At 41.4% G+C, this 111,969-nt stretch overlaps 1 protein-coding gene across 1 annotated transcript; it reads right to left on the reverse strand.

The window, feature by feature from the left end:
* Positions 1-33,209: 33,209 nt before the first annotated feature.
* On the reverse strand, positions 33,210-111,042 carry LOC136124487 (probable ATP-dependent RNA helicase DDX60). Its single transcript, XM_065879193.1, has 37 exons — positions 111,039-111,042; positions 110,794-110,863; positions 109,188-109,377; positions 106,933-107,274; positions 105,007-105,123; positions 103,938-104,099; positions 102,446-102,604; positions 94,291-94,432; positions 93,174-93,329; positions 90,303-90,408; positions 89,737-89,852; positions 88,003-88,163; positions 84,004-84,256; positions 81,789-81,955; positions 81,086-81,244; positions 79,338-79,487; positions 76,953-77,072; positions 75,287-75,382; positions 72,133-72,248; positions 71,154-71,296; positions 70,945-71,054; positions 66,023-66,127; positions 65,347-65,475; positions 64,178-64,302; positions 62,103-62,261; positions 58,015-58,162; positions 56,490-56,642; positions 54,348-54,452; positions 52,590-52,790; positions 48,307-48,411; positions 47,380-47,521; positions 45,585-45,706; positions 40,084-40,231; positions 38,638-38,780; positions 36,355-36,506; positions 35,138-35,200; positions 33,210-33,309 (listed from the first exon to the last, which is right to left on the reverse strand). Exons 1-37 carry the CDS (start codon positions 111,040-111,042, stop codon positions 33,210-33,212), a joined length of 5,139 nt encoding a protein of 1,712 aa, XP_065735265.1.
* Positions 111,043-111,969: the final 927 nt, after the last annotated feature.

Raw genomic sequence — 111,969 nt, forward strand, 5'->3', positions numbered from 1 at the left:
TGAGAAACAGCTCTGAAGAGGCGGCGGCGAAGTCAGCATAGATGTGATTTTAGTGAAGGGGGAGTACATGTAATCAAGCACATATTTTTTGCAGAAGGTTTCCGCTCGTCTCACGAAGGTTACCGCTGGTCACGAGGAGCAGAGTTCACCATGAAGGATTTTAGTGCTTTGCTAGATACGGGGACATGCAAGAATTGGGCTCATAAAATCTTCTCCTCAAAATACCTATCTGAAGACCTGTTCTGCCTGTTTTCCCCAGAGCCCAGAGCACCTCATTTCTGCTCTCCACCCTGAACTCCCTTCAGGGGGTGCTGAAGGTCAGCAGCTGATCCTTGCAGAGGTAGATGGCAAGTGCCAATTTGTAGGTGACAAGACAAAACAACTGAGTAACGAAAACCTCTGAGGAAAATCTAGGTGAACCCACATACGTCGGGGAATTCAGACAGCCATGCAGATGCCTAGGGCAGGACACATGCTTAGAAAAGACCTGAGAAGACCCCAAGCCTTCATTAATGCTGGTCTCCAGGATGAGTGCAAGCAGGATGTGGGGGAAGGGTGAGTCATAAACGGCTTCACTGTTGAAGGAGATTCCAGCACAGAGCCAATCTGCAAAGAACGGAAGGAAGATTTTTCTTTCCTTTTCTTCTTCTCCTCCTTCTCCTACTTCTCATTTTCTTCCCGTTTCTCCTTCTCCTGCTCTTCCTCCTTCTTGTTTCTCTTCTTCCTCTCTCTCTCCCACTCCCCCTTGTGTTCAGAAAAATCTCTGTCCAAACACTAGCTGAATACAATCTAAGGAAACAAGGACTTCAGGGACTTCCCTGGTGGTCCACTGGGTAAGACTCCTCACTCCCAGTGAAGGGGGCCAGGGTTCGATCCCTGGTCGGGGAACTGGATCCCGCGTGCATGCCACAACTACGAAGTCCGCATGCCACAACTAAGAAGTCTGCATGCCGCAACTAAGACCCAGCACAGCCAAAATAAATAAACAAATATTTTTTTAATTAAAAAAGTAAAGAAACAAGGACTTCAGAGGCCATACATGGTAAAAAATATACACAGATTTTTATAAAAATAGTTTAGAAAAGTCACTAAACCAAACAACGCCACAGCGGACCCCTCAAAACATAAACCCTGAGAAGGGGGACAATTCCAGAATTACCACATTATTGTATTCAAAATGTACAGGGCTCAGAAAAAACGTATGAAGCGTAAAGAGAAACTAGAAAGTATACCCATTGACAGATAAAATTGCCAGAAACTATCCCTGAGAAACAAAAAAGAGCATAAGACTTATTTTAAAAAATCAAAATGGTAAAAGTAAGTCCTTCCTTATCAGTAATTACGTTAAATGTAAGTGGATTAAATTCTCCAATCAAAAGATTGGCAGAATGAATTAAAAAATACATAATCAGGGCTTCCCTGGTGGCACAGTGGTTGAGAGTCCGCCTGCCGATGCGGGGGACACGGGTTTGTGCCCCAGTCCGGGAAGATCCCACATGCCGCGGAGCGGCTGGGCTCGTGAGCCATGGCCGCTGAGCCTGCGCGTCCGGAGCCTGTGCTCCGCAACAGGAGGGGCCGCAACAGTGAGAGGCCCGCGTACCACAAAAACAAAAAAAAAATACATGATCCAACAATTTACTGTCTATAAGAGACTAATTTTGGATACAAAGGTGTTGAAAAGTGAAAGAACAGAGAAAGATACTCCATGCAAACAGTAAAGAGAAGAGAGCTGGGGTGGCTGTACTAATATCAGAAAAAAATAGACTTTAAGTACAAACTGTTACAAGAGACAAAAAAGACATTATATGTGGATAAAAGGATTGATTCATGTAGAAGATATAACACTTATCTAGAAGATGCAATAAACATATAGACCCCAAATAACAGACTCCCCCAAAGATATGAGGCAAAACACTGACAGAATTTAAGAGAGAAAGTGACAGCTCTAAAACAGTAGTTAAAGGGGACTCTGGGAGGGCTCACGCCAAGGAGTACTTCCCAGAACCTCTGCTGTCACTGTCCTAATCCGCACGGTGAGCCACAGCCACCCCTGCCTCTGCAGGAGACCCTCCAACACTAGCAGGGAATCCTACTAGACAAGTCCAGTGGCTCCAGCAGTCACACAGAAGATGCCTGCTCACCATTCACTTGTCTGAGAAAATTTCACCTCATGTATTGTCTCCCTCACTGGAATGCCAGCTCCCTGACAGCAAAGGCTCTTTTCATCTCTGTGCCTCTAGACTAGTCCTTAGAGGAGTGGCTGGTATATAGGAGGTATGCTTGGCACATGGAAAACTCAGTGCTCACTGAATTGCTGCATTCTGAAGAGAGAGATTTTCCAAAAATAACTAGAGTCTAAAGGGCAGCTATTCAATACTGAAACTGGGTCATCAGTAGCCATCTACAGTTTGGCAGAAAATACACTTAAAAATTAATCTAAGATATCAGGAAACTTGCTCAAGCCTCTTAGATAGCCTCATACACCAGAGGGCAGACAGCAGAAGCAAGAAGAACTACAATCCTGCCGCCTGTGGAACAAAAACCACGTTCACAGAAAGACAGACAAGATGAAAAGGCCAAGGGCTATGTACCAGATGAAGGAACAAGATAAAACCCCAGAAAAACAACTAAATGAAGTGGAGATAGGCAATCTTCCAGAGAACGAATTCAGAATAATAATAATGAAGAAGATCCAGGACCTCGGAAAAAGAATGGAGGCAAAGATTGAGAAGATGCAAGAAATGTTTAACAAGGACCTAGAAGAATTAAAGAACAAACAGAGATGAACAATACAATAACTGAAATGAAAACTACACTAGAAGGAGCCAGTAGCAGAATAACTGAGGCGGAAGAATGGATAAGTGACCTGGAAGACAGAATGGTGGAATTCACTGCTGCAGAACAGAAGAAAGAAAAAACAAAAGAAATGAAGACAGCCTAAGAGACCTCTGCGACAACATTAAATGCAACAACATTCGCATTATAGGGGTCCCAGAAGGAGAAGAGAGAGAGAAAGGACCTGAGAAAATACTTGAAGAGATTATAGTCGAAAACTTCCCTAACATGGGAAAGGAAATAGCCACCCAAGTCCAGGAAGTGCAGTGAGTCCCATACAGGATAAACCCAAGCAGAAACATGCCAAGACACATAGTAATCAAAATGGCAAAAATTAAAGACAAAGAAAAATTATTGAAAGCAGCTAGGGAAAAATGACAAATAACATACAAGGGAACTCCCATAAGGTTAACAGCTGATTTCTCTGCAGAAACTCTACAAACCAGAAGGGAGTGGAATGATATACTTAAAGTGATGAAAGGGAAGAACCTACAACCAAGATTACTCTACCTGGCAAGAATCTCATTCAGATTCGATGGAGAAATCAAAAGCTTTACAGACATGCAAAAACTAAGAGAATTCAGCACCACCAAATCAGCTCTACCACAAATGCTAAAGGAACTTCAATAAGTGGGAAACACAAGAGAAGAAAAGAACCTACGAAAAGAAACCTAAAACAGTGAAGAAAATGGTCATAGGAACATACATATCGATAATTACCTTAAATGTGAATGGATTAAGTGCTCCAATCAAAAGACACAGGCTCGCTGAATGGATACAAAAACAAGACCCGTCTATATGCTGTCTACAGGAGACCCACTTCAGACCTAGGGACACATACAGACTGAAAGTGAGGGGATGGAAAAAGATATTCCATGTAAATGGAAATCAAAAGAAAGCTGGAGTAGCAATTCTCATATCAGACAAAATAGACTTTAAAATAAAGAATGTTGCAAGAGACAAGGAAGGGCACTACATAATGATCAAGGGATCAATCCAAGAAGAAGATATGAGAATTACAAATATATATGCACCCAATACAAAAGCACCTCAATACATAAGGCAACTGCTAACAGCTATAAAAGAGGAAATCGACAGTAACACAATAATAGTGGGGGACTTTAACTCCTCACTTACACCAATGGACAGATGACCCTAAATGAAAATAAATAAGGAAACAGAAGCTTTCAATGACACAATAGACCAGATAGATTTACTTGATATTTATAGGACATTCCATCCAAAAACAGCAGATTACACTTTCTTCTCAAGTGCACACGGAACATTCTCCAGGATAGATCACATCTTGGGTCACAAATCAAGCCTCAGTAAATTTAAGAAAACTGAAATCATCTCAAGCATCTTTTTTGACCACAGCGTTATGAGATTAGAAATGAATTACGGGGGAAAAAAAAAAACAGACGTATTTCAAAGCCCACACCCAACAGCAGCAGAAGATTACACCCTTCATAAGCGTATCAAATGTTCTCCAGAAGAGACCATAAGTTAGGCTACAAAACAAGTTTCAACACATTTAAAATTACAGAAGTCACACAAAGTCTTTTCAGACACATTTCAGAGCACAGTGGAATGAAGCTAGAAATCATTAACAGAAGGAAAATAGGAAAACTGACAACTCTATGGAAATTAAACAGCACACAGACAATGAGTCAAAGAAGAAATCACAGGTGAATCAGAAAACAAAGACAAATGACAGCAAAAGCAAAGCATACCAAAATTTATGGGATACATGAAGCTGCTCAGAAGGAAATTTATACCAGTTAATGCCCAAATTAAAAAAGATGGAAGATCTCACATCAGCAACCTAATTTTCCACTTAAGGAACTAGAGAAACAAGTGTGATCTAAAACCTAAGCTAGCAGAAGGAAGGAAATAATAAAGATTAGTGTGGTGGAAAATGAAATAAATAATAGAAAAATAGAATCAGTGAAACAAAAGCTGGATCTCAGAAAAGATCAACAAAATTGACCAAATCTTTAGCTAGATTGACAAAGAAAGAAGACGCAAATAAAATCAGAAATAAACATAGGGAAAGATGCTACAGAAATAAAAAGGATTATGTGAGGTTATTATCAACAAATAACATTACAACAAAAAATTAGATAATCTACGTTAAATGGATGAATTTCTAGAAATATACATATTACCAATACTGATTCAAAAAAATAGAAAATCTAATAAAGCCTACAGTAATTAAGTAAACTGAGTCAGTTATCAAAACCCTCCTAACAAACAAAAGTCCAGATCAGCTGGTAGTGAATTCTACCAAACACTTAAAGAAGAATTAACACCAATTTTTTTCAAACTGTTGCAAAAAAACAGAAGAGGAAGGAATGCTTCCTAACTCATTCTATGAGGCCCATTTTACCCTAATACCAAAACCAGACTAAGACATCACAGGAAAAGACCAACTTCTCTTATGAACATAGATGCAAAAATCCTCAGCAAAGTACCAACAAACTGAGTCCAAAAGTATATTTAAAAGATTACACACTATGACTCAGTGAGATTTACCCCAGGAATGCATGGATGATTCAACATGAGAAAACTAATCAATGTAACACACCACATTAATAGAATAAAAGAAAAAAGCCACCAGATCACCTCAGTTAGTGCAGAATAAGTATTTGAAAAAGAAGTCCTTTCATAAAAATACTCAGCAAACTAAGAATATAAGGGAACTCTCTCATCATGATAAAGAACATTTATGAAAAGCTCACAGCTAAGGTCAGATTCAATGACAGAAGACTGAAGATCAGGAACAAAACAAGGATGTCTGCTTTCACCATTGCTAATCAACACTTTACTGGAAGTACTAGGCAGAGCCCTTAGGTAAGAGGAAGAAAAAGAAGGCGTTCAAACTGGAAAGGAACAAGTAAAACTCCTTTTTTCACAGATGGCTTGATCCCCTATGTAGAAAATGCTGAAGAATCCACAAAATAACTATCAGAGCTAATAAACAAATTTGACAAAGTCATAGAGTACAAGATCGATACTCAAAAACCATTTGTGTTTCTACATGAAAGCGAGGTACTTCCTGAAAATAATATTAAGGAAAAAGTTCCAACTGCAATAGCATGCATAAGAATAAAATACCTAGGAATAAATTTAACAAAGGAGGTCAACGACTTGTACACTGGAAGCTACAACATTGCAGAAAGAAATTAAGGACGGCCTAAAAATGGAAAGAGATCCTGTGTTTATGGATTGAAAGACAATATTGTTAAGATGCCAATAGTACTCAGAGTGATCTACAGATCATTGCAATCCTTATCCAAACTCCTACAGCCTTTTTTGCAGAAGTGGAAAAGACAATCCTCAAATTCATATGGAATTACAAAGGACCTTGAATAGCCAAAACAGTACTGAACACAAAGAGAGGTGGAAGACCCACACATTTCACAAGCTATAGTTATCAAAACAGGCTGGTACTGGCATGAAAATAGACAGACAGACTAACGGAATAGAACTGAGAATTCAAAAATAAACCCACATATCTGTCAGCTGAGGTTTGACGAGTTACCAACCCCATTCGGTGGAGAAAGAATTCAACAAATGGTTCTGGGGCAACTGTAAATCCACATGCAGATGAATGAAGTTGTAAACTTATCTCATACCATACACTAAATCTATTCAAAATGGATCAAAAATCTAAATATAAGAGCTCTTAGAAGAAAACATGGGGAGAAATCTTCATGACCTTGGATTTGGGAATGAATTCTTAGACATGACACCAAAAGGATGAGTAACAAAAGAAGAATTAGGTAGGTTGGATTTCCTCAAAATTAAAAATTTTGTGCATCAAAGGGCATTATCAAGAAAATAAGAGATAACTTACAGAGTCGGAGAAAATATTTGCAAATCATGTATCTGACAAGAGTCTAGTATTAGAATATCTAAAGAACTTCTACAACTCACCAACAAAAGATAAACAACATAATTGTAGAGTTATGGAGGGCAAGGACTTGTAGAGTTACGGGCAAAGGACTTGAATAGACATTTTTCCAAAGACTATATACATCTCTTTCATAACATAAAATTAAGCTCAAAATGTTTAATGTTTAGGGAAACGTAAAGTAAAACCACAGTGAGATATGGATCACTTCACACACACCAGAATGGCTATAATTTTTTATAAAAAAGGAAAACAACAAGTGTGGTGAGGTTGTGGAGAAAGTAGAACCCTTGTACAGTGCAGTTGGTTGTGTAAAATTGTTGCTGTGGAAAACATTTCAGCGGTTCTACAGAAGTTGAACAAGGAGTTACTGCATAACCCAACAGTTCTACTCCTAGGTTTATACACAAAAGAAATGAAAACAGGCACTGAAACAAATACATGTGCACGCTTGTTCACTGCAGCACTATTCACAGAAGCCAAAAGCTGAAGCAACCCAAATGTTCATTTATTGGATAAACAAATTGTATATATACAAACAATGGAATAATATCCAGCCATGAAAAGGAGTCAAGTACTGCTATCACTCCAACATGGGCGAACCTCGAAATATCCTCGTGAAAGAAGTCAGACACAGAAAGTCACATAATTGTATGATTCCATTCATTACTCACCCAGACTAGTTAAATCCACAAGATGGAGAACAGATAGACACAGAACAGTAGGTGCCAGAGTCAAGGGAGGGGAGGGGAGTCACTGCTTCAGGGGTCCAGACTTTCCCCTTGGGTCAATGACAATGTTTAATACCTGGATAGAGGCGGTCGTTGTTCATTATGAACGCATCAAATGTCCCTGAACTCTTCACTTTCAAAGGGTCAATTTTATGATACGTGAGCTTCACCACAATCATAATTTGAAAAGGTGTTTTTTAAACTGTTTGAAATAAATTACACCTTAATGACCCAAATTATTGCATCTTGAAATTATTCTCGTAAGTCATAATGCAACAGCATTCATTACACAAACACACACGCCTGTCTATAAAGAATGTTAAAACAGAAAAGGGCATACCAGTTATCCTTGGTCAGCGCCGACAGGGAGCTGTGTTTGTTGAAGTTCAATACGTAACTGTTCAAAGGGCACTTCCACTCTTATCATATTTATTCAAGCAAAGGAGAGGAATATTTTTTGCATCCACATGAATCGTTTGTAACGTAGCCTGAGGATATGCGGAGATTTTAGATTGTTAGTATCTTTCTTTTGAGATATGCCTTAGTCTGTTCTAAAATGTGATCATTCTGGTTCTTTACATCTAGCTCACTAAAACAATAACTCATTATATTTTAATGAAGTATTGTCAGACATGCAAACAGTTTATTAAGGTTTTCTCCACTTTAATATAAATGACCAAATAAAATCAGTTTAAAAAAATCAATACTCAAAATATTGACTCTGAAATCATAGACATAATGTCTCTCATTTACTAGAAATGTGAAGTCACAGTCCCTTTTATCATCCCGGAATTATACTACAAAAATTTTTTGAACCCATTTTTCCTGAAAAAGTATTCATGGCTTTACAAACTTATCTTGTATCAGCTACATATAACAAGAATAGCATTCCCCTTTCCATATACATCTATTTTTTCTTAAACTGCCTTTTGAATATAATTAACTGACTTTGGCCAGTGATGTCCTCACAGTCATTTAGAACGTACTGCCCATCAAACCCTCCTACACTGTTGGTGGGAAGATGGTGCAGCCACTATGGAGAGGAGTATGGAGGTTCCTCAGAAAACTAAAAATAGAGCTACCATATGATCCCGCAATCCCATTCTAGACAAAACTCTAATTTGAAAAGGTACGTGCACCCTTATGTTCACAGCAGCACTACTCACAATAGCCAAGACATGGAAGCAACCTAAGTGTCCATGACCGATGAATGGATAAAGAAGATGTGGTGCATACAGACGGTGGAATCTTACTCAGCCATAAAAAGAATGAAATAATGCCATTTGCAGCAACATGGATGGACTTGGAGATTATCACACTAAGTCAGTCAGACAGAGAAAGACAAATACCATATGATATCACTTATGTGTGGAATCGAAAGTACGACAAAAATCAACCTATCTATGAAACAGAAACAGAAGCACGGACATAGAGAAGAGACTTATGGTTGCCAAGGGGGAGGGGGGTGGAGGAGGGATAGATTGGGAGTTTGGGGTTGTAGATATAAGTTTTTATATATAGAATGGATAAACAACAAGGTCCTACTATATAGCCCAGAGAACTCTATTCAGTAGCCTATGATAAACCACAACGGAAAAGAATATATAAAAAAAGAATGCATATATATGTATAACTGAATCACTTTGCTGTACAGCAGTAATTAACACAACATTGTAAATCAACTATACTTCAATTAAAAGAAAAAGAGCGAGGAAATATTTCCTAGAACCTTCCATCCAAAATTAAAATAGGAATGTATTGCCCCTCCACATGCTGTGGATAAGTCACCAGGGCCCCAGGCAGGACTGGCCAGCAGACTCATTACCCCCAATCACATGTGACAGGAAACAGAGGCTCATGTGTTCATCTTAAAAATTAAAGTGTGCGTTATATATTTGTTGTTTCTACTCTGTATATCACACACCTTCTTCTGTAGGTGCAAGGATCACAAAAATAAGGACAAACACAAACTGCCTATCACAGGGGTGCCCGATGTTGATGTGCGTCGGAACTCAGTGGTTATAGGATGGCATCTCCAGCAGGTAATGCTAATAACGCTACTGGTGCTGGTCTCTGGTCCACAGGTGAGCAGCCAGGGCCTCCGGTGTAATGATCCCCACAGTAAGTCATAATCCGTACGTGATGATTAACTGAGAATGTAACATTCTCTTCCTTACCTAATTTAATTTTCTATTTTAAAACCACTCAGGTATTTTAAAAAAAAGATTTGTTCTTCCACTGCAGTGAAAAGCTGGAATTCTTATTCTGGAATACGAGTAATATGGCTTTGGTAGAGTGGACACTTTGCTACTACTATCATCGTGTAAAAATTATTTCTCTTAAATGAATAAACAAGATAAAAGAAAGCTGCACCCACACACTCACGTACATCTTTTACCACAATGATGTCAAACAAATCTTGATTGGTTACGTTGGACAGCCAGACAAATGGGGAGACTGCCGTCCTGCCGTCTGCCCCGGGCATCAGACGACAGACCAGCTCCGAGTCCACACATTCTTGACCTGAAAAGTCTAGTAAGAAACGAAGTGGAAAATCAAAGAAGTGAGTTGAAAATTGTTCTCCTGTTCAACACGAATTATTTAAAACAGATCAGACTTGTTTATACCATTATTACTAAGCAAACGATTAAAGATGTTTAGAAAGGAAAATATTTAAGATGAAAATTTAAGAATTATACTGCCGGACCATCACTGGGAAGGCATTCTTCTTAAACTAAACTCATTCTGGCATCTGTTAGAGGTGCTGTTATTTGTCCTCATCGACTGGTCCAGTGGGGTAACTCTGTGTCTATCACCCAGAAAAGGGATGAACACCATTTACAAAACAGAAAACGCACTTCATTGGACCCTAGTGATCTGAGGATCTCAGGCACCATCTGCCTGTCCTTTAAAACGTATTTCATTATCAGTTAATTGCTTTTAAGATGCTAACACAACATTGTAAATCACTGCATTTCAATAATTTTTAAAAAATGCTATGGAGCTACAAAAACTGCAAGATTTCCCATAACAGAGTTAAAATTGGCATCGCTGCCCACTTAGGCTATCTCTCCCCTTCATATCCCAGCAGAAGGGAGAAAACTCCTACCTCCCTCTCCACGGGCTCTGATTGAGCCCCCCAGGCCTGAGAGGTGAACTTGGGAGGAGAAGCTACTGCCACGGCTCGCGTGGTCTCCCTGTGTCTGTACCCACCCTGCATCCCCTCCTTCCTCTCAACTCGTTCTCTAACAGCAACACAGAGACTATCTTTTGGCTACATCACATGCTCACAGGGTCCCAGGATCAGGACCCAGACCCCTTCGTGGGGAGGAGGCATTATTATGCCTACACACATTGGCCCAGAGAAAAACAAAAAAAGATAAATGTATTCACCCCTCTAAGTCCCAAATGTAGGCAATTTCCTGGAAGCACATAAATTCTTTCCTATGAAGTTGACTCATTGCTAGCTAATTTCGTATTCCATGATCCAATGAACTGACCCTTTTCCTTCTGTTCCTCATAAGCCTTCCACATTCCAGTGTAATAATCTATCCAGAAATATGAATAAACCCAAGCAGCCCTTACTGCTCCATTTTTTCCTCCTTGCTTCTGGAGGTGAGGGAGAGAATTCCACCCCCTTCTCCCTTTCCTCTTAGGCGTCTCTCCTCTTCTTTTTTCATCCTGGGGCGGGTGAGTGTATTCTCTGCTTCCAAAGCCTTTACTTCCTCTGGCACACATTAGTGCATTTTCCTTATATTTTTGTCATGTTCTTTTCCTTTACTCTGTCCTTTCCTCAAAGGCACGGGCAATGCCTCAACTTCCTTGTTGCCCCCCGCCCCGGAGTACTCAAGAAAGTACTAACATACTGATGAACCCCATAAATATGCCAATAGTCCTTTTCTTATATTTCCAAAGTTATTCAGATTTGAAAGCTTAACTAGCGAAGAGCATCAATATTGACCAAAAGACAAATAGCATCAAGAGGAAAGGGGAGAGTCTGGACTAAATTTAGACAATTGCATGGTCTGTTAGTTTATAATGACACTAGAAAATGTAAAAATATTTTAAGCATTTAGTGTCAAATCAAATCCATGGTGGCTTAGCTAAATCCAAATAATATATTTCAGTATAACTTTTGCACAGCATAGATCTGAAGGATTATGTTCGTTTCCTAAGCGTTCTTTTTGCAAGAGTTTTCTCCTTATATTCTAAAGTTTAATTTTATTGAATATCTCAAAATATTGACATTTATTTTCCGCTATTGACTACACAGTCTGTTTGTGGACGTTCTCAACCTTACCAATTTCTGAGAGAGGCAGTTGGTATTCTTTTCTCATGTCAGCCAGCTTAGAAACTGTTGGGAGGAAGGAAGCAGAATTCTTTTGAATTCTGTCCTTGTGTTCCTCTACCACAGCGGCAAAGTCCTTGGGAAGGTCCTTCAGAATTACCAGGGGAATGTGTAACTAGTTAAAGCCCAAGTACAGGATACCAAGTCTGGGAGACACAGGGTCGCAATATTTTTAAAAGCCTGGATGGACATATAGTTCTAAGTGTAAATTTATAGTATAAATACTATAGTAAAGAATATTGGTAAAGGATCCATCTAAGTACAATCCTATCAACATAACCGTTCGTTGTAATCTTTGCCAGATTAACGAGTGGACTGCAGTATCTTGTTAATTCCCATTTTCTACTATTGGGGAGATTACATCACACTTTATTTTCTTCATCACTTTAGTGTATGGGAAAGCTATACATTTCATTAAATCTATTCTGCATCTGAATACTTATTTTTCTGCTGATTCTTTTGTCTTTTTCAGGGGCCAGTCATTTTGTCCGTAAATAATGACAATTATGAAAATAAGATCTAACTAACACGTATTGTTTCCTATATGCCAAGCACTGCTCTGAGCCCACTGCATATACTCACTAATTCAATCCTCACAGCAATCCTCTGAAGTAGGTACTGGTATGATGCCCAGTTGACAGATGAAGAAATTTGATTACGGCCACCTACGTGCTAAGTAGCAGGGCTAGGATGGAATCCGGGTTTACACCACTCTACCCTGCTCCCTGCTCGCCCTGCTCACTTATCCAATGCTACTATCATATTTTTATCTCTTGCAATGAGTAAAATTCCCAGAACAAAATTTTCAAATTACCGTTAAACTGAACATTCATGTCTTCTCGTTTCAAATACACAGTAAGTCCCTTACATACGAACCTTCAAGTTGCAAACTTTCAAAGATGCGAACGTGCGCTTGCATGTCCAATCACGTAAGTTAGTACACGTGTCTGGCATACACTGTCACGTGCATGCATCTCGTACAAGTGGTTGTGCTTTCGTGTCCTTTACTGTACAGAACTGTATAGAGCACAGTAGTACAGCATCTTTGTTTCAAGCCCAGGATGTCCGGAAGCAAGCGTAAAAGCAGCAGTGATGTAGCTGGTACAGTACTACCCAGACATCACTGGATCATTTTTTTAAGAGGGTGGATAGAATTGAATCCAGCAAGGAACCGGAACCTGTGCCATCAAGATCAGGCGTGAGTGAAACTGCAGCTTGCCCTCCGTCTCCTATTGTTGACGATTCTTCAGCTCTGCCATCTCCCCCCACCTCCTCTCCCCCACTCCAGTCAGTAACTCTTCTTGCCTGTTCCCTCAATGCCAGCTGTTGTACTGGACTACTGTACTTTTCAAGGTACTGTACTCTAAGATTTAAAAATTGTTTTTTATGTATTATTTGTGTGAAAAGTACTATAAACCTATTACAGGACGGTACTATACAGCCGACTGTGTTAGTCAGGTACCTAGGCTAACTTTGTTGGACTTAGCAATAAACTGGACTTACGAACGCGCTCTCGGAACGGAACTCATTCATACATAGGGGACTTATTGTACCTCAATCGTGGTCTAAAACCAGTCAGTCTGGAATTTCCTGGTCAGCAGTGGTGAGGCAATCCATCTGACAGACCCCTTCCATCGCCCAAAGAAAGATAAGGTCATCTGCTCTTCTCTTATCTCGCCCCTTTACGTCTCTAAAAACCTTCCATTTTGCACAGCTCCTTGGAGCTCCTTTCTACTTGCTGGATGGAATGGTACCTGATTCATGAGTCTTTGAATACAGCCAATTAGACCTTCAAATCTACTCAGTTGAATTTTGTTTTTTAACATCATCAAAATGCATCACTGTGATACTGCCAATGCAGTAAGTGGGCAATCACTTGATCTCTCCGGGCTGCAGTTTCCTTTTCTTTAAAATAGCAGTAAAAATATATTTCCCTCACAAAGCATGAAAGCATAAATATAATGTGAGAAGAAGTAAAAGCGTTGACCACTCTGCCGCATTTCCAACCCTTCCTGTTTCTGGCTTTTTTCAGCAAATGCAATTGCCCATAAATATAATTTCACTTTGATGAATGTTCATTCGTTAGTAATCCACTCAATCATCTTTTATTGGGCATTTAATATAATATTAGATATTATTCTAGGCAACATTCTCAAGGCCGCTAGCGTCTAGAAGAACCCAGTCTAGAGAAAGCGAGAGACAAGTTCGCAGGCTAAGAAATGACGTGATGAGGACCGCACTGCAGCTGGTAAACAAAGTATTTAGAGCAGAACACCAGGGGGTAGGCTTCTCAGGGGAGAGGATGCTTCAGCTTGAGTTCGAAGGGGTTTGTCAGATAAAGCCCAGGTAGGAGTATTCTGGAGAAACAGGGCGGCAGCAGTTCTGAGGAATGTAGCCCCACCCTGGACTCGCCCCAGGTGTGCTGCTCACAGAGCGTCAGGGTCTTCCCTGGTCCCCGGACAGAATACGTGTAAACATTATTTGATTAAGCCCACCGGCCAATTGTACCAAGAAACAGCTGCCAGCACATCCTCCTAGACAATCCTGCTTGTCTTAATGATGAGCACAAATGACATTTTTTTTCTCACATGCTTCCCCTGAAATACCCAACGGCACAGGATCTGGGGAAACCTCTAACTTTACCTTTTTTAGTAAAAATGCATATAAATGTTGCATTCTACCACATAATAGATCAGTGTTTTTAACATAAAAGGAGTTTCTTTGAAAAGTCTTTTCCAGACATTCTCCCATAGCCCTCTGAATAACGTCATATTGTTGGAGTTATTATCCCTCATTTTAGAGGCGAGTCATCAGAGGATCGGAGAGGTTGTGTAAAAGCTTGCGAGTAAGCTGAAGCGGTGAGTCTGTCTGATGCCACGCCCCATCTTTCCCAGGAGGCTAACAGCGCTGCTGAGGTCACAGGCAGGTACGCAGCTGCTCCAGGGAGCCGCACAGTCGGACTTGGAGAACAACTACAGACAAGAACTGACTTTGCCCTTGATTTCCAGTTTCACCGAAACGTTGCAAGCACACTTCGCTGTTCAGAGAACCCCAATTTAGCCGAGTTACAAATCACCCCCTACCCTAAAGTAAACGGCAATTCTTAGCTATTAAACATAGAAATACAGTCAAGAAAACTATGCTGACAGTATTTTCAAATCCAAGTTTACAAACCACCATTTAAGGTAGATTTCTCACTTGTTAATGCCATTATTTCTCTATCAATGCTGCCAAGCTCCTCATTGATATAAACACACACACGCAGATACACACACATATACACACACGTACACACACACTCACACAAACGCTTGTGTCCTTCGCATGTCTGTCAGTTACATTCAGCTATAAACTTAATGCAAAATTGTGCATCACGTTTTTTAAAATAATCAAGCTGGTACCAAGTCTTACTATGCTTAAAAAATATGAATTCAATCCAAAGGGGACATTTGGACTTAATTTATTTTCAAATAAGTGACTTAGTCTTGGGACTGAAAGCAGCGCCATTCTGCCACCCCGAGTCTAACTTTCAAGTTTATCTCAGCTATTAGCAGTCACTTCTTTCCTTAAACAATCCCCAAACACATGCGCTCACTTTTTTCACTGCCTCATCTGTAAACAAGGCACCAAACCCCCTCCTCCCTGTGATCTGTGGTTCCCTCCTCACACCCAACGGCCGGCAGCTGCTGCAGGATGGGGTCAGGTGTCCTGGGAGGCCCTGGGGAGACCTGGAACAGAGCGCACTGCTGCTCAGACCAAGGCCCTGGCAGTGCCCTCTCTACACCAGCCAAGTCTCCTGCCTTAGGTTTCGATTCCTGGAGAGGCTGAGAGAAGAGGAAGAGCAAGCAGGCTATCACAGCTTCTCTGCTTCATCCCATTTCCTCGGCCACACCCTCTGTGAAAGTGCATTTACAGGACACTGAAGGCAAAGGTCAAGTGTATGCACACACCTGCCTCGGGCCAGCTGCAGTCTGCACACGCCCCTACCAGCCTCTCCCAGGACTCTCCCAGCCACCCCGCACACTACACGTACCTTCCTCCACCTCCTCCTGCTGTCCACCTTGTAAAGTCTACAAGAATTACAGCAAGGACACCGGACATCTTGGGACAATTAATTGGAGCCTTGAGATCCACTGAGAATTCTTCTTCATCAACTCAGAAGTCCTGATCAGTGTGGACTAGAACTGAAAACATCGTATGTGCTCAAAAATAACCTGCCGGTCCGATGGAGTATAAAACCTCACAGTGGAGAGTTTCTGTTCGGTAACAAAATGCAGAGAACAAGGCCAACGAACCTCCCTCAAGGTTTTAATGGAACAGAGAAATACTACACCACTGACCTAAGCATATTTCTTCATATTTTTCATGCTACAGGTATCAAGGAGGTCAGGGAATTTTTGAACAATGAGGATATTAATTAAAAACCTTTCTCTTACTCTATATAAAATAGATAACTAATATGGACCTGCTGTACAGCACAGGGAACTCTACTCAATACTCTGTAATGACCGATACGGGAAAAGAATCTAAAAAAGAGTGGATATATGTATATGTATAACTCATTCACTTTGCTGTACACCTGACACTAACACGACATTGTAAATCAACTATATTCCAATAAAAATTTTTTAAAAAACCTTTCTCTGATTGCTATGACTCCTAATATAGAATACATTCTGCTCAAGTAAATAAGGAACATGTTTGAAATATCGTAAATAACAAAGTAAGTCTACAAAATTCATAGTGTCTTAGACACTATGTTCCCTAACCACATAATCAATAATGGAAGATAAATAAGAAAAATAAAACAAAATGTCTTACATGTGCAAATTAATAAGAGCACTTCTAATTAATTTTGCAGGGCAAAAAGAATTAATGGGAAAATTTTTAAATACTTGAATTTAAATAACACCAAAAATATTCATAAAAATGTACTGAATGCCTCTAAAATTGTGAATAGACAGAAATTTATATCATTAAGTGCTTATATTAGAAAAGAAGTTAGAATAAAAGTTAGTGAGCTAAGCATGAAACTTAGCTAAAGAAGTTAAAAGGAGAACATTTTTAAAGAAAGGGATAGGGCTTCCCTGGTGGCACGGTGGTTGAGAGCCCGCCTGCCGATGCAGGGGACACGGGTTCGTGCCCCGGTCCGGGAGGACCCCACGTGCCGCGGAGCGGCTGGGCCCGTGAGCCATGGCCGCTGGACCTGCGCGTCCGGAGCCTGTGCTCCGCAACGGGAGAGGCCACAACAGTGAGAGGCCCGCGTACCGCAAAAAAAAAAAAAAAAAAAAAAAAGAAAGCGACAGGAAGAAATTATCAAGATTAACATTTTAGTGACATGTAAAAAAGAAGGATTGATAAAGCCAAAACTAATTATTTGAAAATAATAACATCAACACAGTTTGTCATCATTTCTCAGGAAAAAAAAAGAGATAACAAAAATAAATAATTTTAGGAATAAAAGGGGGATCAGAACTACAAAAATGGCAGCAATTTTACAAATTAGAAAAAGTACTATCAACAGGTATATCATAAGAAATTTGAATATTTAGATAAAGTGGAAATTTTCGTATGATATGCCAAGCTAAATAAGAAATAGAAAACTTTAGGGTAATTTTACAAATTAGAAAAAGTACTATCAACAGGTATATCATAAGAAATTTGAATATTTAGATAAAGTGGAAATGTTCGTATGATATGCCAAGCTAAATAAGAAATAGAAAACATTAGGGCTTCCCTGGTGGTGCAGTGGTTAAGAATCCACCTGCCAATGCAGGGGACACGGGTTTGAGCCCTGGTCCAGGAAGATCCCACACGCCATGGAGCAACAAAGCCCATGAGCCACAACTACTGAGCCTGAACTCTAGAGCCTGTGCGCCACAACTACTGAGCCCGCGTGCCACAACTACTGAAGCCCGCGCACATACAGCCCATGCTCCACAACAAGAGAAGCCACTGCAATGAGATGCCCACGTACTGCAATGAAGAGTAGCCCCGACTCGCCACAACTAGAGAAAGCCCACGCACAGCAACAAAGACCCAATGCAGCCAAAAATAAATAAAATAAATAAATTTATTAAGAAAACTTTAATAGACTGATAAACGAACATTTAAAATTTACCCCAATCCTCTTCTCCAATTAAAAAAATAAAAAGCATCATTCAAGGAACATATTATTCCAATCCCATCAAACAGTTCATAAATAGAAGATAAATAAAAAAGAAAGAATGCTCCCCAATTTATTTTGAGTCTAAAATAAACTTTTCAACCAAAAAAAAAAAAATCAAACATAGGAAAGGAAATTTTCAGGTCTGTGTCATTAATTTATATAGAAATAAAAATCCTAAACAAAATATCTCAAAGAAAAATCCTAAACAAAATCCTAAATAAAATAATAGCAAACCTTATCCAGCAAGGTATAAAGAAATAAAACATAGTTTATAAAACCCTTCCAAAATAAGTTCACATCTTTTCTTGGCAATTTCCTAACTCTGTGAAGACCTCAAATGTCTCTAACTTGCTTCTTCAGCCCCGAAATTGGAATAATGTCTTTCTCTTTGCAGGAATTCAATAACAAAATAATACCCTGTATGTGAGTCAGTGTTTTGTAATCAAAGGAAAAGGAGATTTGGAGCCAGACAGATCTAGGTTCACACCACGGCTTGTGAGTTCTTCTGAGCCTCAGTTTTCTCATCTTAAAACAAAGCTGGTAAGAATAACTACTTTTCAGGGCTTCCCTGGTGGCACAGTGGTTGAGAATCCGCCTGCCAATGCAGGGGTCACAGGTTCCATCCCTGCTCCGGGAAGATCCCACATGCCGCGGAGCAACTATGCCTGTGCACCACAACTACTGAGCCTGTGCTCTACAGTCCTCAAGCCACAACTACTGAGCCTGTGCGCCTAGAGCCCGTGCTCTGCAACAAGAGAAGCCACCACAATGAGAAGCCCACGCACCGCAACGAAGAGTAGCCCCCGCTCGCCGCAACTAGAGAAAGCCCGCGCACAGCAGCAACGAAGACCCAAAGCAGCCAAAAATAAATAAATTAATTAAATTAAAAAAAAAAAAAAAGAATAACTACGTTTCAAAGTTGTTTATAGAATTAAAAAATAACTTATTAGAGACTAGAGTCCAGATCAGGAGAGCAGAGTTCGAAGACCCTGAGCCCCACTCCCCCAACGGGCACACCAAAACCACAAGTACCCGTAGAACAACTCTCTGAGGACAACCTGAAAACCAGCAGGACAGGTTTTCTATGACTAAGGATATGAAGAAGGGCCACACGGAGATGGGATGGAGGGGCAGAGATGCAGTCCAGTCAGAACCCACAGCCCCAAGTAAGTGACCCACAAGCAGGAGGGTATCACAACCGCAACGTTCCCCTGAGAAGCAACGGGTCTGACCAGCTCCAGGAGGACAAGCCCCCATCGCGTCTGGCTCGGAAAATCAGTGGGGCTTCTATCCGGGAAGGCTGGGGGGCTGTGGGGAACTGAGACTCCACTCTTGAAGTAGATTCACTGACTAATATTAGGGTGGATGCGAGGCAGGGAAGGACCCGGGGAAACTTTCTCCAAGGACATAAGTACTGGCTGGAGAGCTTTTTTTTACTCTCCTTCCAACTAGCAGGCCCGGTGCTGGTGGGGCCGTTTCTATCACTCTCAATCAACCTACCTAACACCATGCGCCCTGCCCTGGTGTTCCCCTGAGGACCCGCCCCACCCAACCCACCTCTCCAAAGCAGCTCCTACCCCACTCAACTGACAGGCAGCCCTGGCCAGCACCAATGCCCCCCAAAGCAGATCCCACCAGAGAGGGCTGGCCCCGCACACCAGCACACCCACAGCAGTCATGGTCGGGACAACCAGCCAGATGAGCTAGGGGCCAGCCCTGCCCACTGGTGCATCCACAACCACAATGGGAGGGCACACACAGCCCACAAAGAAGGTACCTCAGGAGCACCTGGCTTTGGGGACCAGGGGGCATTGAGCCAAAGGACCCCATAGGACACCTATACAAGGCAACTCTCTCAGGGGTGAGAGATGTAGCTGATATGCCTAATCACGGAAATTAACACAGAGTTAACGCAAAAGGAGGAGAAAAGGAATACCTTCCAAATGAGAGAACAAGACAAAACCCCAGGAAAATCACTAAATGAAATGGTATAAGCAATTTACCAGATGAAGGGTTCAGAGTAATAGTCACAAAAAATGCTCACTGAACTTGGGAGAAAAATAAATAAAATCAGTAAGAAAGTAAACAGAGAGATAGAAAATATAAAAGAGAAAACAAGGAACTGAAGAATACAGTTACTGAAATGAAAAATACACTAGAAGGAATCAACGGCAGATCAGAGGATGCAGAAGAATATACCAGCAATCTGGAAGGTACGGTAGCAGACATCCAAGTCCAGGAAGCACAGAGTCCCAAACAAAAAGAACCCAAAGAGATCTACACCAAGACATACTGTAATTAAAATATCAAAAGTTAAAGCAAAGGAGAGAATATTAAAAGCAGAAAGAGAGAGACAACTTGTTACAAGGGACCCCCATAAGATTATCAACAGATTTTTCAGCTGATAAAAATCAGAAACAAAAGAGAAGTTAGCAATACCACAGAAATACAAAGGATCACAAGCGATTACTATGAACAATTACATGCCAATAAAATGGATAACCTAGAAGAAAAGAATAAATTCCTAGAAACATACAATCTCCCAAGACTGAATCAGGAAGAAGTAGAAAACATGAACAGACTGACTATCAGCTATGAAATTGAATTGGTAATAAAAATACTCCCAACAAACAAAAGTTCAGGGCCAGACAGCTTCACAGGTAAATGCTACCAAACACCCCAAAATGTATTAACACCTATCATTCTCAAACTTTTCCAAAACAACTGAAGAGGAAGGAACACCTGAACACATTCCACAAAGCCACCACCATCCAGTTACCAAAACCAGACAAAGAAACCACAAGAACATTTCAGACCAATACCCTTGATGAACAGAGATAAAATATCCTCAACAAAATGCTGGCAAACTAAATACAATTCAATAAAAGGACTGCACACCAAGATCAAGTGGAATTTATCCCACGGATGCAAGGATGGTTCAATATCCACACATCAATCCATGTGATAAACCACATTAACAAAACAAGGATAAACCATATGATCATCTCAAGCGACAGTAACTACATAATGCTCTGGCTGAACAAATCACACTGCCTATTTTCAAAGTGCGTTTTACTTTCAAATTAAAGGTAAAGAGTTCCTGGCTAGCTCAGTCTTCAGAATAGCACCAATATGATGAAAGATGCCCATTTTTAGCCAAGCTGTCAGCTGCGGTCAATGCTTTATATTAGTGAATTGTAACAGCAGTTGTGAGAGCTTGAAGAATGCAAAGGATTAAATATCACTCTAGATTGGGTTGGGGGAGGTGGAGAAATCATACAAATGTTAAAAAATGTTTGAAGCTGCAATGATTAAATAAAGGAACACATCAATTTGGAGCCACCGGGGAAAAAATCATATGATCAGCTCAATAGATGCAGAAAAAGCATCTGGCAAAATTCAAAATCCATTGTGACATGAACTCCCACAAAGTGGGTAAAGAGGGGATATACCACAACATAATAGAGGCCATATATGACAAACCTACAGCTAACATCATAAGAGTGACAAGCTAAAAGCTTTTCCTCTAAGATCAGGAACAAGACAAAGAGGCTCACGCTTGTCACTTTTATTTAACACAGTCTAGGAGATAAAAGTCATTCAAATTGGAAAGTAACAAGTACAACTCACTAGTTGCAGATGACATAATACTATATAGAAAACCCTAAAGACCCCACCAAAAACCATTACAACTAGTAAATGAATTCAGTAAAGCTGCAGGGTACAAAATTAATATACAGAACCAAACCAAAGTCATTAGAACTAGTAAATGAATTCCCTGAAGTTGCACGGTACAAAGTTAATATACAGAAATCTGGTGATTTTTCTATACCAATAATGAATTTTCAGAAAGCTAAATGAAGAAAACAATCCCATTTATAATTGCAAAAAGAATAAAATACCTAGGAGTAAACTGAACCAAGGGGGTGAATGACTTGTATCCTGAAAACTATGACACTAATGAAAGAAACTGAAGACTACACAAATAAATAGAAAGATATACCATGCTCAAAGATTGGAAGAATTAATATTGTTAAAATGTCCATGCTATTGAAAGTAATCTAGAGATTCAATCTACAAAACAAAACAAAAAAATGTCAAAGGCATTTTTCACAGAACTACAAAAGACAATTCTAAAATTTGTATGGAACCACAGAAGACCCCAAATAGCCAAAACAATCTAAATAAAGGAAAATTAAGCTTCGCTTGGTCATGCTCCCTGATTTCAAACTATACTACAAAGTTATAGTAACCAAAACTGTATGCTACAGGTGCAAAAGTATACCATAGATCAATGGCACAGAATGGAGAGCCCAGAAATAAACCCGTACTCATATGGTCAATCTTTGACAAACGAACCAAGAATATGCAATGGGGAAAAGTCAATCTCTTCAATAAATGGTGTTGGGAAAACTGGACAGCTACATGCAAAAGAATGAAAATGGACTACTTTCTCACACCAAATACAAAAATACATTCAAAATGGATTAAAGACTTAAATGTAAGACTTGAAACCAGAAAACTCCTAGAAGAAAATACAGGCAGTACACTCTCTGACATCAGTCTTAGCAATATTTTCTTTGGGTCTCTCTCCTCAGGCAAGGGAAACAAAAGCAAAAGTAAACAAATGGGACTTCATCAAACTACAGGCTTTTGCACAGTGAAGGAAACCATCAACAAGACAGAAAACCCAGCCTAATGAATAGGAGAAGATACAGGTAGACCCTGTTTTATTGCACTTTGCTTTGTTGCACTTTGAAGATCTTGCATTTTTTACAAATTTGTGGCAACCAGCAAGTCTATAGCCATTTTTCCTACATTTGCTCATTTTATGACTCTGTGTCACATTTTCTTAATTCTCAAAATATTTTAACTCTTCTACCAGCAGAAAGAGTATGACTCACTGAAGGCTCAGATCATGGCTAGAATTTTTTTAGCAATAAAGTATTTTTAACTGAGGTATTTACATTGTTATTTTAGACATAATGTTATTTCAAACATAAGAGACTACAGCATAGTGTAAACATAACTTTTTACTCATTATGAAATCAAAAAAATATGTGACTTGCTTTACTTTGATATTCACTTTATTGCATTGGTCTGGAACTGAACCTTCAATAGCTCAGAGGTATGCCTGTATTTGCAAATGATATATCCCATAAGGGATACGTAAAATACGTACATCCCAAAATACATAAAAAAAAAAACCTCACACACACAAAATTAAAAGAACAAACAATCTGATTTAAAAAGGGGACAGAGGATCTGAATAGACATTTTTCCAAAGAAGACATACAGATGGCCAATAGACACATGAAAAGATGCTCAACATCACTAATCATCAGGGAACTGCAAATCAAAACCACAATGAGATATCACCTCACACCTGTCAGAATGGCTATCATAAAAAGGCAAGAAATAACTTGGCAAAGATGTGGAGAAGAGGGAGGCGTTACACACTCTCTGTGGGAAAGTAAATCAGTGCAGACACTATGGAAAACAGTATTGCAAGACGTACTTTTGTGTTTTCCCCTTCCTAATAGGTCCATAAAGGGAAAAGATCATCTGGTGGGATGCTACACAGAGAAGTGCTATTTGACATGGGCTTTAAAGCATGGCTAAGATATAGATAAAGAGGAGGGAAACTCAGAGCTAAATAATTGGTCTTAAAAAGAGGAAAATACAAACCGTATACTGGAGGACCTTCTGTGAACTCGTTTAGTTCGGCCAGATCATGAAAGATATAACATGTTGACAAAGCGTAGACAATATGGCTCCAAAGACAGTTTGATGCCAGATTGTAGAGGAAGGAGATAAAAGTAGAGCTCTGATTAGCTCCACCTCAGACTGCCTTGTTCATGCCCACTGATGCCAGGTTGGGGGAGGCTGGATGCCCTGATGACACAGTGGGGAAGCACAGCGGTGATGAGGCCCCCCTCACGCTGCTTGGACGTATGGGAGGCATGAGGAAACCCAGAGAATCCACTGCCGTGTCATCCCTCACGTCTCAACGTCCCTATTCTTGTTTTTGAGATACGGCCAGGGCTTGTTGTTGCCAAGAAGAAAGACCTAGGAGACACGGGGCTGCTCTGTCTTGAATTTTTATTAAAAGAATGAAATGTTTGGACGCGTTGGGAAAAGTTAGATTTTGTATTTTTCACGTGAATCCATAACTGGGACAAGAGAAAGGCTTCACTTCTTCAACTGACTGTTATGATTTCATAATTTCTGCCCTGTTCAGGAAGTCTCCTGGCAGGTGGGCAAGGCTTCCATAGCCCGAGAGTTTTCTGAAAGCCAGCTTTTGCTTCTCTCAATAGCCTTTCTTGATCCTGTTTTATGTCTTCCTATCGAATGAAGGCTCACTCTATCATCTTTATGGATCTCACACATGGTAAAAGTCCCTAGGAGGTTGAGTGCTTATTAGGAAAAGTGCTGTCTAATGGACAGTTGATGTAAAACCAAATTAGCTCTTGTTACGTACATGGGTATGCCAAGATGAACCCTACTCTAACTTCGTACTTGATAGATCGTGCTTGCACCACACGTCCCTGTGAGGCTGAGTTGATAACAAGCCTTTACCGTAGCTTAGAAACCTGGAAACCAAAGAATGCAGACCTGCCCTCTTGATACAGCTCTACATAGCTGCTTCGTACCCTAGGAAGGAATGCACGCTCACTCCCTGGCCCTGGCTGGTTTTGTGCAAGTCGGATGTGCATTTAGTGAACACTGACGTTGAAATAAAAGTCAGTTTAACAAACGATATATTTAGCTGGCATCGTTCTGTATTTTGCTAGATTCCTATAATAAATACTTCATATGGTCTCTCCTCGTAGCTTCTGAGTCACAAGTTGCCACAGTCATCAAGTCTGGCTTCTCTCCTTAGTCTTCACCGCTTCCAATATTTTTCCATCAAAGAAACTGCCACACTACCTTTAGGGCTTGTTGTGGAATGAAATGGAGAATATAAAGCTTAAGGAAAATAGAAGACTTGTGGGAGCTGCAAGGTACACTGCAAGGGAGTGTGTGTGTGTGTGTGTGTGTGTGTGTGTGTGTGTGTGTGTGTGAACCTGAGGACAGGTCAATAGCCTTCACCAATCTGAATAAGAGAAAGTGGACTGAAAAGAAACTGAAGAGTGTCAGGGACCTGTGAGACTACACAGAAATGCTAACACTCACACCACTGGAGTCTCAGAAGGAGAGGGAAAAAGAGTGGGGCTGAAAAGATATTTAAAGAAATAATGGTGACATATGATCCAGCAATCCCACTCCTGGGCCTATATCCAGACAAAATTCTAATTCAAAAAGATACATACACCCTTATGTTTACAGCAGCACCATTCACAATAGCCAAGACATGGAAAAAACGTAAATGTCCATCAACAGATAAATGCATAAAGATGTGGTACATATATACAATGGAATATTACTCAGCCATAAAAAAGAATGAAATAACGCCATTTGTAGCAACAGGGGTGGACCTAGAGATTATCGTACTAAGTGAAATAAGTCAGAAAGAGAAAGACGAATGATATCACATATGTGGAATCTAAAATACAACACAAATGAACTTCTCTATGAAACAGAAACGGACTCACAGACATAGAGAACAGACTTGTGGTTGCCAAGGGGGAGAGGGTGGGGGAGGGGTGGAGTGGGAGTGTGGGATTAGCAGATGCAAATTATTACACATAGGATGGATAAGCAACAAGGTCCTACTGTACAGCATAGGGAATGATATTCAATATCCTGTGATAAAGCATAATAGAAAAGAATATGAAAAAGAATGTATGTACATGTGTAACTGAATCACTTTGCTGTACAGCAGAAATTAACACCACATTGTAAATCAACTATACTTCAATTAAAAAATTTTTTAAAGAAATAATGGCTGAAAACTTCCCAAATTTAGGAAAAGACATGAACCTACAGAGTAAAAAAGCTAAATAAACCCCAAATAAAGACCATACAACGAAAACATCTTAACTAAACTTGTGAAAACTAAAGACAAAGAAAAAATCCTGAAAGCAGACAGAGAGAAACACCACATAACCCACAGCGCACACCAACTCAAGTGCCCGTGGATTTCTCATCTGAAGCCGTGCTGGCCACAAGTGGCCCAATGTTTTTCAAGAACTGAAAAATTTTAAAACCTGTCAAATAAATTTTATAACCAGTGAATTTTATAACCAGTGAAAATATTCTTTAGGATTGAAGAGGAAAACTGTCCATTCAAGGAAAATGACCAGAATTCATCACTAGCAAACCTACCCTCCAAGAATGGGTACAGGAAGTTCTCTAACAGAAAGGAAAGGAAGCTTGAGCCTTCAGAAAAGAAAAATCAAAATGGGTAAAAGAGAGAAAAATATCATAGAATATTCTTCTCATATTTGATGGTTGAAGTAAAAATGTTAATGTCATCTGATGTGATGCTCAATGTACGTCGAAAGAATACTTATATACAATTATATTTTAAAAGCGGGAAGGGTAGAGGGACCTACGTAGCAGTAAGGTGGTAAGGCCTCCGTACCAGCAGACTGTGACCAGTTACAGATGCACGTCGCCACCACTAAGAAAACTGTACAAAGTGACATACTCAAAAACACTGTAAATAAATCAACAGGGAATCCAAAAATTTTCAGGGAATTCACGGGAAGAAAAGAGAAACAGAAGAACAAGAAACAGAGGAAGCATGAACATTAATAGCAGCTTTATTTCCAAGAGCCCAGAACTGGAACCAAGCCAGTGTCCTTGAACGGGTTGAATGGGGTTAACCAACGGTGGTACATCCAGACTGTGGAGCCGTACTCGGCAATAAGAAATAGCACAGTACGGATAACGTGGAGCAACTTGGATCCGTCTCAGGCGAATTACGCTGCATGAAAAAACGCCAGTCTCAAAGGTTCCATACTGTACGATTCTATTTATGTGGGGCTTGAAATGACAACAGGGCAGAAATAGAGAGTAATGAGTGGTTGGCAGAGGTTAGGGACGGGAAGGTGGGTAGCAGTGGGAGGGATGTGATGTCGGGTGGGAAGGGGAGAGGGGGAGGGGGGTTACAGTGGGGAGCTGGCTGTAGTTATAAAGGGGCAGGAGGAGGGTTCTTTGTGGGGATGGACTGTTCTGTATCCTGCCTGTGGTAGTGGATGCACAAACCTACACATGCAGTAACACTGCACAGAACCAGACGCTCACACACAAATGCGTGCACGTAAAGCTGATGAAATAAGTTATAATGGATTATATTTGTATCAGTTTCCTGGTTCTGATACTGTACCAATCAGAACTGTACCTGGTTCTGATACTATACCGATGCAAGCATCTACCATTTGGGAAACTGGGTCAAGTCTATATGGGATCACCCTGTATTATTCTGTTTCATTATCATTTGTATTTGATACGTAATTTACATATAACATTATATTAGCTTCAGGTACACAACATGATTCAATACTTGTATATATTGTGAAATGATCACCGCATTGTCTAGGTAACATCCATCACCAAACATCATTACACATTGTTTTGGTGACAGAAACTTCTCAGATTAACTCTCAGCGACTTTCGAATACAGTTGATCCTTGAACAACACGGGTTTGAACTGCATAGGTCCACTTACACTTCGATTTTTTTTCAATAAATACAGAGTCGGCCCTCTGAATTCTCATCGCTGTGTCCACAGGTTCAACCAGCCATGGATCGTGTGCCATGATTACTATCCACACGTGGCTGAATCTGCAGACGCAGAGTCTGTGGATACAAAGGACCCACTATGGGACTTGAGCATCGAGGATTTCGGTATCTGCAGAGGGTCCTGGAACCAGTCCTCCACAGATGCCACGGGACAACTGTAGACAACACAGTATTATTACCTAGATTCACCATGCCATCCATTACACCACACGACTGATTTTATAACTGCAAGTTTGTTCCTTGGACCCCCTTCACCTGTTTTGCTCACTCACCTCCCACCTCTGACAACTACCAATCTCTCCTCTACATCTATGAGTTCCGTTTTTTTGTTTTATTAGATTCCACATAAGAGAGCATACAGTCTTCGTCTTTCTCTGTCTGATTTAGGTCACTTAGCATAATGCCCTCAAGGTCCATCTATGTTGTCATAAATGGCAAGGTTTCACTTTTTTTTTTTGGCTGATTTTACATATATACATATTTATACATATATATAATGTATATATATATAATTTTTAATCTATTCGGCCATCAATGTACACTAGTTGTTTTTATGTCTTGGCTATCGTCCATAATGCTTCATTGGAGACGGGGGTGCATACATCTTTGAGTTAGCGTTTTCATGTCTTTCAGATAAACACTCACAAGTGGGATTGCTGGATCATATGGTAGCCGTAATTTTAATTTTTTGAGGAATCTTCGTACTGCTTTCCACAGTGGCAGCACCAATTTCCAGTCCCACTAACAACAGTGCACAAGGGTTCCCTTTTCTCCACATTCTTGCCAATACTTCTTATCTCGTCTTTTTGATGATGGCCATTCTGACAGGTGTGAGATGATATCTCAATGAGGTTTTGATTTAGATTTCCCTAATGATTAGGGACATTAAGCATGCTTTCACGTGTTTTTTGGCTGTTTGCCTGTCTTCTTTGTGAAAATGTCTATTCAGACCTTCTGCCCATTTTTCAATCAAGTACTTGGGGGTTTTTGTGTGAGTTCTTTACATATTTTTGATATTAACCTCTTATCAGATATACGATCTGCAAATACTTACTCCCATTCAGTAAGTTGCCTTTTAATTTTGTTGATGGCTGCCTTTGCTGTGCAGAAGCTTTTCAGTTTGACATAATCCCACTTGTTGATTTTCCTTTTGTTGCTTTTGCTTTTAATGTCAGATTCAACATATCATTAGCAAAACCTACGTCAAGGAGCTTACCCCAATGTTTTCCTCAAGGAGTTTTATGGTTTCAGGATTTATGTTCAACTCTTTAATCCACTTTCATTTTTATATGCAGTGCAGGATAGTGGTCCAGTTTTCCAAGCACCGTTTATTGAAGAGACTGTCCTTCCATGTTGCATATTCTTACCTCCTCTGTTGTAAAGTAGTTGACCATACATGCATAGGTTTATTATTTCTTATAATACCATAAACATCTACAATTTTCCCAAAATAAAAATTTTTGATAAATGGCTCTTCCAGAAAACCCTTTATAGGCCCATTGCAAATGATGTTCCCTCTCTTGGGAAAAAGATGGGAATCAATTATGGTGGGAATGATGATTTTCCAGTAATCTCATCAAGGTCTTTATACACGTTTCTCAGAAAAATTTCACATCGATACAACAAATGGAACATAAAGCATTTTGTTTTCGGAGTTCCTACGTAAATTCATTCTTCATAAGTTGTTCCAAGTTACTCTTGAAGGTTGTTGCTAAAAATCAAAAAGGAAGCTGCCCATTAGACCCACCTGGAAGAGGTTAGGTGTAACTCCTTCTTGCAAGAGAATACCACGTTACAAGAAATAATTTTATTCTCCTCCTAAAAATTAGGAAGTCAGATTGGCTCAGTCATATGGAAAAAATCTTCTTGTCTCCATCAGACTTTCAAAACTACAAATAAAGGGTGGAAACCCATGTAACAATATATTAATACTGTGTACCATTGTTTTAGTTTTGTTTTGCTTTTTGATTGGACTATAATTGCTCTACAATGTTGTGTTACTTTCCGCTGTACAATGAAGTGAATCAGCTATATGGATACCTATATCCCCTCCCTCCTGGACTTCCCTCCCATCCTCACCTATCCCACCCATCTATGTCATCAGAGAAACGAGCTGAGCTCCCTGTGCTATACTGCAGGTTCCTACTGGCTACCTATTTTACACATGGTAGTGTATTTACGTCAAACCTAATCTCCCAATTCATCCCATCCTCCCCTTACCTCCGTGTCCATTCTCTACATATACGTCTCTATTCCTGCCCTACAAATAGGTTCATCTGTACCATTTTTCTAGGTTCCACATATATGCATTAATATACAATATTTGTTTTTCTCTTTCTGGCTTACTTCACTCTGCATGACAGACTGTAGGGTCCATCCACATCTCTACAAATAACCCTATTTCATTCCTTTTTATGGCTGAGTAATATTCCATTGTATATATGTACTACATCTTCTTTACCCATTCATCTATTGTTGGACATTTAGGTTGTTTCCATATGCTGGCTATTGTAAATAGAGCTGCAATGAACATTGTGGTACATGACTCTTCTTGAATTATGGTTTTCTCAGGGTATATGCCCAGTAGTGGGATTGCTGGGTCATATGGTAGTTCTATTTTTACTTTTTTAAGGAACCTCCATACTGTTCTCCATAGTGGCTGCATCAATTTACATTCCCACCAACAGTATAAAAGGGTTCCCTTTTCTCCAGACCTTCTGTAGCAGCATTTATTGTTTGTAGATTTTTTTGATGATGGCCATTCTGACGAATGTGAGGTGATACCTCCTTGTAGTTTTGATTTGCATTTGTCTAATTAGTGCTGTTGAGCATCTTTTCACGTGCCTCTTGGCCATCTGTATGTCTTCTCTGGAGAAATGTCTACTTAGGTCTCTTGGCTATTTTTTAATTGGGTTGTATTTTTGATACTGAGCTCCATGAGCTGTTTGTATATTTTGCAGATTAACCCTTTGTCCGATGCTTCATTTGCGAATATTTTCTCCCATTCTGAGGATAGTCTTTTTGTCTTGTTTATGGTTTCCTTTGCTGTGTGAAAGCTTTTCAGTTTAACTTGGTCCCATTTGTTTATTTTTGTTTTTTTCATTATTCTAGGAGGTGGGTCAAAAAAGATCTTGCTGTGGTTTATGTCAAAGTGTGTTTTCCTCTGAGAGTTTCAGAGTGTCCAGTCTTAGGTTTTTAATCCATTTTGAGTTTAGTTTGGTGTATGGTATTAGGTAGTGTTCTAATTTCATTCTTTTACATGTAGCTGTCCAATTTTCCCAGCACCACTTATTGAAGAGGCTGTCTTTTCTCCATTGTATGTTTTTGCCTTTGTTGTCATAAATAAGGTGACCACAGGTGTGTGGGTTTATCTCTGGGCTCTCTACCTTGTACCACTGATCTATATTTGCTTTTGCGTCGGTACCATACTGTCTTCATTACTGTAGCTTTGTAGTACAGTTTCAAGGTGGGGAGTCTGATTCCTCCAGCTCCATTTTTCTTTCTCAAGATTGCTTTGGGTATTCAGGGCCTTTCGTGTTTCCATAAAAATTGTAAACTTTTTTGCTCTCATTCTGTGAAGAATGCCATTGGTAGTTTCATAGGGATTGCACTGAATCTGTAGATTTGCTTTGGGTAGTACAGTCATTTTCACAATATTGATTCTTCCAAACCAAGAACATGGTATATTTCTCCATCTGTTTATGTCATCTTTGATTTCTTTCATCAGTGTTTTATAGTTTCCTTAGGTAGGTTTATTCCTAGGTATTTTATTCTCTTTATTGTGGTGGTAAATGGGATTGTTTCCTTAATTTCTCATTCTGAATTTTCATTGTCAGTGTATAGGAATGCCAGAGATTTCTGTGCATTAATTTTGTATCCTACAAGCTTATCAAATTCATTGATTAGTTCTAGTAGTTTTCTGGTGGCATCTTTACGATTTTCTATGTACAGTATCATGTCACCTGCAAACAGTGGTAGTTTTACTTCTTCTTTTCCAATTTGTATTCCTTTTATTCCTTTTTCTTCTCTGATTGCCGTGGTTAGAACTTGCAAAACTATTGAATTAAGAGTGGCGAGAGTGGACATCCGTGTCTTGTTCCTGATCTTAGTGGAAATGCTTTCAGTTTTTCTCCATTGAGAATGATGTTTGCCGTGGGTTTGTCATATCTGGTCTTTATTATGTTGAGGTAGGTTCCCTCTATGCCCATTTTCTGGAGAGTTTTCATAATAAATGGGTGTTGTATTTTGTCAAAAGTTTTTTTTTGCATCTATTGAGATGATCATATGGCTTTTATTCCTTCATTTGTTTATATGGTGTATCACACTGATTGATGTGCATATATTGAAGAACCCTTGTATTCCTGGGATAAATCCCACTCAATCATGGTGTGTGATCCTTTCACTGTGTTGTTGGATTCTGTTTGGTAGAGATTAAGGGGCAGTAAAAACACTGCTTTGGTTTCTAAATGTCTGGGTGTTCAGAAATTGTTGTATTGCACGTTTTAAAATAATGAAACTTGGTTTCACCAAAGAAAGGAGGGACCCTTAACACGGCACATGCAAGGATGGGTCAGTTCCAGGCAAAAGAGTATTCTTCTATCTCCAGACAAAATGAACCACAGGGGTTTTCTAAGCCGATGTAATCTGTGTATAAATAATGCCATACGATGGATCATCTTTCAGTAAGACATCTTGATAGTAGGAGACAGCAGACCTTGCGCTGAGGAAAAAATGCTCTGTTCACGTTTAGGGTCTAAAATAGGTCCTAGAATGATAATCTGAGGTTAGGCTGGGGCAGGAAAGTGACCATATATGAACTATGTTCTATAAAATGCAAATGTGTATGCCAGAGAATGGAAAGACGTGTGAATTTAACACAAAGAGACCAATGGCAAATAGATTAAACCCATTTTATTTGTTTGTGGTTTTTCAGTTACTTATGTAGAATTAAAATCAAGCCAAATCATCAGGTATGTTTTATTTAAAGCACCATGGAATTTATACCAAACTCCCATCATGTTTTATAAAAAGTAGTTTAAGTTCACTAAAAGGTACTCTTCCAACAGCCATATCTAAGTCATGGAATCACATTTAAATTAAATAGAATATATTTCAATGTCAGGATACTGTAATCATTTATTCTAGCCTTAATAGACTTTTTACAAATTATAACATTGAGGAGAAAATTGTTGAGAATGTAGTATTTGTTTAGGCCTCACAGCAAACATTGTTCTTCAATCTCATATAAAATCCTTGCATTTCTCAATCAATGTACAAACTAGCTGAGACATAACCATTGTTACTAAACGATACAAAGAAGCCAAGGTTCAGAGATACTAAGTGATTCATCCAAGGATGCTCACAGGAGAGCAGGGCAAGTTTGATCAGAACCCTGACTCCAAACTGCTTCCCTTTCTACCTCATCATATATGTATTCCCAACAAAAAGCATGAGAATCATAAAATATGACTTTTAAAATGCCCAAGGCAATCTTTTAATTAGTTTGGATAGACTTCATTTTCAAATGTTCTCAAATTTTTCTTTAAAGGTTTCACTCAGTTGTTCAAATGCTAAGACCACGTTGTCCTCTTCATTTTCACATAGTTCACGCAAAGAAACACTGTAAATGCAAATAGATACACGTAAAACTCACCCATTCTACTGAGAGTCGGTATCATAGGAAGGGCTTTCCCCAGGGAGGTAGAACTAAGTAAATCCCACTAGATGATGAAATGAGGAAAAGAATCATAAGGAACATATTTATCTCAAAAACATCTTGTCAACGAATCAATCAGTCAAGAAAATCACCATGCAGCTCCCCTCCCTGTATTTTACCAAGAGGATTTTTGTTGTTTTTTTTTTTTTTTGCAGTACGCGGGCCTCTCACCGCTGTGGCCTCTCCCGTTGCGGAGCACAGGCTCCGGACGCGCAGGCTCAGCGGCCGTGGCCCACGGGCCCAGCCGCTCCGCGGCATGTGGGATCTTCCCAGACCGGGGCACGAACCCGTGTCCCCTGCATCAGCAGGTGGACTCTCAACCACTGCGCCACCAGGGAAGCCCCCAAGAGGATTTTAATGGCCACCAAGTCCCATGTAACCAGATCCCTCCTCCCTTCAATAATAGCAACACAAATGCCCTTCTTTTTCCCCACATTTTTTTTTTACGGAGTCATTTTGTGGGGTTTTTTTTTTTTTTTCAGTATATACTTAAACCCACAGGCAACTACCTCTACAAAAAGCAAAACAATCCTCCCTTTACCTAGATGTATGAGAAAATTAAGAAAACAGGGTGTGATAAACAAAACAATGGCCCACAAAGATATCCATGTCCTAATCCCTAGAAATTTATAAATCCTTAGGTTACACGGCAAAGGAGAATTAAGGCTGTAAATGGAATTGAAGTTGCTAATTGGCTGACCTTGAGGTGGGGAAATTAACCTGGATTATCTGGGCGGCCCACTGTTGTCACAAAGGCCATTCTAAGTGGAAGACAGGGGGCAGGAGAGAGTGAATGTCAGAGTGACCTGATATAAGAATCTGCCTCCCAATGCTGGCTTTGAAGACAGAAGGGGCCAAAATCAAAGCATCTAGAAGCTGGAAAGGACAATCAAATAGATTGTCCCAGAGGCTCCAGAAAGGAATGCAGCCGTGACAACACCTGGATTTCAGCCCAGTGAGACCCATTTTGGACCTCTGACCTCCAGAACTGTTAAGACACTAAAGATGTGTTGGTTTAAACACTATGTTTGTGGTCATTTGTTACAGCAGCAATAAGGAACTGATACACAGGTGACGAGAATGGAGAGAGGAAATCCAAGAATGGACAGTGCAGCTGGGCTCATCAAGGAATGGGAACAGTCAGGACCTGACCTTTCATCAGCCTTTTGTAATCTGTACCTGCCTTGATTCCACTAGAGGTCCAGTTTTCCCCTGGTGTTTTCATGGACCTACCGCAAAGGATGACCAGCTCTGTACCCACAATACTGAATTTCCTCCTAGTTACAGACTCACAATTGTGACTCCTGGACATTTCTCCTGAACAATATTCAAGAGATACAATGTGACGCGTACCATCTAACTCACTGGTTTTTGTTCTCAGTCCCCAGATCTCATCCTCCCGCCTATGTTTTTACGTATCATTAACTAAAATGGAAACCTTGGTTGTGGAAACTGAGAACATGAGGGTCTAGGGATTCTTGAAGCTTTGGGATACTGCTGCCTGCTGGTCTAAAGTGCCTGGGCTGAGGCTCTGGTCTAGGTGGATTTTGGAACTAGTTCTATTATATAAACAATGCAACAGTTGAGGAGAAGGTCTGCAAAGTCTCTGGGGAGTTGAAATGCTTTGCACCTAAGAGGCTCAGGGGCACCTTTAAGTATGAGCTCAACATTTTTCAAATTACCATTAAATTATCAGAAAATCTGAAATCACTATGTAAAATGTATAACATACCTGATAGATTGAATGGTGAGGGAAAAATCTTTCAACAACTGATAAGCAGCTCCTTCATTTATCCTAAACAAAACAACGTTTTGAAAATTAATGGTATAAAAACATTAAAGAATTCATTTCATATTGAAATGTTGGATTGGTCATTAATGGATTACTTTTGTCTGTCAAGATGTATTTACTAAAATCATTTCTACCAAAGACTCCCAGACGATTTAATCTGTGAGAATGACAATTATGAACCCCAGTCACAAGTTCACAACCAGAGATAATCAATGAACACGGGCGGCTGACCTTCTAGGAGAAACCCAAGTCACAAAGTCAAGATCAGGAGCGTGGATGGGACCAGAGAGTCAAAGAGAAGAACCAAGTGAATTACTCACGGGTATCACAACTACCTTATTTACAATAATGAGTCCTACTGTCAAAAATGATCGGTGTTTCTCAAGAGGGTCAGAAGTTTTAAATACTTGAATTCACTAAAGATTGTTCAAAATGTATTTAAAATGCACACTGAATTCCCGATGGTGTGGCAGAATTCTCCTCCCCCAACACACCCACACACACGTCCATGTGCTCAGTGACTGGGCCAATTTCTCCATTCCCAGTCAATCTCTGCACCCTGTTTTTGAAAATGGTTTCCCTGCCAAGGAGTTAAAACAACTGTCATAGTCTCAGTCCTCAGATGTGTGAATTATATTCTTTTCATATACTTCTGTCAGACGATGCAGAGCATGGCATTATTTGTTATTGTTATCCATTTTTAAATATATAATAATAAGTAGTACTAAATAAAAAACATCTGTGAACATGTGCAAATATTGGTAACTGTAGTGTAAATCTTTATGTCAAGTGAGTCAGCCTAAGTCTCAAGATTTTGCTGGTCAAACACAAACAACAATACCACCAAATGTATTTTCTCTTGCCCTTAGTCTGTAAGAAAAAATTTCAGTATGTTTCGCACGATTAACCTATACTTGAAATTATAAGAAGGTGTTTGCCTAATATTCATTACATTCATTTATTAGATGTAAAGATGCAGGTGAAGACGGACATAGAAATAGAACTAGAGGGAGAGGCAGAGGTGGAAATGACAGAGAGAGAGAGGTAGAGGTGAAAAGGATAGAGCGAGGTAGAGGTAGAGATGGGGATGCTGGGGATGACGGGGATGCTGGGGATGGCTGGGGAGGGAGATGGAGACGGAGACAGATAAAACACACCTGTTGTCCTGGACCAATCCTGTCAAGGAACCGTGTTTATAGAAATCGAGTGCGTAAGCATTGAGCTGCATTCTTCTTCCTTGGTGATCAAATTCCTGTTGCCACAGCACAGGAGCCCGAGTGCTATCAACGCCGATGGTGCGCAGAGTGACCTGAAGACATAGAGCTCTCCTTAATTTACTATTTATGTGTAAAGAAAGTTTATGATTTCTTACATTGTGTTTCATAGTTCCTTCCTAGAATCAACATGTTGAAAGCACACTCTTCACAGTGAAGGAAGAGGGTGTCTCTCATCCACACTGAGGTAGTGCTGTCCCAAGTAGGACAGTAGGATGGCCTGGCTCCACCGATGAACATCACTGCCTCACAACGTACAATAAAAATTTTAACTACCCGGCCACTAGAATCTAGCAAGGCTCACTAGGAAAGAAAAGCTAACTTGAAATTTTATCAGTATCTTAATTGGTGCAGGAAATACCTTTGTACACAGTGTCGGGGAGCTGGTGCCTTGCATGTCTGGAAAGAAGGCTTAAACTGAGTAACTCTGACAATCTTTGGATCCCAATTACTGGAACAAAAGGGAAGGGGAGGAAGATGGAGGGGAAAGAAAAAGGAAAATAGGAAAAGGAAGAACGCACATCAGTAGTCTTTCATGTCTGCTGATTTTCTGAAAACTCTATGGGGTCAACAGGAACTCTAGTGCAGGGCCAGTCAGAGCGCACACTGGTACAGCAACCTTCTAAAATGACTGGGGAGTAGCTCAGAAAGTTATTATTATTCAAAGTCCTTATAATATTCTTATTCCGTTATGATCCAGAAAATCGTTTTGACCCCGAAAATCTGGAAGATTTGCAATCAAGGGGAATTGGTGGATAAGTAAGGTAAAATGATGTGGGGGGATGCAGAATCTGAACACAAGAGGAAAAGAACTACATCAAAATTTAAATCATTAAAAATGTTATTCTTGACTGTTTTTAACTTGACAGTTATGGGTGTTAAAACACTTTAGTATTTATATTCCATTTTATACATTTAAAAGGATGATGCAATGGTTCTATTTTAACATATCAACATTTATCTGAAAATGCAATCTATATCATTAGAAACTATTTAAATATATGATAAAAATATATGCGTCCATTTAAAATGCACAAGGGTCTATACAGTTTTTCAAAATTCTTTGAAAACAGGGTGGAGGTTTCTCAAAAAACTAAAAATAGAGGTACCATATGATCCAGTGACCCCACTCCTGGGCATATATCCAGAAAAGACAAAAACCATGATTCAAAAAGATACATGCACCCCAGCGTTCACAGCAGCACTATTTACAATAGCGAAGGCATGGAAGCAACTTCAATGTCCATCAACAGATGACTGGATAAAGCAAATGTGGTACATATATACAATGGAATACTACTCAGCCATAAAAAAGAATAAAATAATGTAATTTGCAGCTACACAGACGGACCTAGAGATTATCATATTAAGCAAAGTCAGAAAGAGAAAGACAAATACCAGATGATATCACTTATATGTGGAATCTAAAATATGACACAAATGAACCTCTCTATGAAACAGAAACAGGCACACAGTCATAGAGAGCAGACTTGTTGCCAAAGGGGAGGAGGGGGTAGAGGAGGGATGGTTTGGGAGTTTGGGATTAGCAGATGCAAACTATTATATAGAGAATGGATAAACAGCAAGGTCCTACTGTATGGCACCGGGAACTATATTCAGTATTCTGTGAGGAACCATAATAGAAAAGAATATGAAAAAGCGTATGTGTGTGTGTGTGTGTGTGTGTGTGTGTGTGTGTACCTGAATCACTGTGCTGTACACAAGAAATTAACACAACATTGTAAATCAACTACACTTAAATTTTCACAAGTTTATTCCAACATTCAAATGGGTTATCCAGCATATCTGAAATGTATCTAGTTCTCTATACTTCATTTTTGACATCACCGATCCAGAATATATGGGATTTACAGCATCTACAGCAACACTGGGAAAGCCTGAAGATAGTTTTATGTGCTCTTTTCACAGCAAACCTCTGCGGATCTCCAGAAAAGTGGTGATCCTGGATTTCTGTGTAATGGAACAGGGTTCCTCAGGCCAGGGTGAGAAACTGGCCTCAAGAGCACCTTTTCCTGGATATTTCTGTTGATACACCTGAAATTCTTTTCAATTTGGGGAATCTGAAGTCCTTGCTAAGCTGCCCAGAAGTATAAATCCAATTCTTTCTTAATGACATTTTATTTATAAGCCTCGTTTTCCACTTACATGGTCTGAAGTTTCTAGATGAAGCAAACTGCCATCAGAGTTCCCAGAGAGACAGGCAAACGGAGAAATGGCTATTCTTCCTTCCTTGCAGCTCATCAAGTGAGACACAAGTTGTGAGTCTTCACACTCTTGACCTGAGAAATCTGGCCATAAGAGATTGGCACAAATCAGCTTTGAAGATTAAGCCAGACGGCCAAGCCTTACAAACCTGCTCTAGACCAGGAGGCAAAGGGGAGCCATTCAACTTTCAAGGACCAACACTGTAATGAAGACTGGATAAGACAGATCACATACAGTAAGCAGCACATCCTGGCATAGAATACCTTCAATAAATGTTAGTTATTAATACTATTATCCACGGTATAAAATTTTGTATTATATTTTAGTGGCTTTGATCAACAGGTCATAAAAGACTAAATTTAAATTGTATCCTCTTTTAGCCCAGAATTGTTGTTTTTACCTTGGTCCTTTTTCCCACCGAACTCAGACTTGGCTGCAGAATCCTTCTAGACAGGCTGATTCTAGCAGCCACCATCAGCAGGTTTGGAAATGGCGTATGAGAAGAAGTATGTTTTCCATTCCTCCCTTTGTAAAGCACCGGACGGCGCGTTCAGAGTCGGCTCTCGTTTGTGACTGAGGCCGAACCTTCCCGTTCCTTTTCTTCCTCCTCTGGATGCTCGCCACACCCTCTGCCACTGTCTACTTCCTGTTTTCACGCTGTCCAGGAAGCTACACGGTCCTCCTCCCTGACTTCTTCCAGCTGAGGATGTTACCAAACCAGGAAATGGCTACCCAGAGCTCACCCCTTTCCCGGTATCCCTGTCACCGTTTCCAGGTTAGTTTCTCCCGGAAGATTTCCATCCAATAGCTCATGAAAAGTAAGAGCAAAGATCAGGAGTGTTGACTACGTGCTACGTGCTGTTTGGAGATAAGTTACAGACATTGGCTTAACTATTTAAAGCTCACCCAAACTAGGTGGATAATGTTATCCTCCTTATTTATCTGTTGAGAAAAATCGAGGCAGGAATATGGAGTCCCCTGCTCAGAGTCCCACTGCTAACAAGTAGCAGAGCCAGAGCTTGGACTCAGGTCACAATGCAGAGAGTTTATGCTCATGACCACCATGCTCCTCTCAAGGAAAAAGTGACAGAATCGCTTCTTGTTTCTCCTCATCTCATAGGTGTCCTTACTCCATTTTCCAGGCTTGTCCCAAACCCAACCTTTAATCCAGATGGTTTATAAATGACTCCATTCAATGTCATTCTCCACTGTCCTTTACTTAATTCTAATAATCATACCGTCTTCCTCGAGAGAGCAGAAAGGATCCCCTTATTCTAAGGCAGACTGATCTTTCCAGGGCTCTACTCTTCTTATGGGATAAAATATTCTTCTGGCAAGATTATTTATTTTTTAAACTGTCCCACAATGGAGCTAAGATACACTTACCTATTTTTGACAACGGGAGCTGATGTTCTTGTTTCATATCAGCCAGTTTGGAAACAATCAGTAGGAAAGAGGCAAAGTCCTTTGTCACGTTTGTGTTATACTCATCTAGAGCGGCCTTGAAGTCCTCAGGGAGATCCTCCAGAAACACCTAAATCATCAAAGAGGTCATCAAAAAACAAACAAAAACAAAAAACTGGAGGCCAGATATTTTTCAGAGAGATCTACGTACCATCCTTGAAAACTGAAAGTTTAGAAGAACTGCAAAGAACAATGTAATATAATTCTATAGTTATCTATCTATTCAGTAATGTAACTGTTCCATCCTTTCAACTATGAAATTCAGGTGAAATTCATTTTTTATTCCTATTTGTGTTATAAAAACCAATACCTTTGCTCTTAAAAATTTGTTTTCATGCTATTTAATCAAAACTCTTTTAAATAGAGGTATGCCCTCAAATGACATTAGGCTTGTGAATATTTCAAAGAGTCTAGTGACATGTTTGGAAAGCAAGCAACAATATAAAGTCCCCTTTGTGCCTGGAATAAACCTCACTCAATTGTGAGGGTCTTTAAAGCCCCACTGGATTCATTCTTCTAATATTTTGTTAATTATTCTTCTATCTATATTTTCATAAGAGATACATCTCTAATTTTTTATAATGTCCTTGTCAAGTTTTGATATTAAGTTTAAGTTTTGCTCCCTCTTTTTATATTCTCTAGAAGAGTTTGTGAAAATTTGCTGTTATTCTTTAAATGTTTAAAAAAGTTCACCACTGAAGCCATCTGAACCTGGGTTTTTTTAAATGGGAAATTAAAAAAAAATAATTGGTTACATTTCTTTAATGGCTATCAGATATGAAATTATTCATATAGTCCTTGGTTAGTTTTAGAAAGTTGCATTTCCTAGGAATTTGCCCATTTTGTCCAAATAGTCAAATGTTTTTTCCATTTGATGTACTACATAAGATCTGTAATAATGTCTCATTTTCTTTCCTGATAATTGTAATCTGTGCTTTCTCTCCCTTCTTTGTCAATGAGTCTTGCTGTGTATTCATCACCTTTATTATAAATCTTAACGAAGAAGCAACTTAGGCCTTGCTGATTTCCCTTTTTTTACAATTGTTCTCAATTTACTTTATTTCTGTTCTTATTTTATTATTCTTTTTCTTGTATTTCCCTTAGGTTAGATATTCTGTTCTATTTATTTTGCTTTGTTTTGTTTTCTCCTAACTCCTTAAGCTGAAAAGTCAAATCACTGATTTTTTTTCAGCCTGTCTTCTTTTCTAAGATGTGGTTATAAAGGCTATAAATGTTCCTCTAATCATTGCATAAATCACATCTTACATTTGTATGTATTCTTCATTATCATTTAACTAAAATATTTGATAATTTCCATTTTATTTATTTTTTGTCTTATGTGTATTTAGAAATGAAACGAGTTTGTTCAATTTTAAGGCAATTAAGGTGTTTCTGGTCCAGAAACAAATTTCACATATATATATTACCAGCATATGTTTGACAAAGGTACCAATAACACACAATAGAGAAAGGATAGTCTTTTCAAAAACGGTACTGGCAAAATGATATATACATGTAAAAGATTGAAATTGGACCCCTACCATATGCTGTACATAAAAATAAACTCAAAACGGATTAAAGACTTAAATGTAAGACCTAAAACTGTAAAATTAATAGAAGAAAATATAGCGACATTGGTTTGGGCCATGATTTTTTAATGTAACATCAAAAGTATAGGCAACACAAGTGAAAATAAACAAGTGGGACTACATCAAACTAAAAACCTTCTGCACAGCAAAAGAAATAATCAACAGAGTGAAAAGGCATTTCTGGAATGGGAGAAAATATTTCTGAACCAACTATCTGATAAGGGATAATATCCAAAATACCTAAGAATCTAGTACAACTCAATAGCAAAACAAACAAACAAAAACACAAAAACAAAAGGAAAACAGGCAAAGGACTTGAAAAGATATTTCTTCAAAGAAGGCATACAATCTGCCATCATGTACATTAAAAGTTGCTCAGCATCACTAATCATCAGGGAAACGCAGATCAAAACCACAATGAGATAGCACCTCACGCCTGTTAGAACGGCTATCATCAAAAAAACCAAGATTATAAGGGTTGAAGAAAAATTTTAAATGTAGAAAAATTCGAACCTTATACACTGTTGGTGGGAATGTAAACTGGTGCAGCCACTATGAAAAACATACAAAGTTTTCTTTAAAAACATTAAAAATGGAACTATCATATGATCCAGCAATTCCACATCTGGGTATATATCCAAAAGGGTTGCAATCAGGATGTTGAAGAGATACCTGTACATCCACGTTCACCGAAACATTATTCACAACAGGCAAGACATACAAACAACTCAAGTGTGTATCAGCAAGATGAATTGATAAGAAAGCGTGCTGGATACATACAGTGGGATATTATTCATTCTTAAAAAAGGAGATCAACATGGATGTACCTAGAGGACATTATGTTAAGTAAAATAAGCCTCACAGAAGGACAAATACTGCATGATTCCACTTACATGGGGGACCTAAAACAGTCATACTCATAGAAGCAGAGAATATTGTCAGGGGCTGGGTGGAGGTGGAAATGGGGAATTGTTTCTCGTTGAATATAAATTATTGTTATGCAGGCTAAATAATTTCTGTAGATCTTCTCTACAACATAGTACCTATGTTAACGATACAGTACTGTGTACTTTAAACTACATTAAGAGGATAAATCTCATGGTAAGTATTCCTAACTAAATAAAAGCAGAAGAAAAATTTTGGACATGGTGGATATGTTTAGCGCCTTTGTTGAGGCAATGATATCACAGGTGTATGCATACGTCCAAACGCATTAACGTGTATATTAAACGTATGCAATTTTTATATATCACTTATACCTCAAAAAAACTTTTAAAATAAGGTATGCATATCCTCTTGATATGTCATGAAACCAATCACAATATATTTACCCTGTTTTAACTTATGTTTAAAACATACGCTCAGTATCTGTACACATTCATGCATAAAAATAAACAAGAGTGGAGTGAAAATTATATTCCCATTTTCTTCTACCTTCCATTATTTTGGTCAGAAAGTCAGCTATCAATCTTATTATTGCTTTTTCCAAGGAAATGTCTATTTCGGCTCTCACTGATTTGTGTTTTTCTCTTTGTTTCTGATTTTCAGTAGTTTTAGTTTCATGTTTCTTTATCCTTCTTGAAGTTCACTAATCTTTTGAAACTATGGAGTGCTGTCTTTCATCAGCTTGGGAAAATTCCCAGCTATTATTTTTGAATACCCTCCGGCCATTCTTCTCCCTCCTCTTCTTCTGGGATTGCCATTATATTACATTAACCCTTTTGAATGTGATCCACATTCTCATATGCTATTGTTTTTATTTTCATTTTTTTCTCCCTGTGCTACAATTCAGATACCTTTTATTGAGCTATCAGTCAACTCACTGATTTTGACTTCTGATATGTATATTCTGATCAGACAGTACATTTTTCAATTCTGGATGGTCCAATTAATTAGCTGGTGAAATTCTCTATTCTCTCATCAATTTTGTAATTATCTAGTGAAAGTCTCCATCCTTTCATCAACTCTATCTCTTCCCCCATTTTCTTGAGCAGTCCTTATATTCTAACTTCAATATCTGAGTCATCTTCGTGTTGATTATTATCGCCTGCTTTCATTCCTGCTAATTGGTCATATGTTCTCGCTTACTCACTTCTTTAGGTTTTTTTTTTTTTTCCTTTCACCAGAAGTGTTTGTAAAAGGACCTGATAGACTTCAAACAATGTTATCTTCCACTGGAGTGAGCTCCCCAATTTTGTGTTTGGCCAAGTGAGTGAAGATGTGATCACCTCGGTCTAAGTAGAGATTGAAGTGGATTGATACTGTTTTCCAGTTTTAATAAGTCTCAGTCTACATCTGGTGCATCTCTGCTCTTAAGCCCTCTTGGGTTTTGAGTATGAGGCTGGTGGGTCTCAGACTTCTCAGCCCTTAAAAGATTCCCAAAGATCCACTTCGTTCCTGTAGAGCTTCATAACCTACATTTATATCTTCCAGCCCTAGATGGCTTTAAAAATGCCTTGAGGGTAATATAAGCCTATGAATACATTCAAACTCTTCCCTCTAGTGGGTTTTTATTTAGTAAATGCTACAAGACTGCAAGAAATTTGGTGTAACACCCTGACATTTCATGCAGATATGACCCAGTGAATGTCCTGAGTTAACACTCTCTCAAGTGTCTAGTCTGTCACTCCAGCCCCATGGAATCACTAAAAGCTTTATTGTTGTGTTGTGTTTTTTATCTCACAGGAGAGGCTCTCTGGATATGCTAAGTACAACTTTCAACCTCGTCCAGAATCAACAAGTTCTTTGAGAGAAAAATCATGGTTGGAGAGTCCAATGACACCTTGGATAAGTTCTCGCCATTTTATCATTTTAGCCAATATAATCCTCATCCCTTCCACAGCTCTCTGTTGCAACAGGAGTGATGGCCACCTAGCATGTCCCACCTGGAACTGCTCAAATTTCTAATAATCTTTAAAGGAAAAAAGAGAGAGAAACAGGAGGCCTCCACTCAAAATCTTCTTTTATTGTACTTTTTTCTATCATAACCATCTGTGTAAGAACAGAGATACTGACTTGTCTTTTGTAAGAAAAATAAGTTTATTTAACCAAAACAAATAACAGTCCAAGAATGTACATGTGATGAAAAAGATATGAAGATGAAAAGTCAGTGACTAAAATTGTGTTCACTGGTCTAGAGAACACTCTGTGAGGGCTAAGAATGGTAACTTAACATTGTGATGTTAGACAATATAGATGAACTCTTCTCTTTTTGTTCCTCTTTGTCACCTTTTACCAAGGTTATCTGGTATAATAACCAGCCCTTCCCACTTTCTCAGATTCTAGTGAAATACATTAGTGATAATATTTGATGCTGATTTAATGACAGGAAATCATGATCAAAGAAGTCATTGCAAATAAAATCGGACAACAGTCTGTGTGTCAAGGGATGATTTCTTAGATGACTATTCTAATATTTTTTCAGTGAGAACGTTATAGTTCACAGCATACGCTTCCTGTCCATAGACCTACTGCAAGGTAAAAAGACGCTAAAAGAACTAGAGATTCAATGATGGGAACTATTAGTTCATTTAATGTATAATTACGTACATTTTTTTCTTTAGCCACTGATTGCTACACGTTTATACAATCCAACAGAAAACATGAGCAGAACTTTTTATCCCATTTTTCCTCAAGGCATTTAATCTTCTGATAGATTTACAGAGGAGACATGTGAATTACAGATTAAATATAACACTGATTACAGAAGAAGAAATTATTTCTATAAAACAAATGAACTCTATATTAATAAAATTCTACTGCTGTGGAATCATTTACGGTAGGATCTGTTAAATTATCTTAATCATTTAATGTTATCAGAATCATAAATTTTACCTTGGATTGATAAAACTTGAGCGTAGCATCTTGGAACTTTGCTGGAAGATATTTTCTGCCAAACAGATTTGCCAATACTAACACTAGCTTTTCCATAACATCTTGAGAAAAATGTTTCGAGCCTATACAAATAAAATATCTTGTCATAAACATAAAAAGTGCATTAATCCCATTTTTAATGTTTCAATTGAACGATACAAATTGAATGTTATATCGCATGTTATTTCACGGAGACTAGAAACTTGTAACAAGTGTAGCGACTAGGGAATGACTCTCTCTGCTGACAGTTTTACACCTGTGCCTCCTTTTTCCTTCTTGCCGCTCCCCCTCTACTTCAGACTCTTGTAACTCCAACCAAAGACCCTTGTCCCCTTACCTGGGACCTTCCTCTTTAGTCTATGATTGGTTTTCTTAAGCATTTAATGATCATGACCTCACCTCCTCAAAAGCCTCTGATTGCATCTCAATGCCTCATAAACAAAATCCAATCTCCTCAGCCAAGCACGTAAGGGTTTCCAAAACTAACCCACAAATAACCCCCCAGCCCCCTCCCCTCCCCTCCCTGCCACTCATGTTAATATACTGTCAACCCCAACAAAACATGGTAAAGCAACTATACTCATATATATATATATATATATATATATATATATATATATATATATATATATCCCATCAACCTAACTCACTCCCATCCTCCACAGCACTGGTACATGGTCGTGTTAAAAAGTGCCACCTTTAATAACTTGCTCATATTCGAATCTTGGCTCAAGACTTACAATATTTAGGTTTTGTGACCATGGCAATTTGTCTAACTTCTCTGTTTCCTCATGTACAAAATAGCAACGTCCATATTATCTACCTCATAAAGCTTCTGTCTCCATGTTTATAACCGCACACACCTCCCTACACACACACACACAGAGCAATAAACACAACTGCACTTCTTGTTGCCTGAAATTATTTCTCCTCTTACAGAGCTCCTGGGAGACAGAACTTCCTGAGGATCCTTGTTTCACAGAACAATGCACATTCAGAGCCTAGCGACATTGTGTAAAACAGAGTGTCCCTGCCAGTTAACAATGGAAGATAAAGCAAAGTTATGCTGTGAAAGGCAAGAAAATCACCAGGCATCAGGAACTACAACGAACTTAAGCACAGAGACAGAAATATTTCTTTTAGGGACATAGTTTAAAGATCTATGGTTTAGTTATAAAAATCAAAGGCTTTTATAAAAACTGCATTAAATGAAACATTAGATGGGCTTTACAAATGGAATTCACAAAAAATGTACACAATTTGACAAAAGCAACTCTGGGGGAAAACAAGTTTCTAGATCATGCAACTAATATGATATCAGCTATTTAAATACACTATAGGATTATATTCAAAGAAAATATGATTGGAGGAAAATATTCACAAATATCAACAGTGAATATTTTTTTAACATGATGGTTTCCTATACCCTTTTTCTATGATGAGCATATATTACATTTAATTAGAAAAATATTTACCAAAAAATCATATATTAATATTTCTGAATCCTGGAATCAAGGCATCTTCTCAAGTTAATAAGAAGTTGTTATTTTTAAATAGTTGCCACCAAATATGGCTTTCTCCTATGTAATCTATATTAGTAGGTATATAAAACTTTATTTTATCTGATTTGGTATCTCCAAATTATCTAAATATTAACTTGCATTCCCTTTGTAGAAAAAAAAAATTTCCTGAAGTGTTAGCTTCACTACAGCATCTGTGCTGTTTTTAGACCATACGTATGAAACGTCAAGCTTACCTTTCCTGGTTGGCTGACAGAGATTATGGAAAAGGCCTCTTACAAGAAAACTGACGAAAACAAAATTGGAAGGCTCGTGATAATGCAGATGTGACACAAGTCCAGCAAAGCCTGTAGGATTACCTTCTTGATCTAAATAGCCCTAAAGAACAGACATAATGTATTAGTTTGACTCAACTCAACCACGTACCTTAATGAACAGACAGCTTATTAAATGCCAGTTTAAAACAGTACTTAATACTGAGAACTAAAACACGGCTGCCATAACAGTAACCAAAAGATGTTGCAGCCATCAAGCCGTCACATTCCAGCAGCCTGGATGGTGAGCCCTGAGGGAACTCAGGATGGAGACAAGCTGCTCCACCATCAAGCCCTCAGCCACTGCAGCCCCCGCAACGGTGCACCTGAGGACACTCAGGACGCTGGCCCCAGAGAGCTGAGGTGCAGATCAAAGGAATGACTGCAGTGAGCCCAGACTCTTGCGTCTTCCCATACACAGAAAAGCGCTGAACTCCTTAACTTGAGATGTCTGGCTTTCTTTAATGAACAGTCATCTTCTGAAGTTCTGACTACCTGGTCTTTATTGCAAAATCCCCTATATATCCTAGCTCCTCCCTTGCCTCTTGGGAGCAGTCCCTCAAGTGTTATTTGAGATGCTATGTCCTGGGCTTGAAGTCCTAAGAATGTCCACCGAATAAAACAGAATTCTCAACTTTCAGGTTGTGCTTTTTTTTTTTTTTTTTTTCAGTCCACAATACCAACGTAAGAGAGATGAGTACTCATTACCTGGCCCACTTTGACAATTAAATCAACTGTAAGTAGCAGGAATCCTTGGCTATAACCTTGGAGAGACTGGAATTAGTTCAAGATGATGAGAAACAGAGATGGTACCGATCCCACCTCACAAAAAGGCAAACACGGTCCTACCTCCTTGACCAGGAATTGCAGGGAGAACAGAAAGTACAGTTGCAGCATCTCCAGTGCCCGGGGCTGCTTGAAGGAGATCAGTGAGTGCTTGAGCACCGACAGAACCTGAGGAGAGGAGGATGTTAATTCACACCGTGCTCCTGCTGATCCTCCCAGGGCTACTTCCTAAAGGTAACAACAACTTGACAAAGCCTGCTTTTCCTCTACAAACCAACCAATGCCGACTTTACGCCCCACCTGCTGCCTTACCTGAAGCTCACACACCAAGCCAATATTCCCCTGTCCTAAAGCACCCCAGGTGCTAGGCAAATAGAGACCACCGCAGCTCCCAAAGTCCACCCGAATGATTCCAACTACCCAGTCCCAAACTATTTACTCTGAGATGCCTTGCCCTTCCCATGGACCCTCTCCCTCCACTCGTGTCTCTTGCCTCCCGACCATCCTGGGGTCTCATGAAGCCCTGCATGGTGCACCCTGCCTGCATTTCTAGGACCTCTTGAGTTTCTACTTTGTTTCCCTGAGCCTCTCGTCTGTCTCCTCCTGTGGCCACATCCGACTGACCAGCTCATAAAAGAATATAAAACAATCAAATATATATTACTAATATCCATTTTACCCCACAGATACCAGACCCACCTAAGATTCACTGGGATTTCACATTTTACCATATTCTTACATGGCACACCCTTCCCCTAACAAAATGGAACATATAAAACAGAATCACTGGAAATGAAACATGTTGCCAAATAATCTGGTAATATATGTGGATCCAGTTTAAGAGCTTACAATCTTGGGTTGTTCTGGAAGAAAATACGATATTATTGATACATTATCCCATGTCCTGCAGTATCGTTGCAAAAACGATGGAATTACGTTGATTAAGGTCAAAGTAATAAAAATATTGAGATAGTAAGACAGCATCGAGGTTAACAGTTCAGATATCTTCCAACTGCCCACTACAACGTTTATGAGGTTCAAGTAAAAGGAGAATTTCCCAACATCACCGAAATTAAACGTGGCTGCCTTTAGGCCTGAGAGTTCATAGTACCTGGGAAGAATCTCTAGTCAATGTAAGGCCAGGGGACTAGGAGGGAGAAGGAAGGAAGGGAGAGGGGCAGTGGGGGAAGGAGGGAGAAGGAAGGAAGGGAGAGGGGCAGGGAGGGAGGCAGGGAGGGAGGGAGGAAGGGAGAGGGGCAGGGAGGGAAGGAGGGAGAAGGAAGGAAGGGAGAGGGGCAGGGAGGGAAAGGAGGGAGAAGGAAGGAAGGGAGAGGGGCAGGGAGGGAGGGAGGGAGAAGGAAGGAAGGAAGGGAGAGGGGCGGGGGGGGAAGGGGGGAGAAGGAAGGAAGGGAGAGGGGCAGTGGGGGGGAGGGGGGAGAAGGAAGGAAGGGAGAGGGGCAGGGAGGGAAGGGGGGAGAAGGAAGGAAGGGAGAGGGGCAGGGAGGGAAAGGAGGGAGAAGGAAGGAAGGGAGAGGGGCAGGGAGGGAGGGAGGGAGAAGGAAGGAAGGAAGGGAGTGGGGCAGTGGGGGGAAGGGGGGAGAAGGAAGGAAGGGAGAGGGGCAGGGAGGGAAGGAGGGAGGGAGGGGAGGAAAGGAGGGAGAAAGGAAGGAAGGGAGAGGGGCAGGGGGGGAGGGGGGAGAAGGAAGGAAGGGAGAGGGGCAGGGAGGGAAGGAGGCAGAAGGAAGGAGGGGATGGGGTATACCATCCATCACCTCTACTTTGGGGTGATACGTTTTCAGGGAGCCAAAAATGCCCTTTCCTACAACTTCTCCTCTCTCTGGCTCTACATGTAGAGAGAGCAACAGGCAGGAAACAGCAGAGTACTAGAGGGTGAGCGACCTCTGGTGGTTCACTGTAACTCCGGAGATGCAGACCACGTCACTGAAGTCTTATCACGACAGCAAGAGCTCTGACTGCAGTGCCTGCTGCAGTTCCTGGTGACGAATGGCCTCCACAGGACCAGCCTGCGGACCAGTCTGTCAGTGACACTGGCAGAAGATGAACTTTCAGTCCAGAAAGCTACATAATTTGAAGATATGCTAAATGCCGAGGTTTGGGCCAAAAGCTATTCATCTAGCTTCACGTTTAAAAGGGTATTTAAACCGCACTGAAGCGAGCAGAGAGTGAAACCAAAAGAAAAAGCATGCACCCGCTTTCTTGGCAAACCACCAGCTTTGAAGGGATGTACTTTCCTTCAAAAGTGAGAGAACAGAAAAACCCACAAGAGATCAGTTCTTTTAAGAAAACAGACCAACTTCCTAAAATTACTCAGTCATGCTACAACTATTGGGCGTCTACACCAAGAATTAAGACAAACGAACAACTCTGGCCTCGGGTGCTTACGTTCCAGTGGGAAATACAGAGAAAATAAACATGATAGAGATGGTAGATAGAGACAGAGACGGAGACTTGCAGCTGTGTAAGGCGTGGCGTGTGCCATGTACAAATGAGCGGGGGTCCCAGTCGGCACGGCAGACGGGGGTCCATCGACAGCGCAGGAGGAGTCATGGCAACAGGCTAACAGCAGAGCAAGAAACTGAACAAGATGGAAGAGTGAGACCGCGCACACATCTGGGGGAAGGTTCTGGAAGCAGCAGAAACAGCAAAGCCGTGCCCCTGGGAGCGTTACGTGCCTGCTGTCGGTGGAGCAGGTGGTGGGCTCGTGTAGGAGAGCAGGACGTGGTGAGCCCAACAAGGGAGCCTGGGACCAGGCTCTGGAGAAACTTACAGACCATCACGAGAACATTGGCTTCTACTCAAAAGTAATCTGACCTATGAAAATGGTTTTTTTCAGAAAAACGCCTTTTGGAAAAATTCTTTGGCATTCTCAACGGAAGCCAAAAGATACGACCTCCTATGAAACAAGGCACGACCGCGTAAGGTAAATGGACAATATAAACTGACATTTAAAAAATAATACATGATTATGATGTGAAAGGGTGACATCGGAAGCAGTGCACAATCTCAGGGAAACAAGTCCTGCAGCAGAATGAACATCGACACGGTGTCCCTAAGGAGTAGATCTGAAACTTGAGAGTGCATGAGAGACGCAGGAGATGAACTCAAGTGTTCTCTCATAATGAAGAAAAACAACAGCGGAGAACAGGAAGACGACTTTCGATTTTAAAAGTTATAACTTTTTCTGGAAACTGATTGAAACGGAAGCAAAGATCTAACTTAAGAAATCTTTTCTTAGCTCCAGAACGACCTGAGCCCTGCACGATGCCGAGGTTCTTAACACTACTGAATTGTACACTTAAAACCGGTTAAGATGGCAAATTTAGTGTTACATGTATTTTACCGCGATAAAAACTTCTGAGCATGAAGACTGAAAGTTTTCATCATGTAATAACTAGAACGTCAATAAAACATAAAAGGAAAGACACACAAGATAGAAAATTCTGGGGAAAAGAATTTAAATATACAGACTTTTTAAAATACTCATATAATCACATAGGCAGAAAGAAATAAACTATAAGGAAACAGGAATTAGCACAGTTCCTCTAGAGGAGATTTCAAGAGTCTGTTCCTCTATGACAGTAAATGCCAGAGGGCAGGGAAGTGATTCTAGCTTGATGTGGTAAGTAAAAAGAATAGCCCAAGAAATTTATGCCCACACTTGAGTCTTTTATGTGTGAAGGTTACCGAGAGAGCTCCTCACACAGGCCAAGGCAAAGAAGACCAGCGACTCAAAACCTTTTTGAAAAATATTTAAAAGTTTGCAAGAAGACGTATGCTTCTCTCCTGTATAGAGGTAAAAGATAAGAACTCCAACATGGGGAAGTTTTGGTCTACAATGATATGCACCTGGTCTGTAGGGGCGTCAACAACATGACAAGAGGTTGCTCAACACGAGAGCCAAACTAGGTGTAGGTGCTTTTTTTCTTCCTTCAACTTTCTGCATTATCCAAATATTCTTTGATGAACCTGGGTTACTTTCTTTACGAAAAATAAACTCTTTTATTACAAAATCATGAACACAAATCTTTTTGTAACCCCGATCTTTTAAAATCCATAGCTAGCACCCTTCACTCCTATGGGGCAATGTTTATCATACGTGAAAATAGTAATCTGGGGGCAACTCCAAATGCCCATTGGCCATAAATTCTATGACTGACAGAGACAACAAAGCTAATTATTACTCTCCCCACCCACTCCCAGTTCTCTACCAGCCAAGACACTAGCAAGCATTAAGGACTGCTGACTCCAAGAAGCTATCACTACGGATGTAAAAAAGAGCCCGGCCAGTAATGGAGACTCAGCCCCAGAAACCATCCCCACAGTACCTTTGCCTTAGCGTCCTCGGGGTCATCTGCCTTGGAAGCCAGAAGCATGAGTCTCAGGATCAGGGAGATGCTGAGAGGGAACTGCCCTCTCAGTTCAGGGACGTTGGATTTGATGAGCTTTTCGACTTTAGGGAGTGGAATACCAAAGAAATACACATCTCCCCCCAGGTCTTGACCTCGTCGTCCGGCCCGTCCAGACATCTGCAAACAGAATAGAAGCACAAAGTAAACCTTTCCTGAACAGTTTCTCCATCACAGTATAAGAACTGAGCCTTTTATACTGCATTAGAGCAAGTACACTGTGAAGACGTCCAACCGTTACAGAACTGAGACTAAAATCCAACTGGGTACCAGGCAGGAAATTCACCGTGGCTGAGACAGAGCTGAAAATGAGACATTCGTCATCCTGATGTGCTTATTTCAGTCCCAAAACTGTGCTAGGTATTTGTATAATGATATACAGCAAGAAGAAAAAAAGACGAGACCCTGGCTTCCAGTTCACTTACAGCTGAACTTACGAGTCTTCCTCTCTTCCTTCCCACCCCCCTCCTTTGTCCCTTTTCTCTCTCTCCCCTACACACATGTGGGCTGAGTGACAAATCACCATAAAAACTGTGCACAAACTGAGGAGATGCAAGAGTGAGATAACATTCAGAAACGCCACTTGTACAAAGGAAGTTAAGAACAAACTCTTTACAGAAGTTATATTAGTTCTCCTTTAGTAAGTGCTCAGAAAGTGCTAAGTCCTTTACACCTTTTTTATAAAGACCCTACAACACTACCCTATGAGTAGAGTGTTATCATTGTCTGCATTTTACAGTAGAGTAACTGGGGCTTGGGAAATAAGAAACTCACTGTAGGCAAACACCAAGAAGCGAAAGACCCAGGACTCCAACCCTGGCATTTCCACTGCCAAGTTCACCATCCGTGATGCCGGCCCCAGACCCCTAAATGAGAGATTCCCAAAGATGATATGGGGGGGGAGGGTTCATGCCCAGCACAGCAGCAGAAGGAGAAACCCAAAGGACAGGGGTTGGTAAAATGGAGGAAAAACTAAGGATGTTGTATTGGGTAGGAACAAGGCCCATCAGGGAATAGAAAGGAAGTGTTCTGTGAGGAAGTGGGGGGGGGGGGCATTTGGATAAAACCTGTAATGTTGGCTGACAGATGTAGCAGAAATATTCACCAAGTGATCCTGAGCAGGTAAACCGTCTGCGTTCAGGACACAGTGGAGTCAGGAGGCCTGAAAATTAGGAAAACTGTTTAATGACTACAAGCTCGAAATGTATGACGAAAGACGGCGGAAATGGAAATTGCAAGGCCAAAATCAAAACCACTGGAGAATAACAAAGTCGGCTTGGTAGCACGATGCACAGCAGGGGCAAAGACAAGAGAAGCATGAACGAGAACCCCAGGGCGTAAACTCAGGGACAAAGGGGCCGGATGAGGAGGGAGTCCTCAAGCACCTTGCACCTGTGTCTTCCCTACAAATCACTTCATTGAATTCTTGCAAATGCCATGGGACCGTTCTTATTCGGGAGATAGCAAAGAAGGACCAGGCAGGTTAGAGATCTCACCCAAGGTCACGTAACACCAAGCCCGTGGCCGGCCCGCTATACCACAGCTAAATGTGACTGTCAGGTTTGCAGGAAGGTCCCCGTGAATCGCAGCACGTTTGCAAACCAAAGGCTCGCCTTTCTTACTCTTTTATTGCCCTATGTTAGCAATGCAATGGGGAGTTTCTGCATATCACAATACCTGTCTGTAGTTTAAAGCATCCAGATAGACTGAGTTTTGAGCAAAAACCACAGATTTACAAGGCATGTTGATTCCTAAAGCAAGTGTCCCCGTGGCGGTCACCACCTAGAAGGAGAATAAAACAGTTACTTCATAAAATAACATTTCAGTGGAATGCCATGGAGTGACTGAAAGCCTTGCACTACAGGATCTAGAACGTTGGCGTTCTTGCTATGTCATATTTCACTGCTCAGGGCCTTGCCCCTCACTCTTCTCTGCCCAGAATACTCTTCTCCCACGTAACCATTTATCTGGTTTGTTCAGTCCCCCGCTCAAATGTCAAATAGAAATTTCTGGACCACCACATCCAAAATGATGGCCCCGTCCTCATTATGCCTACTCATGGCATTAATGACAACCTCAAGTGTATCATCTGTGTGTTTACTGTCCTGCCTCAGACTCCAAGCCCCTTTCACTATCGTGTACCCCACCCCCGAAAAAGAGTACCAGGCATATGACAGGTGCTCAGGAAATACTCTGTAATAAATGACTAGAAAGGGAACTTCCCACAACAGGGAATGATACTGTTATAGACCCACTTACGGGCAGTGGCCAGCCTCACCCACTATAACTTATCTGTGAAGACTATTTCTATGGAAATAAATTATCTAAGTAATAGAGCAAATTAAGTTTCACCTTTTTCCCTGAATTGCCATAATAACTGACCAGAAAAGGAGTAGGGAAAATTTTACAGTTTCTTAAATAATCTATTTTTACTCATTTTCTTTACATATAATGCTGGGTATTTCCAATTGTTATTTCTATTTCTATTGATTATCATAAAGTCATAGTTGAGGTTAATGGTGAAGTATATGTAATAATTTTCTTTAATTATTCTGAACCTGATATCGATACTCTGTCAAAATGAAACACCCCATTTATTAACTGCTTTTATAAAGTTCTTCAATAAGAACATGAATGGGAAAAGAAAGAATATTAAATTTATACTATAACTAGAATAAATACCTTTTGAAAAATGTGTTCTCAATAACAAAGCTATCTCTGTTTCCACAGCACTCTGCCTAGCGGGATCTAGTTATCCATTTACTAAGCTACTGGTAATTGAGCAACTACTATATAAGATACTATTTTAGACCCAGGATATGCTGATCAAAATAGTTGTGCCTCCTTACCTCAATTCATAATCATGTAAAAAATTTTGTTTCTGGTTATTGACTTTTAAAATAAATAAAAAACTTGTTATCAGTTAAGAAAAAAAGCTAAACAAAGTTGTTAATGATACATTTTGGGTTTTTTTCCAGATTACAGAATTACCCTTAAATTAGGATGTCAGATTTTTCTTCAAGATTTATTAAGACTAAACGATACTCCCTAGAGTAACAGAATCTATCTCTCCCCTCCCCACCACACACAAATACAATGTACATAATTCAAAAAATTAATGTGGCAAATTAGAAAAAGTCAGGGTCTATTTTAAAATATTACTCAACGTCTAAATTAACTAGGAAATCATATAAACCCTCTTCGTGAATGTATCCAGGGGATCCCCTCACATCTTTATGGGACACACCAAATACATAACAAGGGCTGGGTGTCAAGTGATTCAGGGAACCTTCCTCCTGTCCGCCACCAGGGACAGGACAGAGTATGAGGATGGTACCGCTAAAGTCTGCCGAGCCGTGCAGCTGGCCCCGGGGAAGCAGTACATCCTTGTTCTTATTTCTCCTAGTACACCGGGAAAAGATCTGATCGAAATGCTACCCTGAACGTCCTCCACACCCATGAAAAGACATCTACAGCCAAAACCACATGAACGGCTGACAAAATGCCACGAACATTATAAATGAAAAGTGGGCGTTTATTCCTAGATCGCCACAGGTGTATTTCAAACACAGTTGGAAATAGTTGGAACAGTACTTGTTTAGGGGATACTTGAACCTCACGAAAAAGAGATAAACTGAGTGAGAGATTTCAAACCCCCTCCCTCAACTAAATGAGATGGAAAATGCAGTGGTATTGTGGGACGTTAAAAAAAAAAAAAGACATAATTAGATTGGAAAAAATGGTTATTTTCCATTCGTTATGGGTGCTCAGCTTCATACAGACAGAGTTTCAAGTTATAAAATGAAGAACTTTACTTACCCTAATAAATCCTTTCCTAAAAAGAATCTCAACTAACTGCTTTTCTTTGGCGCTCAAAGAGCTGTGATGATATCCAATCCCTCTTGCTGCCAAAGCCTTCAGTTCGGCGCCTTTCCTTGAGAATTTCACTCGGTTAAACACCCTCTGCAAAGTCTGAAAGGAGCAAGAGTTTTAGGGATTTTGATCATCTCTTATCTAATTTTAATTTAAATCAGAATTTAAAATGGTGAAATGAAAATAACAGGCACACTATATAATAATTTAGCTAAATGAGGCCAATTATTTGAAATTAACTCTACATATAAAAACCATTTTATGGGAACAACAGTAACTATCAGACATGTTCCAAAGTCTTGGAGCAGAATGTCTCGCGCTGTTTCACCCCATTTCAGGGGTGAGAAGTACTGACCAAGCAGTAGACAATCCCCAGAGGAGGTGTGAGTGTAGCCGCTCCAGCCTGAGGGAGGTCAGATCAGCCCTAGGAGTTCTCCCTGGGGAGAGGGATTTCTCCAAGCAGCGCAGGTTCCTTACCTTACATGGTCTGGGAAGGCTTCCTTCTCACTGTAAATTGGTCACAGATAGCCTTAAAAATATCCCTGCCCTAAGGAGGAAATCCACTTGCATGCAGAGTTTTATGTGCTAAAATAAACACTGCTTATGAAAGAGAGGAGAAAAGAAAAAAACCCCAAACCCTAAATCCAAAAGCAAAATACCCTCCATGTACAGTCAACTACACAATGGGATATCAAGGATCCATGAAATGATGATGGTTCCCGAAAAGGGGGAAACCGTGAAATTTACAAAAGAATGTATACGATAGAATGCACATATACGCACACAGGCATATGCCTGTATGCACTTATGTGTGTATGTATGTGTGTGTGCATGTGTGCATGTATGCGTGTGCACGTGTCTGCAGGCGTGTGTGTGTGGTCACAAAGACACGAAAGGTTCATCCAGAAGGGCAGTGATTACTTCCGACGGTTGGCATGGCTTTTCTTGTTACTAATTCGTATTTTCAAATCCGTCTACCAAACGCATGCATTATTTACACTATGAAACATTTTGAAGAAGAAACGGCATACCACATTTAGATATTTCAATGTCTTTTTGGTGGCATGTTTTGACTGTAACACAGAAATCCTGAGCTTTAGAGAAACTGTGTATGTATTATTTCAAGCGTATTGGACCACATGTACCGAAATATTCGGTTGAGGCGTGTGAGACCGGAGAGTAGAATTCAGGCTGTGAAAAACAGTACTGCAGGAAGAAATAACAGAAGGGCAGCCACCCCCAGGGGTTAACTATTAACAAGCAAGAAATCTTCTACAAACCTAATCCTGTCTTCTTCAAACATGCTCCGCAGAGCCCTCAGGGTTAGGTACAGACAGAAGGCCATGCACAAGGATTTCTATTCTGGAAGCGACGGCACTGAGGTATCACACCCAGCAGCGTCTGGAGCTGCGTGGTAGTAGCGGGCGTGTGAAATGATTTCCAGGAGCATTGCTCCACCCTAAGGACTCACCTCAGCATCTATGGCCTTCTGATCAGCATATGTGCAGTCCTGAGGGATCTCCAAGTTCTTCTCAAGACGCTTGAGGAGATTAGCACATTCAGCTTCATGGATTAGGCTTTGATCCATATTTCTGGGATTTTTCTGGCTTCTTTTATCTCTGTTTATAAAAACAAATTTTAAGTAATGAACGGCCACATTTGGCCGCCACAGGAAGCCCGGGACATCCTTGATCCCCTCATCACCCAGACATGCACTGCTACATACCCCCAGACCACCCTGAACCAACCTTCTCCCTCGGAAGCTTCTGGAACTGGTGGCCCCTCATCAGAAAAGTCCCCTATTGTGTCTGAATATTCCCCTCCCTTCCTCCTACTCTAAGCATCCTTCTTGCCAAATCCAGTTCTCCCAATATGACCCCCCTGTCCCGTGCTAAAGTGATGAGCATTTTCTCTTTCACAGGCTTGGAGGAAGGTAGGTGCCCCCGGCTCCACATGGCCGAGTGCAGGCCAGCTCCTTCTCTCCTCCTGCTACAGCAGCTCTGAGTCTGGTTGCCAAGGGCTCTTGGCGACACCATCCCCTGAAGAATTGCCCTCTGCTGACAAGAGCTCCCAAGAAATGCCTGTAAGGTTACAACACCTCTTGGGACTGGGAATGTAGCCCCCAGCCAGTACCTGACTGATAAGAGGTACACGAAACAGCCCCCTCGACCCACGCTGGCACGATCCCGCAGTGCACCCAGGCCTCCCGTTGGCCGGGGTCAGCAATATTCCAGCAACACCACACCCTTACGCCTCTTCCTCACTTTCCCTCTGTTGCTTCGTCGCTTTCTTGCAGGTCCCGCTCAAGCACACCTCTTCCACAGATCACTTCCATGAGGTCCCATCTCAGATCTCTGCGGGGAATCTGGCCTAAGACACTGCCCCACAAACACTGGCTTGGACTCAGTCACCAAAGCGCGTTATCCATCACTCCATGGGAACCGCCTTTCACAGACACCCACAACTCTCGTCCTTTCTTGGTTTGTCTTTGGTGAATGAGAAAAGCTGCTGCCCTCTCAGTAAACAAAGGATGCTGCAGCCATCAAGCCACTACAGTCACCCCGACGGTGAACCCTGAGGGAACTCAGGACGGAGACCCACGGGCTGCCCACCGCCAAGTCCGCAGCCTCTGCAGCCCGCCTCCGTGGTGCACCCCGAGGGGACTCAGGATGGCAAAGCACAGGACACTGGCCCCAGAGAGCTGAGGCGCACATCAAAGGAATGATTCCAGTGAGCCCAGACTCTTGCATCTTCCCATACACTGAAAAGTGCTACTCCTTGAGATGTCTGGTTTCCTTTAATTAAGAGTCATCTTTTGATGTTCCGACTACCTGGCCTTCGTTGCAAAAACTCCTCTACATCCTGGCTCCCCCCTTACCTCTTGGGAGCAGCCCCTCAGAGCTGTCTGAGAGGCTGCGTCCCGGGCTTAAGTCCTTAGAACGTCCAGCAAATAAAACCTAATTCTCAACTTTTAGGTTGTGCTTTTTTTTTTCAGTCGACACTCTCGCCTTTGCACATAAGACAGCTCCTAATATGAGAATATGTGCTAACCAGTGTCCCGTCTAACTCCATTTCAGGGGTGAGAAATAAAGACCAAGCAGTAGACGCGCCACCAACTCACTTCCTAGGACATTCCCTTCACCTCCAGGGGCAATGCCGGGACCAGCACAGGCAGAGGGCTAAGGGAGGCCCCCATACTGTTGTCTAAGGATTTCTAAGTTTTAAATTGAGGTACCAAACTTTCAGATAAAATACATCCTCCTCCTACCCCGACAGATAAAGCTCCGTAACCACCTGGAATCTGAAGGGTGAGAGGGAGCTCCAGCTGCGCCAACTCCTCATTTTAAGGGAATGGTTGCAAATGGGGAGGCCGGCTTGGGGTTCTCTGGGCACAGGGCCCAGGGCAAGGGTCCCAACACCCTCAGTGTAATCATGGTGCTGAACGAGGTAGGAAAATGCTGACGGAAAGAAAATGGACAACCTAGAAGTTGAGAATTACGTTCTATTCGGTGGACATTCTTAGGACTTCGAGCCCAGGAGACAGCATCTCAAATAACTCTGAGAGACTGCTCCGAGGAGGTGATGGGAGGAGCCAGGACGCACAAGAGTGTCCGCAACAAAGACCAGGTGGTCCGAACATCAAAGGATCACTGCTAATGAAAGAAAACCAGACACCTCCACTTTAAGGAATTTAGCGCTTTTCTGTGTATGGGAAGATGCAAAGTCTGGACTCACTGGAATCATTCCTTTGATGTGCGCCTCAGCTCTCTGGGGCCAGTGTCCTGTGCTTTCCCATCCTGAGCCCCCTCAGGGCGCGCTGCCGGGGAACGTGGAGGCTTGCTGTCTGCAACGTCCTTTGTTTACCGATATGACAGCAGCACTCTTAGTTCACGAAAACATTCGTCTTATTTTTAAAGCTTGGCTTGTTGGTCACTAATGCAACGTGACGTCGTGACTGCCAGCGTCCTGAAGAAAAGCTAAGTGTCTAAGCTGTCTAGTGACTGAAAAGGCTGACACCTACCATCACTTCCAGGGAAACAGCGTAACAGGCAGAAGGAAGAGTCACAGAAGTGTCAGCAGGAAATTCTGACCTGCTCCGGAATGTGAAAAATCTGAGCCCGAGAAGCTCTAAAAGCTGTTTCAACTTTCAGGGAAGTAACTACCAATCATTGCAAAATATTTATGGACCAGCTGTGACCTGCCAAGCAATGTGTTAAGACTGTAAGCAGCTCTTTACAGGAAACCGCCCTCAGCAGGAAGCCCCTTTCCCTGTCACTTTAGCAGAGCCGTATCGTGACTTTTCACCAGGCACCCCATGCTCTACTCATCTCCCGCCCAAGTACACCTTTCAAGTCTTTAGATCACACAATACTTTGCCTAACATATCGGTTCTTTCTGCAGATCAAAGAAGGAGGAGAGAAGAGTCAGTAATTAACAGGTGACCAGATCTCTTCCCAAGCTTCCCCTTCAGTAATCTCCCCAACGAACGGCGTGATGGAGAGAACACCTAGAGGAAGGTGACGAGGATTCCACGAGCCTGCACACAGTGGGGGACGGCGATGACCCTGACCCCCCATCTCAGTGATTACCTGAGATTACTCCCCTCCTTCCCTTTAAAACTTCCATGGCCAAACAGAATCTCAGAGGTGGTTTTGGGGGAACACTGAGTCCACCATCTCCCCACGTTGCCGGCATCCTGATTAAAGGAACCTTTCCTTTCTGCCGACATCTGTGAGTATGTAATCGGGTCCAGCGAGAATTAGGACCCGAGTCATTCGATAACAACTGGACAGATTAATAAAAGAGGAAAATGCACGGTCCCTGCTGTGAGAGAGCTTAACGATTTAGGAATAAGACAGCAACACATCGTAATCGACCTACTAAATACTGCAGCGTAACAAGAGCCCGGGAGAAAGGGCACTAAATCTAAGTGGGTCATGAGGGCAAGCTTCAGAGAGGCACAGCGAACTCAGGAGCAGAAGCTCTGGGGGCGAGCGGGAAGCAGGGACCTCAAGGCAGAAGGACCATGTCACGGGAAAGTGCAGGAGGCCGTGGCACGCAGGGAGAAGAGTAAATATTGAGTATTGAAGGATGAGAGTACTAGGATGTGATCTGAAAAAGTGAGGGCAAAACTCCAAACGTGGTGGTCCACCAACAATGGCCCAGGAGAAGGAACAGTGAGTGTGGGTAAGTTAATCAATGAGAATGTCAGCCAGAGTGGTGTCAGCTACACCGCAGGGTGGTGAGCCTCGGAGCTCCCAAGTCCAAGAAGAAGACCTCTGTGATCGCCCAAGGAAGATGCAGGCCCGTCCAGACCAGGCTGCCACTGAGGATGGGAGGGTGGGAGGAAGGAAAGACGCATCTCAGACGCAGAGTCATCAGAATTAGACACAGAGAACAAGGCACGAGCCAGGAGCACACACAGTTCTCCGAAGCACAGAACCGGCCTGGAAATAAGGGGCAGCTAGGATGTCTGTATAGCTCAGTGTACATTCCTGTTGGGACTTGCGACGTATTTCAGAGCCTTCCAACCACCAGTGTGTTGAGTCACATACTCACATGGTCTTCTGTGTCTCAAGGGATTTTCTAACTTTTCGAAGTTTGCTCTCCATGTCATAGGCCTCCTTATCAGCCTTGAGGGGCCTTCTGCTCTGTTGCTTTATCTCTAGGAACCTTTTCACACTTGTAGCGCTTCTCTCTACAGCCCCTAAATTAAAGCTGGAAACAAAGGAAAAGAACGCTTGCCTTGAAAGTAATGTGATAAATACAATTCAGTCATATAGCCATCCACTGCTGGCATCCTGACACACAGCTGTCCAGTTTTTAATCTCCACTTTTACGAGCTTCATCCTGAACAGGCACACGAGGTGTCCTGGGTCGGCAGACCCATCATTAACCGCCTTACAGGAAACAAGAAGTCCCCCCCTGGGGCAATGGCAAGCAGAGCCCCCAGAGATTTCTCCTGGAAGAGGGGTCAGGCAGCCACAGGCAAGGAACAGATAACAATGGATTTTCTCTATTTACAGAAGAGAGATGTTCCTTCTTCCTCTCTTAAGAGGTGAGAAAAAATTGTTTTACTCCTTTTTATTTATTTTTATTGTTTAGTTGTTTTTGTTTCTAATTCCACTGGTCTTTAGGTCTGTCTTGTAACAGCATCAAAGACCGTTAGTGTCAGATAAATATATGTAAGTCCAGATATTTTGTTTTCCCAAGTATAGTTGATTTACAATATCATGTTAGTTTCAGTTGTACAACATAGTAACTCAGTATTTTTGAAAATTCTATTCCATTTAGGTTATTACAAGATCAGGGCTATCATTCCCTGTGCTATACAGTAGGTCCTTGTTGCCTATCTAATATATAGTAGTTTGCATCTGTTAATCCCAAACCCCTCATTTGTCCCTCCCCACTTTTCCTCTTCCCTTTGGTAACCGTAAGTTTGTTTTCTATGTCTGTGTGACCGTTTCTGTTTTACTTACACATTCACTTGTATTATTTTTTAGATTCCACATATAAGTGATAGCATACAGTATTCGTCTTTCTCTGTCTGACTTATTTCACTAGAGAATATTATGGTTAGTGAAATAAGTCAGATTTCTTGACGGCCAAATCTTTTGTGAATTTTAGTGCCTCCTTTGCTTTTCTCTGTGTGTTTTTGTTTTCAGTTTTATCGAGACATAATTGACGTATAACGCTGCATACGTTTAAGTTATACAAAACGTGACAAGCTGATAAAGGTAAACATAGCAAAATGATGACTGTAATAAGGTTAGTTCACAAAACCACCACCTCACAAAGTTACCTTTTTTTCCTTTTGTGGTGAGAACATTTCAAATCTACTCTCAGCCACTTTCAAGTATGCAATACAGTATTGTTACCTGTAGTCACCATGATGGAATTAGATCCTCAGGACTCATTCATTACATAACTGGAAGTCTGTACCTTTGACCAGCATCTCCTCCCTTTCTCTCACCCCCATGTCCCTGGCAACCACTAATCTACTCTGTTTCTATGAGTAAGGCTTTTTCAGATTCCACATACAAGTGAGATCGTACAGTAAAATTTTGCTCTTTTAGGCAGGATGGAGAGAATTGGGGGTTTTCATCCTAACTTCTTGGATTGTGACTATTTCTTTCTAGGGACCAGGTTAACCCAGGGGTTACTGGCCTCTACAACCCAGAAATGTCTCCAGAGTCTGGGCTTTATACCTTCTGAAATGGAAATACCTAGGGACATATGGTCCAGACTTCCTGGCCCCTTGGGATTTAAACTAGCATATTGCAAGGCTACTTTAATTTGATGTGGGGTAATTGTGTGCATAAACATTCGATCTCTTTTGTAAAAAACCTAGGTATTGACTGAAAATTAACAAGACCTAATTAAAAATACACTAGTTTATAGGAAATGGAAAAGGAAAACCAAATAAAGAAGGTGATATGTAACAGCACAAGTAAAATTATTTTTGTAAGAACTAAACTAGAAAGGTGTAGTTTTGAATAGGCACCCTAATAACAAAAGGGCACTAAAAATCGTATCGAACACTATTTTACAAGAGTCAAGTTTGCGGAACTTCCCTCTACTTAAAAGAATGCATCTAATACAAATCACAACCAAAACCAAATTGAATGACTTACAAAAAAAACAGTGCAGGTAACTTCTCCATTTCTCTCAGCTTTTCAACAAGACGTGGAAACATACGTGCCATGTTTTCTGAACTAACGACCGAAGGAGGACGAAGATTCCTCAGGACCATTCTGGCCTGTAGCGGTGACAAGAAAATTATTGTCAGTTCTGCGTAATGAAGACGTGAATTCCTGCCTCTGGCTAAAACATTTTCATAGTTATCTAATCTATATTTCTGTGGTTCTTTAATAGACTATGTAACAAAAACAAAAATAATGAAAGTGTAAGATAAAACATTGCAAAAGAACCATCAAAGAAATATATAAGTCAACATTTATATATCATATACGAGAGAACAAAAAGATAAACAGTAATACCCACGCACGTGCACGCGTGCAAGTTTTTAAGGCAACACGAATCAGTCGGGAAGAGGATTATTCGGTAAATGATACTGGTTCCACTACACGGCAGGAGGCGGGGTAAATCAGTTTCTCTCTACATCATGTAACATATATATACATGACATAAGCTTCTCTCTATATCACGTATCACTTACAAATACATTTTAAAGGTTTTTCTTGACAAAATAAGTGGAATAAAATATAATTATATAGGAGCAGGAGGTTAGTTAAAATAGAATGGGAAAAACTCACCTGAGAAAACTCTAATATATGTCACACCCCCAAAATCAGAAACCTTAATAGGTGACAACAGAGCAAACTCCAAAATAAAAAGACCAGCCACTTACTTAAAACAAATATGCATAACTCATACGACCCCAGACTAAGGTTGTAATACAAAAATAGTTCCTACAAATTAAAATAAAAATCATAAAAGAAAAAAAAAAACTTTCCAGATGAAAAAGAGATAAAGGGATGAAAAGCTCTCCTCAGCTGCTGTCACTGTGATTCCCGAGCACCATGACCAGGAAAGGGCCCCTCTGTCCTCATCCGTCAGAACGTGGAGCACACGCCAGGGCAGGGACAGAGGACAAGACAAGGACATAGGTCCTTTCTCTCTCTCTAGTCTATCTCAGAATCACCGGACTTCGTGCTCAACTGAAAATCCTACAATGGAAGCTGAAGATTAAAGAAAGCCAGAAGATAGTAATGACTGCACAGCACAACCCAGGGGGACAAGAACACAGAGGTGCTTCACCCAAAACATGTGTGATCATTACCTCCTTGACGTGACCGCTCTTCACCCAGCCCGTCAGTTCTGCCTTTAGGCTCTCTTCATACTTTCTAGCATCCACCTTTCGAATGACTATTTTATTCTTAAAATGAACGAATTCCTCCGGACACAACTCCTTGAAAAGGAACACCACAAAATTCAAGAAAATCATGCAAGAAAATCCAAAAGTGTTTCTCAGCAATACGTCTTATGAACAGAATTACAAGCGTCTTGAGAGTAGAGGATGAACTTCTATCTCCCCATCATTTCTGGTGTGTAAACCTAACAGGATGGTGAACTCTTCAGGCAGACCGTGTAGCGAAACCAAACAGGAGGTGAACAAAGATGGACAGAGAGAAGGGAGGGGCGTGAGAAGAGAGAAAGGCAGGAACAGAAACCCAGGACCCAGCATATAGGAGGGGAGATGAAAGGATTGTCCTATCACAGAAAGTGAAAGAGGAAGCGTGCTCAGGGGTTCAGGGGCATTCCGCCCAGTTACAGGAAAACACAGACCGTCAGGAGGAAGGCTGTCTAGAGAAGGGGCGACCTTATTTTGGAAAGAGTCCACAGGTAACTTTCAAAGATCAGATGCAAGTGATTAGAAAGGGTGAGAGCTTGTCTTTGTGAGCGGCAGTTACCATCCACTTCAATCAATTCAAAATAATTGCAGAATTACTATTTACCTGAGCCCTGGGCCAACCTTCCCAGAATTCAAACATGGTATCATAAAGCTGGATCATTTCTCGAGGCGAAAGGGTAAGATCAGAAGGGAATCCAAACTTTTCAATCTATGTTTAAAATAAAATTGAAAAATTTAATATTCCTTCTATTCCATCTGACGTTCCATCCTCTACCTCAGCATCACTCATTATCATGAACCCAAAGACACTGAAAACAGCACTGATCTAACATGCTCAGCAATGGCTCAGCGCAAACACAATACTAACCGAGAGCGTCCCTGATTTACTAAGAGAGAAGAAAACCCAAAAGCCCACCGGAAGGTTTGTATATTTCCTAAGAGTTTTCAGCTCAGCCAATTCTCTTATGAGGGCTGGGAGGCTCAAAGGTCTGTGGACTCAGTTTAGACAAGAACACACAGCCTCCACCCTGTCACTGGAAGTGGAACTGATTTAACTATGAATATGATTCCTGGCTTTGGAGCACCAAGCCAGGCTAAAAGGGGCAAATCTGATTTTCTCAAAGTCCTATGATAACTTGAAGGTCACCTTCACGACACTCAAGGAAACTTCTCCCCAGGTTACTGACTTGGTTCTGCTAAGCCTTCTGGATATCCACGTCATTATTTTTCCACAAATATTTTTAAAAATATTTTAAATATTTATATTTAAATATAAAATATTTATGTAAATATAAAATATTTATATTTTAAAATATAAATTAAAAATTCCTGTTCTCCAAAACCCTTTACTGCAGTAAATGCTACTGGATTCAACCACTGTTGCTACGAATCCACTGCCTGTGAAACTATGATCCCTGAGACGCTGGCAGGTTTTCTTCAAAAGAAAAGTTGAGGACAGGGGGGAATAAGGCTTCCTCAAGGGTTCTCACTGGAAACGTTAAATCTCCACGAAGGGGACTACAGTATCCAGATTTCTCCAAAATTATTTGACAATAAGGAACTTGTTTTCGTAAACAGCTACTAAGTTATGAAACTCAGGTTTGGAAGTTCTGGGCTAAAAGAAGCCACCCCAAACAATACAGCTGAAAAAAATTGTTTAGTAGGATAGAAAGTGCAATCAAGTTTGAAATCAGAAGATCTAGTTCTAATTCTACCTCTAAATGCCAGTTCCTCATCTACAATATAGGATCAAAATATCTGTCCTGCCACCTTACAGACTGTGCTAAAAGCAAACAAGATAAATACATCAGTACAGGTTTCTTAAAACTTTTTAAACTAGTAGATAAATAACTCTTGAAGAGCTAATGCCCAGTATGGTGATTACAGAAAACAAAGCTGTATTATGAACACCAAACATGCTAAGAGACTAGATCTTAATTGTCCCACCACAAAAAAGGGATGCGGGGTTTCCCTGGTGGCTCAGTGGTTAAGAATACGCCTGACAATGCAGGGGCCATGGGTTCTATCCCTGGTCCGAGAAGGTGACACATACCGTGGAGCAATTAAGCCCGTGCACCACAATTACTGAGCCCGCACGCCTAGAGCCCGTGTTCCGCAACAAGAGAAGCCACTGCAATGAAAAGCCCTCGCACCACAACGAACAGTAGCCCAAGCTTGCCACAACTAGAGAAAGCCTGCGCGCAGCAACAAAGACTCGACGCAGCCAAAAATAGATAAATAAATTTTAAAAAATAATAAAAAGTAAAAGATGTTAAAGAAAAAAAAAAAGGGATGAGGACTCAGACTTGACACAGGTGGCAGACACACTGCAAAATAAATGTATCAAATCAGCATGCTGCACCCCTTAAACTTATACAAGGTTTTATGTCAAATGTATTTCAATTAAAATAATCAGCCAGGCTTTGAATGAGGCTTGTAAGAATCTATAGGATGCAGGTGATTTCCTGGAATCACCGTTTAGCATCTCAGTCTGAGCTGAACTGACTGAACAGAAAAAACTACATTTTGCCAAATAGTACGTGAATATGTTATTTTGGAATGTTAGCATTTTCTTCTCTTATTACTACTACTTAAAAGTGGCAAAGTATTTGCCTAAATAAAATAAATCCAAGAACTATCATAATTTTTAAGACACAAATCTTCTGTATTGGTCACGAGAATGCTTATGATTTCTTAGGGCTTTTAAGCTTTTAAAAAAGCCTGCGTGTCCTTATTTCTACCATGGAGGGCAATTCTGCCTTTGCCACGGATTTGTTGTCAGAATTAAGTTACGTAATACGTGGCATAGGCCTAGTAAACCGCCTGGCACGTGATCGATGCCTCAACTCTCGCTGTGACTGATGAATGACGAACCTACAGGTCTTAATGTATTTTTGTTGTTTTTTTTTTTTGTGGTACGTGGGCCTCTCCCTGTTGTGGCCTCTCCCGTTGCGGAGCACAGGCTCCGGACGCGCAGGCTCAGTGGCCATGGCTCACGGGCCCAGCCGCTCCGCGGCATGTGGGATCTTCCCGGACCGGGGCACGAACCCGCGTCCCCTGCATCGGCAGGCAGACCTTCAACCACTGCGCCACCAGGGAAGCCCCCAGGTCTTAATGTTTTTAATCAATTTCAGGACTCGGTGGCTAAAAGCTGGGCATTCCCTTCAGCTGGTCTTCACGATACGATAACTTACGAGCTGGTAAAAAACTGAGCCAGCCCAGGTGTAAAAGGAAGAGACATAAAAGGTCACAGATTCACACCCTCCTTCACTTATGAACACACAGCATTACTCACGATGTTGTTTGGGCAAATCACATCGTCCCCAACCTCGCAGGTGACGGAAGCACTGCTCCACGTGCAGGCGAAAAAGACCAGTGGCTCGGCTCCTCCCACACTTGCTGGGGCTGACACCGTCAGCCCACCCCACCCCGCGGCAGCCTGCAGCTGTCCCTGCGGGGCCGGATAACTCTCCACTTTGCCAGAAACGAGCCTCATGTGAAGGTGGGCACTCCCTCACCTCACTCATCCTGCCCCCCTCCCTTCTGGGACCACCCTTGTGACAGAGCTACAGAGCGGACGCCCAAGGGGGACGGCACTTCTCTTTACGTTGCCACAGTTCGTTACACTTTTCCACGCCACCCACTCTCGCACATCAATCTGAGGTCTACTACACAAGATCAGGAAGCATCTCCTTGTTCAGAAAGGCCGACTTGCTTTTTTATCACTGATGCTTTAGGAAACATCCCATACACACAGCTGCCAAAATACATATTTAACACTGTCCAAGCCCCATTCCTACTGCCGATGTCCGGGAGCCTGAAGGAGACTCATGCAGCAGTGTGACGTTTGCAGAGGTCACATGGGGTTACAGGAGCTGGAGCAGCTTCCCAGCTGATTCATTAATAGGTACTGAGATAGAGGAAAGGCACTTGGACCAAAATGCCCACCTCGCCAAGTTCTCCCAACCACCGTGCTCACTGCTGTTTAAAGACAACCTTCCCTGAACCATCTAAACACAACAAGTGACTGTGAAAATACTACGCTACTTAAAAACACCAGGAAATAACGTGGAGAGAGAAGAGAAAAGGAGAGAAAGACAGAGAAAGGAGTCTTGTTATCAATTTTTGGGTTATCATCACTATTCTAGTTTGGGGATGTGAGTTAGGTCACAGGAATTTTGTCCACATTTGAGCCACTGCCACACAAAAGAGAAAGTTCCATAATAAAATCCTGTTGGAAAATTACCATCGCTAGGATTCATTCCGTTGCTTTTAGAAGCTACTGCATCACAGCCCAAAGGCTATAAAGCGATTCTCACTCACTCCCTCACCCAGGCGTTTGTCCACCAGATTGTCCAGAATACAGTGATATGACAGCAGGCTCTGGAATCGGTCTACCTGAGACTGCATCCCAGCCCCACCCCTTCCTCAGTGGTCCAAGTTCTCTCTGCCCCACCTTCCTCACTTGCCGAATGGGAATATCAGTACAGCATGTATCCTAAAATTGTGATGGTTAAAAGAGACAAAATACATAAAATTCTTAGAACCCAAAGTAAGTTCCCCATTTGGGTTGGCTATATTTGTGTAATATACATTTTAATTTTATATACATAGCAGTTAGTTACAAACTACAAGGACACAAAATCTGTCTTCAAGGACTTAGTCTAGTAAGAAGACAAGCACGTAAAGAACTTCAGCAGCAAGCTGGCCGTAACTGTTATCATACAAGAAAAATATAGACAAGGTGCTATGGAGAGAAGATTCCATCCAGCTAAGGAAGTCACAGAGGATTCTGGAGAGGTTTCCCATTAGAAGAATCATCAAAGATGAACAGAGTCTGGACAACAGGCACTTTGCATCTGTGCTGAAACGCTCCAGTTTATATATAAATCATGAGGGCTTCCAGGTAAAATCCATCAAGTGGATGAACAGAAAGGACTTGGGGCCAGTTCCTAGAAGACCTGGGAAGCCTAGCTAAGGAGCTGTGCCTTTTGCCGGTTCCAGAGAAAAGCCAGAAAAATTAAGAAATCTTCCCCCACTCAAACCCTAGTGCGCCACATGAGGTCCCCTTAAGACCTCCACCTTACTGATTCACTACCCAAAAGTCATGTGATTGCTATGTTAGTGAAAAGTGTCTTTTCCTTGTTTGACCTAATTCACAGCAATCAGATTCTCACACGTACAAGGTACTGTCCACACACAGTTGTAGCTGCATTAAGAGGAGAGTTAGTGTCCTTGAAGGTGGACAGATGGGACACAGGTGCTGAGAAGAAGGAAAGTGGGCAAAGAATAAAGAAAATCGACCCCAAGAAACTTCAGGTTAAGATGTTCAGTCATTCCTAAGCTTTGCAGATGTAGGCACCACTGAGGAGCAGATGAAAACTCTTGTTACTCTTAAAACTCAGGTTCAATATCCGTTACAGAGCATCGATTCTGTAATTCTGATGAGTGTCGCCCAGGCAGCTTTGCAATATGATACAAACCACCGATGTGGCTCAGAACAAACATGGCGGAACCATCACTCACATGGTCCACGGTCAGCGCAGCGCAAGGGTGAAAATGGTCAAAGGAGATGTCATGATTGTTTACTGAACATACGTGCTTCTCTAAATCATTGTATCTCTCTGCATAGAGCACTGGAAATGAAGAGCAAGGATTTCCAAATGAATGAACACACAATGGCTGGAATAACTTGAAAAGAAAAGATAAAATTCCTATGACTATGTCAAACATACCAAGTCTCACTTTATACGACTGCTTCCTCAGTAAGTAGTCTCGGTGAGAACTGGCGCGGCAGTTGGCATTTCTTGAAGAAGCAGTATTTTTTTCTATCATACTGTCTGTTTGTTTCCAGTACTGTTTTATGGATCGTAGCCACCTTAAAAATTTAAATCACATATTATTTAGGCAGAACATGGAACCACTTCCTGTGAAAGGATTTTAAAGTACTTTAAATAAAGAAAATTTTATGTGCCTTAAAAATTACTTAAGGGAATAGGCCCTGGAGCCAGATGACCTAAGATGGAATCCCAGCCTCCTTACCATGGGCTGAAGCTCTCGGTTGCATCACAAAATCTCTCTGGGCCTCATTTTCCACATTTAAAATGGAAATAATAATAGCAGTATGGAAAAGACTATCTAACAGTAGTAATGAAAATAATAAATCGTAAGGGCTGTTGGCCATTTAAAATAAATTAACATATGCAAAGCACTTAGAAGAGCACCTGGCAAATAGGAGTCTTTGCTATAATTGTTGCTGTTAGTGGGTAAAAATCTAGCCCCGTGGATAAATAATATGGGGTTTTCAACTAATAAGGCTTCACTATCTTTCTAAACATCTACAAAGTGGGACAACGTAAGAAATCTCAAGGTCCATGGCAGAGCATGTCATTATACCATTTTAATTTTATTTCTTGGTAAAGGACAAAGAAAAAGAAACATAAATTGATAACTTCCGGTGAACCTTTTTTGAGATACGGGGGATATTTCCTAGTCAGCTGCAGATCCAGCTGGGAGAACCCTTGATTTTCCTTTATAGAGTGTGGGCTTGCTCAGCACCTGCCAGGAGAGGTGACTCTGTTCCTTGAATATCCAGAGATAAGGTAATAAATTCACCAGAAAGTTATGAAACTCTCCAGAACCCAGATAGAAAGCATGACATTCAAACATTCAAAATAGATAAGCATTGTATCCGGACTAGAAGCTAATGCCTACTCGGTGAGATGCTCCGGGTTGCTGATGGTAGCAGAAAGGGCCAGGAAGGGACAGCGGATCATGACAAGGAGATGCTCCCAGACTTCTGCTCCAATTTCTCCACCAAGACAGTGGACCTATTAAAGACAAAAATTCTCCATTAAAAATGAGCAGAAGGTCTGAAGAGATATTTTTCCAAAGAAAACAAACAGATGGCCAACAGGCACATGGCAAGATGCTCAACATCACCAGTCATCGAGAAATGAAAATCAAAACCACATGAGATATCACTCGCATCTGTCAGAACGGCCACCATCAAAAAGAACACAAATAACAAGTGTTGGCAAGAATGTGGAGAAAAGAGAACGCTTGTGCACTGTTGGTGGGAATGTATATTGGTGCAGCCACTGCAGAAAACAGTATGGAGGTTCCTCAAAAACCTAAAAATAGAGTTACCATATGACCCAGCAATTCCACTTCGGGGTATTTATCCGAAGAATACCAAAAGATATAAGCATCCCCCATGTTAATTGCAGCACTATGTATAACAGCCAAGATATGAAGCAATCTAAGTGTCCACTGAAGGATGAGTGGATAAAGAAACTGTGGTATGTATATGCAGAATGGAATATTATTCAGCCATAAAAAAGAATGAAATCTTCCCATTTGTGACAACATGGAAGGACGTCAAGGGCATTATGCTAAGTGAAATAAATCAACAAATCAGACATAAAAAGACAAATAATGATCTCACATGTGAAATCTTAAAAAAAACCCACACACACAAAAAAACAAGCTCAAAGACATAGAGAACAAATAGGCATTTGCAACAGGTGGGCATGGGAGAAACGGGTGGACTGCTTTTGTTTGTTTTAGTCTAGTTTAAATAAATTAAATAATTTTTCAGTTGATTTAAAACCAGCGAATGAAAATAAGACAGGGGAACCTGAATCATCATACATGGTCTCCAATTACCTTTAATCAACCATGCCAAGTTTACGTAAATATTGGCAAATTCAGGCAAGAGAAAATCTTGACACAAATTCTTTTAATTCCCATAACCGATCCATCAATAATTCCTCTTTATCTTACTTTCCAAAATGTCTTTCAGATCTAAGTATTTTCTCCATGTCCACGGCCCCCAAGTCAATCACGATACCCTCCTGGCCACCCTCCTAGCTTCCCAGGCCATCCCCTGAACACTTCACATCACAGCCAACAGATACGTCTCAAGGATGAATTCCATCAGGCCATGTCCACAATTAAATTTCTTCAATATCTTCCCATTGCATGTGGAACAAAATATAAACTCCTGAACAGGGCGTACATGTTGTGCTGGGAGTAACCGCCCCCCACCTGCCTCTCCAGCTTCATTCAAGCCTCTCTCCCATCCTGCCCTCACTTTCCTCCAGACACACTGAACTTTGCTTTGTTCCCTGACCACATCTTTCCTACCCCGGAGCTTCCACATATATTGTTCCTTCTGCTCTTACCCCCTTTTGAACTTGCAGAGTTCGGTTCAATGTCGCCCCATGGGAAGACTTTCTGACCAGCCACCGCAGAGCCGTCCCCCTGCTGTCTCCCTGCCATCACCACAGTGGGGTCACACTGATCCATCTCTTCACCATACACACTGATGCGGGCTGCCACCGTCATGGGTAGGCGTAGCTGTCTACCCCCTTTTTTCCAATGATTCTGTGACTTACCCTGGGCATTCCCAGCACCAACAGTGCCTGGAATTGTGGAGATACTCCTTATATATTTGCTGAATTAACGAATGTCCTTTGACCAAATAAAGCAAATGGAACTAGATTTAGGGAAGATTCTCAAATATGGTCTCCTTTAAATAGATTAAACTATGACACCTGGCAATCAACTGGAAAGAACGTACCATCAGAGCCAGACAATTAAAAAAAAGAAAAAACTTCCCCTGCCCATTTGGCTTTGCCCTAGTCAGATAATACACCAGCCCGTCAGCGTTACCCTGACATAAAATTGGGGAAACTGAGGTACCCCATGTCACAGCATTTCAAAGCTTTGAGACCAGAGTACAATTCAAGGTTCTAGACTGCCAAGACAAAGCTGTTGGATTTTTTTTTTTCAATATGAATATTCAAGGCCTTCAGGATGTAGCATATACAGAATGAGCAAAAAATAAAACACAGTAAGTCAGGTTCAAACCAATCAAAAGCACAGCTCTCTTGGTAGCTTCAAGCTTACAACAGGAAAAATTAAGTGAAATACAGGCTTATCATCATTTTCCCCTTTAAACTGAAAGCCCTTTGGAGCAAAAGAATTCTTTTATAATGCTTTAAGTCTCTTTGAATAAATATTCTTAATTCTGCTGTAAAAACTTTCTCAATAACCTTCATTTGCTCTATAAATGTCCATCATTTTCCAACCTGCTCTCTCTGCCCAGGGAAACTGACCCACAGAGGCTACTTCAAAAGAGCTCCAATGCTCTCTGGTTCCACTGGCTTTGGCCAAAGGAGAGCCTGGACAAGAGACCTGAAGGGAATGAGGGTGAGGTCTTTGTGCCACTGGCTGCCTTCCTGGCAGGTTACCCTGAGCCAGGTGTGCTCCTCGGCTAAGGCAGCTGCCCCTTGCAAAGTGGCCAGCACACTCAATCTTCCTGTGGGTCTCATTGACCATATCTTTCCTTGTCCCTTTAGGCTGAGGGGTAACCTCCTCGCCCTGGGCTACTGCACTAACGGCACAGTTCCCCCCCGCCCACACACCTTTGCAAAAAGCTCTTCTTGAATTCTTCCATTTTGTGTGTGTCGTCTGTTTCCTGCTGGGACCATGACTGACAAGATACTGTACATAACTGACATCATTGTTATAGCCCCCAACTCCTTGCTCTGGAGATCAAAGATCAGATTTTCGGAATCTCTGTCCAGGAAAACTTATGCCCTAGTGGTGAGTTCTACTCCTCTGAAACGGTGGTCACCAAAGACAGCTCCTCTGCCATCCAGAGGTCCGCAGACACAGATACCCTGTCCTGAGCCAGAACAGGAAAACGGAGCCCAAAGACTGGCGTGATTCACAGGGGAAAGACAATGTCCTCCGCAACCGAAACTCCACGCAGACGATGAATGCCCCGAAGCAGCAAATGTCTTCAGTGTGGCGCTTACGCAACCAGGAACTCAACCCAGAGAAATAATACCAAACCTACCTCATCAAATATAACATATCTGATCCTTTTCACCCACGCCTGGCGATGCGGAGCTAGCAGCAGAATTTCAAAGCAGGCAGGCACTGTGACAAGTACCTAAAAACAAGAGCATTGCGCAAACACTTTTGAGCACTTGCTACACCAAGATGTAGTTCTAAGAATATAAAAGAGAGAGTTAAAACTCCTGAATGGACCTCCTGATTAAGTAGAATATGATATATTCGTTTGAATCTTGTGACACTGCAATTTTTATAGGTCAAAATGGTAAGATATCAGATTTGAAGTTTAAATTCTTACTTATAAGCATTCACGGTAATAATAGGAAGAGTTCATTGTCGCAGGTTTATTCCTTCAAAATCTGACCCCGAGGTTCAGTTTAGGTTGAACACCATTTATTCAAAATGAACAACTATGGAAGTTGGGAGAGGATGGGGCAGAGTGAGAAGGTGAACTTCAGAACACACCTGGTGACGCGCTGGCCCATCTAGCTTGGAGTCTGGAGCGCATGGCGGCCATCAGTGCTACTCCACACGCAGCCGAAATGGCCAGTGTCTCTGCCCCAGCCCCGCTCAGTCCCAGGGTGCCGAAAGCGGGGCAGCACAGGGCCCGACAGCAGGCCTCTGCCGGACCTCACGCCCCGCCCCTGGGCAGCGGTGCTCTTACAAATGGCGATGTGGGCGTCACATCTCACATCCACCATGCAATGTGCTATAGTCACGTTTTCACTTTCTGTTTAGCTCTAACTGTTTTCAGTGAGCTTAATAAGGAGGGAAACTGTCTGATTTACTTAACACCATGAAGTCCATCCATAAATACAACATTCTGAAACTATGATGAGTATCCTTCACATCAAGAAAGGTCAAGAGGGCTTCCCTGGTGGTGCAGTGGTTGAGAGTCCGCCTGCCGATGCAGGGGATACCGGTTCGTGCCCCGGTCCGGGAGGATCCCGCATGCCACGGAGCGGCTGGGCCCGTGAACCATGGCCGCTGGGCCTGCGCGTCCGGAGCCTGTGCTCCGCAGCGGGAGAGGCCACAACAGTGAGAGGCCCGCATACCGCAAAAAAAAAAAAAAAAAAAAATTGTAAAAAAAAAAAAGAAAGGTCAAGAAACAGTTATCCTGAATGGAAATCAGTTTGTCAGTTTTTATAACATGGGGTTCTTCAGATCATTTTCGATCCACTCATAAACCAAGATGATGCCATGAAATATAACTGAAATCTGCAATCAAAAGCTAAGTGTCCTTGAGAAAGATGAGCTCCATTTCTTACTCTCTGGAATATAACACTGTTCAATTTTCTCTAAAGCCACTTCATCTTTTTTTTTTTTTTTTTTTTTTTTGCGGTACGCGGGCCTCTCACTGTTGTGGCCTCTCCCGCTGTGGAGCACAGGCTCCGGACACACAGGCCCAGCGGCCATGGCTCACGGGCCCAGCCGCTCCACAGCATGTGGGATCCTCCCGGACCGGGGCACAAACCCGTGTCCCCTGCATCGGCAGGCGGACTCTCAACCACTGCGCCACCAGGGAAGCCCAAGCCACTTCATCTTTTATAAATTCAAGAAAATTACTTCTACAAGCCCTTGTCAAGATACTGCATTTCTACTGAAAGAGACTTCTGAGTACTATCATATAATTCAGTAACAAATGCATTAATTAGTGTATGTCCTACCTGAGAGTTTAGAGCCTCATGACGATACTCCCGTGTAAAAACACCGCACAGAGATCCACCTTTTGGCAGATTTTTGCTGAAACGATTCTCAACAGTTGCTGCCACCTGATTGACAAGGGCCTGATTGACAGGGGAAAATATCCATTAATCACATAATAAAGTACAGGGGAAACCTCAGAGAGAGAACGACAGGCACTGTCTAAAATTACGTACTGCTGGGAGGGCAGGAAGCTTCATCACCCCTTTCTCCTACCATCTGCCTAACCCACGGGCTGTCTTTGAGCTCTGTGACTACACGTGAACACACTTATAACCTCAACCCAATGTAAAATGGGAAAACCCGGCTTCATCAGAGGGAAAAAGCAGGAAATGTTGCCCACGCGTGACAAACAAACAGCTGATACCTGGGCCACCAAGGCTTAGAAAGAAACCGTGAGTCGATGTAGAACGGCCAAGGAGGGCAGCCGGGATGGACGTGTGGTTCTCGTATTTGGGGGCATCCCCAGACCTCTACCTGCGAGTGTACAGGGGACCCACACCCCGGACTAGGCAGGTGGTAGCCAGCGAAATCTGAGCGTGTGCAAACCTATACACATCTCCGTATTTCACACTCTATGCCCAAAAAAGTCTCACCTAGATTAAAATGTAAACTTTAAAACATAAGCATAAAGATACTAGAAAGTGGACACTTTCATATATTTGAGCACACTCGGAAACACTAAACGGAAATACTGATAGATCTGACTACACAAAGATATTAACAAAGTACCACTGATATAACCGTAATATAGCAAAAAGATGAAATGACAAAAGTATATCGGTTATACTTTACAGAGAAAAAGTAATATACTTATTATACAGACTTCTGGCCAATCAATAAAAAGGCAATGCCCTTCCACTACAAGAAAAAGAAAATGGGCAGATGTCATGAACAAGTAGTTCACGATTAAAGAAATATCACTGCCCAGAAATCATATGGAAAGGCTCCCCAATCAGTGATCACAGAAATGCAGATTTATTATGAGATGGAAATTTTTACCTAGCAGTATGGCAAAAAATGTTTAAAGATCATACGAATGTTGGAAAAAAATAAGAGGATATATATACTTCCATATACTGTCAGAGGGAATAAAAATGGATTTAAACTTTTAGAAGAGTAATTTGGCTTCTAAAACCTTTGGGTTCTAAAACTTTTAGAAGAGGAATATGTATTGTGTTGAATTACCAATTCCACCTCCAGTAAGCTTCATTTTTCTTGATGTATTTTATTAATTTCCTGCTATGAACACTTACTGCTTTCGTAACCATGAAAAACGAAAAAGTTACAATCAAAACTAAAGTGCTAATTTCAACTAATCATGTTGATCAGTCTGGTTCTGAGCCCGATCCCAAGTCACTCAACGCCACATTTTCCTAGAAACTAAAATGGAATGAGATCTCATTTTAATCTGCAGAATCAAAGTTATCCCAAGTAAATCTGCCTTTCTTAAGAGTAATCGCATTAAAAACAAGGGGTTGTAAATGAGGATATGCAAACTTATACTTCCTGTAAATCAGCCTTTCTCCTAAATGACAGGTTACACTTTCTGTATTTAAGCTTGGCATTAGGTGGTTCCAGCCATAAAAGAAATATGGCAAAAGCACCTGGCATGAGAAACACATCAGGCACTGACACCCAAGAGCAGACAGGATGCATCCCATCAAGGGCAGACGAAACGCGGGGTTCCTAAAGACTCAACGTTGCCCGACATAGTCGGGATGCTTCTCTCAGTTCGAGCAAAAAGCTGAATGACAAGATCACAGGACCAGACCTCTGCCTCACAGTGTTCTAAGGGAAGTATTACTTTGGCCTCTCAGACTGGAAGGAGAAAATGCAGGTTAGAAAATAAAGTGAGATGCGTGGAAACAGAACAGGCTGGTGGTTGGCTAGGGTGGGGCTAAGGGCGGGGAGAACAGGTGAGGGTGGTCAAAAGGTACAAAGTTCCAGTTATAAGATAAATAAGTCTGGGGATGTAACAGTGACTATTGTTAACAATACGGTATTGTGTACCTGACAGTTTCTAAGAGAGCAGATCTTAAAAGTTCTCATCACAAGGAAACACAAAATGTTTAACTATATGAGGTGATTCACGATTCATGTTCACTAGAATTATAGGGGTGATCATTTAACAATACATACAAATATTGACCATTATGCTGTACACACGAAACTAACAGGTTACACATCCGTTTTATCTCAATAAAAGTGGAAAAAAATAAATTGCGAAAAAAAATAAAGAGAGCTAGATCTACCACATGACTACAGGCATTAAACTAAAAGAGGAGGTTCGGGAGTGAAAGAGAAAATGTAAGTCACTTGAACAACCCCCCAGCCCCCAGACCTACCTTGGTGGGGGCCACGTACACGACCACCCCATCGTCGCCCTCCCGTAGCACCTTCTCCATGCAGTAGTAGGAGGCGTAGGTCTTCCCTGAGGACGTGGGGGCCACTATGACCGCAGACTCATTCTTGTCCACGACGTCCAAGAGCTCTCGCTGCAGGGTCAGAGCACCGTTGTGTCAGAGCCACGAGAAGCACGTTAGCAAAACAAATACCTTAAGACACTTCCAGCATAATTCTCTGAGCCGCAAAGGAGTGGCTGCGAGTTGAAAACACACCAAAAGATACACGGGAACTTGTGAAGAACTCACGGCCTCTCCCAGAAGAGAGAATTGCAGCACTTTTGAGCGTCTGGAGGTGGGTTTGTGTGTGAAAAATGCAGAGAGGGCCTGAACAAAATATCTTGTCCTTGGGTAGATATTCTTTCTGATTACTTGTCATTGAGTAAGCGCATGACGGCTCTGAGAAATGAAGATCTAAGAGTATGTATTTTTGTAAGGGTGAAAAAGTAGCTGAACAGAAAACAAAAAAATCAAGGATTAATCATTTTACTACTTATCTTGTACTTTCTAAATAGAAGGATGCCAGCCCCTACTTTGGAGGGCATGTGGGACCTTCATTAAAACAGACTCCCGGGACTCCCCTGGTGGCACAGTGGTTGAGAGTCCGCCTGCCGACGCAGGGGACATGGCTTCGTGCCCCGGTCCGGGAAGATCCCACATGCCGCAGAGCGGCTGGGCCCGTGAGCCATGGCCGCTGAGCCTGCGCGTCCGGAGCCTGTGCTCCGCAACGGGAGAGGCCACAACAGTGAGAGGCCCGCGTAACACACACACACACAAAAACAAACTCTCATCCATTTAGCCTATGCTTTTATTTATCAAAATGAGGACTAGTGAAAGGATCATTAGCCTGTGTGATGGGCAGAAGATGGAAAAGCCCCCCAAAGCCCCATCCTGCACACTCTCTGAATCCTGGTCCACTCTGGGCCACACCTCAGAGCAAAGGCGACATCAGAAGAAGCGTAGCAGAGGCGGGCGTAGATACCTGGAGGGCCCTTAGCTGCTTCGTGTTCTGCACTTCAGGAAGGAAGGACCTGGTCCCCCTGCCCCAGAACAGCAGGCAGGGAGTTTCTGAGGCACTCCAGCATCATCAACACAAGGACGATAAAGTCAGATTCTGCTAAGACCATCTGTTAGACTGAACCTCTGGAATGGCATTTTCATAGCCAAACATGTTTAACTGATAAGGTTCGAGGCAATTTCATAAGGTTGAATCAATGCAGAAACGCACCCTTTTATTCCTAATTTTCTAGCCATCAATATTAATTTTACACTTATTTATAGAAAAGTAGCTACTATGGTCACGGGTACAGGCTGTAAATATCTAAACAACTGTCTCTACTGTTTAAACTCCTTGAATGTCTCTGTCACATTTTACATAGGATATCCTGCAGACACAGGGAAGCCTCCATAATGATACAGTCGGATGACAAAGACAGAACTTCAAATATATATGTGTGACTCCATCAGAGGACCTCCAAGAAAATGGTCTATTTATGAAAAATGGATGATATGAAAAATTCACTTTCTTTAAATGGGAAAAAGTCTACATTTGACATTTCCCATGACAATTTTAAATAAGATGACTCAACATGAAGAACTTCATGCCAGATGTGCTATGTGGAATCATGAGAAGCTCCTGAGATCAGATTTAATAATGAAATACAAAAATGTTTCTTTCATCCAGTCATTACCTGCCAGGTGTCAGGAATAAAGTCCTGGACTCTGGGGTCTGGATCTTTCCTCTCATCTCGTACCAAATACTGGCCCATGTACTGCAGCTGAAACCGAGCCGGCCCAATGCCAACTGAGTATTTGTTCTTCTTCTTCTCCTTCATGTCATTTTCTGTGACCTACAGGAGTTTACAAGCCCATTTTGAAAGTGATTGTAAATTACAACATCCTTTAAATGATTAAAAATATTTTTTAAAATAAAATAACTGAAAACTAATTTTTACGAGAAAAGCATTTTACCATCTTTCCAAGTTTGCAATATTTATTGAAGAAATCTCTTACCACCCAAATCATTATCTTAACTAAGAGTAAATAGCACACATAAAGATCTTCAGATATCCATCACGGCACTTGAGCTACAATCTGATATCAAGACAACTGAACAGTCGCAATATAGTTTTTAAATGTTTTGCTAGAATTAAACACAGGATTAGTTTTAAGGGTCTGCAGAGACTACCTGGCATTTTTGTCCAGAGAAGCTTTTGCAAAATTTTCTAATTCTAGGTTACTTCAAGTTGGGGGAGCTGGATTACTAATAATGATTATGAACTTGGAGTAAATATTTTCAGTGAAAAAAAAAAACCCAGGTAACTGTGCTTATAAGACACTTGAGGTGCACCTAATAATTACTCTACTAGAATGGAGCTATTCTGAAAACATTACCTGCGCTGGATGCAAAGTACTTGCCAACTCCTCAAATCCTAAGTACCTAAGGCATCTGGCTATGAGTTGCCGATCTGCCTCTTGCAAAAGTTCTGGGTATTTTTCCATCACGGAGTAGATCCTTTTCATCATTTGAACAGCTATACTTAAATCTTTTGTGGTTTCACCTTGGTAAAGAATAAACAGCAAAACTGTTATAAAGGCCATCAAAAATAATAAATGTCTGATTGTCCAAGATTATTCACTCAGGCTATTAACATGACCCAATTAAATTCACTGTCTTACTTAGCATTAATGGAGGTTTTGGAATACAGAAAACTCAATAAAATGAAAGTGCAACTAAACACATTCCGACGTCTCTGTGGATAACTGAGATGTAGCTCTGTAAGTGTCGGGGGGAAAAGGACAATCTTGTAGCTCATGATAGAAATAAGATCACTAAAGCCCAAGTTGGTCTAAGTTCTAAGGAATACAAATCTTTCCATGTCTTCTCTACTATGTTCAAAGAAAAATGTCCAGATGAGTCTAAATATCTGGTTAAAAACCTGGGCTTCCCTGGTGGCGCAGTGGTTGAGAGTCTGCCTGCCGATGCAGGGGACGCGGCTTCGTGCCCCGGTCCGGGAAGATCCCACGTGCCGCGGAGCGGCTGGGCCCGTGAGCCATGGCCGCTGAGCCTGCGCGTCCGCAGCCTGTGCTCCGCAACGGGAGAGGCCACGACAGTGAGAGGCCCGCGTACCGCAAAAAAAAAAAAAACTTGGCAACATTTATTGAACCCTAATGGTGACCAGAGATAAGAGTCTGGTGTAATCACTGGAGCCTTTAAATTCAATCAGTCTGTTACACCTACCAGATCCAAACCTTGCTAACCCCTGTCCATTTCTTTACAGTCACTTACATCCTTTCTTGTCCCCCTCACAGTTGGTCTTTTCATACTTCACACGTTAGGGCAGTTTTGATTCGCCCTTTCTTCCAATCAACCTACATTTTATCTATTTAACAAATATTACCAAACACATACTGATGCTATAAAGGCTACAAAAGAAACGTAAGCCACTGTTAATCCTGATCTCTCTCAGGGCAACGGCAAATCCTGACACAACATCTTAGAGAGACCCACAGAGGCCAAGTCTTATGCTTCTCACTGGGATGAAATCCTCAGCGAAGTCTGTCGTTGCAGGGGCAGACTGAAGTTTGTAGAATGACGGGGTAGGGGGGAGAAGAACCCCCAGTGACCCCGTGTTCAACGGATTCAAGTGTGGAGACGACCAAGATAGACAGGTCAACGAGGTGTACTCGGAAGTACTGTCTGGAGGCATGCTGGCCCCTCATCATCTCACCTGCCATCAACTTACACGTCTCTATCCAGCCATGTTTCTCTCTTACCTGCCTCTTCCTGCCTCTTCTTCTCTTTTCTACTATCTATTGTAGCAGTTGTAAAGTAGAGCACATGGAAACCACAGCAACTTCTGGAAGAACTCAGCATGCCAGGTGAACATGATCCGAGTTTTGCCCAGAAAGAAAATGCTCACGCTTCAGATGTCAGAGATGAACGACAGACTCTCCCTGGGACCTCGCCATCTGTGGGTCCCCTTAACGAGGCCCACAACTCTCTAAGTGGTTGTTTGTAAACTCTGACTGGGAATTGATTTGAATATTTTTATCGGAGTGTAGTTGACTTACATTGTTGTGTTAATTTCTGCTATACAGCAAAGTGATTCAGTTATACATACACATTCTTTTTCATATTCTTTTCCAATAGTTCCCTGTGCTCTACAGTAGGACCTTGTTGTTTATCCATCCTCTATGTACTAGTTTGCATCTGCTAATCCCAAACTCCCAATCCTCCCCTCCCCCTCTCCTTGGCAACCACAAGTCTGATCTCTATGTCTGCATGTCTGTTTCTGTTTCGTAGGTAAGTTCATTAGTGCCATATTTTAGATCCCACATGTAAGTGATAAGGAATTGATTTGAATTTGCTTATGAATGTGCTGTATCTTTGCTACTGGGGCCCCCTTTGAGACTTCACTGCTCATTGATAAAATAGAGGCAGTAGTACTTAGAGGACTTCTCCCAGGACAAAATCAGATAATGCATCCAAGGCTTCCCTAAGCCTTCTAACAGACTTCCAGTTAATAAATAAGTTATCATCATTAGATTTTTATTCTTTTCCAATGTATTCAAACAAACAAATCAACAGGAACTCACAGCCACATACCTTCACCACGGCAATGTTCTTTCCACGCTCTCAAGCAGGCAGTAATCCCCACCATTTCAACTCGAAATTTCACTGAGCTACTTTTACATGATTTCAAAAACTCTTCTAGGTTCTTTATTCCAGAGTTTAAATTCTCTTTCATTTCCTCCTCAATAGAAAAGGACAGAACATTCCATTTTTTCTCTTCTTTTTCTTCCTCCTTGGCAAATAGCCTCTCCTTATTCTCTCTAGTAATTTTTTCAGCCTTGGTCTCCTGCCCCCAAAAAGAAGGAAACATGTCATAAAATAAGTTGGAAATAGTCCAAGATGCCATTGCATGAATGAGACAATAGTTTTAAGTGTATATTGATTATTTTGAACGGCATCCCATTCTTGACAAGGCACAATCTTCATTTCAGTGTCTGTTTCTTAACGCTGAAGCCTCTGTGAATTGAAATCTTTGGACAATCCAACTTAATGACTATAAAGCCTCTGTGCAGATAATTTTTCCAGATTTCTAAGTGGTGTAGGTTATAAATTGAAGAGTAAATGTAATACAATCAGAAACACCAGGACCCTGGTTTTTCTATCTCCTGATCTCTCGGGAATTGGTTTTCCTCTTTCATTCCCCATGGTCACCTCTCTACCCCAACTTGTGCTTCTAGATATTTCTTCCACAAAGCCTTGCTCAACTCTCCCAGCCTGAGTACGTATTCCTCCCCTGCCCGGACGTCTCTCTATCAAATGCTCATCACATGCAATGCAGTTGTGATTTTCCTTGTCATGAGACAGGAACGTGCCAGAGTTGTTGGTGTGTCCCAAGCACAGCACAAGTTCATCCTCTTTTACGGGTGAATGAGGAAGGGGCAGGTAGGAAGGAACATCGTAAATAAACCGGTTTGCTCTGTCTAGACAAGCATTTCCAACCAACTCACACACAATATAGACCCACTCCTACTACCCTTTTACCTACTTGACTTATTAATGTGCAAAGAAAATTAGAGAACTGTTGTATCCATAAGAGAACACTGACAAACCTTCCATTATTCTTCTTAGTCATGAAACTCGTATCTAAACTTTGCCTTTAACGAAGTCAATTTTCATTGTCATCACCCTCTCAGTATTTAATTCGAATCACCGGAGCTTCTCCAATGATTCAACTTCCCAAATGTCCTGTCCTGTCCTGCGATAACTCGGCGTGGTTCTGTCTCAGTTAGGACAAGAACAAGCCCTGGCTCTTTGCCAGGTACAGTGGGTTTGTTTTAGCTTGACGTGTTGCTGGAAGAGCACATTTACACTGTGCTTAGGTTGTTTAATCTCCACGAGATAATTTACTTAATTTCCAATAATGTAGAAGATAAAAAAAACATGAGACTTTTTTCAGTCTTTATACCTTACACTAGGTAATTAGAATTTTTGCCAACTTTCTATTTTATAACCTCTCTCTCGAAAAAAAACTATACAAAAGAAGCTTTTCAGTAAATAAAAAAGGAATAGTTGTAATTGGATGGTCTCACTAAAGATCAAATTGGCTGTGAAAATAAAAAGGAGGTTGTCGCCACGAGGAGAAAAACAAGGACCACCAAGCTGGACCTGAGGTGGCTGCTTGTTGACTATTAAAGCAAAAGTCCTCATGTCTGCTCAAATATTTTTTTAACTTTAGGTATAATTGAAAAATTGTAGGATACTGAAAGTGTACATCACAGTGGCTTGATATACATGTACATTGTGGAAGGGTTCTCCCCACTGAGTTAATTAACCCACTCATCAACTCACATATTTATCTTTTGGGGGAGGAGGGGAGGGGAGAATATTTAAAATCTACTCTCTTAGCAAATTCAATGATATGATGTAGGGTTATCCACTCTAGTCACCATGTTTCTCCTCTCTGTTTCTATGAGTTCGACCTTTTTTTTCTTTTGGATTCCACGTGTAAGTTACACCACGCAGTACCTGCCTTGTCTGTCTGACCTACATCACTTAGCACCTCTAGGTTCAACCACGCTGTCACAAATGGCAGAATTTCCTCCTTGTAACTGAATAATATTCCAATATATATATAGACCACATCTTCTTTATCCATTCGTCCCTTGCTGGACGCTTACATTGTTTCCGTATCTTGGCTGCTGTGAATAATACTGTAATGAACATGGGAGTGCAGAGATCTCTTCTACATCCTGTTTTCTTTTCTGGGATAAATACCAGAAATGGGAATGCAGGACTATATAGTAGTTTTATTTTTAATATTTGGAGGAAATATACCATTTTCCATAGTGGCTGCACCAATTTACATTTCCACCAACAGTGCACAAGGGCTCCCTTTTCTCCACATCCTGGCCAACACTTGTTGTTTCTTGCCCTTTTGATGATGGCCATTCTGACAGGTGTGAGTCGATATCTCATTGTGGTTTTGATTTGATTTCCCCTATGACTAGTGACGTTGAGCATCTTCTCATGTGCCTGTTAGCCATCTGCATGTCTTCTTTGGAAAAATATCCATTTAGTTACTCTGCCTACTTTTTAATCAGATTGTTCTAATTTTTGCTATTGAGTTGTATGAGTTTTTTGTATATTTTAGATAGCAACCCCTTATCAAATATATGATTTGCAAATATTTTCTCCCATTTTGTAGTTAGTTGCCTATTCATTTCTTTGATGGTTTCCTCTGCTATGAAGAATCTTCTTAGTTTGATACAATCTCACTTGTCTATTTTTGCTTTTGTTACCTTTGCCATTGGTGTCAAATCCAAAAAATCATCACCAAGACCAATGTTAAGGAGCTTACAGCTTATGCTTTCTTCTAGGACTTTTACAGTTTCAGGTCTTGAAGTCTTTGATCCATTTTGAGTTAATTCTTGTGTATAGTATAAGATAGGGTTCCAAGCCTCGTTCTTTTGCATGTAGCTGTCCAGGTTTCCCAACACCATTTATTGAAGAGGCTGTCTTTTCTCTATTGTATATTCTTACCTCCTTTGTCATAAATTAATTGACCATACATGCTTGAGTTTATTTCTGGGCTCTCTATTCTGTTCCATTGACCCATGTGCCTGTTTTTATGCCAATACCATACTGTTTTGATTACTATAACTTTGTAATATAGCTTGAAATCAGGGAGTGTGATGCCTGTAGATTTCTTCTTTTTCCTGAAGATTGTTTTGGCTATTCAGGGTGTTTTATGGCTCCATACAAATTTTAGGATTGTTTGCTCTATTTCTGTGGAAAATGCCATTGGAATTTTGATAGGGATTGCATTAAATCTATAGATTGCACTGGGCAGTGAGGACATTTTAACAATATTCTTTCTTCCAATCCATGAGCACAGAATATCTTTCCATTTATTTGTATCCTCTTCAATTTCTTTCATCACTGTCTTGTAGTTTTCAATGTACTGTAACCTCCTTGGTTAAATTTATTCCTAGGTATTTTATTCTCTTTGATGCAATTGTAATTGGGATTGTTTTCTTAATTTCTGCTCCTGATAGTTCATCATTAGTGTATAGAAACACAACAGATTTTTGTATATTGATTTTGTATCCTGTGACTTTACTGAATTCATTTATTAGTTCTGACAGTTTTTTGGTGGGGTTTTTATATAATATAATGTCATCTGCAAACAGGCAGTGTTACTTCTTCCTTTCCAATGTAGATGCCTTTTATTTCTTTTACTTGCCTCACTGCTCTGGCTAAAACTTCCAGTCCTATGTTGAATATAAGTGGTGAGACTGGGCATCCTTGTCTTGTTCCTGATCTTAGAGAAAAAGCTTTCAGGTTTTCAGCTTTATCATTATATAATGACCTTCTATCTCCCTTATCACAGTCTTTGTATTAAAGTCTATTTTCTATGGTATAAGTATAGCTACCCCTGCTTTCTTTTGGTTTCCATTTGCATGGAGTATCTTTCTCATCCCTTTACTTTTCTAAAAACGTAGCATGGAAAGCAACTATCAAAGGGATTGAACAAATAACAATAAAGAACAATGAAAAGTAAAAAAAAAAATTGATAGAATGAACATAACCTACCTGTATCTTTTTGCTCTTGGGTTCACAGAAATTCTTCCTTGGCTTGATAGCTTGAGGTACAACAAATTTTGAAGTGACTGATTCTAATGACTTCCCATAAAATTGTTGAAAACGATGATACGTTTGCACAGATCTAAGATGACGAGGATCTCTAGATTTTTCTGGAAAAGAAAAGGCTTAAAATGCAACACTACTACATATTTTCAACAGCGTTCTCACTAATCCCTCACACCATCCCACACACACGTGCACTTTTCTTTTTACTTTGGAACAGTAACTTAGGCTGATGACTTTTGTTAAAGAAGGAATCTTAAATCACACCATATCTTGTCCACAGAATGATTCCTTACTTTATTTAAAGGATGCAAGGGACAAAACACTCTTTTATTGTACACCTCTCAAAGCAAATATCAAGATGCTACAAAGAATGAGAGATTCTGGCCATTACTTCTGTTTTGTGCCCTGTGAATGAAGTTAAGAAGGGGGAAGGTAGGGCTTCCCTGGTGGCGCAGTGGTTGAGAGTCCACTGCCAACGCAGGGGACATGGGTTCAAGCCCTGGTCTGGGAAGATCCCACGCGCTGCGGAGCAACTAAGCCCGTGCACCACAACTACTGAGCCTGTGCTCTAGAGCCTGCGAGCCACAACTACTGAGCCCACGTGCCACAGCTACTGAAGCCCACACTCCGCAACAAGAGAAGCCACCACAGTGAGAATCCCGTGCACCACAACGAAGACTAGCCCCCGCTCGCCGCAACGAGAGAAAGCCCGCACGCAGCAACTGAGACCCAATGCAGCCGAAAATATAAATAAATAAATTAATTTTAAAAAAAAGAAGGGGGAAGGTTAAGGCCAAATCAGGAAGATGTCCATCTAGGGTATCATGGCTTCTTGTATCACTTGACAGAAAAATCCTTACTCCAGACCATGGCCACAGAGCCAAGAACTTGGCAGCTCAGAAAGACTCACTGTGGAAAACTCCAGTGACACAGGAAATCCCAACACTCAAGGTATGACTTACTCCCATCCCCAGAGAAAAGCAGGCTGATTTTTCTATATCTGTATCTACATATGTAAATCAAACGGCTCCAAAGGATGTTAATGATTGATCTAAAAACTCCCTTGTATTTTTCAGGATATTAGTGGCTGTTTCTAACAGCAGGCTGGGAAGTGTTCCGTGGGAACATGCTTACTAGGTCCACTCTGAGATTCTTCTGAAGGTAAGTTCTGTCCACTGGAAGCAGGGTGGGGGTGAGCATGGGGTAGACCAAAGAAGACAAGGGATGAGCCGGGGAAAAGGGTCCCTAAGTCAGTCTCGGCTAACTTGCTCTCAGGGGTGCCACAGCCTCCATCCCGAGCGTGAAGGTGGGTAAGCTGCTGCCCTTGTTATGGGTGACGTGAAAGCCGCTGCAACTGCTTGCAAGCCTATAGCCTCAATATTCCTGCCATCAAGGAGCACACAGATGTCTTAAACTATAAACTGTCTTAGCTTAAAACAGCTTCTAACTTTTGTGGGACAAATGCCATCTCTCTGCACTTGCTCCTAGGACAGCTGTGTGCCCCTGTACACATGACGGTCAGCAAAGGGGGGCTCTTTCCTCACCCTCTTTACTGACATATATCTACATATCTTGTACATTATCGTTATCCAAGAAATAGAATAATTTTTCATTGTAACATAAAAGGCAGAAAGTGAAATCGATTTTAAGGTATTTCACCAGAATCGCAGAACTCACCATCAAACTGACCCTTTGTCCTGTCATAATCATCACTAAGGGGTCTGTGGGAATGCCAGTGCACAAGCTCATCAAATTCTTTCTGCTTGACCAGTGAAGTTACAATAGGATCATCGCTATGAGATGAAAAGAAATATAGGTGCGTTTTAAACTGCGTGCCTCCAAATATAGCACAGCATAGATCTCATTTAAAAAAATTTTTTTAAAAAATCATAGCCACTTTTCCTCTTTCCGAGATATAATGTGGGTGATAGAATCCAAAGAGCAGTTTAATGGGGCTTCAGAATCCAGAATCCACCCCGTATCTCGCGCCATCGACATCAACAAATATTCATCCACTCATCCATTAATTACAAACACGGAGCTGGAATGATTTTACTCTAAGGTTAAAAGTATGTTGAGTTTTAAGCTAGTTAGGATCACAAGACATCGGTAAGCTTGAAACTAAACTCATCATGTGTTACAAACACAGGTTACATCTAATAGAACCTCTTTATAAATAATCTGTCCAACTTTGTAAAAGCTCTAATGAGTCATTCATCCATTCCACCCAGGGGCTCCCATACCTCGTTAGGAAAGGCAAATCTTTCAAAATGTCCCCGGCAAACTTATCAACCACCTGACATGACACTGGAATAAAACCCAAATTAGCCATCTTTTCCTTGGAGGTATCTGTAAAAAAGTAGTACGACAAGGTCAAATGTGAAACTTTCATACAGCAACGTTAGATATCATTTTCTAAAATTTCACGTTTAAAAGAACATCATGTTTCATTGATCTTATTTATTTACGTTAATCAATTCTAGCCCTTCCCATAAAGCTATTTTCCACATTAAAACATTCTGGAACACGGCAGAATATAAAGAAATAGGCAGCAATTGGGCATGTAGGTAGGTAGATAGAAGGATAGATAGACGGATGGATGGATGGATGGATGAACAGATACACTGACGGAAAAACACCTATGTTTCCTATTTCAAATGTTTGTTCCTTTTCTTATTTCCTATTATGAAACAAGGAATTTAAATATGGAGGTCTCACTCAGAAATCTCATATATGCTTTTATAAAAATAAAAAAGAAGTAGGGGGAAAATACAGATGTCAATGAAATTATGTTACATCATTAGTCTTCTCTTACATCCTCCTTGATGTTATGCCCATGTACACCTACATATGATAGATGGATATCACACGTCACATACTGATCGTATACACAACAGCTGGCTAACAAATGCCCCTTTATCCAGTGTCTGGTTCATAATTCTAGGTGAGCTGCAATTGCTCTGCTCGGTATTTCCTCGACGTCCACCGTTCCTGCGTTTGCCTGAAACCTTCCTATGAGTCCCTACAACTCTCCCTGAGCGCTTTCTTCTTACAGCCTTGGGCGCAGGCAGAGTCCTCAGGATTTCACGCCCCCCGAGACTTGACGAAACTCACAAGGTAAAATACCCCAGCTACCTTGCTCTTCGGGTAAGACATCTCCAAAGTGGCGTGCACACAGTTTTAGGATTCCCAGTAAAACTTACCTGTAGTTGCCCACGTGGAAACCTATGCATTAACACAGCCTGCACCGACTGTGTTTTCTTCCTGGTATTACCTAAGCACTCCCTTATTGGATCCTCCTGGGAACAATCAACTCCTTGCTCTCAAGCGTCTTTGTCTGGTGGAACTCATTCTGACATAATGAAAGGGGATATATATTCTTCCCCTGTACTCTGAAAAATACACTTGTATCAATACATCCCCAACCCCCCTTAGCTTTCTTCTTCTTCTTTTTTTTTTAATTTTAACATCTTTATTGGGGTATAACTGCTTTACAATGGTGTGTTAGTTTGCTTTATAACAAAGTGAATCAGTTATACATATACATCCCTTGGCTTTCTTTGTCACTTTCCATCTGGGGTCATTTTATTCTTCCTGAAATTCATGATATAGAAATGTCTCCAGTGACGACAGGATGATGGATAAATCAGCGTTTGTATTTTGAAAAATGTCTAAGCTTCTCATTTCTTAAAACTGTATTTTAAGAATAACATATGATTTCATTATGTTCTGACTTCTATAATGATATTTGGGAAAGTCTATTATTAGATACTAATTTTTATTCCTTTGTAAGTAACTCTGGTCCTTTTAAGATATTTCGTTTTTACATTCTCTAATCCCCCTGCATCGTGCCTAGTGTGTGTATTTGTACGTGTGCGTGTGCATACGTTTGCTTTGTCCCGCTCGGGACTCATCATATGCCCTGAGTGCGCAAATCCCTGTCTTTCATCGTCCAGGCAAACGCCAGCCACGGTCTCGTCAAATATGGCCCAATCTACACTGGCTTGGCCTCTCCTTCCAAATCTCCAAATGAATGAAAGATTAGACAGCTTCATTCTGTCTTCCATGTCTTTTAACATGTATTTTATCATTTTTTATCTCTATTTCTTTTGTTTGTTTTCCGGTTCTTTTAAAATTTCTCCAGCTTGAGATAGAACTGACATACAACCCTGTGTAAATTTAAGGTATGTAATGTGTTCATCACTATTGTACCTGTAGTTCTTTTGATCTATTTCTAGCTCACAAGTTCTCTCTTTAGCCAAATCCAATCAGCTTTTGAACCTATCCATTGACAGTCTTTTCATTTCAACAACTCTGAATATTTTAAAATGTGAAGATGTTTTCTATCATTTTGTTTTTCACGTTTCAAATTTCACATTTTATTTCTTCAAGCATTTTTAAACACACATATAGTATATTCTACTTGTGATAATTACAAAATCTGAAATACTTAAGAGTTCTCGTTTTGCAGCTTACAGTTTGTCCGGGGGCTTATTTCTCTGCTGTTTATAAATTTGCATGTGCACTCGTATGTGGCAGAGAAGCCCTGTAAAATCAGGGTATGTGAGGATGTTCCTCTACAGAGAACACGCCAGATTCCTTTGATCGCTTGAAGGTTATTTTCCGGCTTAGAGTTGTCTTGACTCTGCTGACTGAGTACACTGAAACCCAGATTCTTAGGAGGGCAGACCGACAATTAGAAATTCTCAGAGTGACCCAGAGATCAGTCTCTCCCTTCACATTTGGCTCCTGGAATTTCCCTCCTATTGTTTTGAGCTTACTTACGATTTTGTAAAAAGGTGTTTGGTGTCTCTTATCTAACTTTTCCATCATTACGCACAGGAGATTTTTCACTTGCTCTACACTTCAGATTGATAGAAATGGAAGTCACCGGCTTTCTTAAAAATTGGCAACAACGTCAGTTACAAGGAAAACACATCACTGTTCAAAATTATACTCAAAGGATTATCTCCCCAAGGATATGACAGTATAGGTCATTTTAAATGCATAGTACCTGAAAATTACTTATACTTGCAACGTTTAGTTACTGGTGCTTTCAAAACATTTTCAGAGGAACGATGCTTTTATTTCAAATTAATTTAGAGATTTATTACCTCTGATTGGTGATGGATCCTTTTTAAGAAAAGGAAATTGTTCTGTTCTCAGAGGAAATGGCTTTCCAACATCAAACTTTGTGACCAACTTTGATACAGTATCCCAGAGATGTTCATAATCTTTCATAATGCCGTTTCCCAAATTCAAATGTAGCCCTACATGAGTTCAAAGTAGTAAACACTGAAAGTCATTCACACATACACAGAAGCACACATTTTAACTAAATTCACAGAGCTCTGAAATACTTGTCAAACAGTGAAATTTTCTGTGAGTGCCACACTGAACCTAGACCCAAACGGTCCCTAGTGTTGACTGTGGGCCTGGAGACTTTAAAGTTTATCCTGTTTCCCTATTTGATAACTATTAACATTATAACTGCCTTAACTAACAATAACAGATGGTGAATATCTAACTATTCTTCAAGGTAACAGAAAATGTTATGTCACACATAACTTTATAATCAATAAAACAGAATAAAACTATGATTTTTCAAAAATGAGAAAGTTTGTAGAGGATTGCTAAATCTATTTGTAGCTAACTCATTCTAACACTTGCAATATGTAGGAACCAAATCTTAGAGGTCAAAGAAGCTTCAATAATGCTCAATCAGTTGTAGTTCTCTTAAAATGTCTTTTATTTTTCTTTGACTACGAATAAACAGCAGAAGATTTCTTCTAATAAAATTATTCAAAGAAAGAAAAATTAATTATATACAACAAATATATAAATCAGCTTTATCTTTGGAAAAACTTAAAATTCCCTAAATATCTAATAGTAGTACATGATTACATTAATTAGAGTAAATATTCTGAAAAATGTTCTGTGTATATTCAACTGAAAAATTCACCTGTTAAAATTATCTAGAAATGCCAAGTTCCCAAAGATGTATTTTTTCCAAAAATACTTGTGGAGTAATATTAAGTTAAAAATATTTTTAAATACAACATTCACTCTGATTGCAACTAAGTAAAACTTATATACACGCATAAATAAATACCTGAAAGAAAATGACTGCTATATGTTGCAAGTACAGGAAAATAATTTTGAAGCTTTAAATCCTTTATAATGTTTATCTCTGGGTAAAGGCATAATTATTATAAGATACTAGGGTGGTACCTTGAACACTTTCATTTTCATAGTAAAATGCTATATTCTTCAATAAAAGCTCATCACTTAAGTCGGAAAGGTGAGTTAAATCCAGATTCCAAAATTCAAAAACGTCTATATTACTTAGGATGAAGTATTCACACCACTTTTTCTGAAATTGGAAATAAATACCAAGTTAGTGACAATTTTTACATTAGCAAGACCCTAGAAGACTTCAAACATCTCAATAATCCAACTGAAAGGCAAGTGGGGCTGGGCTTTTCCATTCTTACGGACGTGAGCCCTTCCAGGCTGGGTCATAATGAATGCGTCACACCTTGAAAGATTTAAAGTTAAAATAAAATCAGGCTGACCAAGAATGATTCAGCATAGTCCTTATTCCCAGTCACAGATAATCCGTACTTGACTCTTACAACTTTTCTCCCACAGATACAGGACTAGAGAAATACTTCTGCTTTCAAATGTGCCTCTGTTCTTTCCTCAGGGTTTAATGCTTCCAATGTTACCTTCAGGTCAAAACAGCATTTTTAAAAAGAGCATTTGATTGTTTAGGGGATCCTTCACAAAGATCCCCATCCACCTACATCCCTGGGCAGCTGTGTTCCCGCCTGTCACGGGCAGAATGTCTTCAGCGGCAGCACTGAGCTCAGAACAGGGCAACCGCGACTCAAGCAACCGCAGCGCACAAACCTGGTCATCCCTTTAGTCAGCGTTCGAGTTTGGGGAGCTGGGTTGAGAGGGAAAAACGGAGTCTTCTCTGCTCCACACACGATAACACACCCAGGCTCTCCAAACGTGAATAATCTCTTTATCTATATGGATGTGGAACTTTAACAGCGTTATCCAATAGAAGTGGAACGCAGGCAAGCTGCATACGTTACCTTAAACTTCCATATGTTTCTTAAACTTTTCTCACATTAAAAAAAAAAAAAGCTGAAATTCATTCTATTTTATTCAACCCAACATACCCAAAATATTGTCATTTCAATGTGTAATCAATATAAAAATATTCACAGAATAGTTTACATGCTTTTCACACGAAGGTTATGAAATCTGATGTCTCTTTTAGACTTAGGCATGTTTCAAGTGCCTAATACCCAAGTGTGGCGATTGGCTCCTACCCTGGACGGCCCAGCTCTAACCAGGTGACTGAGGATGGCTGGATAGGGTTCCTGATGAGGTCACAGGTTGTCAAAGAATCAGGAACCCGGTACCTAGGGTGGAGTTTTACCTACAAATAAAACACGAACGAGCTCTCTTCAGGGCCATAAAGCTGTGGTCCTCAAACTGCTGCAAAACCTCCCCTGGAAAGATTATTAAAGAGAAGACAGGGCTTCCCTGGTGGCGCAGTGGTTGGGAGTCCGCCTGCCGATGCGGGGGACGCGGGTTCGTGCCCCGGTCCGGGAAGATCCCACATGCCGCGGAGCGGCTGGGCCCGTGAGCCATGGTCGCTGGGCCTACGCGTCCGGGGCCTGTGCTCCGCAACGGGAGAGGCCGCAACAGTGAGAGGCCCGCGTACAGCCAAAAAAAAAAAAAAAGAAGAAGAAAAAAGAAAAAAAAAAAAGAGAAGACAGCTTGCTAGGCAGCATCCCCAGAGGCTGATCCAGTAGGTCTGGGCGGAGCCCAAGAAACTGCATTTCTAACCTGTTCTTAGGATGCTATTGGTCAGGGGGCTGTACTTTGGGTACTACTGCCATGTAAGGGCTGTCCCCACCCCCGGGCCACAGAGCCTTTCCCATAACACCGCTGAGTAAACAGAAATATGCGAAAACAGGGCACCAAAGCTTCCTCGCTGGAGCCACTTCATCTGAGAGGTACCTCCATGTCATCCCCAAGTGTCAAGATTTGAGCCAACATGAAACTCTCTCTTCCACGTCCTGAGCTACCTTCCCCAGAAGCCTGAGGATATGCCCTTCACTGTGAACGTTTCAGAGGCTGAAATTAGGTTACGAACTTAGGCTTCTAGCTCCCAGGTGCTACCAAAGTGAAGCATGGAGAGTGGTGAAGACAGATCAAGGGGGGGCTCACCCAGGTGACAGTCAGCCCTCCCCACGTCGGGAGAGGAGAAGATGAGGAAGGGCACAGACTGGGAAGCTGGGCGGAGATGAAGGTGGACCTCGGCTTGGTCACTTATTAGCTGTGCTAATGGGCCCCGCAGCCCTTCTGAGCCCAAGTTTTCGTTAGTAAAATGAGGACAGAGGAGGAGTGATGAGTGATGTGCCTGAGTGAGGCAACAGAGGTCAAGGACACACACAGAATAAACGGTAGACTCTCCCACCACATCCAGCGGTCCACGCCATCCTAATTAAAGGTGATGTCTTCTACCAGCCAAAGCCACAAGGAATGTCCTGCAGGGCCATCTTAGAACATTCCATAAGGCAGAAAGATTTTGTAACGTTCTTTTCAACTTGTGCTCACCGTACATAAGAAATTGTTTATAAAACTCTCTATAAATGAGAAGTATACATTCAGAGCATTCCTTTAAATCTGTAAATCAACACCACAGTTAACACATTCATACTATTCAATAGTTGAGCACATGTAATTCAACCTCAATAAAGTTGACCAAAAATTAAGTATTTCTCAGAAATAAAATTACCACAGAGCACAATACTGTCGATGCTACAATGTGTTATTTCAGGATCTGACATGCTGTATCCAGAGGCTCAGCGTATTAAACTGGCACGACTTATATTAAAATGTCTGAAGTGAATTAAATGGGAACCAGGAATGGAGTCTTCATAAACCTTTTAATTAGCCACAGTCCGCCTCTGCCTGACAGAGCCAAAAACGCCGAGAGCAAAGCTCCCCAGGGGGACCTGGGACCCAGGAAAATGCTTTCACTCGAGCGTCAGCAACCCCCGTGACACTGTGTCCACCACCTCACAAAACCGTTTAAAACTTCTGTCAGAGCAGTTGTGAATGTTCACAAGTATGACCCAGGTACGCATCGACGGACTTGTCTGCACCTGGGCTGCAGCTTGCATTTTCTAGACCAGTCATCTGGCACACGTGGCCCCAGGTCTCTCGATGAGGCCACCGTCTCCCAGTCTCCATGCTGCCGACATGTCCTGTCTGTCACAGAGCCCGAAACCTCAGGGCGGACTCCATCACGCTGCCCACCCCACGCAGGGGACCCTTCACTTATTCTCCAACGGGGTCCCCTCCTCACTCACGGACACTCTATGGGAAGGGGGAGGGAGGCGCAGTGGGGGCAGAAGAAGACAGTGGTCTTTTCAATAATATTTGTTAAACATGCATCAGTGTACAGCAAGTCCCCTACATACGAACGAGTTCTATTCCAAGAGCTTGTTCGTCAGGCCAATTTGTTCGTAAGTCCAACAAAGTTAGCCTAGGTACCCAACTAACTCAGTCGGCTATATGGTATGTACTGTCATAGATTTATAATACTTTTCACACGAAGAATACATAAAAAACAAACACAGGATAGTAAAGTGCACAAAAGCGCACAACCACTTGTAGAGGAACCACGCACAGGACAATGCATGCCAGACACGTGAACTAACTTACGCGACTGGACGTGCGAACACACGTCCACATCTTTGAAAGTTCGAAACGTGAAGGTTTGTATGTAGGGAACTTACTGTATTATTCTTTTAAAAGCCAGGAATTTGGCTTTTGTTTTTCCAATCCCCAAAGTAAGGGCACCTGCCAGTCTAGCCGGAGGCCAGGCTTATGAGGGAGAGGTAGTGCAGAAAAGGGGTTTTCACAGACGTTCTTCACCTGATAGAATTCGGGGAGTCCATGAACTTGGGTCAGAAAATTACATTTTTATTTTTGCTAACCTGTGGCAAAATTTGTATTTTCTTCCGTTGCAAACCCAGACAAAATACCGTCCCTCCCAGGCAGTAGCTGGGATTGGGCACCAGTAGGGATCACAGATGTTTTCATTATAAGCACTGCAAACATATCGAGATATTGTTGACACTCACCATCCATTGAAAGTACGGTATTTATCTGATTATCTAATGTAGTAACAAAGAAGCACATGTGTTACTATATCACAAACGATACAGTTATAACATTTTATAACAGTATTTCACCATAACTGATTTCCCTAAGAACCTTATTTGAGGCATTTATATTATTCTGAGGAAGGGGCCATAGCATTCATCAGATAGCCACAGGGGCCCCAGAACAAAAAGGCTAAGAAGCCCTGAATAATTCCTTTTTGCCTGGTTCTGACACACCTGTCTGCTGAGGATGGAAAAGCGAGGAAGAGGGGACCACAGTGCAGATGGCGGCCTTTCCCGATGAACAAGCACCTCCCCTGCCACCTGGCTCCATGCATGGCTTGACCACAGGATGGAGAAGAGGGGGTGCTCTCGTCACTTCCGATCTATCCTCCTACCCCGGCCCAAAAGCCTGCCGCCATCCGTCTGCTCCATCTGGAAGCTCCTAGGTCGCCCACGTACCCAAATAACGATGACTTTCCTGCCTGGCGCAGCTTCACCAGCACCACAGATAACTTCAGCCTCCAAGAAGACGATACCATCGACATTTCTCAAATGTCTTGTATCCAGTGATCCCCCTCACCCCTCTGACCCAGGTCACATTCTCCCAAACATACCCATGCCTGCCACCACCAGGACCTGCTCTCCGTCCTTGCCTTGGTTTGGGCTCCCCCATGAAGCAGACTCCGAGCCTCAACTTTATGGAAAAGTACTAATTTGTGACTGCTCTCAAGAGGCGCCCGTGAGGGGATGCAGAAATGAGACGGGAAAGAAAAGAAAACCAGTAAGGACCATGTTGTCCAACCCATGAGCCCTGTGGACAACCAGAGCTTAATTCCACTGGGGAATTCTGAGAGCGTAGAGCACGTTTCAGGGTTACCTGCCCCGACGTGTAAGGAAGCTGGGGTCTCCTGCACCCAGCCCTCACCTGCCGTCGGTGGGGCATTACACCCCAGCATTTCAGACCCAGAAGATCAAACCTTCAGGCAGAGAATGGCAGGCATTTACAGTAAGATGGGAAGTAAAGGAGAGGGAGAGACGGGCCAGGGAACGACAGTCTGTCTGCCTGCCAAGCCCCGAAGAGGGGTTCCTCACGCCCACCGCCGGCCCATCCTTCCAGCCCTGTGTAATGGCCATCACACTCCTTCACTGATCACACCAGGTCCCCCAGGTCAGCAGCCCCTCTGCTCTCCCCCTGCACGATAGGGTCCTTGTAGCTTGTCTCTGGTGCTTTGTTTCCTAGCCCAGCAATTGCACCACCCCCTCGCAAAGATATGGAAACCTCCTTTCCTGTCTTCTTTTCCATAAAATGGTACAAATCCACCAAGGGCGTCCGCCCCGCCTGAACTCTCTTGTTCCTTTCTGTACATATCATGCCATCAGCTGGCTTCCTTGTGCCTGCGGCCATGTGGTTAGGACCCACGGGGCACGGAAAAGTACATGATAACACATACGGGTGCCACTATAATTCTTTTGTCAAATATGTCAAGGGAAGCCTCCAAAGTACCAGGCAGGACAGGGTGGTATGTCCCTCTCAGTAGAGCTTACTCTCCCCCACCTCCAGTAAATATCTCCCACATATTTCACTGTTCTTACACTTCCGGGCCTGCTTCCTCGCCCTGACTTTGAGCACATGACTTTGTCTCTACTTCACAGAGGAAATTCACACCAGCAAGCGGGAACCGTAAACAGACCCCACAACCTCCGTCACGGCCGATCTGTACCATTCTTTCTTCACTCTCTCCCGTAAGAACGGCCATACCCCTCCCTCCATAAAAGGGCATCCTCCACATGCCCCCCCCCTCACCTGACTCTCCCTGTATTTTCATCCCATCCTCTCTTAGTTTCCACGATCAGCATTTAGACATGCTCCATCTGTCATTTTAAAAGCGCTCTTTTTTTAGTTTTTATTTTATACTGGAGTACAGTTATTTACTCTGTTGTGTTAGTTTCAGGTGTACAGCAAAGTGATTCACTTATACATATAAGTGTACACATATAAAAGAGTAGCCACTCATTTTTAGATTCTTTTCCTGTATACGTCACTACAGAATATCGGACAGAGTTCTCTGTGCCACACAGAGGTCCTTATTAGTTATCTATTTTATATAGAGTAGTGTGGATATGTCAATCCCAATCTCCCAATTTATCCCTCCCGCCTTACACACCCTGGTAACCATAGGATTGTATTCTCTGTCTGTGAGTCTGCTTCTGTTTTGTAAATAAGTTCATTTGTATCATCTTTTTAGATTCCACATATAAGTGATATCACATGGTATTTGTCTCTCTCTGTCTGACTTACTTCACTCAGTATGACAATCTCTAGGTCCATCCACGTTGCTGCAAATAACATTACTTCATTCACTTTTAGGGCTGAGTGATATTCCATTGTACATGTGTGCCACATCTTCTTTATCCATTCCTCTGTTGATGGACATTTACGTTGATGCTATGTCTTGGCTGCAAAGCGCTCTCCATTGACCCAGGTGCCAGCTCTGCCCTTTGCCGTTCCCTTATTCTCAGGCTCTTACACAGAAAGTTCTCTCCACCGTTATGTTTTCCCTCGCACTCACCTCTGAATCACTGACGCTGACTTTCCTCCCCACCACTCTGCTCCCCTGCCTCTTGATTCCCAGCAGCAGTGAGCCCTGTGCCCTCAAACCCAGTGGACTGTGCTCAGTCCTTAACCCCCTACAGCTCTCGACACACCTGATCCTATTAGCCACGCCCACATTTGGAGACACGGTTCCCGTCTCTCAGAGCCATCCGTTCCCCTCTCTCCTCTCCGTCCATTTCAGCAGTTCCTTCCCAGCACCTCAGCCTATGTGGGACCACTGCACGATGGACTTTCTCGGGTCTCTGCCCCGGGCCCTCTTATCATCTCTCTCCCAACATAATTTCGTCCACTACATGAACATCCGTGGGCTGATGACTCCCAATCTTTACGTCCAACGCATCCCACTCTGCGGAGCTCCAAACCAGTTTTAACACAGCTCACCTGGCACCTCCACCTGGGTATGTCCTTGGACCCTCAAACGCACTCTTTCCAAAACTGAACACACGGCGGCCTCCACCAGTGTCCCGTGGACCATGGCACCCTCCCCTCCCCCTGGAGGCTCAAGAGGAGACTGTCCCCCCGACTCTTCCCTGCCCCCGCCGCTCACTCACTAATCCTGTCAACTCCACACCTCAAATCATGATCGACTGCCCACTGCTGTCCAGCCCTCTGCCCATGCCCTTGTCCCCAACATCAGCACCACTTCCAGGCACGGAGGTGACAGTCACCTAACTGGCTTCCCGAGTCCACGTTTCACCTCTCTGATGCACCCCCTGCACTGCACCTGAGACACCCGTTTTGGAATGAAAGTGCCACTGACCTGGAGACCATCCAGCTGCCTCTCGCTGCGCTTGGCATCAGGTTACGTCTCCACCCTCCTAACAGCACCTGAAGGGGCCACGGGGTCTGCCTCCGACCCGTCCCTTCCACTTTGTCCCTTTCCTGTGTCCTTTCTCATCCAGGGGCGCTCGGTCACACCACCCTCGGCACGATCACACAGGCTGCTTTACCTCCTAGAATCTGGTGTGCAGGCTCCCTCCAACCTGCTAACTCCTACGCACAGCCTTGGGTTACTTAACTTCTCTTCATTTCTTAAGAGAAGGCATCCTTTTCAGACTGAGTTGTCCTTTTAGTATCAGATTCGAAAGCGTCCAGGAGTAGTTTTAAAAATTCCTTATCTTTCTCTCCCTGCAAAATGTAGCTCTGTGAAAGTGCTGGGCGGGGTGGGTGAACACCTTCTTTTCCTGTGATCCACACGAAGCGCGTGCATTAAATAAATATTTGCGGACCGGCTTCCTAACTGATTGGTTCTAAAACACTTTCCTTGGACCTTCTGACTATAAGTATCAAGATCCTTAAAAAATGTCCGTTTCAATTGATCCACTAGGGCTTCCCTGGTGGCGCAGTGGTCGAGAGTCCGCCTGCCGACGCAGGGGGACACGGCTTCGTGCCCCGGTCCGGGAAGATGCCGCATGCCGCGGAGCGGCTGGGCCCGTGAGCCATGGCCGCTGGGCCTGCGCGTCCGGAGCCCGTGCTCCGCAACGGGAGAGGCCACAGCAGTGCGAGGCCCGCGTACCGCAAAAAAATAATAATAATAAAAAAATAAAAATAAACTAATCAAGAGTATACTTACCATTGTTAAGAAAGTCCGAATGTCCTTAATCCAGTGGGAAGTGATGAATCTGGTACGTGCTCTTTGGGAAAGAGGTAAGTGGAGAAGAAATGCCACGCTGAGACAGTGCAGTCTACACCAATCTGTCACCCCCTCCAGGGTGGGGCAGTTCGTCTCCACCTGCATCAAATAAAGAAGGTGGGTCAGAGGACCGTGGCCAGGACACCACCTGATGCCTGGGCACCTCAGAGAAGGTGCACCTGCACCACGTGGGCAGGAACCACACGCTCTTACGCTGTTCACTCTGCATTTTTGCAGAAGTTCTTTTCTTCACATAACACACACGTTGGGTAAGAGAGACAGGGAACCGCCAGCTTAGTCGTAGTTTACAGGAAGCAACTTCCTGTGTCCTTAGTTGAGCCCAACTTCACATGAGCTGACCCAGCAGCGCATGACGTCAGGAGCCCACAGGATTCTGCACGGCGGGGTCGCACGTGAAACGCTCCATCCCTTTTCTCCCAGGCGTCCTATTTTAAAGGTTCTATTGAAAACTACCAGGGTGAGGAAACCGGTACCATCTGAAAACGTACCCAAGTGGAAACAGGGTAAAGCAGTGGGCATATTTAACCTGATGAGACAATGTTTGCAGGGCTGTCACTGGAACCAGACTGAGGCTCATTCAGTGTGCCTCCACAGGGCCAGACGGGGGGGGGGTCGAACGATGAGAAGCCCCAGAGAGACAAGTGGTTTAGTATCACTTTTGTGATCATTTAAAATGGCACACCTAGCCATCTACGTTATTTGGCAAAGACACTATTCAAGCAGACCTAAAGGACACAGGAGAAGGATGACGAGCCCTGTTCGTTTCTGAAACTATGAAAGAAAGAGACCAAACTGCGTTTCTCTTTCATAAGAATCTTCAACCAGGAGTTCCCCAGCACTCAGGTTGTAAACAACACAGTACGTGTACACGTGTGTGTCTGAGTGCATGCGTGCACGTGTGCAGACACACAGGGATGGCTAGTTGGTTGGCGAACAAACCCACACCAGTCTACAGAGTCTCAATGGCCTCTGTCAGCCCTACAGAAGTTGTGGCTTTAGCATCTGTCCAGCCAGGACAGCAGGAAGCTCCTTGCACAAGGCAGTGGACAGAGTGGAGCGTGAATAAGACAGACAGACCTGGTTTCAATCCACACTGTATTTCATCCTCGGGTTTGACGAATGTTCCCTGGACTCTCTGAACCTCAGTAAGAATCACAGCACCTCCCTTAAACTGCTGTCGTGAAGACTTAATGGCACAAGGCATGTAAGAGCCCAGAACATCATAAGGGGGTAAACTCTCACCAAGGGCCACTTTTTTATCTTCCGCTGGAGGGCTGGACACATTTGACTAAAAATGTACTAAGGGAAACATCTGTGAGTAGAACACCAACCCATCTAACAGCACAACAGATGTTTCAGTAAAATCAAATAAATAAAATTTCACTGGTGTTTCACAGTAAACTCATCATACCTGTTGGATGTTAGCTTTCTGAGCATCAGTGGTCTTCGATCTGTTCTCTAAAAAGTGATGGTATAAACTCAAAGACAAGGAGCACGAAGTAACACAAAGAACTTGCCGAATGTCAGATCCTTCCGGCCACAGTTGCTTAAGCAGAGAAATAGTTTCACATGCCTGTCACAGAAGGAAATTGTAAAATGTCGTGGTATTTAGAAAAGTGTTTTCAATCATAAATGATCTCACTAGAAGAACTCATACCGAAGAGAAAAATAGATATGACTACACAAAAACATTTCTGTTTAAAGGAAGAAACAAAATTCAAAATGGGAACATAATAAGTATTTCAATGAAATTATTACAAGTTTAAATATGTAAAGAGCTCCTATATATCAATAAAACATCTAAGCCTTTAATAAGAGATGAGCAGATAATTCACAAAATACAAATATTAATAAAAGTGTTCAATCATTTCAGTAACAAAAAGGACAATTAGATAGCATATTTTTACTTTCAAATTAGCAAAGTATATTCTAAGGATAATAGCACTGGAAATCATGTGATGTGTCATTTCTCTTATATTTGCAAATCAGAGTATACACAGGCACAGAGTTACTGCAAAGCTATGTGGCAATACATATGGTTATCATTATGTATGTTGATACTTTCTGATTGACTATGCAAGTTCTAGGTATGTAGGCTAGGTAAGTTATACAAAATGTGTACCAAGATTTATGCTCCAAGATGTTCATCACAAAGTTATCTGTTAAAGCCAATTTTCAAACAATTTAAATGTTCCGCATTAGAGAAATATTAGGCAACCAGTAAAAATAAAATTTGTGAATAATTTTTCTGATAATCGGAAAAAGTGGTGTATTAAAGTCTGTTATTAATATGTTTGTCTGTTAATATTATTATAGTGATATTAATTTCCTGGTTTGACAAACGTACCTTGGTTACATCAGATCTTAACACTGGGGGCGGAAGCTGGGTGAGAGGTATATGAGAACTCTGAACTATGTTTGCATTTTTTTAGTAATTAAACAATTCGTTCAAATAAAAAGATTTTTAAAAGTTTCAGTACCTCTTCCATCATATCTTTCCATTTTAAATTTCCAAAAAGACGTCCTAATGCTAAAACTCTACATTCCTTCAATTGCTTCATCAGGGTTTTATAAGCATTCTCAAAGTGCTTTTCATGCTGCAAAAGGAAGGCAAGTCACATAAATCGTCATAAATAATATATCACATTACTTTCCAACTAAAGAAAATCATATATTGAAGACAATATTGTTACAATATATTCCTAAGTTAAAAAAAAATACACTAATGTAATTACAGATCATCAACAATGCTTTTAAAGCCTGCCTGTCTTCACCAAATTAATTTTTGTCAAGGTCCATTTTATTTTTTAACAACTTCATCAAGGTATGACTAACATGACACAAAATCCCCTCACTTTAAGGGTACAGTTCAACGGCTTTGGGTAAATTTACAGAGTTGTGCAACCATCGCCATAATCTAATTTTAGAACATTTTCAATATCTCAGAAAGAAACAATTTACCCATTTAACGCACTAGATTTTATTAGAAAAAAAATTCAAAGAGACACAGAGAGAATAGCATAACCGCCTTCCCCAGGTAATGAACAACCAGCAACAGCCATTATCAACATGCATGGCATCTTTATACACATTTCATACAGTCCTCAAATTGGTCAATGAAATCACCTCTTTAAGGTGAGTGTTCCATAAACTAGGAAATAAATTATTTTACCAGAAATAAAATCCTCCATTAGAAAATGTCTTTCTTGAGAAAAGACTGGCAAGGAAGTTTGTAGGGACTCTTCAAACACAGATTCAGAAATTGCTCTAACAGAATAAAAAATGAAATGAACGGATTACAGGACCTCCTGTCACTACAAAAAATAATTTTTTAATTAAAAAAAAAATACACACACGAGGCTGTTCCTACTCACAACAGGCAACCAGAGTTGGAAATAGTTTAATGACTGAAGTTCTAACGAAAGCAAAGTAAACTATCTTATTGGATTTTGTGATAACCATCCAGATGTGGCCAGTGCCACGAGGGGTGTGACCCTAAACTCAAAAAGTGAAAATGCTAACTGACACAAAGATCATTTTGATGATATATAGAATTGTCTTCACATTCTAAATTCACTATAAGTAGTGAAAATTAGACAGAAACCAAACTTATTTCTAAAATTGGTGAGCATTTTTGAACTCCCAAACGTTCAATACAGTCATTACCGATTATACCAATACAGCAAAATAATAAGATCACAGGATTAAAATTCTAAATACTTTGAAAATTCTATTAATGATTTAATATTAAGAAATAATTTTATTTCAGGGACCTCCCTGGCAGTCCAGTGATTAAGACTCCATGCTTCCGATGCAGGGGGCACAGGCTGGATCCCTGGTCAGGGAAACAAGACCCTATGTGCCATGCAGTACAGCCAAAATATTTTTTAAATTTTTTTTTAAATTGTATTTCATCAACTTTCACCATTGTCTTCTCACGAAAAGCTACCACATTCACCATCATTTCACTAGTATGTGGACGCGTGTCTGGCCTTCCTAAGTGGAGATGGAACCGCATGAGACACTTAAGCACCGAAGTGCTGGGGTCAGGCTGCCTCTTTTAAAATCCAGGCTGTATTACTGGATTTGGAATTGACAATGGGCAGATTATTTGTTCAAGTATCTATTTCATCATCTGCAAAACACAGACAACACTAACACCTCCCTCACAGGGTCACTGTGAAGGTTAGATAAAACGACTCATGGGAAGCACCAAGCACTATTGTTATGACAACAACTGCCCAATAAGTGACTGCATTTTTGTTTTATTATTATCATTTCTATTTTTCTACACCTCTCTGTTAAACCTATGATAATTTCCATAAAAGAGGGAGAAATAAAACTGAGTCAAGTAATGCAGAAAATTTCGTGAAATTCTCAAAGTTTGTCTTTTAGGTGCAAACTACCTTCTGGAAAATCAACTGGTGTTCGTACTTGCTCGGCATAAAGTACGCGTAAAGTCGAAGGACATCGGATGCTTGGCCCGAGAAGAGCACGGCATTGACATTCATCGCCCAGGACTGAATGATTAAAAAGTTGAAAAGGTGTACTTGTAGATGGCTCAGGCTTTCATCGGCAACGATCAGAAAATATGGGTAACTGTCTTCCAAGAAACTTTTCCACTCTTGTGAGAAGCACCCAGAAAAATCTGTTCGGACATCAATGCTGGTATTATGCTGAAGGTGGAGAATTAACGCCGTTCTCAGAGGAAGCAGTTCGGGGATGCTGTTGTATGCGTGTTCAACATCCTGTGGGGTAGACAATTTTGAAATCATCATTTCGCCGTCTACTAGTTTTGCTGGTTAACACATACCATGAAAGTCAGTAAAAGAATAGGTTCCAACACAGTTGTATTCTGTTCTATAGTCAGAACATAGACCCTCGATCCTTGACTGTCATTTTGCAGGTACACGCCACAAATCACAATTTGGGTTTAAATACATGTGTCCGCTTTAACTCACACTTTCCCTTTCCATTCTAATCCTTCTCCTCTCCAATCTCACTTCAAAAAGAAAAAGGAAAGAAAAATATGTAAAAGCAAATGGTAGCTATAAAGCGTCCATGGGGAAAGCTGGGGTGGATCGCGCTGCAGGGACAGTCCCAGGTCACCCGGAAGTAGCACCGGTTTTTATCAAAAGTCCAGTTCATGCATTGCTCGCAGGCAGTCAGCAAGGCTCAAATATCTAACAATAATATGGATCACAAAAGAACTGAACAGACATGCACTAAAACCTCCAAGAATAACACACTGGTTACCTTTAGGGATAGAATGAGGAGGTGGTGGTGGTATGATACATACATGTATTTGAAACTGTTAAAATTTCATGAGTTATACGCACATTCAAATCAAGGAAGACCAGGTATCTTCCCTTGGATGTATTTACTTCAGAGCAAATAAGAACGAAGCAACATTGGTGAGTTTGATCCACCTCTGGGCTCAAACAAACTGTTTTTTTTTTTTTTTGGTTTTTTTGTTTTTTTTAGTTGCTGGGAGTAGGAGTTTATTAATTTATTTTTGCTGCGTGGGGTCTTCGTTTCTGTGCGAGGGCTTTCTCTAGTTGTGGCAAGCAGGGGCCTCTCACTATCGCGGCGCGGGGGCCTCTCACTATCGCGTCCTCTCCCGTCGCGGAGCACAGGCTCCAGACACACAGGCTCAGTAGCTGTGGCTCACAGGCCTAGTTGCTCCGCGGCATGTGGGATCCTCCCAGACCGGGGCCCGAGCCCACGTCCCCCGCATTAGCAGGCAGACTCTCAACCACTGCGCCACCAGGGAAGCCCCCACAAACTGTTGAGTTTTGAAGACAGAGGTGGACCTACTTGGAGTTGGGAGATTAGAACCCGGAGATCAGCTCAGTCGCTTCCAGGACACCCCTCCCCCTCCTCCAGGGTCCTGTGTGTCCTCACAGGAAAGCTCCATGAGGGCAAATAAAAAATAATCCTCTACAAATGACCCAATTTCATTCCTTTTTATGGCTGAGTAATATTCCATTGTGTATATGTACCACATCTTCTTTCTCCGTTCGTCTGTGATGGACATTTACGTTGACCTGGCTATTGTAAACAGTGCTGCAATGAACACTGGGGTGCATGTTTCTTTTTGAACTGGGTCATCTGTAGAGACGTGGATGGACCTAGAGACTGTCATACAGAGTGAAGTAAGTCAGAAAGAGAAAAACAAATATCGTATATTAACGCATATATGTGGAACCTAGAAAAATGGTACAGATGAACCGGTTTGCAGGGCAGAAATAGAGACAAAGAAATAGAAACAAACGTATGGACACCAAGGGGGGAAAGGGGGGAGCGGGAAGAACTGGGTAATTGGGATTGATATATATACACCAGTATGTATAAAATAGATAACTAATGAGAACCTACTATATAGCAGAGAGAAACCCTACTTCACTTCACTGCATACCAGAAACTAACTCAACATTGTAAAACAACTATACCCCAATAAAAATAATAATAATAATCCTCAACGTAGTAATTTCTGAATACTGGGATCCTGGGTCACTTTTTTTTCTGTTCTTCCCTTTAAATTTGCTGAAATTTTATAGATCTACTTCACTTTGAAATAAGAAAAAAAACCTACTTATACGACAATGTCACTGTAGTCTCAGTTCTCAAATCATAGAAAAGAACCCAACTGTCACATTACCTTGAAGAAAACGATGGCAAAATGTCCTCCTTTATGAATTAGATCCACAAGGTAGCATTCAACCAGGTAAAAGAAGTGCAGGCCCTGTTCAGGCCGCAAGGATTTCTCACAGATGTATGTCATCAGCAGTGAGTCTCCATCAATCAGGAAAAACTCAGACTCAACAAAATCATTCAACAGACTGTCATAACTAAAATACAAACAGTGAAAAGGAAAAATTACACGAAGATGAAATCAGGCCCCGACGGCAGCAGCTTTACTATCATTATCATCTTCACCATCACTGTCATCAATAGCTTGATTTACTGAGTAATTCTTTCACGTTGGTCTCTACGCTGACTCGCCAAAGACACCCGCACGCACGAGTGTTCTTCACAGGAGGAATCGGCATCACCTCCGCTCAACAGGGAAGGAAACTGAGGCTCGAAGACAGAGCGCGTTATCTAAGGCCAAAATGTGGGCCGGACTCAGGGACTGAACACCTATATCTGAATATAGACCTTCCTGCTTCATCAATCTCATCCTTTCTAAAGATGTGGCACATACATACAATGGAATATTACTCAGCCATAAAAAGAAACGAAATTGAGTTATTTGTAGTGAGGTGGATGGACCTAGAGCCTGTCATACAGAGTGAAGTAAGTCAGAGAAAAACAAATACCGTATGGTAACACATATATATGGAATCTAAAATAAAAAAACAAAAAGGCATGAAGAACCTAGGGACACGACGGAATAAAGAATAAAGACACAGACCTGCTAGAGAATGGACTTGAGGATACGGGGAGGGGGAAGGGTAAGCTGGGACAAAGTGAGAGAGTGGCATGGACATATATAGACTACCAAAAGTAAAACAGATAGCTAGTGGGAAGCAGCTGCATAGCACAGGGAGATCAGCTCGGTGCTTTGTGACCACCTAGAGGGGTGGGATAGGGAGGGTGGGAGGGAGGGAGACGCAAGAGGGAAGAGATATGGGAACATATGTATATGTATAACTGATTCACTTTGTTATAAAGCAGAAACTAACACACCACTGTAAAGCAATTATACGCCAATAAAGATGTTAAAAAAAGGAGATTACTGTAGAGGGAGGAGACATGGGAACATGTGTATATGTATAACTGATTCACTTTGTTATAAAGCAGAAACTAACACACCAGTGTAAAGCAATTATACTCCGATAAAGATGTTTAAAAAACAAAATACATGGAAATTGTAAGCATGATTTTGAGAAGACTGAATAAATGCTCTCAAATACGGGAAAAAAAAAATCTCATCCTTTCATAAAATGATGGGTTCATTGACAGCCATGGACAATAAAGCAAGAGAAGACTGTCTCCACTGACCATCAAACAGCTCTAAAAGTTCTGTGTTCAACAATCTCATATATATATATATATATATACATATATATATAATACTATAATACATATACTAAGATAAGTGATAAATAGATTAGATATGTGGATAGATGGAAGGATGGATGGATAGATAGATAGTAGACAGACGGTAGATGAAAGGTAGATAATCGCTTTAAGGCCAATCCGATACACAGGGAATAAGATGTAGAACTTTATATCTCTTGATTTACTACTACAACACTCACTCAGCTTCTGCCATCTGATCCAAAATCAACTGTGACATTTTCTCCAAAAGCTTCAGGTACTTTTCTAAACCTAAAAAAAGAGAGAGAGAAAGAGAATGAATTATTTTCAATCAATCCTTTTTAAAAGAACTATCATTTACAGACTATTTGAGAAAGAAAAAAGTCATAAAGTTAATTCTATTAAATCTGTGTAGCTCGCAGAGTCATTATTTTACAATTTATAAATATTTTAAATTGAAAATTACCCATTCTTGCCACGTGCCTGCAACCTGATGGAAAATATTAAATACAGCAAATAGCCTTTACTGTGGTACCTCTAAGTGGTAGATGCTAATGAAAACGGCAGACCTACAAAGAAAGAAAAATTAGAAATGAATTATTCCATCAACAAACGGTACTGAATGACTATTGTGTGTTAAACAAAACTTTAGGCACTGGGAATACAAGAATGAACAAAAGTCAAAATGCTGTCAGTTCCCATGAAACTTAAAATTTACCAGGAAAGATAAATATCTATCAGATAATCATACGAACAACGGAACATTGCAAATGTGACAAAGTCAAAAGGTCAGTGGAAACTTCCCTAAAGAAGCAATGCTTGAGCTGAGTTCTGAAGGATAAGACGAGAATTAATTAAACAAAGGGGTGGGGTGGGTAGCACTGCAGGCAGAGAGAACCCAGAACACCTGGCGCAAAAAGCCTTGTGGCGGCAAAGTGGGTGGATGGTTCTAGGTCCTGAGAAGAAGCCAGCCGCGCTGGAGCGCAGAAACACAAAGTAATGCAGAGCCTCTGAGCGCATGTTTGTCATCCTAAAATCCATGGATGGATTTTACGCAGGGAGTAATGTGATTGACTGTGCATCTTGGAAGATTACACTGGCTCCAGTACAGAGAATAGATGGGGTGAAGCAAAGACCCCGCTAGTGAGGCGGAGAGAAAGCCACTGTTCTAGAGCAATGGGAGTAGCTGCATGCAGTGTAGCTGGACAGTCGTTTGAGGCACATGTTCATCTCAGATACTCAGAAGGTGAGTTTGACGTGACGAGGTCATGGATCAGCTACGGATAGAGAAGAGGAGCCCCTTCGGATTCCACCTGATGCAATCGCAATGCAAGGCGAGGCTGCTCCCTGGGCTGGAAACCTTGGGATGCGGCCAACGTCAGGGAAAGATCCTAAGT

The sequence above is a fragment of the Phocoena phocoena genome, chromosome 6, assembly GCF_963924675.1.
Source record: "Phocoena phocoena chromosome 6, mPhoPho1.1, whole genome shotgun sequence".
Taxonomy (NCBI): Eukaryota; Metazoa; Chordata; class Mammalia; order Artiodactyla; family Phocoenidae; genus Phocoena; species Phocoena phocoena.

Bases quoted from the DNA above. Each gene is read 5' to 3' on its own strand.
- LOC136124487 (XM_065879193.1), bottom strand. The intron at 94,433-102,445 runs GTAAGTATACTC...TTCCAATTTCAG, and splicing joins TTCGGACTTTCTTAACAATG to AAAAAGTGGTGTGAATACTT. The intron at 88,164-89,736 runs GTGAGTTCTGCG...TTTCTTTTCCAG, and splicing joins GACAAAGGGTCAGTTTGATG to AAAAATCTAGAGATCCTCGT.